Below are 144,179 nucleotides of genomic sequence, written 5' to 3' on the forward strand. Positions count from 1 at the left end.
AAAGATCAACTTAATGCAAGGTAAGTCCATTCAAAAGTCTGACAGCAGCAGGGCAGAAGCTGTTCTTGAGTCAGTTGGTACGTGACCTCAGACTTTTGTATCTTTTTCCTGATGGAAGAAGGTGGAAAAGAGAATGTCCGGGGTATGTGGGGTCCTTCATTAAGCCGGCTGCTTTGCTGAGGCAGCGGGAAATGTAGACAGAGTCAATGGGTGGGAGGCTGGTTTGCGTGATGGATTGGGCTACATTCACGACCCTTTGTAGTTCCTTGCAGTCTTGGGCAGAGCAGGAGCCACACCAAGCTGTGACACAACCAGAAAGAATGCTTTCTATGGTGCATCTGTAAAATGGTGAGAGTCGTAGCTGACATGCCAAATTTCCTTAGTCTTCTGAGAAAGTAGAGACATTGTGAATGTACACTTACAAACAAAAAAAAAGTCGGGAGAGCAGCAAATAAAGAAATAAGTATTTGGCTTTATGTACGTCTCAGATTATTTCACACGTGAGGTGGGATTTCCAGCCGCGCTCGCTGCAAAACCAGAAAATTCTGTCCAAGATCAATAGGCCTTTCCATGGTCCGCCTCTCGTTTGCTACGATTCCCGCAGCAGACAGAATGGGAATATTCACCCCATGATGTGGTTCAATGATTCCTGCTGTGTCAGCGAATGCAACAGCAACTATTTTGTCCCAAAATGATGATGTCGATTTATGAAGAAACTGTCCAGCAATGCTTCGGAGAATTGCGTGGTCTGCTTCGAGTAGTGGCATGCTTTAACATCTGCTCAGGTTTTCTCCTGTGGAAATTGTGGAGGTGGAGCAGGAACAACTTTGAGGAAATTCTTAGCCAAAGGCATCCTGTTCAAACTGGTTGGTGAAGTCAAACCCGAGACACAGAGCCTCTGATAATCGAGAGAGTTTGATGGCCTTATTCAATTTCACCACTCTCCTCCCACACACAGCCAGTGTCCCAGACATCCTCTATTTATATATTCTCAAAGCAACAAATTAAACAATGTCCACCTAATAATATAGTTAACATATCATTAACATATATAACAAGTATGCAACAAGTAATGGGCGGCATGGTGGCACAGTCGTTAGCACTGCTTCCTCACAGCTCCAGGGTCCTGGGTTTGATTCCCGGCTTGGGTCACTGTCTGTGTGGAGTTTGCACGTTCTCCCCGTGTCTATGTGGGTTTCCTCCGGATGCTCCGGTTTCCTACCACAATCCAAAGATGTGCAGGTTAGGTGCATGGACCATGCTAAATTGCCCCTTAGTGTCCTAGGATGTGTAAATTAGAGGGATTAGTGGGGGTTACGGGGATAGGGCCTAGGTGGGACTGTTGTCGGCGCAAACTCGATGGGCCAAATGGCCTCCTTTTGCACTGTAGGGTTTCTGTGGTTCTATGGTTCAGAGTGGAACAAATTTAGCACAGGGAGACTAGAACGAGGTTCCAACAACTTGCATTTATATAGCGCCTTTGACTTGGTAGACCTTTACCAGGGGCTTTACCAGACAGAAATTGACAGTGGGCAAAAGAAGGAAACAATAGTTTGGTGACCAAAAGCTTGATCAAAGAGATAGATTTTAATCAGGACCTTAAAGGAGGAAAAGGGAGTTGGAAATGTTTAAGCAGTAAGGAATGAAGGCACGGCTGCCAATGATGGTGCAAAGGAAGGGGGTAGACAAGAGACCATGATTGGATGAGCATCGAATTCTTGGAGAGTTGAAGAGCTGGGAAAAATTACAGAGACAGGGAGAAGCGAGACCATGAAGAGGTTTGAATGTGAGGAGTCACTTTTAATGTCAATATCTGCGACACGGTCAATATGATGTCAATGTTAATATGAGGTGCAGAACAATGAGACAGCAAACAGAATGTTGAGTTACATTGCTGGTGGAATGTATCTGCCAAACCACAAATGGAGTGTGTATACAGACTTGACAATCATCTTGCAAAAAGGTAGATTTATGAATTGGAAAAAGTCCAAAGCAGGGCTCATGGTAATAAGCAATGAAGAAAGACTGAATTAAGTAAATGTGTTAGAACCCATAGAAAGGTAATGTTTTACTTGCAATTCTGGGAGGAGAGTGTTACTGGCAAGGCTCATCCCTAATTGCCCTTGAGAAGGTAGCGTTGAACCAGCTTGTTGAATCATGTTCCAGTCCAAGTCGTGTAGGAACACCCAGGGTGAAGTTTTCCCATCCCACCTGCCACGGGAATCTCAGTGGGCGGGGCCGGACCATGCAAATGTCTGTTGACCTTGGGCTGGATTTTCCGGTATTGGGGCAAGTGTGGCCGGAAAATCCAGCCCCCAGAGTGCTGTTAGGAAGGCAGCTTGGGGATATTTGATCCAGGATCAGTGAAGGAACGGTGATATATTTCCAAGTCAGGATGGTGCGGGGCTTGGAGGGGAACTTGCAGGTGGTGCTGTCCTTGTTTTTCGAGGTGTTAGAGGTCACGGGTTTGGAAGATGCTGTTGAAGAAAACTTGGTGAGTTGCTACAAGAAACCTTGTACATATTACATGCTGCCATTGTGCACTGGTGGTAAAGAAAGTTAATGCTTAAGGTGGCAGGATAGGATGCCAATCAAGGGGGTTGCTTTTCCCTCAATAGTATTGGGGTCTTGAGTGTTGTTTGGCATGCACTCATTCAGGCGGGTGGAGAGTATTCCATCACACTCCTAGCTGAGCAGGCTTTGTGAAGTCAGGAGGTGAGTTAGTTGCTGCAGATTTCCCTGGCTCTGACCTGCCACGGTATTTAGATGGCTGGTCCCATTGGTTTCTGGTAACACCCAGGATGTTAATGTTGGAAGATTCAGTGATGGTAATGGCATTAAATATCAATGGGAGATAGTTAAATTCTTTATCGTTGGAGATTGTCATTGTCTGGTGCTTGTATTGCATGAATGTTACTTGCTATTTGTTAGCCCATTCCTGAATGCCCAGGTCTTGCTGCATGCGAGCATGGACTGATTCAGTAACTGAGGGATTATGAATGGTACTGAATATTGTAAAATCATCAGCAAACATCCCAATTCTGAATTTATGGAGGGAAAGTCATTGATGAAACAACTGAAGATGGCTGGGCCCAGGACACTAGCCTGAGGAACTCCTGCAGTGATGCCCTGGGAGTGAGATCGTTGACCTTGAAAATCCATAACCATGTTCCTTTTTGTTAGGTATGACCCCAACCAGTGGAGCCCTTTCACTCTGATTCCCATTGACTTCATTTTGACTAGTGTTCTTTGATGCTATACTCAGTCAAGGGCAGTCACTCTCACCTCACTTCTAGAATTCAGCCTTTTATCCATGTTTGGACAAGACTGTATAATGAGGTCTGGAGTTGACTGGCTCTGGTAGAACCCAAATTGGGGATTGTGAGCAGGTTGCTGCTAAGCAAGTTGTCTTGACAACACTATCAATGACACCTTCTGTCCTGAATTTATGCTGCATTTTGTGCATAGGTCCTTGGTGGAAATGGCTGTGACTTCTCTTAATTGCAATGTTGTGGAACTTGGAGACTCTCTGGGGCTTTCTCCGAGTAGTCCAGGAACTGGAACCATTAATGAAGTTACTAATGGTCTGCTCCTTGATACTTTAGTGGCAGCATGGCTGTCACTGTATATCCATCATCCTGTGGTGGTGGGATGCTGGGGAGGGTGCGTCAGCCACATATACAGAACGTGTCAGTTGTTTCCGAGGATCTGGTCTGTAGTCCTTGCTGATGGGCAATGGCTCAGGAGGACGCTACAGTTCCCATCAGCTGTAGTGCCCTGCAGCCTGCGTCATGTCTGCTGCCAGGATAGTGGACATTCACCGACATTACATGGTTGCGCACCAACTGCTCATGAATGGAGTGGAACATTTCAGTCCCTGTACCTCTCAGAAGACTAAGGACATTTGGCATGTCCAATATGCCTCTCACCAACTTTTACAGATGCACCATAGAAAGCTGGTTGTATCACAGCTTGGTATGGCTCCTGCCCTGACCAAGACCGCAAGAAACTACAAAGGGTCATGAACAAAACCCAATCCATCACTCAAACCTGCCTCCCATCCATTGACTCTATCTACACTTCCCGCTGCCTCAGAAAAGTAGCCAACATAATTAAGACCCCACGCACCGCGGACATTCTCTCTTACACCTTCTTCCATTGGGAAAAAGATACAAAACTCTGAGATCATGTGCCAACCAACTCAAGAACAGCTTCTTCCCTGCTGCTGTCAGACTTTTGAATGGACCTACCTCTCACCAAGCTGATCTTTCTTTACACCCTAGCTATGGCTGTAACACTACATTCTGCACTCTCTCCTTTCCTTCTCTATGAATGGTATGTTTTGTCTGTATAGCACGCAAGAAACAATACTTTTCACTGTATACTAATACATGTGACAATAATAAATCAAATCAAATCAAAATCAGATCTCCTCTTTAACAGGAAGAAACATGTGTGTGTGCAGTCGATAGCTCCCTGTGCCAATGCGAAACTTGCTATCCTGTTCATGCACCTACACCCTGCTGTTCTCTGGTTAAAGAGACAGAAATGAACTTGTCTCTTCTCCAATACAGTGCTCCAGTCACCCTCAGGATGTAGCGAAGAGTGGCACATGAGAACAAGTTTGTTATGTTGTCCACTCCTGCCTATAGGATTGCTTGCAAGTTGAGACTGATGGTCACCTTGTTAGCTATCGGCAGTGCCATCCTCACCCTGCTAAAAAGCTGCAAGTCCTGTTGAGGAGGTGGCACAGTTCTGTGCCCATGTTCTTGTTGAATCTGAGATACCTCAGGTATTGTTTCTGGCTGAGAAGGGGGTAGGAGAAATGCTCCCTGAAATCGTATGGGGTAGGGCCTTCTGTCACGATCCCCTCTCCACAGGCTCAGTTCCATTTCCCTGTCGTACTGCAGATCCAGAGGCTTGGAAACTGCAGCCCCCATAGATATTCCAGGATTTGAGTGGACACCTTAGTAAAGCCTCTGTCCCCTTGTGAGAACGCAGCTCTTGAAGGCTAAGTGGATCAAGAGATATGGGGGAAGGCAGGATCAGGGTGTTAAATCTCATGAACAGCCATGATCATAATGAGAAGGTGTCTTTGCAGTCAATAGCTCGCTGTGCCAAAAGGCCAAATGGCCTACTCCTACTTCTGTTTTCTTTATTCGTTCACTGGATGTGGCTATCGCTAGGCCAGCATTTATTGCCCATCCCTAACTGCCCTCCATTTCAGAGGTCATTTGAGAATCAACCATATTGCTGTGGCTCTGGAGTCACATGTAGGCCAAACCAGGTATGGACGGCAGACTTCCTTTCCTAAAAGACATTAGTGAACCAGATGGGCTTTTTTTAACAATCGACAATGGTTCCATGGTCATCAGAAGACTGTTCATTCCAGATTTTTATTGAATTCAAATTTCACCATCGGCCATGTTGGGATTTGAACCTGGGTCCCCAGAGCATTAACCTGGGTCTCTGGATTACAAGTCCAAACTATTCTGTCATGACGATGTGACATTTGTCTGTGAAATATTAACCCTTAATTTCATCAACTGGTCAAAAATAAATTCAACTTCTTGAAATTGACTTTTTGCCAAGTACGGACACATTAAAATCACTGCTAATTTGTATTTGTGAAAGCCACATACCTGTCATGGAGTCAACAAGTTTGCAGATCCCTTAGACAGCAATATCTTGGATGTGTACAATTCCCCTTTCTACATTGTGATGTTGGGGGTCCACAGGGAGGGAGAGTTAGTGAGGGGGGAATGGGCAGGAGACGTCAGAGGGAGTATCGTTTGAAATCCAGAATTGCAGCATCATAATTAAAAGATGAATCCAACTTTTGGAGAGCTTGAGTCGAAGCTGGTAAAAATGTGGCATTGACTGTGCAAACGTCTGCTCTTTCAGACACATCATTAGCTGCCTAAAGTCAAGACCAGTTTCTTTAACAATACGAAGCGACACTATCAATCTGGCGATCAAAAACGCAGGCAATTGAAGGTGAGGCAAGAGGACAAAGCTAGGCAAAGAGACGGTTTGTGAATTTAAAAAGTTTAAAGTATTGAACTGTGTACAAACTGCATGTGCACCCCCATTGAAAAGTGTGGGTGAATTATCTGATGACTTAGGCAGGCCGATTTACGGAGATACCACATTGCCTGAAAAAGTTGAACAAGAAGTGGGCTCAGAATGACAAAACATTGATGATTCTTTTATTGAAGTGACGGAAGAAACTTACCCTGAAGATATTGCCTCATGGTGAAAATCTGTTCCACTGGGTATGATAAAATATTTTGCACCAAATAAACCAGAGAACATCGGTAATACGGAAAATTTGAGAAAATTTGAGGTTGGAGGCTGAAAGCAGGTTAGAAGTCTTCATAAGTCCCATTTTCTGAGGGTGAAGAGAAATGAGATGATGGAAATTAGAAATTGGTTGATATTTTTGGTAACATCTAAGGCAGTCTACTGTTACGTTTGCAGATTATTCCTTGACCTAGTAAAGCAGTGGTTCCCAAACTTTTTTCACTGGGCCGCACTTTCGGAATAAAAATTTGCTCACGCCACACCGAATTTTTTATTGATAAGAAATACATTCAAAAGCAAAAAAAAACAACTCCTAGCAGTGCTTGATTCATAACATAGAACACAACTACTTTATAATATGATCATGGGACATCCAGAAAGTATAAAACAATGCAGCTACATAAAAACACGATTCATTCTCAAAATATACTTATAGACAAGCCTCTTACATATGTAACCTTAAGTAAGTATACAAACTCAATGAGAGGTGTGAGCTTGTTTTTGTCGGGTAATCTCATTTATATTAGGTCTAATTTGAGACAAACAAACTCTCATCTCCTCATCAACACAAAGAAGTCTTTCTCTTTTCTGGCCTTTGATATTTGTCAGAGCTGAAAATCCCTGTTCACAACAATATGTCATGGAGAACTGTAGAAGAATAGCTCATGCTCTTGAAGAGATGCGTGGATACTATTTCTGGTTGTATATCCAAAAAGAGTCCAGTAGCATACTCCCGTGTTTCATTTTCAAGGTGCGATCACTCGAAATGCAGGCCATTTCCTCCTCCTCATCCAATGTCAGACCTGAACAGCTGGCATTCGCAAAGAGGTCTCTAACCCAGTCGAATTTTTCTGTAGACAACGATGGGAAGTAATGATCAATCTTTTCTATCAGTGTTGCAAGATGTTCCTGTATGAGGCCGTACAATTCATTGCTCGTTTTAAAACTTTTTACCGGTGGGAACATTTCGAGGTTATGTTGCATCGCTCTTCCGAGCCAGAGCTGTAGATTATTTTTGAATGCAGTTAGTTTGTTTGTAGTTGTGAGGATATTGTCATCGCGGTCTTGCATACTGGCATTGAGCACATTAAACCGGGAAAAGATATCGGCCAAATATGCCAGCTTTGCACACCAGTCATTGTCATCCAGTTGGTGGTACAATGGGTTCCCTTCTTGTTCCAAAAATTCTCTTAATTCGTTCTTCAGTTCCAACACCCGATTTAAAGCTTTTCCGCGGGACATCCAGCGAACTTCCGAGTGCAGAATTAGGCATTGATGTTTTGATTCCATGTCTTTGCAGAGTTGAGCAAATAACCACGCCTTTAGTGGTTTTGCTTTGATGAAGTTCACAATGCGCACAGTCTGATCTCGAACCAACTTCAAATCAGCTACAAGGGTCTTGGTGATTAATGCCTCTCTGTGTAAAAAAGTGAGTTGATATTACATCTGGATTTTTTTGTTTGATGAGTGCCGCCAAGTCTCTCACATTCCCTATCATACATGGCGCTCCATCCATACAAATTCCAATACAAAAATCCCATGAAATCTCAACTTTTTCCAAATACTCAGACAAGGTTTGCAAAATATCTTGTCCTTTATGTTTTTCAAGTTCCTTGCAAAATAGAAACTGTGTGATTATTTCGTCATTGTGAATGAATCTGATATAGGCAAGCAACTGTGCTTTTCCACTAATGTCGGTCGATTCATCAACTTCATACTTTCAGAAACACGCTTCTCAATATTAGCTGGCATATCAACTATTCTTCTGCAAATTGTATTATCAGACAAAGGAATTTCCATAACTTCTCGCTCAGCATCATCACCAAACAAAGTTTTCACAAGCAAGCTGCAGGCAGGCTGAATCAATTTTTCAGCTATTGTATGTGGTTTTGTCTGTTGAGCAATCAATTCAACCACTTGGTAAGATACAATCTGCATCTTATCTGAGACTGTCATTTGTTTTTCGAAATATGATTGTTGGCATTTCTGCTGTTCCAAAAGCCTTTCAAAATATTGAACATCCTTGTTTGCCAGATTTCCATGTTTTGACAGCAGATGTCTTTTTATCTTGCTTGGGACCATATTGGAATTGGAAAGCTTCTCACCACAGATCAAACACATAGGCCGAGGTACGTTTTCATCTCCAGTCCATGTGAAACCGAGACTCAGATTGCTATCCATATATTGTCGACAAACTTTCTTTTTTGGAGGTTTGCTTGGGCCTGCTACTGGTGTAGAATTAAACGGCTCTTCTTCAGCACTCTGTTTGAATGGCGATTCTGGATCACAACGTGGACTCGGATTGTCCTCCGCATCACTTGTTGCTCTTGCTCTCACTTTGGAAAAATATCTATCCATGCTTAAATATTTCTTTGATTGTCCTTGAATCTTCCTGCCACACTTGCCATCCTCTCTCGCCGCACCAGTGTGGCGTGCCGCACCATTTGGGATCCACTGTAGTGAAGGGAAACAAGCATTCATTGATGGGTACTCTAATTGGAGAAATGTTGGAAGAGATATTGCTGATCCTGAAACTTCCAAAACTCATATTAAAGCTCTGGGTGGGATTTTACGGCCTTGCTCGGGTGAGACCGGAAATTCCCGCCTAAGGTCAACGGATATTTCCATTGTTGGACCCTCACCCGCACCGATTCTATGGCAGATGAGGTGGTAGAGTTTTGGTCTATGTGTGCATTCATTCAAAGATGTAAGTTAGCTGGAAGAATTGATTCTGCGTTATCAGCCCAGTTTGAAAAGAAGTTTTCCTAATGGAGGAAAGTGCTGAGACGTGTTGTTGCCACAGTCAAACTGCTGTCTTCTTTGGCCTCAACTGCTTTCTCTGAATTCCACACATTCACTACTCCCTGGGTGAAGAAATTTCTCCTCACCTCAGTCCTAAACGTTTTACCCCTTATCCTCAAACTATGACCCCGAGTTCTGGACTCCTCCATCATCAGGAACATTCTTTCTGAATCTACCCTGTCTAATCCTGTTTTATAAGTTTTTATGAGATCCCCTCTCACTCTTCTGAACTCTAAAGATTACCGATTTAGTCTCTCCTCATATGACAGACCAGGCATCCTAGGAATCGGCCTGGTAAACCTTCGCTCCACACCCTCTCAAGCAAGAACATCCTTCCTCAGATAAGGACACCAAAGCTGCACACAGTGCTCCAGGTGTGGCCTCACCAATGCCCTATACAATTGCAGAAAAACATCCCTATTCCTTTACGCAAATCCTCTCGCCATGAAGGCCACACCTTCATAGTTTATTTCTGTTGCAAGTTTATTTTTGCCACAATATTTAGGAGAAGTGTGAATGAAACAGGACAAACCAATGACCAAGGGATAGGAAAGGACTGTATCACTGATGTGGCAAGTTTAATGCGACCAAACATCAAACCAAAAGTGACCAAACCATTTGTTTTGGGACATAGTTTTCAATGGCAAGCTCCTTCCATTACTCCAATTTAGCTGGTTTCATGGTAGGTAGCATCAAGCCAAACTGTGCTGATATTCCAACTGTGGGGGGGGCGGTTAGAATATTTCTAGAAGATTTAACATAAATCAGATAGCTGATATATAGGGACCTTTAAAATTAGATTTTACCAATTGTCACTGATACATCTACTGGTTTTATTTTGACTGGTGAATCAGCAAAAAAAACTCTCAAATTTGAGAATAGCCTCACCCTTGCTCCAAGACTGCACGGTCGCTTGACTGGACTATTTTTTAAAGGTCCCTGGTTTTCTCTCTTGAGTTTTGGTGATGTTCAAAATAAAAGTCTTACTGTTCCTGCCCCGAAATTTACCTGGACATTTTGAGGTCCAATTTTTTTTCCCCCACTGATTTCCTCACAATTTATTTTACAAAATAAAACCTGCAGAGATAAAACGGGAGAGCATTTTTTACACTGATAATGAAAACTGACTTTAATAGTCCTTAATCATTGCTATGGACCAATTAATTAATTACTTTTGAAGTGCATTCTCGTGTGCCCCGTGGGAATGCAATGCTGATGTCTCTCATTTTCTGCAGCTAAAGAAATGAAGATTGTGAAAGTTTGGATTTTCATAAGGGTGCTGAATCAATTTGAGGTGCTGGTGCATGGGACATAAATCTGTTTAGCATAATCTTGAGTTAAGGCTACATTCTGAACAAGATGGATGGGACTCTTTTCTCTGTAAAAGAGAAAATCGAGAGGCAACCTGATAGAGGACTTTAAGAAATAGAAATAGAAACCCTACAGTGCAGAAGGAGGCCATTCGGCCCATCGAGTCTGCACCGACCACAATCCCACCCAGGCCCTACCCCCACACATTTACCCGCTAATCCCACTAACCTACGCATCACAGGACTCTAAGGGGCAATTTTTAACCTGGCCAATCAACCTAACCCGCACATCTTTGGACTGTGGGAGGAAACCGGAGCACGCGGAGGAAACCCACGCAGACACGAGGAGAAAGTGCAAACTCCACACAGACAGTGACCCGAGCCGGGAATCGAACCCAGGACCCTGGAGCTATGAAGCAGCAGTGCTAACCACTGTAATACCGTGCCACCCCATAAAATTATGAAGGAATTCAATGGGGCAGACGCAGAAAAAAAAAATGTTATCCATTTGTGGGGAGGAGTCCAAAACTCGGGAACATAGACATAAGATAGTCACTAATGAATCAAATGAGGAGTTCAGGAGAAACCTATTTACCCAGCAGGTGATGAGAATGTAAACTCACTATCACATGGACCAGTTGAGGTGAATAGAATAAATATACTTAAGGGGAAGATAAGCTAGAAATGGAGAACTTGGGATATAAGGACAGGCTGATAGGAAATTAAATGGGAGGAGGTTTGTGTAGAGCTTAACACTGGTATAGTTCTGTCAGACTGAATGGCCTTTTTCTGTTCTTGATTTGATTTTGATTTGATTTGATTTATTATTGTCACATTAGCATACAGTGAAACGTATTGTTTCTTGCGTGCTACACAGACAAAGTGTACCGTTCATAGAGAAGGAAACGAGAGAGTGCAGAATGTAGTGTTACAGTCATAGCTTGGGTGTAGAGAAAGATCGACCAATGCATTGTAAGCCCATTCAAAAGTCTGACAGCAGCAGGGAAGAAGCTGTTCTTGAGTCGGTTGGTATGTGACCTCAGGCTTTTCTTTCTTTTTCCCGATGGAAGAAGGTGGAAGAGAGAATGTCCGGGGTGCGTGGGGTCCTTAATTATGCTGGCTGCTTTGCCGAGGCAGCGGGAAGTGTAGACAGAGTCAATGGATGGGAGGCTGGTTTGCGTGATGGATTGGGCTACATTCACGACCTTTTGTAGTTCCTTGCGGTCTTGGACAGAGCAGGAGCCATACCAAGCTGTGATACAACCAGAAAAAATGCTTTCTATGGTGCATCTGTAAAAGTTGGTGAGAGTCGTAGCTGACATGCCAAATTTCCTTAGCCTTCTGAGAAAGTAGAAGCGTTGGTGGGCTTTCTTAACTATAGTGTCAGCATGGACATGTTGTTGGTGATCTGGACACCTAAAAACTTGAAGCTCTCGACCCTTTCTACCTCGTCCCTGTTGATGTAGACAGGGGCATGTTCTCCTTTATGCTTCTGTGCATTCTGTGTAGTTCTTTACACCACAGAAATAATATATTCTATGCCCATCTGATTATGGAGTTAGTGCGTACTGATGCTCCCAATCAAATATTGACTTAGATATTTACAATGTTTTAAATTAAATGCGAGGTTGCAAATGTTCTTCAGTGCATAAGGATGTGGAGGCTTCAGAAAATACACAGAAAAGGTTTACCAGGATCTTGCCTGGTTTGGAGGGTATTAGCTATGTGGAGAGATTGGACAAACCTGGTTTGTTTTCACTTGAACAGCAGAGGCTGAGGGGGTGACCTGATAGAAGTTTACAAAATTATGAGAGGCATGGATAGAATGGATAGTTAAAGTCTTTACCCAGGGTAGAAGTGTCAATTACTAGGGGACATAGGTTTAAGGTGAAAGGAGGAAAGTTTAAAGGAGATGCGAGAGGCAATTTGTTTTACACAGCAGGTCCGAATGCCTGAATGTGCTGCCAGAGGAGGTGGTAAAAGCAGATACAATAGCAACGTTTAAGAAGCATCTTGACAGATACATGAACAGGCAGGGAATAGAGGGATACGGACCATGTAGAGGCAAAAGGCCTTTAGTTTAGAAAGGCGTCATTTCAGCACAAGCTGGATGGGTCGAATGTTCCTGTGCTGTACTGTTCCTTTCTCTTAATAATCTCCAAACATTTGTAATATCTCACCATCAATGCAGTAAGCGGATAGTGCTACAATTCTAAACATTATGGGGGGCAATTCTTCCATCCCGCTGTGCTAATTTTCTAGTGCTGCGGGGTGGGAGAATCTCGTGGCCAGGATTCGGGCAGTCCAAAGATGTGCGGGTTAGGTTGATTGGCCATGTTAAATTGCCCCTTAGTGTCCTGGGATGCGTAGGTTAGAGGGATTAGCGGGTAAAATATGTAGGGGTAGGGCCTGGGTGGGATTGTGGTCGGTGCAGACTCGATGGGCCGAATGGCCTCCTTCTGCACTGTAGGGTTTCTATGATTTCTATGATATGTTCCCGCTGAATCCACATCTCCCAGCGTCGGATTTCCGGCACCGTCAGATCCACGCTGGAAACCGGCGGGAAGGTAGGTAAGTCATCGGAATCTTTATTTAAATGTAATTTCAATGTAATTAGTGGGCCCAGGACTGGATTCTCCGGGTCTGCTCCCACCCTGCCAGGTTATTTCACTCCAGCCGCGGTTTACAGTGGCTCCCCACTTTTGAGGAACTAGCAGCCCGACCGTGCTGGAATGAAGTTGGGGGCTATCAGGTCCCTCTGGTGGGGGGTCAGGCATTTGAAGATGGTGTCCCTTGGGCATTGGCACTATGGCAGTGCCAGCCTGTGCCCCTGGCACTGCCCAAGGAGCAAAGTGCCCATGCCCAGGGGGTACCTTGGTACTGCCCACCGAGCATGGGGCAATGCTGAGGGGGCGGGCTGTATTGGGGAGTAGGCCTGGGGGTGATCTGTGGGGGTGGGGGGTCCTACTGCCTCTCTGCCTAGGGATCGATGGGGGCAAGAGGGAGACCAGTGATCATAGCGGGTTGGGGGTGGGGGGGGGGGGTTCTGCTGAGAGTTGGAGGTCTGCCAGGGGGCATTCGCACTGTAGGGGCTGGAGATTGGGGAAGTCCGGGATGGAGGAGGGGCCGGGAAATGGGCGGGGTGGCCACAATCGGGCCGTGGGGGGGTTGAGGGGGACAGCACTGTGGAGGTCCGGGGATGGCCTGTGATCAAACTGGCCAGCAAGCGGGAGGCTGGTTGTTCAGGGCCACTGCGCATGCGTAGAGACCCGCTGGTTTCAGCCTTCTGGGCAGGAATAATCCCCGCCCCCTGAAATCTAATGATATTCACACTGGTGGCCTCTGCAGTGCAGAGTGTGGGAGATTCTAGTCTGAACTCCCACTGAAAAAACCCAGCACCAATTCCAGTTTTCCTGCAAATTCAATGCTTAGAAATTTTTGGGGGAGAATTCCGGCCAGGGTTCTGCAAGTTTACTTTCAATTAATATATCTTGGGGTTAAGCTCACTAAAAGTTACATCTATGAACTCTGTAAATTGCTGTGTTTTGTCATTTAGCTTGACTGGACTATTTTTTTTAAGTTCCGAGCTTTCTCGTGCGACTGTGCAGAGGGACCTGGGGGTCCTTGTGCACGAATCGCAAAAACTCAGTCTGCAGGTGCAGCAGGTGATCAAGAAGGCGAATGGAATGTTGGCCTTTATCGCGAGGGGGATAGAATATAAAAGCAGGGAGGTCTTGCTGCAACTGTACAAGGCACTGGTGAGGCCGCAACTGGAGTACTGTGTGCAGTTTTGGTCCCCTTATTTGCGAAAGGATATATTGGCCTTGGAGGGAGTGCAGAGAAGGTTCACCAGGTTGATACCGGAGATGAGGGGTGTAGCTTATGAGGAGAGATTAAACAGATTGGGTCTGTACTCGTTGGAGTTTAGAAGGATGAGGGGTGATCTTATAGAGACATATAAGATATTGAAGGGGCTGGATAGGGTAGAGGTGGAGAGATTCTTTCCACTTAGAAGGGAAACCAGAACTAGAGGGCACAGCCTCAAAATAAGGGGGGGCCGGTTCAGAACAGAGTTGAGGGGGAACTTCTTCTCTCAGAGGGTAGTGAATCTCTGGAATTCTCTGCCCATTGAAATGGTGGAGGCTTCCTCGTTGAATATGTTTAAATCACGAGTAGATAGTTTTCTGATCGATAAGGGGGTTAGGGGATATGGGGAGCAGGCGGGTAAGTGGAACTGATTCGCTTCAGATCAGCCATGATCTTGTTGAACGGCGGGGCAGGCTCGAAGGGCCAGATGGCCTACTCCTGCTCCTATTTCTTATGTTCTTTCTTATGTTCTTATGTTCTCTCCTGAGTTTTGGCGATTTTCAAAATAAAAGTTTTACTGTCCTCACTCAGAAATTTACCTGGACATTTTGAGGTCCAATTGTTTTCCCCATTGATTTCCTCACAATTTATTTTACAAAATAAAACCTACAGAGGTAAAAATAGGAGAATACTCGGGTTTTTACATTGACAATAAAAACTGACTTTAATGGCCGTTAACCATGGCTACGGACCAATTAATGAATTACTTTTGAAGTGCATTCTTGTGTGCTGGATAAACATAACAGCAAATGTGTTCTCAAGTGAAGTTACATAGCAAGCCGGTTAAATGACCATATTGGCTTTTAAAATAGCTGAACTTATTAAACTTATGAGGTCAGTGGAGCTGGATTGTATGACTCACATTGAATGTAAACAGTAAATATTGCTTCTATGAACTGGCATTGAAGCAGTTCAGAGTGTAAAAACCCAATGTAGAAAATCCTGAATAGCATTTGCACTTTCTGTAAGGATCATTTTGAAATGTTTTGTAATGTTCTTTTAGCTATTTTATGAATAAAGTATACTTTTGCAAAAAAAGAGGGGAATAACTCATTTCATCAATTAAACAGTATTTTTAATATGCAACTATTAAATTTTTAACAAGATAAATTTAAAATGACTATTTATTTTAATCAACAATAATCACTCCCAAATCCTACTGGGGTGGTAGGGTGGTACAGTGGCTAGCACTTCTGCCTCACATCGCCAGGGACCCGGGTCCAATTCTTGCCTTGGGTGACTGTGTGGAGTTTGAACATTCTCCCTGTGCCTCCGTGAATTTCCTCTGGGTGCTCCAGTTTCCTCCGACAAAGTTCAAAGATGTGCGGGTTAGGTGGATTGGCCATGTTAAATTGCACCTTAGTATCCAAATATGTGTCGGTTAGGTGGACTAACCATGTTAAATGCACAGGGTAATGGGGATAGAACAGGGGGTGAGCTTGGATAAGATGTTGAGTCGGTGCAGATGCGACGGACCAAATGGCCTCTTTCTGCACTTTAGAAATTCAAAGTTGTGGAGATGCCGGCATTGGACTGGGGTGTCAGTCGCCCCAGTCCAATGCGACTGGGGTCACTCCGAAAGCTCGTGATTCCAAATAAACCTGTTGGATTTTAACCTGGTGTTGTGAGACTTCTTACTAGAAATTCAAAGAAAGCTGTTTTATATATTTCTAGCTGAATTCAATATTTACAGTATTTTGCTTCTTAAATTATTTTATTAAAACACATTTGAAATTCACAATGCAAAGATCAATTTGAAAGATGGGTTTGTTTTTATTCCTTATGGTTTTAAATGAGAAACTATCCATTGGATGGGTTGTTATCCAGGATATTCATACGACATTAGAAAACGTGCCTCCATTTTCGATTATCCTTGTCTTTGGAGCTGTCAAAGAGAAAGCGAGGGGGCGCTGCAAGGGTTAATAGCTCAGTCACTGTACTTTGCGAGGATGTGCAGGACCCGGCGGACACCCTTTATATTGCAGTGATTGGGAAATGAAAATGGGAGGTTTATCCAGAATTGAGTGGAAGTTGCTGAGTTCTGGAGAGTGGGGAATGGGGTCAGTGATCGGGACAGGGATAAGGCGCCTGCTGCTGTGAACAACCAGTTTGGGGGAAATAAAGTTTTCAGCCAAGTTTTCCTCCTCTGACTCCACATCTTGTAAATCTGAGCTTTCACTGTGGGCCTCGGGAATTTGGTGCTATTTTTGAAAATATATATAGACGATAAAGCCCAATTTTAACATCCGGCAACTAAAAAAACAATTCTTGCGAAGGAAAGTCTTGTGTGGTTTGATTTTGAGAAGATGTCAGCAGAAATTACTGAGTTCCCTCCTGCCCTACACCTGTGGCAATAACTGGAGCAGCCAGATATGTGTGTGCGTGTGGAGCTGACCCACTCCAGCTCCTGCTGAAATCTTGAACACTCAGTACAAGAGACTGAAAGAAATCCTTGGCAGAGTCCTACAGTGATCAGAAAGAGGTAAGTGAAATTAATCCCCACACACTCCTATCTCCCCCTCTTTCTCCCTGGAATAAACATTTCTCTTAGGAAGTTTTGTAGCCATTGAACTTTAATGCTTTCTCTCTCTGGGATAAACATTTCTCTTAGGAAGCGTTGTAGCCACCGAATTTTGCGATGTTTGTGAGTCAGGCAAAGTTTCTAAAACATGCTACAGAATGAACTTATTTACTTTTGCGAGAGCAGGGGCAAGAGTAATCACCGGAGCTGAACAATAAAGAAGGGTTCACTTGATCGGGGACCGACAAATTTAGCTTCCACCCGGGGATCTGCAGTTTCCTATTTATTTGTTACACTGGGTGGTGCTGCTCTGCTGGGTTAACCAGTGATGTTGAACAGGTTCCTCCAGCTGTTAATTGCCACAACTCCCAGGCGTGGGTATACCTGCCCAGTGGGTTAAATGGAACGGGAGGCAGACACGGGTTCAGAGTCGGGAGGATTAATGGAAGGGTTCAGATCTTGACCATGTCGCGCCGATGGTTTGAAATCTGGCTCCTTTCACAGAGCCCTGAGTGTGAATGGGCTCCTGTACCAGTCAATGTACAGCGTCTCCCTCAAACGCAGATATCTCTACATTACATTGCTACTGTTGTCTCTCTCTCTCCCATTCCTGGCCACTGTACAGTGAGTACATGTTTTCATTTCTAGTATTTCTGTCGAGTGGGGTTTCTGTTTAAAGTTAGCAGGCCAGCCTCACCATGTAAGAGGTGAAATATTTCTCCCCCCACTTTTTAAAACCGGTTTACTTAACGGTTATTGGAAATTAACTGGGAACTATCGTCAGTTCGATGAAGTTTTGGAGTTGTACAGAAAGACTCCCGCACAGCCTCTGGAGACAGCACTTTTACTTTTGGTCTCTGTAAGGTACAGGACTTGGTGGGCTGATGTATGTGGAGGCAGAAGGAGATCCCTGAACAGGAAGTTCCCCAGAAAGTATGGTCAGAATTAGGTTGTGAAGTAGAGGGGAGAGATCTGACCAGACAGGAGATGTGTGAGGAAAAGTATGCGAGTGTAGGAGGGTGCCGGCTGAAGATTCTGTGGGAGTGCTGGACGGACAAGGTACATAGACCAGAGTTAGAGGAGTACAGGGTGAGATCCCTGGCAGCTGTTCTATTTACTAAAATACAGCAGTTTTTATTTGTGGTTGTATCAGTGATCAGAAAGGGGCAATTCTTTAAGAGGCTCTGCATAATATTTGAACTACCCCCTCCTCACCTCCCCCCCTCCCCCGTATCAATGCGTTTCAGCATCATTCAGTAAGAAAGGGATTTGTGCCGTGCAGATCGAACGATTTGGGTGCACAGTGGTTAGCACTGCTGCCATACAGTGCCAGGGACCCTGGTTCAATTCCAGCTTTGGGGTGACTGTGTGGAGTTTGCACATTTTCCCCGTGTCTGCGTGGGTTTCCTCCGGATGCTCCAATTTCCTGCCACAAAGATGTGCAGGTTAGGTGGATTGGCCATGCTAAATTGCCCCTTAGTGTCCCAAGATGTGTAGGTAACGGGGGGGGGGGGGGGGATTAATGGGGTAAATATGCGGGGTGATGGGGATGGGGCCTGGGTGGGATGCTCTGTTGGAGAGTCAGTGCAGACTCAATGGGCCGAATGGCCTCTTTCTGCACTGTCGGGATTCTGTGATGTAGTGATTTGAGACTGGACACAAATTACTGGATGTTTTATACCATTGGCTTTATAAACACAAGGGTTCGCCCTCACTCCCCTGTTGCAAAATAATACTTCATTTGTGTTGTTAAAACAAATCAAACTTGGGCGCGGAAAGGTAGGACTGTTAGCTAATAAAATAAAGGTTCTTTCAATGAAGAGATTTAATTTGCTGCAATGGCATGCAATCCTTATCTGGCACAGCAAAGCCTCGTTCCTGCAGTAAATTATTCCTGGAGGCTTGTTAAATTTAAAATTCTTGTTTCTTACTTTACCTTTCCTGCTTCTTTTCACTTTGTCTTAATCAATTTTTTCCCCTCTTTATTTCTTTTTCTGTATTTCATTTGACTTAAAATTTCTTTTCCTGCATTTAATTTGACTTATTTTTGCCCTATTTCCTCCTTCATCATTTGATTTGATTTGACTGATTATTGTTACGTGTATTGAAATGCAGTGAAAAGTATTGTTTCTTGCAAAGCATACCGTTCATAGACTACATAGGGGAGAAGGAAACGAGAGAGTGCAGAATGTAGTGTTACCGTCACAGCTAAGGTGTAGAGAAAGATCAACTTAATAAGAGATTAAAATAGAACAGTATTAGAGAGTTTAAAAGAGTGAGAACACAGTTTTAAAAGCATAGAATCAGAGTGAAAGATAGAATTAGATGGAATGCTAGGGACAGCTCATGAGAAGTCGCCATGTTCTTGCACTATCTTTAAAAGGATTTGCTCTGTTTCTCGAACTTTAACTCCGACTGAAAATTGACTGCTGGCCGCATCATTCACCAAGTTCCCTCCCAGACGTGTCATTATGCGGCACGCCTAAGATCAAGTCTAAGATCAGGACAATGGCTTTTCTCCTCAGCTTGGACCTAGCTTGTCTCTCTAATGGGGACCATGAACTGGATTCAATTTGAATTTGAAGTGGTTTTTGGAGCAAGCAAGGAAATGGATTAAAGGCTTGCCCACTCTGAGTCCACTCTGAGCATTGGCTTTGTAACTTTAAGAATGCTGTAACATTTTTTTTTTAACTGAAAAAAATCTCCTAAAAAATGAACTCAGACTGTACCCCTTTCTGGAAAGCACTTCAGAATTGAGCTCAGACTGAACAGCTGCACTTTTGATGAAGCACTTCAGAGTTAATGGACAGAGAAGGGCTATATAAATCAACAATGATAATCCCTTCTTTGAAACAGTTAAGGAGAGAATTTAATTCACAAAACACACAATGAGATGCCTCGCTTCTGCAAATTCTGGCACAATGCAATCTTTAGACCTGTACCATGTGGTGGCTAGTGTGTAATTCTCTGTTCATCTAGTGAAAAGTAAGCAAATCAAACTCATGTGTTCTGAAGTTTGATATTTATTCATGTGTTATGGTTACCACGCTTGTAGCAATTGATGATCCTTTCTGACTCTGTGTGAGTGAACCTTTGGGCTGTTGCATCTATCTGACTAGAGTTTGAGCTAAAGAGCTAAAAAAGGACGCTGATCACAGAATTGTTATGGTGCAGAAGGAGGCCATTTGGCCCATCATGTCTGCACCAGCTCTCCAAATGGGTATCAAGATTTAGTGCCGTTCCCTGCCCTTTCCCCTAAACATTGTTTCTATTCAAATAATCACCTTATGGCCTCTTGAATACCTTGACCGAACCTGTCTCCGCCACACTTCCAGGCAGAGCATTCCAGACCCCAACTCATTCGCTGAGTGAAAAAGGATTTTCTCACATCAGATCAAAAGAGGAAATCCTAATAGTAAAAATCTGACACTCAAGGGAGATACCTAAAGAAAGATTATTATCTTTTTCACTATTTTGACATGTTACGAAGAGGTTCAGAAGGTGCAAGAAATCTGATGCTGCAGTTATTAAACATTCTTCATCTCATGTCTGTATTAGCCAAAGATTAACAAAGGCATTGCTAATCATTTTAATATCAACCCCTTTTTATTTGCAAGGTCAGATTTCTGAACTGCAAAAGCCAATTTGGTTGGATTTTCCAGACCCCCCGCAATGGCTTGCCATTGGCTGCTAGCAGGATCTTCTGGCCCCGTCGACGTTTACCACATTTTGTGTGGCTTCCCATTCCACCACCAGGGACTCCTGCCGTGGGGGCTTGCCTTCGGCGGGGCCAGAAGATACCACTGGCAGGAAAGGCTGGAAAATCCCACCCAATTGTTTTCTGTTATCGATGATCATTCTGCAATATCCATTGGTTCTTCAGCATTTTAGTGACAAAATACCATGCGACAAAATACTAATGAGTAAATGCGACAGTCATTCCCCTTTCTCCTTTTCCACAGGTCCCGTTGTGCTATACATCCCCATTATCCCTTATCTCAGGTGTGTGCGTTATAATCACCTGAGGAGAAATGATCTGGCTCCCCTCCATTCAGCGCCCTCAGTTGGTCACCACATAGGTTTTTAAAATTGAATTTCTCAGTGAATGCCTTTTTCCAATCCAAATGTATTTTTACTATCTATGCAGTGAAAAATATGGAGCCCATCACAAGGTCTATTGGAGCCAAAGAAAGAGCAAGTTTATAAGTTATTAAAGTGGAGAGAAAAATAATAAAAAATGTGATGTTATCCACACACAGGTATCAGAAGTGAGGGAAGTTAGAGTCTAAATAAAAAGTTAAAGGAATATCCAGTTAACACCTTTTTTTTATTCGTTAGTGGGACATGGGCATCGTTGGCTGGCCAGCATTTATTGCCCATCCCTAGTTGCCCTTGAAATGAGTGACTTGCTAGGCCATTTCAGAGGCCAATTGAGAGTCAACTTGCTGTGGCTCTGGAGTCACATGTAGTCCAGACCAGGTAAGGATGGCAGATTTCCTTCCCGAAAGGACATTGGTGAACCAGATGGGATTTCCGACAATGGTTTCATGGTCATCAGTAGATTCTTAATTCCAGATATTTTTTATGGAATTCAAACTCCACCATCTATCGTGGTGGGATTCGAGCCCAGGTCCCCAGAACATTAGCTGAGTTTCTGGATTAATAATCTAGCGATAATACCACTAGGCCATCACCTCCCTTTGCTTGTCCTTGAGGCGCAGATTGTTGAAGGTTGCGTCTGGTGTAAGTTAGCTGGTTCCTTTAAAATCATAAAGCTGAATTGAGGTTCATGGAACTTCATTTGCTGGAGAGAATTGCCCTTTTTAAATCTGTAATTCACCCACCAGAAAGCGATGAGTTTCTCTTCAGGTTCTTTCCGATGGACATTCACTATCTCTTCTGCTGGATTTTTTAACTGTAGAAATGGGGCTTCACTTAACTTAAGGCAGAGAGAGATTCTTTACTGCTCCATTAGCAGCTTTGCCCAATTCCTTTGCAACTGCTTGGCAAACACAATTCTTAAAGTCCTGCTTGCTGTATATTCCAAAGGAATTTAATTACATGTCTGCGACAGTCATTGTTGTAAAACACATAATCATATTCTGATGTCTCAGAAACCTTCAACATTTTTCAAGATAATAAAAATCAACAGTAGATAGGGATCTAAAATCCTACACGGAGGAGGGGGATAGTCTGGGTGTCTTTTGGTTGTGTACCCTGGGTGGCTAGCGGTTCCCTTTCGTTTTGATAGGATTACAGTCGAATAAGTCTCGCACTTTGTTTTTTAATGTCTTCCTATCCATAGTCCTTTTTGAAGTGGACATTGACACCCCCAGGTGTAAAATTCCATGAGCAACATGTCAGGGCATGCCTGCAATGCAATCCATATTGTAACTGTTCAGAAGATGTCCACTCACAATTTCAGACATCAGGTGACTAGTGACAGCCATTTTTGGTCAGTGGCTTTTCTTGTATTTTGTATGTTTTTGGTTAGCTGGCGAAATTGTAGGTAGACATCAGTCAGTGACAAGTCCTTGTCATCATGACATGTGAAAGAAGCTATCAGGAGAGAATTGTCAAAGCTAGGTGCCCACAGACACAAATCATGCAACAAGTGACTAGATTTATTGAATCCGGGTTCACAGCTTACCACAATGGAGTGTGCACTCAAAACTGTGGCATTAGCTAATCTGGTACCACAACTAATCTGGCAGGCATGAGTTCAACCCTCCACCCCCTCCCCCAAGCAACTGGGGGAATTTCAACTCAGCTCATTGAATGAATCTGCAATTTAAATTTTGTATCCGTAATAGTGACGACAAGATTGTTGTGTAAACTCAACTGGCTCAGTAATGTTCTTTGGGGAAGGAAATGCCCCGTCCTTAGCTGATCTGACTGATAAGTGAATCCATAAGTGAGTCAATATGATTGACTCTGTAACTTTCCTCTAAAGTGGTCTGGCAAGCCAGTCCATCATATTGAACGCTGCTGCAAACAGTTACGTTCCTCACCCACTGCATACGTCCAAGAAGGTGACTCTCCAGCACTTTCTCAAGGGCGATTAGGGATGAAGAAAAATTGCTGCTGCTATCGTTGCACAAATGAATGAGGAGAAAGAGCTGCTCATTCCTGGTGGCCCTCCCATTAGCAGGTGGAGGGCTACTGTAAAAAAAATAGAGTTAATAATCATTCCATGATGAAATCAAAAAGTAATCTAAACTATAATCTTGTCCTGAGATTCAGATAAGTGTTACAAATTGATGTGGATTTGCTTGCATGCTTAGGCGTCAGTTAAATTTCCTGATAAGATTGCAGCTCTAATTACTCTAGTAATCTATTACATGAGCATGAATTCAATAGAATGAAAGGAAACCACTAGAAGGCTGATTGCTATTTTATAGTATTTTATATTAGAACTTTACCTGTGAATGATGATTGACATCTTCGTATGGACCAATCACATCCTTCAAACACACACACACACACACACTTTTTAAAACATATTTATTGCTTTAGCACATTTTCTTGTGATCGTCTCCTTTTATTTTCCCTTCTTTACCAGCCAGCTCTTCACCTGTAAGTGTTACTTTTCTCCTCCCTTTGCTTCCCCTCCAAGCGTTGTGGATTTCCACCTCTTTTTGTTTGCTTTCTCTGTTCTTTTTGATCCCGCCTGTTGTCCCTCTGCCTGATTCAACCTAACCAGGTAACTCCCAAACACTTAGTCAACCCAACAGACCATTATCCCAACCTGCGCCGTCTCTCTAACCCATAATATCCTTTAATTATCTTGCACGCCTCAGTTAGAGCACTCTTAATCTGCACTCTTAATGCATTTAAATATTTGGGTAGGTTTCAATAAAATATCCAGCTTGAGAGTTCACGGGAAGTTATATACTCTGTGGAATCAAATTCAAGGCATGTCTGCTGAAGGCAAAGGGAGGTCTTGTATGGTTTCTCACCAGAGACCATTCAGGAGAAAGCTCTTGAGATATACTGCAACATTTAGGCCTCTCCAGTTTCAAACCAGTTTTCTATCATGACAATGTGGTGTAGAAATGTATCTGTAGACTGAGACAAAAAGTTGGCTGAGTGATCGATTAGTTCTCTTTCATTTTTAGCATTTAACTGGATAATGGAAGCGAGAAGCGACTGGAGCGCAAGGGACTGAAGAGAAGTGTGTAACCATCCAAGCTGAGTGTTTTTGAATACATTGATTTTGGAATTTATGGATATGTGGTTATATCAAGCACATGATACACTGATTTAGTGATTAAACTAAGATAGGTGGATGGTACAAAAGCAAAATATTGCGAATGCTGGAAATTGGAAATATAATATGGAGAATGCTAGGACAACTAAGGGTGGCATGGTGGTGCAGTGGTTAGCATTGCTGCCTCACAGCGCCAGGGACCCGGGTTCAATTCCAGCCTCAGGTCACTGTCTGTGTGGAGTTTGCATTTTCTCCCTGTGTCTGCGTGGGTTTCCTCCAGGTGCTCCAGTTTCCTCCCACAGTCCAAAGATGTGCTGGTTAGGTTGATTGGTCATGCTAAATTGACCCTAGTGTCAGGGGGATTAGCAGGGTAAATGAGGGTTACGGGAATAGGGCCTGGGTGGGATTGTGGTCGGTACAGACTCGATGGGCTGAATGGGCTCCTTCTGTACTGTAGGGATTCTATGATTCTACAACTTGGCAGTTCTGGCAGCATTTGAGGAAGCAGAGTTAGCTTTTTAGATCTGAGATCTTTCATCAGAACTGGAAAAAGTTAGAAATGTAATAGGTTTTGAGCAAGTGAACTGGCAGCGGGGCGGGCAGTGTGGGATGAACAAAAGGGAAAATTTTGCTTTTGAAGAGCGTAGCACATTATCTTAACCAGTACAGAACTTAGATATATGTGGCTCTATCAGAGGAGGTAAAAGAGTAAAGTAAATTTTATTTATTGTCACAAGTAAGCTTACATTAACACTGCAATGAAGTTACTGTGAAAATCCCCTCGTCACCACACTCCAGGACCTCTTCGGGTATACTGAGGGGAAATTTAGCATGGCCAATGCACCTAACCAGCACGTCTTTTGGACTATGGGAGGAAACCGGAGGAAACCCACACAGGCACAGGGAGAACGTGCAGACTCCGCACAGACAGTGACCCAAGCCGAGAATCGAACGCAGGTCCCTGGCGCTGTGAGGCAGCAGTGTTAACCACTGTGCCGCCCAGATAGATGGCGCACCCCAGATAATTTTTTTTGGTGCACAGGGTACATTGAAAGCTTTAATGGGGATTGAAATCTAAGGCCTCAGAGTAACATAGTGGTAATGATAGGAATGTAAATGTTGTGAGTTCAAATCATGTTTTGGCAAATTGTGAAATTAACTTCGGTTTTGGAAGAGGACATTGGAAACTGCTGGATTATTTTAAAAACCCAACTAGTTTGCTAATGTCCTCTGTGAAGTAAAGTGGCCATTCTTACCCTGTCTAGTTTACATGCCCCATGCTATGTTGGTCACTTATTCACTTTTATCAGGGCAACTAGAAGTGGATAATGAATGCAGCTTTGTCAGTGTTGCAAGAATAATGCAAAACGAAGCAAATGCGTAATTGTTCTAATATTTAGATATTCCAGAAATAATCTGCAATTTATTTGGGGATAATACAACATTTTTTAATTACTGAGGCCCATGTTAGGAATGGGTTATCAAGCCTTCCAATTAAGTCCTAATTTGATGTCAATTATCCAATAGAAGTCACTGATATACAAAGGGGTTACAGGTGGCACTGGGGATTGGGGAGAATTGTATGTGGAGTTGAATCAAAGAAATAAAGGTAGTTTATGAAGAAGCAGACCTCGTGTCTCCTTTACTGAACTGCAACCAAGTGGCTCAAACATTCCACACTTATGGTAAATCTAAAGCAGGCAGATATAAAGCCCACTTCTCATTGTCCACCACCACTTCTACCCACCTATTTGAAGTTCTGTAGATTTTCTTTCCTTAATCTCCAGATGATAACAAAGCAAGACCCTGATCAAACTCTACCCATTCTTAAAATAATCACTGTGTTTTGGCTTCTCTGTGACCTTTGCTCTGATCAAATAATATGTAATTTTTAGATGTCCGCGGCAAGTTTTTTACACAGAGGGTGCTGGGTGCCTGGAACTCATTGTCAGGGGAGGTAGTGGAAGCAGATACGATAGTGACCTTTAAGGGGCATCGTGACAAATACATGAATAGGATGGGAATAGAGGGATACGATCCCCGGAAGGGTGGGGGGTTTTAGTTCAGTCGGACAGCATGGTCGGTGCAGGCTTGGAGGGCCAAAGGGCCTTTTCCTGTGCTGTAATTTTCTTTGTTCTTAATTCTTTGTAATTCTTAAGTGTGTTTAGTGAAAAACTCGTTTTCAGCTGCCTCGACCAAAAGCTCTGGAATTCCCTCTGTAAATCCCTCCAACACCAAATATAAACGCACCTTCTTGATCAACTTTTCAGTTACGCATAATATATTTTTTGCATGTTTGTTTTGTCTCATTATTTCCTTTATTGAAACTATGGTGCTTTTTTCATACATTGAAGGTGGGACATAATGGGAGTTGTTGATGAAATGTAATGTAATTCAATCTGTCAGTCCACAGCACAGACTGTAACTGTGTCAAATCTCTTTGAATACTCACAATCACTTGTAATCTGGCCATGCTACCTTAAGCAATGAATGCTCAACCCCAATTCATTTCTGAATCACACAAATAGCACAGAGAATCCATAAGTGAGTCTCCAAGTCACTGCTAACCAACCACAAAGTAATCATTCATTAACCACGTAACTTTCCATTGTGAAGCTAACCTGTCATTAATTCCATTAGCTTCGCTTCCATTAAAATCCTCTAATAGATGGCTGCTTCACATTGTAAATGGAATAAAGTTCCAACGTAAAGCTTTATGCATTGCAAATAATCACGAAGGGATGGCATGTGTCTTAGTTACCCAGCGTGCTGGACAAGTGCACTTGTTGAGTCGCTAACTGTCCAATGCACAAGAAAAACTGCAGACACTTCATTCGTACAATCTGTTCTCACGCTTTGCACGAGTGAACTCTTCTAGACCCGTGTTGTCTGACAGCAGTAGTTTTTTTCTTTGCTATCCTGTTCTTTGCTGATGGAAAGTTATTTCAAAGTGCCATTAGTTGTTGGCAACAAAAGGAAGGACATAATTCCAATATAGTTCAGCAGAGCTTGCTTACACCATTGTTGTTCATATGAGGCTTGGCTCTGTCACGGAAACACCGTCGATGCATTTTATTAACGTTCTTGAGACAAGGGAAATCATAGAATCCCTACAGTGCAGAAGGAGGCCATTCAGCCCATCGAGTCTGCACCGACCACAATCCCACCCAGCTCCTTTTCACATAACCCCACATATTTATCCTGCTAATTCCCCTGACACCAGGGTCAATTTAGCACGGCCAATCCACCTAACCTGACGCATCTTTGGACTGTGGGAGGAAACCGGAGCACCCGGAGGAAACCCACGCAGACACGGGGAGAACATGCAGACTCGGCACAGACAGTGACCCAAGCCGGGAATCGAACCCGGGTCCCTGACGCTATGAGGCAGCAGCGCTAACCACTGTGCCACCGTGCTGCTTGTGCCGCCCCTGCTGAAATACTGGCAGTTAAGTTACATTTGTTGCGCACCCCTAGTTTCCCTGTTAAGAGTGAACCAACTAGTGGGACATGTAAATCTGACCAGATTAGGACAGCAGGTTCCCTTGGCAGAAGGGCATAAAGTGAATGAGTTGGAATTTTACAGCAATCTTTCAGCTTCTGTTTTCCTTTCCAATGAGCAAATTTGTTGAATACTATGACAGTGGTGGAAATCTGATTGTTGGGATTGAAGCATGCAGTTCCTGGAAGGATAGACACGGGTTTGAGATGTGATAACACATTCAAGGACTTTGGAGAGGAAAGGGAAAAGCTGGATAAACACATCAGGGAGAAAGGAATAGTAAGTAATATGTTGATGGAGTGAGAGAAAGCAGCATTGGAAGAGACTCATGTGAAACCTGGGGCAGCACGGTGGCGCAGTGGTTAGCACTGCTGCCTCACAGTGTCAGGGACCTGGGTTCAATTGCGGTCACTGTCTGAGTGGAGTTTTCTTCCCATGTGTGCAAAGGTTTCCTCCGGGTGCTCCGTTCTCCTCTCACAGGCCAAAGATGTGTAGGTTAGATGGATTAGCCAGGGTAAATGTACACAGTTACAGGGATAGGGCAGAGGGGAGGGTCTGGGTGGGATGCTCTTTTGGAGAGTCAGTGCAAACTGGATGGGCCAAAAGGCCTCTTTCTGCACTATACGGAATCTATGGTTCTATATATATATGTGCAAGTTAGGGGGAATTGGCAGGATAAATATGTGGGGTTATGGGAATAGGGTGGGATGCTCTGGGAGAGTCAGTGTGGACTCGATGGGCTGAATGGCCCCTTACTGCACTGTAGAAAGAGGATGTGTTGGAGCTTTTGAAAAGCATCAAGTTAGATAAGTCGCCGGGACTGGATGAGATGTACCCCATGCTACTGTAGGAGGTGAGGGAGGAGATTGCTGAGCCTCTGGCGATGATCTTTGCATCATCAATGGAGACGGGAGAGGTTCCGGAGGATTGGAGGATTGCGGATGTTGTTCCTTTATTCAAGAAAGGGAGTAGAGATAGCCCTGGAAATTATAGACCAGTGAGTCTAACCTCAGTGGTTGGTAAGTTGATGGAGAAGATCCTGAGAGGCAGGATTTATGAACATTTGGAGAGGTATAATATGATTAAGAATAGTCAGCATGGCTTTGTCAAAGGCAGATCATGCCTTACAAGCCTGGTTGAATTTTTTGAAGATGTGACTAAACACATTGATGAAGGAAGAGCAGTAGATGTAGTATATATGGACTTCAGCAAGGCATTTGATAAGGTGCCCCATGCAAGGCTTATTAAAAAAGTGAGGGGGCATGGGATCCAAGGGGACATTGCTTTGTGGATCCAGAACTGGCTTGCCCACAGAAAGCAAAGAGTGGTTATAGATGGGTCATATTCTGAATGGAGGTCAGTCACCAGTGGAGTGCCCCAGGGATCTGTTCTGGGACCCTTACTCTTTGTGATTTTTATAAATGACCTGGATGAGGAAGTGGAGGGATGGGTTGGTAAGTTTGCTGATGACACAAAGGTTGGAGGTGTTGTGGATAGTGTGGAGGGATGTCAGAAGTTGCAGTGAGACATTGATAGGATGCAAGACTGGGCGGAGAAGTGGCAGATGGAGTTTAACCCAGATAAGTGCGAGGTGGTTCATTTTGGTAGGTCAAATAGGATGGCGGAATATAATATTAATGGTCGGTCTCTTGGCAGTGTGGAAGAGCACAAGGATCTTGGGGTCCAAGTTCATAGGACGCTCAAAGCAGCTGTGCAGGTTGAGGCTGTGGTTAAGAAGGCTTATGGTGTACTGGCCTTCATCAATCGAGGAATTGAGTTTCGGAGTTGTGAGATAATGTTGCAGCTATATAGGACCCTGGTCAGACCCCATTTGGAGTACTGTGCTCAGTTCTGGTCGCCTCATTACAGGAAGGATGTGGAAGCCATAGAAAGGCTGGAGAGGAGATTTACAAGGATGTTGCCTGGGTTGGGGGACATGCTTTATGAGGATAGGTTGAGTGAGCTCGGCCTTTTCTCCTTGGAGAGACGAAGGATGAGGGGTGACCTGATAGAGGTGTATAAGATGTTGAGAGGTATTGATTGAGTGGACAGTCAGAGGCTTTTTCTTAGGGCTGAAATGGTTGCCACAAGAGGACACAGGTTTAAGGTGCTGGGGAGTAGGTACAGAGGAGATGTCAAGGGTAAGTTTTTCACTCAGAGGGTGGTGGGTGCGTGGAATCGGCTGCCAGCAATGGTGGTGGAGGCGGATTCGATAGGGTCTTTTAAGAGACTTTTAGATAAGTACATGGAACAAAGAACAACAAAGAACAAAGAACAATACAGCACAGGAACAGGCCCTACGGCCCTCCAAGCCCGCGCCGCTCCCCGGTCCAGGATTGAATACTGAATCCAGGATCCCCGCCCAATTTTCCAGCCTATCTACATACCAATATCCTATCCACCGAGCTGTCCCCCACAGCTACGATGCTTTGTTCATTACAACCTATTAACTCACCCCCACCCCCCCATTCCAGACCATGTGATCTCCAGGGAGAGGCGAAAACCCAGAGTGAAAAACCCCAGGGCCAATATGGGGGAAAAAAAATCTGGGAAATTCCTCTCCGACCCCCTGAGGCGATCGAAACGAGTCCAGGAGATCACAATGGCCCTGATCGGAAAATGCTTCCCAACCCTAGTCATTTCCACTTCCACGAGAAACAAGGAACAATTAGCCCGCGCCGCTCCCTGGTCCAAACTAGACCACTCTTTTGTATCCCTCCATTCCCACTCCGTTCATATAGCTGTCTAGATAAGTCTTAAACGTTCCCAGTGTGTCCGCCTCCACCACCTTGCCCGGCAACACATTCCAGGCCCCCACGACCCTCTGTGTGAAATATGTCCTTCTGATATCTGTGTTAAACCTCCCCCCCTTCACCTTGAACCTATGACCCCTCGTGAACGTCACCACCGACCCGGGGAAAAGCTTCCCACCGTTCACCCTATCTATGCCTTTCATAATCTTATACACCTCTATTAAGTCTCCCCTCATCCTCCGTCTTTCCAAGGAGAACAACCCCAGTTTCCCCAATCTCTCCTCATAACCAAGCCCCTCCATACCAGGCAACATCCTGGTAAACCTCCTCTGTACTCTCTCCAAAGCCTCCACGTCCTTCTGGTAGTGTGGCGACCAGAATTGGACGCAGTATTCCAAATGTGGCTGAACCAACGTTCTATACATCTGCAACATCAGACCCCAACTTTTATACTCTATGCCCCGTCCTATAAAGGCAAGCATGCCATATGCCTTCTTCACCACCTTCTCCACCTGTGACGTCACCTTCAAAGATCTGTGGACTTGCACACCCAGGTCCCTCTGCGTCTCTACACCCTTTATGGTTCTTCCATTTATCGTGTAGCTCCTCCTTACATTATTCCCACCTTAGTAAGAAAGAGGGTTATAGGTAAGCCTAGGGAGGGACATGTTCGGCACAACTTTGTGGGCTGAAGGGCCTGTATTGTGCTGTAGTTTTTCTATGTTTCTATGTTTCTAAGTGTAGTGATTCTTTGATTCTATAAATAGCTGCATGAAGCAGATGGAACAAATGGCCTGTTTCTGTGTTGAACCTCCATGTCATTAATGAGAGTCTGAGCTGGGATTTCCCAGCCCTGACACTGACACTTAAGATCATCACAGGCAGGACAGGGACATTTGGAGAGGCATTAAAAGGGTCTTTGCAGACTGCAGCTTAAGCATTTATTTTAACTTGTGCTCCCTCCACGATTAAACAGTGAGAGCTCAATCACCAGCCCCTAGAACTGAATCAATGTCACATTAGCAATGACCCGGTCTCTCAGCAAAAGCCATGTCTAAGTCAGAGATGCTGCTGATATTTTTCTGGGTCACTGGCTGATCCTGCGAGTACTCCATTCCCGGATCTCTTCCATTCACTGTCCAGGAAATTGGACAGGAAACAGCTTCCCACTTTGGCAAATCGAGCTATTGCAACAAAGTGAGCTGCCAATATACAGCAAACTCTGTAAGTGGACAGGATGGTGTTAGCACTCAGAGCGTTTATCCTGAAACATACACACCAAAGGCCATAACATGTCTGAGTTCTTTTCGTGATGCTAACTGCCTACTCTTTACTTTCAGCATCTTTTGATTTGTACTCTCAATTTGCAGCAGGAATGTTTTATCTACTTAATGTGTTCACCAGACTCTTAAACTGGGAAGATGATTGGAAAAATATACAGAATGAAGCATGACCACCCAAAGAACGTTTTAACTTCATGATAATTACACTTCTGATGTGTGAATATAAATTATTTGAGACTGGTGGTGGAAAAATTGAAGCTTTTCTGCATGTAGTGGTGGGGTAGTCAGAATGGACTTGGTTCCATACCTGATAAAAGAGGCTGAGGAATTAGAGAATGAAAGCACTTACACTTCCACAAAGAATTAATTTATAGCAAACCTTTCATGGGGTCTCCCACCATCCCAAGTTCTCTACAATCAGTGAAGTACTTTGTGAGTGTGGTCACTGTTGGGATGTAGGAAACGTGGGCAACCAATTTGCGTAAACTAATTCCCACAAATGTTCATTGTGGTCATATATTCTATTTTGATGACACTGATTAAGGAATAGATATTGAGCTGGGCATTGGACAGAACTCCGCTGCTCCTCATCAAACAGCACCGAGGGAGTTTTCATCTCTACTTGAGTGGACAGAGCTGACCTGGGTTCATGTTTAATGGCACCTCTGACAGTGCAGCATTCCCTCAAGATTGTAATGGAGTTTTGGTTTAGACTATACTCTGGATTGGGGTTCGAAACCAGGGCCAGGTCTAAGTCAAAGTGTTACCACTAAGCCAAAGCTGAAACCAAAATTACTGCAGTTGAGTCTTGAAATCCAAGGGTGGCACGGTGGCACAATGGTTAGCACTGCTGCCTCACAGCGCCAGAGATCTGGGTGCGAATCCTGGCTTGGGTCACTGTCTGTGCAGAGTTTGCACATTCTTCCCCTGTCTGCGTGGGGGTGCTCCAGTTTCCTCCCATAGTCCAAAGATGTGCGGGTTAGGTGGATTGGCCTAGCTAAATTGCCCCTTTGTGTCAGGGGGACTAGCTAGGGTAAATGCCTGGGGATAGGGCTTGGGTGGGATTGTGGTTGGTGCAGACTCGATGGGCCAAATAGCCTCCTTCTGCACCGTAGGATTCTATGATAAATTCTACCTCAGTGTACCCCGAACAAGTGCTGGAGTCTGGTGACCTGGGGCTTTTCACCGTAACTTCATTGCATCGTTAATGTATTTGTGACACTAATAAATAAACTTTACCTTTAAGTTTTGCCAGGAAATGGCAAAAGCAAAAACAACAAGCTCTCAGCTCCAAGGACAAAATATGGCCAATGCTTGAAATCTGAAATCAAAACAGAAAATGCTGGAATTGCAAGGCTGATCTTGCAACAGAGTTGCTGTTTCAGGCCAATGATCTTCCCAGGGAAGCTCCTAGCTATGTACACTTATGATTATAAATCACCTCCAAATGTTCATGATCGAATGATATTTTTATTTCTACTATTGCAGAAAACCAACTGTAATTTAAATTCTTTTAAAATTTAAAACGCTCGCCAAATCAGATGCATTGAGGAAATGGAAATTAAATTCAAAGGCAGGATTCTCATTTTAATGAGTAACTCTGCTGATCCACAAAATGCTCCTACTTCTTGGAACCAAAGGGTGGGATTTTCCAGCTGTTCCCGCTGGTGGGATCTTCAGTCCTGCCGATGGTGATCCCCGGTGAGGGTTCCCTGGCGCTGGAGGGTGCGAACAATGCGAAACCCCATTGACAGCAGCGGGACTGGGAGATCTGGCCGCTGGTGGGCTGCCTCTGCAACACACATTGTGGGGGTGTTGGAGGGTTAGTTAATTGAATCTGGAATATCAGGGTCCTTTGAATTTGTTCTTTTTTAAAAAATGTTTTGTGTAAGCTTCAATACTTTCCAGTTTACGACAGCTCTGTTAAAACATTAACAGAGCGAGGCATTAAAAATCTAGCTTTCTAGTTTGAATAGAAGACTAGTTCATGGATCCTGGATCAATGATTGAAATGTGGAATGGGCAAGTAGGAAGAGAGTTAACCATGCATACATTAAACAAGGATGCAGGGATCAATTTCTTTCCTCATCTGAGAAATTAACATCTTAGGTTTATGACCATTACTGTTAAAGATCCATAAAGAAAATAATGTGTAAGCAACAGCTGTGGATGATATCCAGAGTGTTAATCTAATTGAAGTCAAATAAAACTTTATATCTGCATTCATACTAAAACTGTATTAATGGTAACACAGATAGAAGGGGAAACATTAACTTATTTTTGCGTGTGGTGTCATTTGGAATCTGTGTGTCTCCGTGCATGCAGCCTATAAACGCAGTTGGATTTACAAGGCGACTGTTCTAAAGTTTATTTATTAGTCACAAGTAGGCTTCCGTTAACACTGTAATGAAGATACTAGTCTCCCTGTGAATAGAAGAGTTGCTTTATCCACCTACCACTGGTTATCTAGTTTAGAGGAAGAATTATATCCTTGCCTCTGGGACATCACAGCGTTTCGTTAAGTACTTATCTGGTTACCTACAAGTTGGTCCATTGTTTTGATTGTGATTCTGGATGTTTGCTGTGTTGAAGGCACAATATAAATACAAATTCCCCTCTTGTTGCAGAGCTGCAGTTGTATGTAGCGGCTTGGAGAGAGCATCTTAAGAGGGGAATTTGGAGGTGTGAAAAGGGAACCTTAACCTGCGGCAAAACTAAGACAGGGGTTGCATCCATATCATAGAATCACAGAATCCCTACAGTGCAGAAGGAGGCCATTTGGCCCATCGTGTCTGCACCAACCACAACCCACCCAGGCCCTATCCTCATAACCACATGCATTTACCCTATCTAGTCCCCCTGATACTAAGGAGCAAATTAGCATGGCCAATCCACCTAACCTGCACATCTTTGGACTGTGGGAGGAAACCGAAGGAAACCCATGCAGATACGGGGAGAATTCATGCAAATTCCACACAGACAGTGACCCAAGCCGGGAATCAAAGCCCGTTCCCGGGCACTGTGAGGCAGCAGTGCTAACCACTGTGCCACCGTGCTGCCCCTCCAGTGATCATTGCCTCCTCCCCTCCAATTAACAGAAATGGATTAGGGGTAGAGTTAGTGCTAATGGACTGAGCAAATTGGTCGCCTTTTGTGGGAGCTGCCAAATTTCATTGCATTGATACCTGTCCCATCAGGAATTTATAACGGGGACAGTCCATCACCCAGGGCAATGAAAATGTAAAGCAATGTCTTACTCCTCTTCTCCCCCCGCCATCTCAGTTATGATCTGAAATATAAATGTTTGGTTAGCCAAATATAGCGGTCACTTAGTGCCAGACAGAATTGCAGAAAGATTGGATGAGTCGTTAGTTAATTTTGCTTTTATTTTGGTGGTGTTGGTTTAGCGACTGCTTTCCGTTTGAATTGTGCCTTGGGACCTTAACGGCTACTTAAACTGAGGCACTATCTCGCCAGTTCAAAAGTTAACCCAGTGGACAACACTTCTGACCACGATTTACATTGCAGTATGTACCTAGACTATGACTCCAGCCCATGGCAAGGAATTTAAATCCTGTAACATGAGAAAGATAGCTGCTGATTGAGTCGAACTGACACCATTAGACTGGGGGGAACCATGGATGAGATAAACCAGCCTCGCAGCCGCGTGTTTCCCTCTGGAGGGAGGTGGCGGGGTGTTCGCTAGTGGCGGGATTCTTGGGTCCCACCGCTGTCAATGGGAATGACCATTTGCATCACCCCATGCTGGCGGGAAACCCACGGGTGGGATCGGAGAATCCTACTGGCATGATCAGCTGGAGAATTCCAGCCATGTTTTTCTAAAAGATACTTTCCCTTGCCTTGTGCTTTTTAAATTAAAGACAAATATCACTGACTTCCATTGAATTTGACTTGAAATGAATTGTCTACAGCACAAAAGAACACATTTTGAGAAAAGAAGACAATAACCTTTACTGGTGGCCCCTATAGTGTCTGTCCAAGGTCAAACCAATATGCACTTTGTTGTTTTGCAATAGTCGTTAACTATTGGATTGTATTATTTTCTGGTTTTTCTAATGGAACCTTCAATGCTTCTGAAAACCACTCTTCAGCATGTTTGACCCACTGTTCCTTTTATTTCTGCAGGTGTCCTGTGATATGTGAAGATCTTTTTTTTAAAATCCTAAAAGTCTTGGAGCCTGAGCGACTGAAATAATGGCAGGCCTTCAGTTAGTTACACCCGCACCAGGTATGTTTCTGATATCATAGCTGGAGTTAGGAATCCAGTTTTAATGAGAGGCATCCTTTGTTCTTTGCTCAGTTTCTGGCTCGCTACACTGCTCTAGAGTAAGCTGGAAGGTTAAGGCAGACTAGAAGCCATCCCATTTACCTGGTGATAAAACGCTTTGTGACTAATCGTACATTTTGTCATCCTTTGTATTCACATCTTAATTAATTTCAGTTGCAAAAAGCAGGACTTGTTTTCATTTCACTCTTGAGGCCTTAAAAGTAAATTAACTTTAATTATGAATCAGATGTCAACTTGGATATCACCTATTATTGCAAGCAGCAGTACTTGTATTTAGTTTAATACCCATTATTCAGGTAGCTTTTTATTGTTATAAATGGGACTAACTGTTTACAAGCTGTCAGAAATGTTCTTTTAATAGACCATTATATATTTTGTTGAGTTTGTTGTGGTGATAGGGTAATGTTTATGTGTTTGATAACAATTATCAAACTATATACCTGGGGGTGTGGTTGTTAGCCTGCAGAGTTATTGCATTGCCTTCATATCAAGTTTTTTAATTTCCGTAACTGTCCAGTTTCCATGTTGTACACATGACTTGATAAAAGTTTGAGAGAGAATTTGTGCTCCAGGCAGGCTCCGAGCAGTGTGTGTGTGTGTGTGGGGTGGGGGTTGGGGGGGAAGGAAACACAATTTCATGGTGGGGCAGACAGGACCACAGACAAGTAGGTAGCACCCCCCCCCCCCCCCCCCCCCCATGCCCCGTTTTAAGACTCTTGAGTGGCCTCAATCTGAGAGCCTCTTCAGATTTGTTGCACCCCTTCAGGGACCTGTCAGCTCTGCCCCCCCAACCGCCCCCCTGGCGTATGAGATCACCCCCCTACACTCCTGCCACCTGGACCCCTGAAGTGCAGGTAATGAAACTTCGACTCAGGCACTGCAGTACCTCTTCCAGTAAGAGTTTTAACAACAACCAGGTTAAAGTCCAACAGGTTTATTTGGTAGCAAATACCATTAGCTTTCGGAGCGCTGCTCCTTAGTCAGATGGAGTGGAAATGTGCTCTCAAACAGGGCACAGAGACACACAAATCAAGTTACAGAATACTGATTAGAATGCGAATCCCTACAGCCAGCCAGATCTTAAAGATACAGACAATGTGGGTGGAGGGAGCATTAAGCACATTAACCTGTGCTTAATGTGCTGCCAGTCAGCACTCAATTGAGCATTAAATGGCAGCGGGGCTGTCGGAGTCAGCGGGGATGTGTTCCCCACTGACTCTCAGGGGGATGTGTTGCCCACTGAGTCTCGGGACAATATGTTCTCCACTGACTCTCAGGATGATGGGCTCTGACTGCTTGCCATGCTAAAAATTCAGGATAATTACCAATACAAATTCTATAGAATAGAAAAGATTGAATGTCAGACATTTTGTAGTGAATTAGAAAATAGAACCTAGCATTTGTTGCTCTTGTGAGCCTTTGCATTTTAGGCAACTGGCGATCACTATCTCCAGCCCTTGCCTGATTCAGTGACCCTTTCTATTAGGCTAATTATAGGAGAATTGATATGAGAACTCTGGTCGTCTGGTATTTTGTTGGACCCAAAAAAACCCTTTTGAACGAGAGAGGTTTACATATAAATGTCCTTTATTTCAAATGTAATGAAGTGAATGAATGAAAATTGTTATCGCCTCACCAACCCTGTTCTTCCTCAAGATCATCGCCCTAACCTTAACTGTATAAATTTTATCTCTGGGAGAAAGTTTCTCCCTATCTCTCATCTACCCATCCCCTACAAATTAATTTCTAGCTCATTCCTAACACTCAGAACTACATGTCAAAATTGTTCCACTGTATATTGCAAGTGTGAATAATCAATCTGAGATCGATAGTGTTTGTATTGATTTCCAGTTAAACACCCTTCTGATGTCTTAGGATTTGATTTGCCTTACTGATGACCACCTCACATTGGCTAAAGGTTTCAGCGAACAATTCACTCACTACAACAAAATAATTGGATTCCTGATTCCTTTGGCAATATGAAATTCCAGAGGATCATTCTTTCTCGGCGCATTTTCCCACGTTTACCTGTTTCACGGTGTAGAGCCTTGTACATATCCACCTCAAACAGCTTATCTGTAATGCGGCAGAACTTGCAATTTCGGCAGGGTCCAAAATGAACACAATCAGATTGATCATTTTATACATGTTACTGTATTTACTTTCCACTCACACTGAAGGTGAAAGTCATATTCGAACGCGGGTAGTGTTCTTGCAACTTATCACCTTAACAACAGGCTTTGTGTCTTCAGGAAATGATGTATTGGTACCCCCCCCCCCCCCACCACCACCACCCCCCCACCCCCCCAAATTACATTGTTTATGAAGAACAAATCCATTCCATACCACCATCCCGCTGTCCTGCAGTGATGTTTCTATCAACCCTTTTGTTTAATGTACTTGCTGAACATGAATTGGCTGCCATATTGCCATGCTTCACTTCAGGAGTGCTCCACTGGCAATGCATGTGGGGACGTGTGAAATGCACTTTCACTCATGTTGATCCAAGTTACAGTCCAGTAAGCCAATTTGCCATTAATTCCAGGAAAATTAAATGTTTGAACATGCATTTTGAAAACCCCATGCAAGGATGCATCCTCAAAAAACTCCAGCTGATTTGTGAGGCATGACACGTCATTTACAAATCCATGTTATGCATTTAATATTTCCGCACTCCAGTTGATAACATGCTTTAGAGTGTCACCAAATATTCTTTATCCCGGTACAGATGTTAAGCCTACTAGTGTTTGCTTCTGCCAAACCCCCCACAACAAGGAAGAGAACACTAGACTGAGAACAGATGGTTAGTCCAAACTAAAAAAATTAATAAATGAAACATAAATGACAGTTGTTAAATTAAGTACAAGGAAGCACTCACTACTCTGCAGTACCTGCTAATCTTGGATACTTCTAATGGGCTGATGGCCACCATGAACCTGCACTCCTGAGTGAGGCGGGCATGTAGTGAAGCTTAAAAGATGGCAAAGCTGTAGAATTTGCTTTCAAGTATAGAATGAACAAGCACAGAAGAAGGAAATTCAACCCTACCTGCCTGTTTTAGCTCTTTGAAGGGGCAATTCAATTGCCTCCCTCCCCACTTGCCCTCTTCGCATTTTTCTTTCTCCATAGCCGCACAAATCTTTCCTTCAATCTCAAGGTTTGGAAGCCTGCATTGAGCTATTGCTCTTTTGAAAGTTACTGGATATTCCTATTAAACATCATCATTCCCATCTCTTTCAGCATCACTTTGGTTGCTTATCCCAGTTTGCATTGGATTATTGCTTAGCGTTGTACTGGGCCTCACCGCAGACTTTCTGAAGGATTGCTGCAAGAAAACATTTTCAAACGCAAAGGAGAAAGATGATAGCAAAACCAAAAGTAGGTTTCTTATTCTATTCCTGTTGAGTTTCATCTTGTGCTAACAATATGGTGAAATTGGGCTGATTTGCAATTTGCCACTTAGAATCATAGAATCGCTACAGTGCAGAAGGAGGCCATTCAGCCCATTGAGTCTGCATTGACAATAATCCCACCTAGGCCCTATCCCCATAACCCCACATATTTATCCCACTAATCCCTCTAACCTCGGCATCCCGGGACACTAAGGGACAATTTAGCATGGCCAGTGCACCTAACCGCATATCTTTGGCATGTGGGAGGAAACCGGAGCACCTGGAGGAAACCCACGCAGACACGGGGAGAATGTGCAAACTCCTCCCAGACAGTAACCCGAGCCGGGATTGAACCCGGCTCCCTGGGGCTGTGAGGCAGCAGTGCGAACCACTGTGCCACCGTGTCACCACATGTTGTCGACCGACCACCATTCATTAAATAGATCCAATTTCAGGCTGAAAATTTATCCTATTACTCCTAGCGAGTATTAGGAGGCAAGGGTTTTATTCACCAGATGATAGAGTGCTAATTTGTTCCCATGTTATTCTCCTCTGCTGAAAACTCAACTGTGGAAGACTGTACGTGAATCCCACACCATCATTCCTTCTGAAAGATTGTAGAATTGTTACACTTAATCACAGTGGAGTGAATTTTATAGCATTGCTTAATGGATAATATTCTGGTGCGTTGAGAATCGAATAATTTCTTCATATTAAATACTCTAGAAATACAACCATTAGTGTGTTTTAAAACAATGGTCGCAATCCCAAAACACTTGGATGATCCGTGTGGCCATGTATGGTCATAATGAGTCAGTACTATTTGACATGTGGAAAATTGGCTTTTGACTTGTCTTAGCCACGGCCTCTAAGATTCCTGTTTAGGATTCCTGTGCAGGAACCTGTCAGCTTGTAAAAAATGCACACTTGATATACAAAATGACAAAAAGTTATGGAGTTAAGCATTCAATTTTAACCCTGCGCAGCCAACTGAATCCAGGCACGTGGAGAGTTAAAATGGCCGCAGTGCTTTCCATTGGGATGTCATTTATCTTGCTCCTTTGAGCAGATGAGTGGAAGAGTGTAGGGTCCAGCTTTACCTGTGCAATCTGGCCTGATTTGTGTCACTGGGACCAGGCTCCAATTTTAACCTGAGGCCTCCCTTTTAGGCCCATCTGGCAACAAATGAGAGCAGGGTCCAGGAGAGTTGAGCATTTCTTTAAAAAAACACATGTGAGCTAAGAGAAACAGTGTGGCTCCTCCAGGAAGGTTTGAACCTCAGCTTCCCTGGATCACCCTCCTCCATCCCTGTGCACTTCTGACCCCCGCCTAAGCAGTTGTAAGACTGCTGGTAGGCCACTCCATTGTAACTCCCACATCGTGACCTCCTGTCACCCACTATCTTGCTCCTGCCAACCCAACTAGTATTTCACTATCGGCCAACACCCATCAGCTCACCCTCCCCACCACCCCGCCCCTCTGAGGGCTGATAAGAGTTTTAAAGTTTATTTATTTGTGTCACAAGTAGGTGTGTCACAAGTAGGCTTCACTGCAATGAAGTTACTGTGAAAATCCCCTAGTCACCACACTCCAGCCCCTGGTTCAGGTACACTGAGGGAGAATTTAGCACGGTCAATGCACCTAACCAGCACGTCTTTCGGACTGTGGGAGGAAACCGGAACACCCGGAGGAAACCCACGCAGACACGGGGGGAACGTGCAGACTCCATGCAGACAGTGACCCAAGCGGGAATCGAACCCAGGTCCCTGGCGCTGTGAGGCAGCAGTACTAACCATTGTGCCACCCAGAGGCTGATAGGGATCATGAAACGAGACCTCGGGGTTGAAGTGTCCTGGGCCTCCCATTGTGGATTGCCAGACTGCTTTCTTTAAAATCACCAGTCCATCTAATCAAGAATTGGATTGCCAGTTACAGCATTGTCGATCAAGCCTTTTCGCAGTTTTGGTAGTCATGGCTAAACAAATGACTTAAAGTTCAGTGGGTTGATAATGAAAATGAACAAATATTTTTTTTAAAAACATACCTTAAAATCTTCTCAGTTCATAGAGAACCTGCAAGTCAAGATTCCCAACCAGAGTCCAGTTCTGGCCGGAAGAAGATCAGGTTTACTGAGGATATTTTACTGTCCAAACTGCCTCCTGATGGCAGGGAGGTGCCCTTTGTGGTGCCAAACTTAAAATCAACCTATGTGCAACCCAGCTTTCACTGGTACTATGAAGACACCATGCCAGGTATGCCAGTGCCCTCAGCTTTGCTCTGGTTATTGGTGGCATTTGCTGAATGGTTGAGGGCATTGCATTTTAACTTTCTGACTGTAACCTGTACACCGCATATAACTATGACGACAAGAGCAGAAATTCACATTCGTATAGAGTAACATGGAAGAATAAGCCAAGGCACTTCACTCTGTGCAAGAAGGGAAAGGAGAATACCCAAGCCAAAACGAGATACTTAAAATAAAAACAGAAAATGCTGGAAAACTCAGCAGGTCTGGCAGCATTTGTGGAGAGAGAAACAAGAGTTTACGATTCACACCTGCATGACTTTTCTTCACAGCTCAGACATTTAGAAGACTGGTCAAAGAGGAGGGAGAGGTTTATGGGGGGAATTTCAGAGTATGAGATCTGGGCACCTGAAGGCAAGGCCATCAATGGTTGGGCAAGGAACATTGTTGGTGGAGGGGGGGGGGGGGAGGGGGGGGCGGCGCGGTGCAAAGAGAGAAATGGTGGATATGGATTGGGTTGGGAGGAAGGTGCACCAATATGGAAAGACAAGACTGGGAAAGCATTTGAACATGGGAATCAACCGTTTTTGACTTGATGCCCTGGAGAATTATGAGTCGATGTAAGTCAGTGAGGAGAGGGTAATGATCAAGTGCATAAAGAACATAAGAATTAAGAGCAGGAATAGGCCCCTCGAGCCTGCTCCGCCATTCAATAAGATCATGGCTGATCTTTTCTTGGACTCAGCTCCACTTACCCACCTGCTCACCATAACCCTTAATTCCTTTCCTGTTCAGAGATTTATCTATCCCTGCCTTAAAAACATTCAATGAGGTAGCCTCAACTGCTTCACTGGGCAGGGAATTCCACAGATTCCCTTTGGGTGAAGAAGTTCCTCCTCAATTCAGTAGGATTTGATGTGGAAAGGAACCTTTCACAAGCAAATGGATACTTTAAGTAATGACTCAGTTGACTTTTCTTAATAATTTGACATCAACTTTCAATGGCAGGTTACTCAAGGGCTCATTATAGTGAAAGAAAGATGGAGCTATCCAATGCACGCCAACAGATGCAAGACATCGATGAAGTCTACAATCCTAATTATATGTTGCAACATATCGCCCCAGGACCGGGTAGACTTGTGATACCTCAGGGTAAACCAGGCAGTCCATCTGAGTCAGGTAAGGAATGACTTTGGAACAAAGGTAGTGAATGGGGGAGGGCGGGTGGATGGAAGAATCAGTTTACAAACACGGGGCATGGAAAGACATACCATGATGGCAGATAACGGAGACAGATAGCAAAGGCAAGAATATACAAAACTGCAAGAATGGAAAGGTCATTGATGTCGCGTTTATTAATGAATGCCTAGTCCTTGAAATTAGTAGACATAGTTAGAATCTAACCCGCACATCTTTGGACTGTGGGAGGAAACCGGAGCACCCAGAGGAAACCCACACAGACACAGAGAGAACGTGCAAACTACACACAGACATTCACCCAAGGTCAGACCCTGCCTCCATCAGCAAAACCGTGTGAGGTCAAAGCCAACTGACCATGAAGGAGCTAAGCGCAGTACATCTAACAAAATAATAAATGTTTGTTTTGTAGATAATTGGGGCGACATGGTGACGCAATGGTTAGCACTGCTGCCTCACAGTGCCAGGGACCAGGGTTCAATTTCAGCCTTGGGTGACTGTATGGAGTTTGCACATTCTCCCCGTGTCTGCGTGGGTTTCCTCTGAGTGCTCCGATTTCATCCCACAGTCCAAAGATGCGCTGGTTAGGTAGATTAGCCATGTTAATTGTCCTTTAGTGTCTCAACATGTGTAGGTTAGGGGGATTACAGGTTAGATGTGGACTGGGCCTGGGAAAGATGCCCTTCAGAGAGTTGGTGCTGACTCAATGGGCCAAATGGCTTCCTTCTGCACTGTAGGGATTTTATGATTCTACAATTGGGCATATTGTTGAATACCAGGCTTATTACTCATTGTGTAACTGGTTAGGTGATAGGACTCATTTGCTGCAGGCAACATTCCATTGACCGAAACCAGTAATCACCCAGAGCGGATTGAACACAAACAGATTTCAGATGTGATGGCCAAATCATATTTTCAGATAAACTGTACAGCATAATCGTTATCTCATGGCACTCTTATCGGACTAGAAAGCTATGGGTTCAGGAGACTCGAGCAGACAACCTAAGCTGATATTCCACTGCAACACTGAGGGAGTGTTACACTGTCAATTATTTGTTGTTGGTTTTGATACAAACTTTCCTTTCAATGGTTGTAACTGTACCTTTAATCTACAAGGTCTCTCCTCTGGGAAAATCATAATGGGTGAATGGTCTTCTTCAGTGCTGTGTCAGGCTATGATTCTTTATGTATCTTTCTTAAAAATGTTATTATGCTCAGGGATATTTAATTTCAAAGTCACAAGCAAATTGTGACTTTCAATCAAGGTGAAAAGATCATATCTCTCCTTCCAATCGAACGAGTGCCTCCAGTTCTTAGACTGCTGATTCTATTGACCATTGCCACGCCCCTTACCCATCATTCTCCAACATATCCTTCCAGATTTGTTGATTATTTCCTTTGCCTTCTTTCAGAGGAGGTGTTAGGCCAACACCTGTCCCCTGAAGTGGATGTAAAAGTATATGGCACAAGTTGAAGGAGAGCAGGGGAGTATTCCCTAATCTCCTGACCAATATTCATCCCTCAACTAACGTGACTAGAACAAATTAACTCATCATTTATCATGCTGCTCTTTGTGGGATCTTGCTGTGCACCAACTGGCTGCTACATTTGCCTACACTGTGGTGGTGATTACATTTCAAAAGTCCTCTTGACCGTCAAAAGCTTTGGGATGCCCTGAGGTTGTGAAAGGTATCTCCAAATGCAAGTCTTTATTCTTAAATGTATTTTTTGCTGTCTTCTCTCTTTTTTATATTTTCTCTTTTTTAGTTTCTTCTTTCTTTCCAATTCTGATCCACCTATCCTATTGTTATGTTCTTTCTCATCAGTTTCTTTTTGTGTTTTAAGTGGAAACATTTTTAAGCTCAAATTCATTCTTTGCTAATATCACGGACCTCCGTGACTTGCCCGCTACGATTCCTGTGGCAAACTCCGCCCAGAATTTTTCCAACATTTGGGAGAAGAACCTACTTCTCCACCAACAGTTTCATTTTCAATCTGTTCATTTCCTTGCATTCGCTAGGGTGACTAATTTTGCCAATAATTGTCACTAAATTTGCTGGATGTCAGCAGCACAGACAACTTCCATATACTATTTGCCAAGGGTAACTACCTATTTTAGATGGAAGGCATGAGAGAGAGAGAGAGAGAGAGAGCAAGCAAGAGAGAGAGAGCGAGCAAGGGAGAGAGAGCGAGCAAGGGAGAGAGGGCGAGCAAGGGAGAGAGGGCGAGCAAGGGAGAGAGAGTGAGCGAGAGAGAGAGAGCAAGCGAGAGAAAGAGAGAGAGTGCGAGCGAGAGAGTGCGAGCGAGAGAGTGCGAGAGAGAGAGTGCGAGAGAGAGAGTGCGAGAGAGAGAGAGTGCGAGAGAGAGAGAGTGCGAGAGAGAGTGCGAGAGAGAGAGTGCGAGAGAGAGAGAGAGTGCGAGAGAGAGAGAGAGTGCGAGAGAGAGAGAGAGTGCGAGAGAGAGAGAGTGCGAGAGAGAGAGAGTGCGAGAGAGAGAGAGTGCGAGAGAGAGAGAGTGCGAGAGAGAGAGAGTGCGAGAGAGGGAGAGTGCGAGAGAGGGAGAGTGCGAGAGAGCGAGAGTCCAGAAACTTAGTTAATGTTCTGGGGACCTAGGCTCGAATCCCGCCACGGCAGACGGTGGAATTTGAATTCAATAAAAAATATCTGGCATTAAGAATCTACTGATGACCATGAAATCATTGTCAATTGTCGGAAAAACCCATCTGGTTCACTAATATCCTTTATGAAAAGAAATCTGCCGTCCTTACCTGATCTGGCCTCCATGTGACTTCAGAGCCACAGCAATGTGCTTTTTTAACTCCCAAATAGGGCGGATCAGGACTTAAAATGCAAGAAACCTGAAACTGAAACTTAACCCGCCTCGAACCTGTCTATTTCCAGTTTTAATAGAAACAGGATGAGGGATGATAACCAATCTGCTTGTGGGAAGCAGGTTGTATATTGAATTATTATAATAAGGTTTCAAATATCATTGTGATTCACCATTTAGATATTGCTGGCTGGGTTTCCTGGCAGTGATAGCTAGGTGAGCATTTGGTGGATCCAGGAATTAATATCTTTACACCTACCTCTTGGATGCAAAATCTTGCAAATGGGTACTCCAAGTCCCCAACCTTGTCGCCAATCACTGATTCCTTCCTTGACCTGTGACTGCTAATCAGCAGTCCATCTGGTGTAGCACCCCCTTTCCCCACCCCAAGGATGACACCCTCACCTCCTTAGGCTTAGGCACAGGCTTAGCTAACCCGATGGATCTTATTGACCTGTTTCCCCATCTGTCTGGAAGCTGTCAATGGGCAGGGAATCGATTGGTCCAGCTGTGCACATATTGCGGAGTTAAATGTCTGCAGCAATGCAGGGCAATGATGGCTTCCGGGTTCCCTGTGACTTTTGACCCAGACAGTTCATGCAAGTAGAAATTCAACCCCATGATGAGGGTCATGGTTCTTAAAGTCTACAATCGTTCTGGAATGATTATTTCATCTTGCAAAACCCAATGTGTTCTTTGTGTTTCAGTGTGGGATTTGAGGAGCCCAAGACTGAGTATTGCACAAAGCCTAAGCGGTTCCACAGTCGATCTTACAAATCCACTGAGTATACACGTAAGTCTCTAACCAATTCAGGTTCTGTAACCAGCCCGGACAGCCTTAGTGGTGAGGTTGAGAATGTTGGAATAGGTGTGCACCTTCTCAAGTTGCAGCCTCATAATAAGAGACTTATTCTGTGTGAAGGCAAGTACCTTGTAACCGTACAACACTTATCTATCTTCTCTCGCTACATGATACTCTCGCCTCCAGCAATTGGCAAATCGTTTTGTAATTTTGAACAGTTCATTAGATCTTCTTAACTTTGACACAATTTCTGATCCTATTCTCCACCGCCCCCTGCACCCCCACATCCAACTCCATGTCATACTGCTATGACTTTCGGATGGTGGGAAAGTTTAAAATGGAATGCCTTGAATGGCAATCCATTTGATAGCTTGCTGAGTGAGGAAGTGAGGTGCTCTCCGCAACAGATCTTGGTGGGCAGCTTTGATGGTTTGAGACTCATGGCGACAAATGCTTTTTGAGTGGTCCCTTCACCTTCTGCTTGTGGGGGAGGGGGTCACGTCATTCATGTGCTGTGCTGATCCAGTTGAGTCCTGCCTACTGTCTTCATGGGAAGTCAAAGAAAGCGATCTCTACCGTTGATCAGTAAGGAGGTGTTTGCTGTTTCATAGAAACATAGAAAATAGAAGCAGGAGTAGGCTGTTCGGCCCTTCAGTCCCCATGGTTTGATAGTGGCTTGATTCTGATGAGCAGGTCTAGTCAATAAATGAATGTTGCAAAGTCTGCCACTTGTGGTTCTTTCGAGATTTGATGATGTTAGGTAGAGTAGCTAGCACTCTAACAGCAGAGTGGCTTGCTAAAGTACTAACATAGAAACATAGAAACTAGAAGCAGGAGGAGGCCATTCAGCCCTTTGAGCCTGCTCCACCATTCATTTTGATCATGGCTGATCATCAAATTCAATATCCTGATCCCACCTTTCCTCCCGTCACCCCTTTAGCCCCAAGAGCCGTATCAAATTTCTTCTTGAAATCACACAATTTTTTGGCCTCAACTACTTTCTGTGGGAGTGAATTCCACAGGTTCCCCATGGCCTGGGTTACAAAATTTCTCCTCACCTCAGTCCTAAAAGGTTTACCCCTTACTCTCAAACAATGGCTCCTAGTTCTGGACTCCCCCACCACTGGGAACAATCTTTCTGAATCTAAGAGTTTAACCACAGATAGACATAATGGCTCTGGAATGACGCAACACAGGGAAGGCTGGCAGGTTCCTCCACTCAGCTTCAGAACAAATTGGAAAACCCCAATAGTAAATGAGGGCCAGAAAAATAACCACATTTCTTTTTACAAAGATGAATTCTGCAAGTTGCCATGGAGAATTGACCCTGGGATTGTTGGTCAAAGCGCGGCATCCATAACATGTGGCAGGGATTGCAGCCCCTTCAATACTTGGTGATCTTTTCTGAAACTGACTGGAGAATTTTCAGCATGGGAGAAGCTCACTCACCTCAATAGGAGACAGTGACCCCATGTCACAGCTCCTTCACTAAAGCTCTAATTAATTTTTCTTCCAGTGTTTGCCAGCATGTTTTTACATGCCAGGACTAGAAACAGACAGCAGTGTGCTGGGGAAAGATCTAAGGGAAAGGAGAAGTCCTTTCCTTTGTTCTAGACAATGATTCAGCAAGCTGCCACATATGTTTCAGGAATTCCATCTCCATGAAAAGAGTAACTGCAGTTCAGAATAACAATGTCAGGGTTTCTCCTTTAGTTCGAAACCAAGAACAATTTAGTCAGATTAGTGACCAGTGAGATACGCCCTGATTTAGACATGCCAACACTCCTGAATTATCCTGAAGTCTCTTGAAAATAAAACATTAATCCCCCGGGCACTGCTATGAGCAACTCTGGGCGAGGAAATCACTGGGGGCATCAGTTACATCAATTAGGAGGTCCAGTTGGATTAGTCGAGAGGTTCTGGTGAAGGCAGTCCAGGTTTTAATGCCCTTACATAGAAACATAGAAGCTAGAAGCGGGAGTAGGCCATTCGGCCCTTTGAGCCTGCTCTGCTATTCATTTTGATCGTGACTAATGATCGAATTCAATATTCTGATCCCCCCACCTTGCCCCCCATATCCCTTGATCCCTTTAGCCCCAAGAGATATATCTAATTTCTTCTTGAAATCACACAACGTTTTGGCCTCAATATTTTCTGTGGTAGTGAATTCCACACACTCACCACCCTCTGGGTCATTACGTGGGTGAGTTGCTGCACTGTATGCTTCTTGTCACCCATCCTGTATTCCTTAGCTTTCTTCTCCTAAGTGTCTCTCGCTGTTCAATATTTGGATCAGAAGCTCTGGTTTATTCAGCAATGATCTTTAAAGGAATTGACTCATGTTTTATTCAAACATGGAGAGTTTTATTCACGCACTGAAGAAGGCAAGGTGAGGCTGCAAGTTGCATGTTACTGGACTCCAGTCACGAGAAGCTGAATGACCTTTTCCTGTTCCTGGTATAAAACTGTGCCCGTTTTTTTTTTCTGTTCCTGCACCCAGAGGTTTAGTTCAGCATCGAGCATAAACAGTACAGTGTCCTCTTTGATGGATTCCCTGGGAAGCTCGCGCAATCTAGGTGAGTACACCCCTCGGAAACGATCCCTCCTCTATCTATTTCAGAGAATGTTCCAAGTGCACCTCAGTGACTATCTCGCCTAACTTCTGGCTTCTGAGGAATGCACCCCTTCACTTTCTGCTTCCAGGTTTGCCGGGATGCCAAGTGGAACTTTCAGTGAATTAGTTAATATCTGTCTGTCTCGCTCTCTCTCCCTCCCTCTCCAATATCTTTCATTGTATTCCAAGCACCTGCTTCCCTCGTGGTTCCATGTGCACACAGACACATATGCACATACCACCCCTTATCTGTAAATAACAAGCACCCAGCTCCAACCACAGCATTTATTTTTCCACTTAGAGCTCTGCTGATAAGTGCTTGATGCCCTTGTGCCCATAGGCTGTACTTTGAGTCTACGTAACAGGTTCTTAATTTTCCTAATGCTGGGTGGATACTTGGAGCATGTGACAAATGAATTATAGAATCAAAAAGCACATTTCGATACCTACTGCAATTTTAAAGGGGCAGCAAAAATCTGAGGACGAACAAGATGCCAGTTACTATTTAAGGTAACAAGATCACAGTCTTTGGGTGGGATTTTCCAACAGCGCTCGCCCCAAGGCTGGAAATCCCCACCCTAGATCAAGGGACCCTTGCATGGTCTGCCCCTGCCCACTACGATTCCCGTGGGCTGGAAGGGAAAATTCCACCCATTGGGTAGGGCCCAGCGGCTATGATTTGTAGGGGGGGGGGAGGGGGGGTGCGTTATACTCAGCTCCCACCTTCTCGCAATTTCCAATGACGGGCCTGTGTTAAAATTAGGCAAATGTAGCAGGAGAGGAATGTTTGCAGGTTAAGCTACACTTGTAAGATTTTAAAACAATGAGAGGTGCACAGTGATAAAATTCCATTGAAGAGCTGATTCCCTTATTCTGTCCGTGAACTGGGATTCTCCGGCCGTTCACACCAGCAGGATTCTCCCATCCCGCTGCAGTGAATGGAGATTTGGCTGAGCGCCAAATTCTCCGTCCTCTCTGGCAGCTGCGGTTGGGCGTGAACGGCCGGAGAATTCCAGCTACTGAAGTAATAATTTATTTTAGCTGAGTTCTTTTAAGGGGCATCTTGACAAATACATGAATAGGATGGGAATGGTCCCTGGAAGGATAAGGGGTTTTAGTTCAGTAGGGCAGTATGGTCGGTGCAGGCTTGGAGGGCCAAAGGGCCTGTTCCTGTGCTGTAATTTTCTTTGTTCTATGTTCTATTGTTAGTCTCTTCTTTTCCCTGCCCCCATTCCCATAATGTGGAGATGCCGGCGTTGGACTGGGGCAAACACAGCAAGAAGTCCAACAACACCAGGTTAAAGTCCAACAGGTTTATTTGGTAGCAAAAGCCACACTGCTGGTGTGGCTTTTGCTACCAAATAAACCTGTTGGACTTTAACCTGGTGTTGTTGGACTTCTTGCTGCCCATTCCCATACCCAGATAAAGAAAGGTATGAAACTTGCCCCACCTTCTGTGAAGAATATTGGTTTTAACAAAATCTCTTTATGTCACTGAACTTTGGTTTTTAAAGATTTTTTTTTAACTCATTACTTTTACAGGAACAGTAGGGGTCATTTAGCCCTTCAAACCGGTCCCCCCAACTCCATTTAATTGAATCTGTAATCCAATTCCATTTATCCACTTTGTCTCCAATTGCCTTAATACCCTCACTGAGTAAAATGCTTTTGTGTACAAAATGATGGGGGGGTTGCAAAACATTCTTGTTTTAACCATGTGATAGTGACTGTGTTAATGTGCTCAAAGCATTATTACAAATGAAAATCTCTCAGCTTGGACCCCTATAATGGAAATGATTCAGACATCAGGATACTGTTCTGTCCTGATCATTAAAAAGTATATTACGGCCGAGATTCAGCAATCTAGAATGATGATCATCACACAGTTTTTATATAATTGTGACTATTTCATGTCGGAGGTTTGATGTGGGAGCTGCAATGTCACCAAATATTGGGAGGTGGGAGAGAGTCCTAGTAGTGTTGGCATGGGACTAGTAATCCAGAAGCCAAGACCAATGCCCTGGGGACATGGATTCAAATTCCACTATGGCATGGTGGAAGTTAAATTCATAGATTATAGAATCATAGAGAATCATAGAATCCTACAGTACAGAAGGAGGCCATTCGGCCCATCGAGTCTGCATTGGCCACAATCCCACCCAGGCCCTATCCCCATAACCCCATGCATTTACCCTAGCTAGTCCACCTGGCACTAAGGGGCAATTTAGCATGGCCAACACACCTAACCTGCACATCTTCGGACTGTGGGAGGAAACCCACACAGACACGGGGAGAATGTGCAAACTCTACACAGACAGTGACCCAAGCTGGGAATCGAACCCAGGTCCCTGACATTGTGAGGCAGCAGTGCTAACCACTGTGCCGCCCAATTCAATTCAATTTAAATTCAATTAATTTTTAAAAATCTGGAATTAGCAGCTAGTCTCATTGTCATATAAACCCATCCGCTTCACTTAATGTCCTTTTGGAAAGGAAATCTGCCATCCTTATCTGGTCTGGCCTACAAGTGACTCCAGATCCATAGTAATGACTCTTAACTGCCCTCTGAAATTATTGGGCAAAACACCAGTTTCAGGGCAATTAGTGCTGAGCAACAAATGCTGCCCTTGTCAATAATGTCCTCATCCCATCAAAGAATAAATAAAAATTAAATATTGTTACCTCATCATTTCAACAGTACAAGTGCTTCGCCAGCGAAGCTGGAGAATTGACCAATCATCTCACTGCAATTCCCAAATTTAAGAATAGGGTGGGATTTTCTGGCCCCGATTGCCCCAAAACCGGAAAATCCCGCCCGAGGCCAACGGACCTTCTCATGCTCTATCCTTCGCCCGTTACAATTCCCATGGCAAGTGGAACGGGAAAATTAGCCCCTCGGTGTTCAGCTCCTGCCATAATGAATCTACAGAATCTGGGCCCGTGGTTTATTTTTGCCGTTGATGCTCTTGTTGCTCATTGCGAACCAAACCACACAGAGCAAAAAGAAAATCGAGTGCTCCAACTTCCCGTAGGTGAAACCCGTTTGGTTACAATGTACACTGATATACAGATAGCAATATTGAAGTATATGGTCTTCCCTAGATTCAATCATTGATGATTTTGGAAAACTCAATCTGAAACTGAGTTACAGACCAGATGTGGAACAAATCTGGATCAAAGTGTTACAGGTGAGGCCTAACCATATGCTTGAAAAACTGGAAGCCTATTGTGTTGCTATTGTTTTACTTTTCCTTTTCTTTCTTTTAAACGACGGTAGCTGGTCTGCTGATGTTTCTATTCTTGTGGAGTTACTCAATAAGTTGTTGCAAAGGGAGACCAATCTCTTGTTCCAGTACCTCAATATCTCATAAACTTCCACTGAACTTCTATCTTTTTCTAGCTCTTGATGTGGTTCTTCAATCCACTACTCTGATATCTGCCCTTTCTTTTCCGTATCTCCAATCTACCGGTGGGATTCTCTGGCCTCCCCGTGGCTTTTTTCTCTGTGGTGGGAGGTGGCACACCATTGATGCAGTGGGATCTTCTGGTGCTGGGATCTTCTGGCTGCTGGGAAACATGGGGCGGGGGTGTGCTGTCAGCGGGACTAGAGGATCCCGCCAGTGTGATCTTCTCAACTTGGTACTTAGAAGAAACTTGTGAACATGCTTACGAATTAGGAGCAGGTGTAGGCCATTCAGCCCCTCGAGTCTGCTGCACCATTCAGTAAGATCATGGCTGATCTCCAGTGTAAGCTGCACCATTTTCTAATAAATCAACTGTGCAACAAGCAATGAAGTCCCTTCTTAATAACTCAGTTGATTTTACAATAAAAATCCGGCGACCATTTGAATTAAGCAAAATAATTACAACAGCAAAGTGCTAAAAACATCTTTATTGATGTTTTACATCTCCTTGATGTAAAATTACAGTTGTTCTTCTATACCCAGCCATATGAAAGAATATTAGATTATTTGAATTCATATGAGTGTATCATGTCTGTATGATTAAATTGCCTTTAGGTCAATAACAAATCACTAATAATTATATTCTCACCTTTTAACAGATTACCGATTTATATTTGCGTTGCAAACCTACAGAGAAAGTTACTGTTTATCTTAAAGGGACAATAACGTTACCAAAGCCCGTGCACTTCAAATCTTCAGTGAAGGATGGTGCCAGTGTAAGTGTTCTTTAACAAGGGCCAGTTAATGATGTTAATTCTATACCTAACTCCACTATAACTGTTTTATTACTCTTTTCCTTCCTATTCCTGGATCCTAAATCTACAACTTGTATTTATATTCAATTCTCTTCCTGCACCAAGTGGTGCAATAAGACGGACTGTTGTCTGTTTCCATAGCTAGTAATTCCCGGAACAAGTCGCTAGTCTGTTGCCAGGGGCTTATATTTGAGAGGTGCCACTCCACATGATGCGTGGCTGACCAGGAGTCTCTCCCGCTCTTACTGCCTGCCAATTGGCATGTTTGAAAGGATTTTGCAAGATGACAGTCAACCTGTTTGACCTCGTTATGAGCGCACTTTCCTTGGCCATCAAGGGGTGGGACTTGAACCCGGAGCCTCTGGCTCAGAGGTTACCCAATGCGCCTCAAGACCTGCATATTTACATGGTGCCGTTTATATCATAAAATATCCCCGGTAATTCATGGGAACATTATAGAGCAAAATATCACACTAAAATACGTCTGGCGATAATAGTGCAGGTGATGAGAAGATTGGTCAAGGAGGTAGGTTTGAAGGACCGTATTTAAGAAAGAAAGCAAGGAAAAGAGGTAAAGAGATTTGCAGAACAAATTCCAGACCTCAGATCACAAGAAACTGAAGACATGGCCATCGATGTTGAAGCAATTAACATGGGGAAGGCTCAAGTGGCCAACACTAGAGGACACCAAGATGGAGTGGCATGGTAGCACAGTGGTTAGCACTGCTGTCTCACAGCACCAGGGACCCGGGTTCAATTCCGGCCTCGGTCACTGTCTGTGTGGAGTTTGCACTTTCTCCCCGTGTCTGCGTGGGTTTCCACCGGGTGCTCCGGTTTCCTCCCACAATCCAAAGATATGTGGGTTAGGTTGATTGGCCATGGTAAATTGCCTCTTAGTGTCAGGTGGATTAGCAGGGTAAATGTGTGGGGTTATGGGGATAGGGTCTGGGTGGGATTGTGGTCAGTACAGGCTCGATGGGCCAAATGGCTTCCTTCTGTACTGTAGGGATTCTATGATTCTATCTCTGAGGGTTGTGAGGATGAAGGAGGTTATAGAGCCAGGGAGGGAGGCGGTCAAGGAGGGAAAGAAAATGCGGATTTTAAATTTGAGATGCTGCTTAACCGGAAGCCAGTGTAAATCAGCGAACATTAATCTCTCCGTAACGCTGAGCACAGTCATTGCCTTTCACAGAAAATGGTTAGGATTCCCTGTCACAAACACTTCTTGGAGCACAATTCCTTTTTAAAATTCAGTGAGGTGGTTGTTTAAAAAGGAGGAACATTGAGAAGGTGCACAGGAAAGTGGGATCAGAACAGTTGGCTTGCATAGAAAAAGAGACCAATGCAGATTAAATGGATCAAATTGTAATGGTATTTTATCCAAGAAACATGTTCTCAGCCCGAAGCCTGAATTGCAGTTTAACTTACATCAAAAATTCATGTACAGTGTATGTATCCGACTAGAAACTTGAAAACGTGTAACAATCACATAGAGACCAAAATAGATAAGCAAATTGAGCAGGATATTTTAAAAAGTGCAACATTGAATGAAAATGACCCTAAGATTACAAACTATTCCTACATTACAGAATATATAAGTATCATCAGTGACGTATTTCACTGAGGATCCAAACTATGTAATGAATAGGGCTTCATCTGAACCAGTCCCTTTGCAGCCTTGAATTTAATCCAACTTCTGAGTTGCCTCTATTGCTCTGGGCGTGGTGATGAGAACCAGTGCTGAAATTGGATAGATCGCATAAGGGATTTTCAGAATTTCGTACCTAGAAGTTAACTCTGCTTGCCTGTAGAGCTTTGAGCTTGGTAACATGAAGGGCACTGTCATAGATTTGGCTTACGATCAGTCTCAACCCTGTTTGTGCTGTAACACTCTGTGTACTTTTGGTAGAGTAAAATATTAACCTGCACAGGGGCATTGTTAAGATTGTCCAGACAGTTGTCTCACGAAAGGTGTTTTATGTTCGGAATAAATGACTTGGGTTTCCATTGCGTGAGTTTTGTGCGACCTAAAAGAACTGTTGACTGTGCTCGAATTCCTGATCATAAACTTCTGCACAGTGTTTGCTGAATAGTGACACTCAGTTTCAGAGTTTCTCATCATTCCCTTAGAACATTCAAAAAATCTCCACAGCCCATACCTGTGGTGTGTTTCCAACGGCCCGCCATTGGCTGGTGGTGGGATCTTCCTGTCCCACCGCTGTCAAAGGGGTTTCCCGTTGTTCGCACCATCCACTGGAGAACCTATGGTGGGGGGGGTCGCCGTCATTGGGACTGGAAAATCCTATCATCGGGAATGGCTGGAAAATCCCACCCATTTTATTGTGTAGATGTGTTCTTATATAGGAAATGATGTTCGTTTGTCACAATTTTCAATCATGGCCCTACCAGGAGTGCTGCTCTGTTTGAGTTTTTGGGTGGAATTTTCACATCCCGCCAACCACGGGAATCACAGCGGACAGGCCACAACCATGCAAAGGTCCATTGACATCGGGTGGGATTTTCCGGCTTTGGGACAAGCACGGTCGGAAAATGCCGCCCTTTCTCTTTAATGTAACGTACATTCTGGCGTGGCCACAATAGTTATTTGAGTTTGATCACTCACTTAATGCCTTGAGTTGTCCCAAAGTTCAAAATCTGCCCTGTTCTGAACATTTAACTCCTGAAATCTCAAACCCTTGCCGACTCTTGTGAGCTCCAGTATTTGTGGGGTGGGATTAGGTTAGAGTGGGCAAAGTTGGGGACAGTGGGGGAACTCCAGTCAATTTTACCAACTCTGCTGTTTCCCGCCTGACCAAACTGACAGACAGGCATCCGGGCAGGAAAATCAGAGGCAGGAAGCCTTAACCAGGGATCCTTGTGGACAGCTAGTGACATGTCGAGAGTAGAGAGGGAGCAAATGGGACGTGGGGGCCACAATGAAAGGGAGGAAGGGAGATATTGAGGTTTAGGAGAGGAATGAGGTGCCAAAGAGGAAGGGAGAGAACAAGAGATAAAGGCATGAGGTAGAGGAACGTGGATGTGTGGGGTGGGAGCATTTGGGAAATGAACCATCATGGGCAGGGAAAGAGTGAGAGCAGGGCTTTGGGGAAGGAAGAAGATGGCTGGGAAAGTGGTCAGTAGAGGGGCGTAGTTAATATCGAGGACTGACCTTGGCAGTGTGTGACAATGTTACTAACTCAGGAGCTTTCACGTCTGTTGGCCGGAGGATTATCTCTCTCTCTTTTCCTAGATCTTGATGTTCCTGGAGACCTTTGTGTTTAATATCAAACTGCCTATTCTCCAAAAACATGGCCTTGTCATCAACATTATGACTCAACTCCCCCGGAAGAGGATTATTGGTGAATGCTCAGTGTCACTCAGAGAATTAAGCAATGTGGAGTCAAACCTCTGGCTTGATATTACTCAACCTTCAAAGAACCCGGTGAGTATGTCTTGCCTATTACTTATCAATCTGTTGTGTTTGTGCTGAGCACTGTATTAGGATTTTACTTGGAGTGTCTCCTATAGTGGTGATCATTTAAATTCGGGATGAGTCCATGGAGAAACCACATCGTGGGCAAACATCGAATCATAAAATCCCTACAGTGCAGAAGGAGGCCATTCGGCCCTTCGAGCCTGCACCAACAACAATCCCACCCAGGCCCTATCCCCGAAACCCTATCTATTTACACTATTAATCCCCCAACACTGAGGGCAAGTTAGCATTGCCAATCAACCTAACCTGTAGATCTCTGGAGTGTGGGAGGAAATCGGAGCACCTGGAGGAAACCCGCACAGACATGTGGAGAATTCCCCACAGACAGTGACCCGAGGCCAGAATTGAACCCGGGTTGCTGGGGTGGGGGGGGAAGGGGCGGGGGGGGGGGTGGGGTGGCGGGCGGGTGGAGGAAATTCCAACCTTTGTCTTGGTAATCCCATTCTCCAGTCACCGTAAGGTAGGGAGGCAGAGGATAAAGAATGAGGAGCATAGTTTTGAGAAAATGTAACATAGGATATTCGAGTAAAAGTTAATACTCAAGAAACAGCAAAGACCAGCCAAGTGTCTGAATTAATTATTTGTGTGTAAGATTGTAATATTTACTTCAAGGTTAATGCAGCAGTCATGTTCCTGGTATTGAATACACGAGATACTTTACCTTGGTATTTTTAGTGTTCCAGTATTTGGGCCGAATGCTACAAAACCGGTTGGCCCAGGGCAGAGGTATTTTTGTATTTGTTTTTTAAACTGGCATTTCTGAGCCTGCTCTTGATCTTAATTCTGTTTCAACTTGTTTTATCTTCTGCTGCTGGCTTCTTGACCCAGTTCTCTGGGCTCCCAGGAAACCCGTTTATAAGAAAGCAGGATTAACGATTAATGTGCTTTGCCTTGGTGCATGTAGGACTTGGCCTCTGGCCAATAAATGAAAATGGGCGCTTGTATTTTCACTTGTATATGGCACGCAGAGCCAGGTCCCAGTGCAGAACCTGAACATCTCACTCGGAAGCACAGCAGGGGGGGCTTGGATCAATCTGATTGATGGTGTTTATCTGGCGGTATCGGTTTAGTTTTGTCTTTGTTCTGGGTCACGGGGCACGTTGGGAAAGTCAGTTTAATCTTTTAAGTTTCAGATTTTTTCAAAAGCCACTTTGAAATTATTTTCCAAATCATTGTGTACAGTAGCAAGCAGGAACTGAATCGTAACTTAGTTTTTTTTTGTGGCGGCACGGTGGCACAGTGGTTAGCACTGCTGCCTCACAGGGCCAGGGACCTGGGTTCGATTCCCGGCTTGGGTCACTGCCTGTGTGGAGTTTGCATGTTCTCCCTGTGTCTGTGTTTGTTTTTTCTCCGGGTGCTCCGGTTTCCTCCCACATTCTGAAAGACGCGCTGGTTAGGTGCATTGACCCGAACAGGCGCTGGAGTGCGGCGACTAGGGGATTTTCACAGTAACTTCATTGCAATGTTAATGTAAGCCTACTTGTGACTAATAAGTAAACTTTAACTTTTAACTTTCTATTTGTTTTTTACGATTTTTCTGACTGAGTGTTGAAGTATGATATTTTCTTTTTGCCCAGAGCTGCCATGCGATTCTGCGAATAGGAACATGTTTTCAGGCCGTCAGTAATCGGATCCAGCTACAAATCCTGGAAGTACAGAACTTGCCAACATCCTCAACACCTCTGACGTTAAGTAAGTGCTAATGCAAACTTTGTTTGCTCAAGTTCTGAAACTGGTCAGCGTTGCTCTTATAAACTTTCGGAGCAACTAAGTTGAAAATGCACTGGGGGCTTGGTGGGGGGAGGGAGATGGTGTAGAAATTTGGCCAGTCTTTGATCTTGTGATGGGGGAATAGGGCACAATCTCTGTGACACACTGAGGCCTGAGAGACCTATGTTATACCCTGGGCCTTCATTAACGTTGAGCCAGTCTGACACATGAAGATTGGGCTGTTGCTAAGGTTACAATGGCCCTCTGGTAAGTAAGGGTTTTTTTCCCCTCTGTATCAAGTGAGCTTTCGAGTAAGAACTCAAATAATTTGTTAAAAGTTTTTTTCCCCCGTCTCCATTTCACAAACATGGCTGCTGAAGTCTGCCAATAGACAATATTTCCCCAACTCAAACCTGTCGCCTCGTCCAAGAAATTCCGGCCCATTATCTCTGCATCCACTCTATTAAAACCTTTCATAATTTTAAAGACCTCTATTAGGTCACCCCACCAGCCTAGACAAAGGGTGGAATTCTCCCATGGTCCCGCAGACAGGCCCAATGGCAGTCAGGATGGAGAGAATTCGATGTGGGTACAAAAATGTGTTTTACGCCGGCATGAATTTCCTTCCACTCGTGCCCACCACGGCAGATCAGGAAACCCGCTGGAGGCTGGCATGAAACTGAGCTACATCCCAGTCCAGAACAAGTCTGGAACAGCGCAGTCTGCAGAAGTCAGAATTCGCGTGAACAACGCCCAGTGCTGCCTCTGGAGTTTGAGCTAGAGGCCGCCAGCAACTCAGAACCCCGGAACACCCCAGTGGGGGAGCACCTACAGGTGAATCTTCCAGATTCTGCATCATTGAGGAGGCCCATCGTCCAGCCTCAGGGTGTTGCTGGAGATCCATCTTTTTCAGGAGGTCCATCTCATTTATTCAACAGTGGGTTGGCTATGTTGGGTGCCTTTTCAATATGGTGCCCAGATATGATGGCGGGACTAACGTCATCATGCCCACCCCACCACGGAATACGGCAACCCAACCCCCGGGTGCATAATTAATGAGGTTTCATGCTGGCCTCCGCAATGGGAAACACTCCACATTCCCACCACATGACTTGATCCCAGATGAAAGAATTCCAACATGAAAATCCTTTCCTGAAATAAAAATCCCACACATTTGTGATATGATCCTCGGAAATCTTATCTGCACCCAATACCTTTTCTATAAAGTGCTGACCAGAACTGCACATGGCACTCTGAGTGTGCAACCATATGCGATGGAGTTCAAGGGGTGTGAAGTCCAAAGTATTGTCTCAGATTCTGTGAACCAGGAAGACAGCGATTTCCCCCAAGGATCTATTTTCTTGGGTGATTGAGTGCTTCCTGCATTTGGGTCGTTCATACAATCCTATAATCCGACAGTGCAACAGAGACCATTCAGCCCATCGAGTCTGCACCAACTCTCTGACAGAGTATCTTCCCAGGCCCTCTCCCCTGCCCTATCCCCGTAACCCCACACACTTACCATGGCCAATCCCATTAATCCCATCCAATCTACACACCTTGGGACACTCAGGGGGAATTTTGCACGTCCAGTCCTTTTTTTTTCTTGGCGTACAATCAAAATGCAATGCTTTCTGGAAACTGTGACAAGTTTAAGGGGCTCAGACTGGACAAATTCTTGCTGCTGCATTTCTAAGTGTGCGTTTTTCCATCGCCGCCCCCTCCCCCACCCCCGTTTAGATTTCTATGTGAAGATAACCATGGAAACGAAAGATGGGCTGTTTGACAAGAAAAAGACTCGTCCCCTGAAAGCTGTAAACGGTCAGGTGAAATGGGGAGAAACGTTCCTGTTTCCTGTCGTTCAGAATAGCCTCCATCTCCAGAGGGTCAGTTTCAACGTGAAACTCTACAGCAGGAGCTCAGTGAGAAGAAAACACCTCTTGGGGCAGGTAATGTCGGCTAATTCAGTGGAATTGGAGGTATTTGTGAAATGGGAAACACGATGCGTGTTTCGAGCCTTTGTTGTAAACTCGCTTTTGGGCAGTGAGTCAGCAGCCTGCACTTTACCTGGGGCCTGAGCGACATTTTAACCTAATCCTTCCTATTGTGTGAGTTGGTAGAGTTTTATTTATATACTCTATTGCTGGGGGACCTGAGGGCAGTGATAGATATTTCTTTCAACCCACATTTCCAACCAGAAAGAGGATAATATGAATATAAGAAAGGGGTGGTGAATTGATACGAACATTGCAATAATAAAAACTGGCAGGCACACTTTTTGTTAGAGCGTTGACCAGAAACATGGCACTGAATCAATGCCTCAGACTTCAGCTGCAGTTGTTCTACATTTATGGTTTCTTGATATACAAAGATTTGTGAGCTATTGGTACAGTCAGTTTCATCAGAACATCAAGTGCTGGACTTCTGGACGTAGTGAGTAACATTCCTCAGTGCTTTCAGTTATCGTTCAACAAGTTAAGGGTTTATTATTGATATAGGCCAACTGGAATTTTGGCTTTGATTTGATTTATTATTGTCACATGTATTGGGATACAGTGAAAAGTATTGTTTCTTGCGCGCTATATGGACAAAGCATACCGTTCATAGAGTACATAGGGTAGGAGGAAAGGAGACGGTGTAAGATATTGCATTGCGGTTACAGATAGGGTGTAGAGAAAGATCAGCTTAATATATGATAGGTCCATTCAGATGTTGATGGCAGCATTTTCCAGCCTGGATCAGTATCCTAGTGACAGACCTGGGGCCTAGCACTCCAGGCAGGCTGTGAAACCCTACCTGACTGCAGCCACAGTCACAGGATGCTCAGTGGAGTGGTTCCACCCTCACCAACAATGCTGCGCAGGCTGCTGAGGCCATTTTCTAAGTTAAATAGAACCCTGACAAAGGGTCATCCAGACTCAAAAGGTTGGCTCTATTCTCTCTCCACAGATGCTGTAAGACCTGCTGAGATTTTCCAGCATTTTCTGTTTTTGTTTCTATTTTAAATTGTCTTTGCAACTCTCCATTGTCTGATCAACCTTGCCCATGTCAACCCATCAAGTACAACTTTTTAAATATAATTCAATCGTGGGACATGGGTGTTGCTGGCTGGCCAGCATTTATTGCCCATTCCTAGTTGCCCATGAACTGAGTGGCTTTCAAGGCATTTCAGAGGGCAGTTAAGAGTCAACCACATTGCTGTGTCTCTGGAGTCATATGTAGGCCAGACCAGGTAAAAGCAGCAGATTTCCTTCCCTAAAGGACATTAGTGAACGAGGTGGGTTTTTCCGACAATCGACAATGGTTTCATGGTCACAGTAGATTCTTAATTCCAGATTTTTTTTATTATTCAATCCAATTCTACCATCTGCTGTGATGGGATTCAAACCCAGGTCCCCGGAAACCAGAGTTTCTGGATTAACTAGATTCGGTTAAGCATTTTTGCAGAAATTCTCTAATCTACAAGATCTCTTTCCAGAAAAATGACTTTCCGACTCTATGTAGGGCAGAAAGATTTATTTCTGCCTATCATTATTTATTGTTATTTTTTTCCCTGCAGGGTTAGACTGTTAGTGTGTAGACACAACACTGCACCTCACCCTTGTTTGAATCCTACACGTAAATAGACCAATCCCTCGATTGATGTGTAACAAGAAAGGCACTCCTTTAACTTGGATCTTCTGTTTTTGGGTTGGTGGTATCTGATTCAAATCTTTAATCACATCTTCCACTGAAGATGGATTAAGCCATCGAGATTCATTCTGAAGAGTAGGGAAACCACTATTGGTAAATCACATGGACTCATTGGAATCAGTTCAAATTTGACCAATGTCTTCAATGTTTGCTTTATATTGTACAACCCGAGATTTATATCCTTTAAGCACTGCTGACGTCTTGATGCATGATAGTTTTTACAGTTCAGGTTTCTCCCTAGTTATTTATTTAACAACAAAGCTGCCTTTCATTACAGCTTTAGTTAAATAGGTAGTTCTTGACTATGCAGTGGACTATCCATTACTGTCCTCCAGGTAAAATTCTGACTCTGGAAGGTGGCAAATGTCAACCGTATCATTTTCGCCGGCTTCATTTAGGATATTTTTCCTTCGGTTTCTAAAGCTCATTTTCCACTCAACATCAAAGGGGTCTTTATAGACCGAAGCCTTGTAGATTACTATGCAAGTCGGCACCACGGCAGGGTTTGAGAGATACATAACCTTCATTGCCTGTGCCGCAATGCAGACTGTGACATGGGCCAGGATTTTTGGTTTAAAATCAGGACTTGAGGTTGGGGACAAGTGTGTGGGGAACAGTCACCCTGCACTGATTTTTGCTGAATTGGGTGATCAGTGTTCAGAGGGTGTGCTTGCCATCTAATTAAGGATGGTAGACGAGCTCTTGAGACTGAGGGGCCAATAAGACATGAAGAGGATTCAAGCTGAAACCAAGACAGAGAGCTTTTCTTCATGGAGAGAGTTATTTGTTCAACATAGGAACGTAGAAGATAGGAGCAGGAGGAGGCCATTTGGCCCTTCGAGCCTGCTCCGCCATTCATCACAATCTTGGCTGATCATCCAACTCAATAGCCTAATCCTGCTTTCTCCCTGTAACCTTTTATCCCATTCGCCCCAAGTGCTATATCCAGCCACCCCTTGAATACATTCAATGTTTTAGCCTCTTCCTGTGGTACTTCCTGTGGTAACGAATTCCACAGGCTCACCACTCTGGGTGAAGAAATGTCTCCTCATCTCCGTCCCAAACCCTGTATCCTCAGATCCTCAGACTGTGAATCCTGGTTCTGGACTCCCCCACCATTGGGAACATCCTCCCTGCATCTACCCTGTCTAGTCCTGTTGAATTTTATAAGTCTCTATGAGATTCCCCCCTCATTCAGTGTCACTCCTCCTTCAGCTCTCCTCCCATCCCACCCAGTGTCTCAGCCATCCCCCATTGATAAGCTCTTTTGAAGAAAACCAAAAGATTAACTAATAAAAAGGGTGAATCCTTATTCCTATGGGCTCAAAAGCAATTAATACCCATCATCTGCTTGTCTTGGCCTTAAATTATGTTAATGTCATTGTTTTTTTTTAATCCATTAATTTGTTTAGGATTCTCTGTGAGATTTGGCACTGAATCAAATCTATTAACTTCTTTAAGATAACAGCGAATTATTGCGGATGCTGGAATCTGAAACCGGAACAGAAAATGCTGGTAAAATCGCAGCAGGCCTGACAGCATCTGTGGAGAGAGAATAGAATCACCATTTCAAGTCAGGGTCATCCAGACTTGAAACGTTGGCTCTATTCTCTCTCCACAGATGCTGAGATTTTTCACAGCATTTTCTGTTTATGCTTCTAACTTCCTGGTTTAGATTCTGAATGGTTCTTTGAGGATTCTTCACTCCAGTAAAGGAATGCACAGTTGCTTGTCCTGTTTACTGAGGTCCCGCATTCTCTGAAGAGATCATTACGCTGTTACAGATTCCTAATTACTGCAGCTTTTAGTGGGTAGGAAGTCTGTGGCCAAGTGTACATGTGTTGGACACATGAACATACAAACAAGAAGCAAGAGGAGGCCATTCAGCCCCTTGAGCCTGCTGCACCATTTCATAAGATCGTGGTTGATCTGATAGTAATCTCAACTGCACATTGCCCTGATAACCTATCTTCCCATTGCTCACCAAGAATCTATCCACCTCTGCCTTAAAAATATTCAAAGACTCTCCGCCACCTTATCCGGAAGAGAGTTTCAAAGACTCACAATTCTCTGAAAGAAAATAATTTTGCCCCCCTTGTCCCGGTTTTAAACAGTGACCCCTAGTTCTCAATTCTCCCACAAGGGGAAACATTCTCTCCACAGCCACTCTTGTCAAGACTCCTCAAGATCTTATTTGTCTGCAGCAAGTGGCCTCTCACTCTTCTAAATGGTTAAAAAATGTTCACTCTCCAAATTTGAGGAGTGCCTTAAAGGAGAAGAGAGGCCAAGAGGCTTCAGGAGAGAATTCTAGAGCTTGGCACCTAGGCAGCTGGAGACAGGGCCAGCGATGGTGGGACAGTGAGACCCATGGCCCTCTTGGGTAAAGGAAAGAAAACCCAAGTCACAGCTTTTTGTTTAAATTAAAGGAAGAATTGCATTTGCGTAGCACCACTCAGAACCACTAACCGTCTCAACTTGTGGCCAATGAAGTATTGTTGAGAGTATAGTCACTGCTGTATTACAGGAAATGTGGCTGCCAATTTACACACAGCAAGCTCCCACACACGGCAATGGGATAGGAACCAGATCTTTTTTTGTGAGATCATGAAGATTGAGGGATAAATATCGAGCAGAATTCCCCTGTACTCCCTGCAGCCGGGGTGGCACAGTTGTTAGCACTGTTGCCTTACAGCGCCAGGGACCCGGGTTCGATTCCCGGCTTGGGTCACTGTCTGTATAGAGTCTGCACATTCTCCCCGTGACTGCGTGGATTTCCTCCGGGTGCTCCAGTTTCCTCCCACAGTCCGAAAGATGTGCAGGTTAGGTGGATTGGCCATCCTAAATTGCCCCTTAATGTTGGGGGGATTAGCTAGGGTAAATGCATGAGGTTATGGGGATAGGACCTGGTTGAGATTGTGGTCGGTGCAGACTTGATGGGCCGAATGGCCCTCTTCTGCACTGTAGGGATTCTATGAAGCTGGTGGTGAGGGACTTCTTACATCCACCCGAGAAGACCTCAGATCAATGTTTCATCTCCCGGAGTGGGATTTGAACCAGGAACCTTTAGCGACTCAGAGAGTACAACCAACTCAGCCACATCTGACATGCAAAATCTTTTGCCCTCCCCAGCTTTACGGTGGCAAAGTGAGGCTGCCCCACATCTCTCTAGCTGCTCACAAACAATTAAAACCTCTTTGATTTATTTCTTATTCTCCTTGCTGACCGACTAATTTGCTAATTTCCTTTCATGGCATCACTGGCAACATTAAAGATTCTTGAAGATTACTTGCTCCTCAGTCAGGTTTGATGGATGATTTTTCTGTCTGGGGAGGGTTCACGCCATGTATCATTACAGGCATCTGATCACAGAATGATTACCAGTAAAGCCTCTGTTACACAAAGAATATTTTCTTTAGGCAGGTGACAGGTAGCTAAGGTACTAAGAATACTGACAGGTAGCTAAGAAAACAGTGCTCCAGGCAGAAGTAAATTAAACCCAATTTATCCAGCAACTGTAAGAAATCTTGAAAGGTCTCCTGCTTGTTTACTCTGATCAAGGAATTGAGAGGTGAGTAGGGAGTTGACACGATGGTCGGGTGTCAGGGCTGATTTAAAGAGCAGTTTATTATTATCAGGCTTGGGTGTGGCAGGCGTGACGTGTGGAGAGGAAGTTATTGACATTTGCCAGGAATCATAGAATCCCGACAGTGCAGAAGGAGGCCATAAGGCCCATCTAACCTGCACTGACAGCAATCCCACCCAGGCCCTACCCCGTAACCCCATGTATTTACCCTGCTAATCCCCCTCACACCAAGGGGCAATTTAGCCTGGCCAATTAACCTAACCCGCACATTTTTGGACTGTGGGAGGAAACTGGAGCACCCGGAGGAAACCCACGCAGACACAGGGAGAATGTGCAAACTCCACACAGACAATCACCCAAGGCTGGAATTGAACCCGGGTCCCTGGCGCTGTGAGGCAGCAGCGCTAACCACTGCACCACCGTGCCGCCACAGGGCTGCAGTGAGAATGATGGTCCTGACGTGTTGGTTGAAGAAATCCAAGTACGCCTCCTAATTGGCGTCGGGATGAAAATGGGAAAGTCCAAGAAGAGGGAGATTTGAGGAGGAGCGGTCGTGAGGCTAGAAGGGGTGGTTATCATCTAGAGGAGGAGCCTGGGGGGGTCCAGCTTCTCCCCTCGCCTTTCCAAAGTTCTGGAGCACACGGAAGATTTGAAGGCAAAGAGGGGATGGCCAATATTGCTTCAGGTTATTGAGCCAGATTTGGTGGGAAACAGCCAGTACCTTGTGTGCATTAATCACACAGATTAATGTGTACAGGAGTGGGACTCATACAAAGGGGCTGGAAACAGTGAAGGACTCGGACCTGCCATTGAATCAGATACCAGAAAGAAAACTGGAATGTGGGAGGGAAATTTTAACCATAAGGAACAGGTAGTGGGGTGGTGGAGAGGAGCTGAGGTAATGTCTGAAACATTCTAAACATGACCCGAACCTGCCTCAAACCTATTTCACAAATGGAAAGATGAGCAAACTTCAAGGATATGGGTTGGCCCTTTAAATACTGCAACACCATCAGCTTCAATTATTTTTAGCTTTTGATTTTAACTGCAGAGGGCTGGGTTTCCTGAGCGTGTGGAGATCTGCTTGCAGGCAACGGCTAACAGATCCATGAAGCAAGTGCCTTCACATCTACCTGCTGGATGCAACATGCCAACCTGGGCAATCCCCCAAGATGGGGCACCTTCCCTATATCCCTGAATTCTGATTTCCTTGCCAGGACTCTAATTCCACCCTCAGCATGTCCCAGGAATATAGGATCTGCACCGCATCCCCCCCCCCGCACCCCCCTTCAATTTCCCTCCTGGGGATCACCCCACCCGCTGTCATCGGGCACAGACTGACACTGTCTTGTGATCTCTACCTGTCTGTTTCCCCATCTAACTGGACGCCAACACTGCCAACCAGGTGACGCCACATACACTGTGGAGTTTTAAGCATTGCAGGGGACTCCTGACTATTAGCTGCCCTCTGACCTTTGGTTCTCCAACCCCTTCCAAGACCCACGCACCTCCCAACAGGCCAATGAATTGTAACATTGTGCCCTGCCCGGTTTGGCTCTTAGCAGGCAGTGTATGATGAGGAATAATATTGAGTTAAGGGAAAACTTAATGGATCTTTAAAAATATTCTTCCATGCGATGTGGGTGTCACTGGCAAGGCCAGCACTTGTTGCCATCCCTAATTGCCCACACCCTGAGTGGCTTGACATTTTGGAGCAATGATCAGTCAACCACATGGCTGTGGGTCTGGAGTCACATGTAGGCCAGACCAGGTAAGGACAGCAGATTTCCTTCTCGAACAGACATGAGTGAACCAGATGGGTTTTTACAACAAGCTGAGAATTGCCTTGTTCACCTTAGCTTAACCTTCAATTCCGTATTTTTTTTAAAATTAAGTAACTGAATTATTAAACAATTGCATCCAGCTGGTATGGTCCCCATGTCCCTAAAGCAGTATTTTGGATGTCTGGATTACCAAAGAAAGTCCCACTATGCCACCATCTCCAACCCCAATTGAGTCCTGTCAACCTTTAACCCCGAGTACATGATCCATTTTTAAAAACCTTTTTTATATTTTTTTTAATTCAAAACAAAGAAACTGCAGTTTGTAAATCCAGAAACAGTACAAGAAGAATGAATGTAATTTGGCGATATCATTCCAGTTTAACTGAGGCAGAGAAATCAGTTTAACCATGGGCCCGATTTTACCAAAATTTCATGCCCGTTTTCAGGCACGGAATCGTGGTAAAGTTGGGCGTCAGGTCTAAAACGCGGTCCAGACCCGACCCAAGGCCAATCGTGCCTTTACCAACGGCTGACCCGGGCGCCGATCCGCGCGCGCCCGAATCGGCCAGCGGGCCGATTTAAATGCATTTGCATGCATTTAAATCGGCATAATGAAGCCCGCGCCCAACTTACCCAAGGATTCCCACTTTTACGAGACTCCGATCCGATCGGCGCCCGCGCATTTACCGTGTTGCTGAATTCAAGTCCGATAGGGCTTCAACTCAGCAACTGAACTGCCGAATCGCCCCCGACCACCCTTCGCGGACCGTCCCCGCAAACCACCCCGGCAGCCCACACCGCCCCACCCCCCGATAGGACCACCCTGGGATGCAGGCCCCGCCAGCAGCCCCCCACCCCCCCCCCCCCACCCCCGGGGATCGGACCACCCCGAGCCCCCGACCTACCTTGATCGCTGGTGTCCGTCGAAAGCATCTTGCGATCCTGGATCCTGGCCTTGCTGGCCTTGCTGCGGGGGTCCTGATGTGTAGAATGACGTCTCTTCACTAGGGGCGGGAGGGGATGTGACATCTCTTCCCTGAGGGAGGGGCGGTAGGGGGGAGATGTGACATCTATTCCCTGAGGGGGGGGGAATGTGACGTCTCTTCCCTGAGGGGGGGGGGGGGGGGGGGAAGATAGGATGTGACATCTCTTCCATGAGGGTGGGGGGGGATGTGACATCTCTTCCCTGAGGGGAGGGGAGGGGGGCACGTGACGTCTCTTCCCTGAGGGGAGGGGGGCACGTGATGTCTCTTCCCTGAGGGGGGGGGGGGGGGGTGTGGGGCGATAGGGGGGGACGTGACATCTCTTCCCTGAGGCGGGGGGGGATAGGGGGGGATGTGACGTTTCTTCCCTGAGGGGGGTGGGGGAGGGGGGGGGACGTGACATCTCTTCCCTGAGGTGGGGTGGAGGGGGGGGATGTGATGTCTCTTCCCTGGGGCGGGGTAGGGGGCGGATGTGACGTCTCTTCCCTGGGGGGGGGGGGGGTGGGGGGGGTTAGGGGGGGATGTGACATGTCTTCCCTGAGGGGGGGGGTGGGGGGGGGGCGGTAGGGGGGGGATGTGACGTCTCTTCCCTGAGGGGGGGGTAGGGGGGGGATGTGACGTCTCTGCCCCTGGGGGGGGCGGAGACATCACATCCCCCCCACCGCCCCCCTCAGGGAAGAGACGTCACATCCCCCCCCCCTGCTCCCCCCCCCAGGGAAGAGACTTCACATCCCCCCCTACACCCCCCCTCAGGGAAGAGACGTCATATCCCCCCAACCCCCCCCCCCCACCCCCCCTTTAGGGAAGAGATGTCAGATCCCCCCCTCAGGGAAGAGATGTCAGATCCCTCCCCCATTCTCCCACCCCGCCCCCCCAGGGAAGAGACGTCACACCCCCCCCCCCCCCCAACCCCCACCAGGGAAAGTCAAAGGCAGCGCAGACAGCAGTGCTGTTAGCGCTGCCTTTGACTTTCGCGCTCAGGTGCGCTGAGTGCTGACGGCTTCGAACTGCGCATGCAAATGCGCTAGGCCCCGCCCACTGGACCCACACCGAAATAAGGCGTATGGGGGCGCTGGAGCACGGCTGCCGGGCGCGGGTCTGATTTACGACCGCACCCGGCACTTAGAGCCGATTTGATAAAATCAGCCCCCATGTGTTACTCATGTTTGACTGTGACCTGGGTACTTTTCCTTTTTAGATAACGATCGGATGGGACAGCAGTGGAGAGGCTTTGGAACAGTGGCAAGATATGAGCGCCAATCCAGAGAAAGTTGTTATCAAGTGGCACAACCTGAATCTCACCTGAGGTATTTTGTTGAGGCTGGTGGCCCATGCCAACCAGATCCGAATCAACAAAGATCCGGGACTGAAGGATGAACTGCGTTTTAGTGTCATGTGTCTTATAATTAGACTGACTGGGAATTTTAGTATAATGTTGCATTCTTGATCGTCAAGCCTTGGACTTTGTGGGCCATGGAACACAAAAGGCAAAAAAAAAGCTTCTCGTAGATCATCACGATATTCAAAATGGCTGAGTGTGAATGTGATTTCCTCAGCCTGTGGAACTGCCTTACGGCCTTGTGATGTGCCCAGACTGTATGATATACAAGACTGTTGCCTTCTTTAATATTAATACTATTGCCTTCTTTCTTGCAGCTTGGACAATGATCAGTGATAGCCTTTCCATTTATTGCGCCGATTTAATAGCCGCAGACGACAGTAATATTGAGTTTTATCTCAGTGTATATAATAGGAAACTTTCGCAGCCTCTGTGTATTTGTGTATTATATCTTTATGTATATTATAAATAATAGTTTTAAAAACCTGCACTTTCAAGTAAGTTAAATAGAGGCACTTAATTTTTGACTTTTAACTTTAAGCACAACTTGAGCATAAACGGCAAGCTCAGAGTATTCTGGAGACCAAAACCTTGAAGTGTATTTTTGTCATGGTGAATAAACAGATTCCCGTGCTGAGGACAGTTAGGTATTTCATTTTACTCTGCGATGTTGGCTGTGTGGTGTAGCCGGAATTTGCCGGCCATTCACACCGGCGGGATTCTCCAGTCCTGCTGCAGTGAATGGGGATTTGGCTGAACGGCAAATTCTCCATCCTCGCTGGCAGCGGCAGCAGGGTGTGAACAGCCGGAAAATTCCGGCAATGATATCGAAACAACATAGAAAATGAAGTATTTAATCTGAGCCACGCTCAATGCTCTCCATCCTACATTTGAATTCTCTTATATATTAATCATTATTCAGTAATTAAGACAAAGTTAGACAATTTCTCTGAAAAACACTGGCTGGAATTCTCATACGCCCTGCGACTGCTGCCAGCGAGAATAGAGAATTTGGCACTCAGCCAAAATTCCATTCACTGCAGCGGGACTGGGGAATCCCAGCCGCCGACAAGGTTGGAGAATTCCAGCCATCATCAGGGCAGCATGGTGGCATAGTGGTTAGCACTGCTGCCTCACAGCACCAGGGACCCAGGTTCAATTCCAGCCTCGGGTCACTGGCTGTGTGGAGTTTGCACGTTCTCCCCGTGTCTGCGTGGGTTTCCTCCGGGTACTCCGGTTCCCTCCCAGAGTCCAAAGATGTGTGGGTTAGGTTGATTAGCCTAAATTGACCCTAGTGTCAGGAGGATTAGTAAATGAGGGTTATGGGGATAGGGCCTGGGTGGGATTATGGTCAGTACAGACTCGATGGGCCAAATGGCCTCCTTCTGTGCTGTAGGGATTCTATGGTCAACTCTTATTACGAATACAGGCATATTTTGTGCAAGCTGTTTTTGCCTTTTAAATATCCCCCAGAGGTTGGAATTTGTCCATCTGTAGTGATATGTGCTGCCAATGTGAAAATGTGTGATCTATGTTTCTGGGTTCTTTGTACCTTTACCTTGTATCCGTATGTATTAAGTTCAGGCTGCCATCTACACACAATTTGATACTGTATTTCCTTAGTTATTGGATAAGGTAAATGGACTGAATGGTACCTTGGGCACATAAATGCATGTTATTTTCCATACAGCCACTTTTCCCTGGTTAATGCCAGTATAACCCATGCACGATGTGTGTTCTTGGCTGTTTTATTGGACGGAGTTCTGATATGCTGGGAGAGGGGATATTGCTGCCCATTTCCTACTGCGCCCAATGTCCTGTTCACCCCTCTCCATTGCCCTCTGAGCTAGACTGGATCCAGGTCCAACAACATCTCCATTTTCAAAATCTCATTCTTGTTTTCACATCTCTCCACAGCTCTGCTCACTCATTGGCCAAAATCTTCTATCCTCGCTTGGGGCTGGGATTTTCCAGTGCTGCTGAATTGAGCCTTGGTTAGAACACCAAATTTTCCCATCTTGTCCCACCACAGATGAGACCAGAGAATCCCTCTTACTATTTCTGGAACTTACTCCAGACCTACAACCCCCAGAACTATCTGCACTCCATCTAATTGTGTATCCGCGATGATAATCACTCCACCATTGACAGTCCTGCCTTAATTCAGCTTGCCTTGACTCTAAGCTTTGGAATTCTCTCCCTAAGCCTCATCACTTCTCGTAAGACACTCCCTCAAACCTACCTCTTTGACCGAACTTGCCCACCCATCCTAATATCTCCTCAGCATCTCAGCGTCAAATAATATTTGATAACTCTCCTCTGAAGCGCTTTGGGAAGTTTTGGTTACATTAAAAGTGCTTAAATAAATACAAGTTATCATTGTTCACCTCCATGCATCAAATTTCATTTTTGGGACTTACCCAGTCCTAAAATATACACTTCAGGAAGAACTTAAACAACCAGTTAAATATTTCTGGTGTGGTTTCAGCAAGTGAAAACAGTTTCATTCTGTTATCAAGATGGAACACTATTTCTTATCTCCTTACTGGAAATCGGGTGGTGTGTGGAATGTGCTGAACATGACAGTTGTTTTCAGAACAAATTCTTCTCATGATTCATCAAACGTTGCTGACTGGCCACGTTTGGATATGTGCAATTTGCATTCTTCCACACTGAGTGCCCACTAGGTCAAGAAACCTGAATTTGCAAATGTAACTTGTTCTGAATAAAAATGCACCGAACTGTGTCATGTCACCGATGCCCCAAGTTGCCGGATGGCTTTTTGAAACATGAGATACAGGAAGGAATTGGTCACACCTGATCTATCGGGTTGCTCTTTCCACCGAGCAGGTACTGTTTGGCATGTGTGGGACTCACCTGAGAGTCGCAGTTAATTATGAATAAAAGAAACACAGAGGTAAAAGTTTTCTGTATCTAGTCAATCGAATGAACTCTTTGCTGCAGAAGGCTGTGGAGGCCAGGACATCGAGTGTCTTTAAGACAGACATAGATAGGTGCTTGACTGATAAGGGGATCAGGGGTTATGGGGAAAAGACAGGAGAATGGGGATGAGAAAAATACCAGCCATGATTGAATGGCGGAGCAGACTCGATGGGTTGAGTGGCCTAATTCTACTCCTATTTCTTATGGTCTAATCCTGCATATCTCCGGGATGCTGCCTTCCTATTACAACCTACACTGGTCAGCCCTGATCTCTTCCATTTCACACATAAAATCATCGAATACCCACCATACAGCAGCAGGCCATTCCACCCATCAAGTCTGCACTGACTCTCCGATACAGCATCTTATTCCAGGCCCTATCCCCATAACCCCACACATTTACCCTGCTAATCCCCTAACCTACACATCTTGGGACACTAAGGGGCATTTTTTAAAAATCATTTGTGGGATATGGGCGTCATTGGCTGGCCAGGATTTATTACCCATCCCTAGTTGCCTGAGGGCAGTTGGGAGTCAACCACTTTGCCATGAATCTGGTGTCACATGTTGGCCAGACCAGGTAAGGATGGCAGATTTCCTCCCCTAAAGGGCATTAGTGAACCAGATGGGTTTTTCCGACAATTGGCAATGGTTTCATGGTCATCAGTAGATTCTTAATTCCAAATATTTTTTATTGAATTCAAATTCTACCATCTGCTGTGGTGGGATTTGAACCCTGCATATCATTAGCTGAATTTCTGGATTAATAGTCTAGCGATAATACCACTAGGCCATTGCTCCTCCTAATTCAGCATGGCCAATCCACCTAATCTAACGTGCTCATAAATTATGTTCTCATAATGTTTTCATTTCTTTCTTCAGCCCTTTTCTCATAAATGTTTAGTTATCTCTGTTCTAAAGGAGTGAATTGATTTTATTGTTAATGGTCTTGGAGGGAAGGCCATTCAGATCTGTTAATGTTGTCCACCCACTTTTTATTTTGCAAACACATGCACACATATAATTGGCCCAATGCTTTTCAAATATTTGTCACTCTTAAATACTTGGATTGTTCCCCTTCCATTAATTTTCTTTCATTTCTGTAAAACACATTCTGTTCCATGACATTGTTCCATTAAACTAGAAAGAGTGCAGAAAAGATTTACTAGGATGCTACCGGGACTTGATGGTTTGAGTTATAAAGAGAAGCTGGATAGACTGGGACTTTTTTCCTGGAGTGTAGGAGATTTAGGGATGATCTTATAGAGGTCTATAAAATAATAAGGGGCATAGATCAGCTAGATAGTCAACATCTTTTCCCAAAGGTAGGGGAGCCTAAAACTAAAGGGCATAGGTTTAAGGTGAGAGGGGAGAGATACAAAAGGATCCGGAGTGGCAAGTCTTTCACATAGAGGGTGGTGAGTGTCTGGAACAAGCTACCAGAGATAGTAGTAGAGCAGGTACAATTTTGTCTTTTAAAAAGCATTTGGACAGTTACATGGGTAAGATGGGTATAGAAGGATATGGGTCAAACGCGGGCAATTGGGACTAGCTTAGGGTTTGAAAAAAAGGGCAGCATGGACAAGTTGGGCAGAAGGGCCTGTTTCCATGCTGTAAATCTCTATGACACCTCCAGGGAGCTTCTATTTTTAAGTTATCTTTTGTAATTTTTAACTTGGAAAGCATATTTTTAATGCATCGTTTGAAGGCTAAAGCGATGCTGGGATGATCATCCAGCTTCACATTAACTGGAATTTTTCAGTAATCACATTCCTTCCTTTTCCACCAGTATCCAAATTGGGTCTGTCCTTGTGTACATTTCAGTTGCTGCTTCCCTAAGTATATCCCAATCTCATTAAATCCTACCTGCATCCCTTCAATGGAAAGCAGTAAGGAATTGTTCTCTATATGATGTTGTCATTCCTCTCTGAGATCAACACGTGGTAACATCATGTCTCCAGTCTGAATTGTTGACTAATTTTGGACTGAATGATGATGGGGATTTGCCAGTGCGGTCTGTGTGTTATGCATCATTGTGTTTTTGTGATTCCTGATGTTGGTAGCCAAGACTAACCATTACAAATTGCTCTTTCTTTCTATTTCATAGAATATCATAGAATCCCTACAGTGCAGAAGGAGGCCCATTGAGTCTGCACCGACTCTTACTCAGGCTTAGCTCGTAACCCCACATATTTACTCTTCTAATCCATCTAACCTATATATCTCAATTTAGCCAATCTATCTAACCCACACATCTTTGGACTGTGGGAGGAAACCGGAGCACCCGAAGGAAACCCACGCAGACACGGGGAGAATGTGCAAACTCCACACAGACAATCACCAAAGGCTTGAATTGAACACCAGCGGGGCAGGAGAATCCCAGCCGTGGGCAAGATTGGAGAAATCCGGGCATGGTCTGCAGTAATTCATGCCCCTCCTATGGCTGACTTTACTGACTTTCTGTAGAAGAGCCCCCCACCCCCCCGTCACTGAAAATTCCAAATAAGTGTTCAAATTGAAATGCTAAATGTAGTTGGAAAGGGCCATAATCCCAAAATGACTGACACCCTTGTGCTGTTCTAATAATTAGCTGAGACACTTATCCGCCCCCGATCTCCATTAGAGTCGGATGAGCAACTTATGTCACATATTTATTTACGTCAAGTTCGGGGAGCTGTATAGAAGAATTGTATGAGAATAACTTGTTCCTGTGAGAAAGTAATTGGCTGATACATTGAGATCCATTCATGTAACATGATGTCCACGTAACTAAACAATTGGTTTCAGCAGATATTTATATATTAGGGGTCGAAGACTCCTTGACTCCAATTCTACTATCCAGGTTTCACTTATCAAAAAACCATTCTCACTATTTCACTCCTGTCAATGCTAGGGCAGCACGGTAGCACAGTGGTTAGCATTGCTGCCTCACAGTTCCAGGGACCTGAGTTCAATTCCGGCCTTGACTGACTGTGTGGAGTTTGCACATTCTCCCCATGTGTGCATGCGTTGCCTCTGGGTGCTCTGGTTTCCTGGATTGGCCATGCTAAATTGCCTCTTAATATGCCATGGGAAATGTATGGGGTTGGGTTGTGGGGGGAGAGGGCCTAGGTAAGATACTCTGTTGGAGTCAGTGCAGACTCAGAGGGCCGAATGGCTTCTTCTGCACTGTAGGGATTCTATAATTCTAATGAGGGAAAAATGATGGGCAAAGCATCTATGATGTTTTGACATGTGGTGTGCGCTGCCCCCTGGTGATATGCAGTCTTCCTCATTGTTAACTGTGATTTATAGAATGGCCTCACCTCAGGACGTCTGAAAGTGATTTGCCAACATACATATGAAATAGAAGCAGAAGTAGGCCATTTGGTCCCTCGAGGCTGTTCCGTCATCAATAAGATCATGGCTGATCTGTTTGTGTTTCAAATTCATCCCTGATAACCTTTGCTTCCCCTGCCTGACAGGAATATATCTACCTCTGCCTTAAAATCGTTCAGTGAACCTGCTTCCACTGTCTCTGAGCCAATGAAACGTTGAAATAAATGGTCACTAAAATAAAAGCAAAATACTGCAGATGCTTGAAATCTGAAATAAAAACCAAGCGCTGAAAAAAAACTCAGCAGCCGGAATTTTACCGTGCCACCTGCCTCGGGAATCCGAACGGGTGAGAGGTGGACCTTGGGTGGGATTTTATGGTTTCGGGATGAGTGAGGCTGGAAAATCCCATCCAGCATGTCTGGCAATATCTGTAGAGAGAGAAAAAGAGTTAACGTTTCAAGTTCATATGGATCTTGCTCAGAGCTAAAGGGAGGGGGAATTTTCCCTACATTTAGCTCTGAAGAAAAATCATATAGACTCGAAATGTTGGGGAGAATTCTCCCAGCCCACCTGGCATGGGAATCATAGCGGGCGGAGTGGGGGAGGGGGCGACCACGCAAAGGTCCATTGACCTTGGGTGGGATTCTCTGGTTTAGCGGAGAGCGAAGCTGGAGAATCCCACCCGTTAACTCTGTAACTACGGTTACTGCTGTTACATTGGAAGCACAACTATCAATTTGTGCAAAGAAAGGTTCCACAAACAACCAGATAATAATGATCCAGATTACTTGTTTTTAGGTGTTCGCTGAGGCATAAATATTGGCCAAATTCAAGGAGAGACTCCCCTGTTCCTCTTCAAAATAGCCCATGTGATGTCTTTTGATGCCGGCCGGAGAAGGCAGAGGGATCTAGGTTTAATTTTGCATCTGGGTCTTCCTACAGCGCAACTCTCCCCCGAGAGTGTGTCTGAATTTAATGTTGGTTCCTGAATCCACTAGCTGTACAAATTAAGAGGTGGCCTATTGTATTTAAGCAATGTGGAAAGTCATTGTGTGGAAGCTTTATTAATAGGCTGGGTATTTATTTTGATGAAACAGTTGGTTTGAAATATCCAAGGAAGCAGACTATTGAGTTTCAGTTGAATAGAGTCACCAATGATTAAACCTAGGTGTGAACTCTAATGTTTCATCTTTAGCACGTTTTACAGGTAAAATATTTCTTGTTATATTGATCTTTCCCAATGAAAATGTCCATTCTGAATTAATTTAACGGCAAATAAATCTACAACTGTGTCGATTCATGATCCAGGTCCCTGCTCATGCAGCTGGAGAAGCAATGAAATATCTTCTATAGCTGTCTCATTCCATCTGCCAAATGTGGATGAGACATAAGTGCGTGTCCAGAACTGTGCCTCACTGATAAGTTTATTTATTGGTGTCACAGAGAGGTTTACATTAACACTGCAATGAAGTTACTGTGAAAATCCCCTAGTTGCCACACTCCGCTGCCACCTGTTCGGGTACACTGAGGGAGAATTTAGCATGGCCAATGCATCTAACCAGCACGTCTTTCGGACTGTGGGAGGAAACCAGAGCACCCGGAGGAAACCCATGCAGACACGAGGAGAACATGCAGACTCTGCACAGACAGTGACCCAAGCTGGGAATCGAACCTGTGTCTCTGATGCTGTGAGGCAGCAATGCTAACCACTGTGCCACCGTAATATTTTGATTTGATTTGATTTGATTTATTATAGTCGGATGTATTAGTATACAGTGAAAAGTATTGTTTCTTGCGCGCTATACAGTCAAAACATACCGTTCATAGAGAAGGAAATGAGGGAGTGCAGAATGTAGTGTTACAGTCATAGCTAGGGTATAGAAAAAGATCAATGAAGGATGCAGGAAATTCTGTTCCATATTTAGGCCGAAACTGAAGAAACTAATTTTACAAACTGATGATGATAATATTTAAGGATATGTATTTACTGCTCCTGTCTTAAATTTACAATGGGTAGAACATTCATTCTTTTAAAATAATTGCTGTTAATTCTTGACAACTTTTCTTAACTTTTTTAACATTCAAAGGAATTATTGTCTATATGTATCTCACCACAATTATTGCTACAATATCATTCTGGTTGTATATAATCCTCCACATTATAGTTAATTTCTGTTCTAGAGATGGAAAACATTGCAGGGACTCTGTTCCTTTCTTACAGTTTTTACCTAACACACGCCCAGTCGTCAATTTCAGCTAAATGAATAACTTTTCAATCGCAGGCAGGAGTGCCCCACATTGCTCAATCTACTGATTATTAAAGTTCCAATCATGCATGTCCAACTCTGATTCGAATCCGCAGGAACAGGACAAGGCCATTTAACACACTGGGTAACACTTTTTATTCAATCAATATAAAAAAAAATAGTGATAGGTCTGAGATGAAGTGGGGGGAGAGGAAATTTCAACTTCCCTGAATTGACTTCTTCCCTTGAGCGTAAATAGTAAGAAAAAGTAAAGTAACATTTAATCTCAAGGGAAGCACGATGCTGCACCAAGCTCCAACCGTGAATAGAGGCAGGTTTCACTTCACTCTGGGTTGTAATCTTGGGTCACGTGTCAATGATATTCACGCCTGGTAACTCCTGGTGCCGCTGTATTTGCAAAAAACTAATGAAAGTTGCAATGCCAAGAGTGTAAATTGTGTAGTGGGAATCTCAGATTACACCTGGCTCTGGTGAGTGACTCTCTGAAACCCTCCAGCTTTATGCAACAGAGACCCATCTCAGTGCTGAGCTAAAAGGCCTGAAACTCAATCACTTTCTTGCACGAGGTATTGAAACACATTTAATTAAAGTCGCTGCTGAAACAGGCTTGGCTCGAGAAGCGATCTGCTCTGCCAAATGATACACAGGTGTATCTGATGATTTTGGTAATCTGACGTTATAGGGCCGGATCTATCCTTGGTTCCCATTCTGCCCTTTGGGTGACCTCATCTGAAAATACAGCATCAGTTTTCACGTATGCACTGACAACACCCAGCTCAATCACATCTCCATTGCTCTCGAATCCTCTGCTGTTATTAAAGTGCTCAACCTGCTTGCTGGCACCCTGTAGTGTAGATGTTCCTTCCAATTCAATATTGGGATTGTTTATTGAGTCTCCACTTTGTTACCGAGCCACTGACTTCATCGTTCTCCTTGGCAAGTGTCTGAGAATCAACAGACTGTATTCAGTTTGGTGTCTTTGATTGCACTAGATCCCATTCAACACACCTCTGTATTTCCCGGGCTACACAGGCCCCTGATTTTAACATTCTCATCCACAGCCTTATCTTTACCCTCCTCTCTCTATAATCTCCTTCAGCCCTACAACATGACGGGACATCTGTTCTTTTCCAATTCTGATTATTTCTTGATGATCTCATGTTTTAATTGCTCCGCCATTGATGTCTCTGCTTTCAGCTGCTGGGGCCCAAGCTCTGGTATCCCCTCCCTAAGCCCTTCTTAAAGTTTAAAGTTTATTTATTAGTGTCACAAGTAGGCTTACATTAACACTGCAATGAAGTTACTGTGAAAATCCCCTCATTGCCATACTCTGGCGCCTGTTCGGGTACACTGAGGGAAAATTTAGTATGGTCAGTGCACCTAACCAGCACGTCTTTCGGATTGTGGGAGGAAACCCACACAGACACCGGGAGAACGTGCAGACTCCACATAGACAGTGAGAAAAGCCAGGAATCAAACTTTGGTCCCTGGCTCTGTGAGGCAGCAGTGCTAACCACTGTGCCATCTGCCTCTCGTTCGTCATTTCAGATGTGTGGAAGGCAATGGCCTGGGGTTATTCTCACTAATGATCCAGAGTCCCAGGGTGATGATCTGGGGACTCGGGTTCAAATCTCCCACGGCAGATGGTGAAATTTGAATTAAATAGAAATCAATAAAAATTAAGAATCTACTGATGACTATGAAACCATTGTTGATTTTCATTGTTGATGAAAAACCCATCTGGTTCACTTAATATCTTTTAGGGAGGAAATCTGCCATTCTTACCTAGTCTACATGTGACTCCAGAGCAATGTGGTTGACTCTCAACTGCCCTCTGAAATGGCCAAACAAGCCATTCAGTTTAAGGGCAGTTAGGGATGGACAACAAATGCTGGCCCAACCAGTGGCACCCACATCCTATAAAGGAATTAAGAAAATGTTTCTTAAGACCTATTACTTTGATCTAATATTTCCTTCCGTGGCTTGCTGTCAAATGTTGTTTTATAATGTTTCTGTGAAGTGCTTTGGGCATTATATATCTTGGGCATTATATTATAAGATCTGGGGGGAGGGGGAATTGTAGCAGGCAGGACACGGACCATGCAAAGATCCGTTGACCTCAGGCAGGATTTTCTTACCTTGGGGTGAGCGTGGCCAGAAAATCCCACTCCTGGAGTGAAGACCTGGTAAAGTTTCGGGGGACAAACACGCCGGTTTTCACTCATAACTTGACACTTTGGCATTTTTTGGGGGGAATTCCGCCCTGTGAGGGACCTTATCAAAAGTCTCCTGAAAATTACATGCAACGCATTCACTGGTCCTCCCTTATCTATTCTGTTAGTAACAGCCTCAAAAAACTCTGACAGGTTCGTCAAACATGACTTCCCTTTTATAAGTCCACATTGACGCTGTCTATTGTCATCATTATACTGGGTGTCACGGTGGCACAGTGGTTAGCACTGCTGCCTCATAGTGCTAGGGAACCGGGTTCAATTCCCGGCTTGGGTCACTATCTACGTGGAGTCTGCATGTTCTCCCCGTGTCTGTGTGGGTTTCCTCTGGGTGCTCTGGTTTCTTCCCACAGAAAGATGTGTATTAGGTGCATTGGCCATGCTAACTTCTCCCTCAGTGTACCCGAACAGGTGGATTTTCACAGTAACTCCATTGCAGTGTTAATGTAAGCCTACTTGTGACATGAATAAATAAACTTTAAACATTATTTTCCAAGTGCCCAGTTATCACATACTTTAGGGCGGATCCTAACATTTTCCCAACTATTGTAAAAATACTGAGGTGCAAATTGAAGGAAGTTTTGTTTAAACAGTAAAGTGCTCTGGTATTGGAGTACAAATTCATTGGTCCCTGAAATCAGGCATGATCTGATGATGTGCAACCAAGATGCACTAGAACGAAGAGGCCCAAAGGGTATTCCTAAATTTGTCCTCAAGCCTCATCATCAACACTGTGCCAGGCTACGGATAGTTGACAAAACTCATGGGAGTAGAGGCCAAGGTAAGTACTTAATTGTGTTCTTTCTACAGAGTACAGGAAGAGGAGGATGGTGCAGATGAATGTCTGGCCGGAGAGATGGCGCAGGAGGGAGGCATTTAGACTCCTAGGGAACCTCCGGCAAGCAGTCCTTGGTCTTCTCCTGTCTCCCACTAATAAAAGCTATTTAGAAACTAAACTTACCGCCTTCACTCCTCTCCCTGCCCTCAGCATTAGCCTTATGCCAGGCACCATCGCCGAGGTTCTTGGCAGCATCTTCTGACAGAATTCCTGTTCCCAATCATTGTAATCTGTCCCGCACACCACACCCACCTGCAATTGATCCTGATATTTTTACACATGGTAATCTTTGCTGTATTTACTAAGATAAAGGAGAGCTTTAGTTTGACATCCTTGTTATGTAATAGAATGATTTGTTGCTGAGAAAAGTCCATGCTTATCCGTGTTGATACAATGCAAATCGTTCAACATATTGTTAAACAGTTGACAGCAAATTGTTATGGATGCAATAAAAGTTTACATATACTGTGCCAAGACAAAGTCATTTAATATTGTTTCATTTTCTCAAAGCGGATGAATGAGTTGGAACGGAACCAACGCAAAGCCAATAAATCTTAATCGGGAGGTATGGAGGAAGGAATAGTAAGCAAGAATCTTGAAGGAGTGTATATTATTATGATCATCATTCACTCACAAGTAAACAACTTCTTCCCAATTTATGCAATTCTACAGGGAGGGATGGATCAGTCAGAGAGGCTAAGAGAGTCACCGAGAGAACCTGTGGGTTTCTTCAAGCAGGGTTCAAGCCCAGGACAACTAGTCTAGGAGATAAAGGAGCATTGATGGACTGGAGTGAAGACTGAGCAGGCAAAGAGCCTGAGATCTGCAAAAGGAAAGACCCAACATGAGCCAAGAAAATAAAGAGGAATGGAATTGGATGGGCTCAGGACTAGAGTAGCAATCAGAAACATGCATGTGAGTGACCATACAGGGGATTAAGTGAGCCATCCCAGGATTGCAAGTAGTAGCAGGAAGGGCAACGATTTGAAACAGTCCAAGGTCAAAGTCAGATGTCCTCTGATGACAGTAAATCACTGAAATGTGATGTGTTATAATATTACTGTAAATTGGATGACCATCAGGTAATTAGCATACACCACACAGTGTTAATAATGTACCTGAATAATTGAGTAAATGAGTAAACAAATAAATGATGTAGGTCTCCAATTTAGAGGAATTTTAAATATGTTTTGGGTGTAGAGACCAAAGAAATATTCTGTTTTCTTTTCTATGGGCTCAGATCTTCTGAAAAGCAGCAATCATCATCAGATTGCCACTGAATCTGGACATTTGCCACACCTGATGTTGCTCCAGATTTCTATTGGGATCTTCCGAACCCAGCTACTCCAGGAATGCAGCATCCCTTGGAAAACTCCATTGGATTGCAGTAGAGTTGGGGGAAGATCAGAAACGCTCACTTTTTTACAGCACTGGCTGCCATAAAGTAAGTTTAAATATCCAGTCTGAATGTTAGTGAATGAACGGGTGAGTGAGTAGTTGGATGAATGAGTAAGTGAATGGGTAAGTGGGTAGCAATGGGTAGGGGCAAGGTGGATAGATGGGAGGTGGGTCGGTGAGTAGGGGGGACATGGATAAATGGGTGAGGTGGGTAAGTGAGTAGGTAGGTAAGTGAGTATTGGGTGGCATGGGTGAACTAGGCAGTCATGTCGGGGTAGTTGGGTGGTCAGGAGGGGTTGTCAGGTGTAGTCGAAAAGTCAGGGAACGTCAGATCAGTTCGGGGGGATAGTGTGAGTGATAGGAGCTGAAGTGTTCAGTTCTGTAGTTACCCAAGATTTAGACCAGTAAGTAATGTGGAACTATCCCAAGTCTCCAATTCTAACTCAGAGTCAGAGAGATTCACAGAGGGTCCCAGAGAACAGGGAAATTGTCCATTGGAAATTGAAACTTCCTGGACAATTCCCACAGAGGTCCTCATGTCAGGACTTCCACACGGTCCTGGTGCTCACCTCAGTCATGTCGACAATCTGGAGACCAGAATGTTTAATAACTCAACAGGGCTGTAACAGATGGAATAGTTTCACTCCTTGAATTTTATTGAACAAATTAAATTTTCATCAGCTGTTCTGGTTCTAGAATAGCAAGATTAACCTGTGACTGGAAGCCAATAATAACCTTGGAACTCTCCATTCAAATCTTGTTTTCTGAAGTGTCATAGATCTTTCCTCGTTAACCAGGAAGTCGGTGACACCACTGACTTTCGATCTAATAAATTGTTAGAAGAACAAGTCAAACTGTCTACAGAGAAACAGCTGAGTTCATGCCCTGGTTATACGTTCTCCATCTGTAATAGATAGCACTAGACCCAGGATGGCTAAGCCGAGTTCAAACAGGAAATTCATGGAGACAATGGAATAAAACTGGAGACAAATGAAGATTTCCTTGTCTGCGTGCCTCCTTACTACACTCTGTAGTGTGTTTATATACAAGACAATAAGGACAAGCTTGTTTTCCAGTGTTGGCCTTTCTAACATGAGAAATTGTACCATTGTGCTTTTCTCAAGCTGAGTACACACAGTTCTGGCTTTTTCTCTTCCTCAGTTCTTAGTTACTAACCAAGTCCCATAGCAACAACCCAGCAATTGAATTATAGAATCCCTACAGTGCAGAAGGAGGCCCATCAGGCCTGCACCGACAACAATCCCATCCAGCCCCTATCCCTGTAACCCCACGTATTTACCCTGCGAATCCCCCTGACATTAAGTGGCATTTTAGCATGGTCAATCCACCTAACCCGCACATCTTTGAAAAATATCTTTGAAAAACATTTGAAAAATATGTGGCATGGATTTTAGCTTAAGATGGGATTTAAACTTTAACCTTCTGTCATTATAAACTGTTACCCGCCCTCGCCGTTTGCTTTCCTGCATTGCCATGAAAAATGTGTGTTAATTGAGAAGTGAGCAATAGCCTTTTGGCAGCCCCACATTTCCCCCACTGATTTCTCCACACCTTTGTTATCTACACGCTTCCTGGCAGAGTGGAAGCAGAAGAGCAGAAGAGTGGAATTCTGTGGTCTGGGGTCTGACAAAACAGGGCTATAAATCACAGACAGGACTATAACTCTGTCATGGTGACGTGACGCCATGCTGAAATCATTGAATACGAAGGTGAGGTGAGGTCATAGAGGTTCACAGCATGCAAACAGGCCCTTTGGCCCAACCTGTTCATGCTGCCCCTTTTAAAAGAATTACTAAGGTAACACAATTTGGGCAACCTGTACCTTTCAGAAAGGTTGATTTTCTTTTGCACTTTGTGTGGAGAGTGTTTTTTTTTCAGTTTGGTGGCTCTACAGTAGTGGCCAGAGAGATGATTACAATTGCTCCCTCTCGTCTGGTTTTAGTGTATGCACATGACTCACAGTCTAACGGAAGTGGATGTACAACACTGAAGTAATTTTTACACTGTATAATAAGTCAACTGTAAAAGAATGGTGCTTTATTGCACAAAATAAAGTAAAGCAAAACCACAAGCCTGTGGTGGACACAAACAGTCCCAACTAGGACAATACATCAATGGACCCACTCAGGGGCCTGCTTTATACAGGGCTCGATATACGAGCTCCATCTGGTAAGGTAATTACCAATCACTAGAGAGCTTGTATTGTACAAATCCTACTGGGAGGTCAATCAGTGATTCCCCATGCGAGTCTTGGGGGTTATCACCCACTGGCTTTTAATGAAGGAAGGAAAGAAGAAGTTGAATTTTTATTGCAGCTTTCATGATCTGAGGATATCCGAAAGCACTTTACAACCTGTGGGGTACCGTGAAAGCCAATTTGCACGCAGCGGGATCCCATAAATACCAGCAATCTATTTTTACGTGTTCGTTGAGAGATAAATATTGGCCAGGGAAATGAAGAAAACTCTCTTCCTCATCATCAAAACAGTGCCATAGGATCATTCTCAGCCAATAAGAGGGCAAACATGGCCTCGGTTTAATGGCTCTTTCACAAGATGGTGCCACAGAGAGCACAGCACTAAACAATAAACACAAAAAATAAACAATGAGAATATTAATGGCTTCGACAGAGATCGATTTATGGGTCTTTGAAGGGCAGTGTTTTGAAAATGCTAATGTATGCTGGAATATTTATCTAATATAATGAACTGGGCGGAATAATTTTTAACACACTGACAGATTTTCATTTTCCACAATATATAAGTTGACAGGAGGCAGTGGCCTAGTGGTATTATCATTAGACTATTAATCCAGAAACTCAGCTAATGTTTTGGGGACCCGGTTTCGAATCCCGCCACGGCAGATGGTGGAATTTGAATTCAATTTTTAAAAATCTGGAATTAAAAATCTACTGATGAAACCATGAAACCATTGTCAATTGTCAGAAGAACCCATCTGGTTCACTAATACCCTTTAAGGAAGGAAATCTGCCGTTCTTACCTGGCCTGGCCGGCATGTGATTCCAGAGCCACAGCAATGTGGTTGACTCTCAACTGCCCTCGGGCAACTAGGGATGGGCAATAAATGCTGGCCAACTAGCGACACCCATGTCCCATGAATGAATAAATAAAAGGACCTGACAAATTTGTTAGCATCTCACTCACGCTTTCAGATGAGGCCTTGTGCGGCATAAAATCCAACATTTCATAACTCGTATATAAAATATTCACTCTCTTTGCTCCTTCATAGAATAATATCATAGATTCCCTACAGTGCAGAAGAGGCCATTCAGCACATCGAGTCTGCACCAAACCTCCGAAAGAGCACACCAACTATCCCCAATGCCCTGCCCTAACCCCATGCACTGTTCATGGCTAATCCCCCTAACCTACACATCTTGGGACATTAAGGGGCAATTTAGCATGGCTAATCCACTCAACCTGCACATCTTTGGATCGTGGGAGGAAACTCGAGCACCGGGGAAAATCCACGCAGACACGGGGAGAATATGCAAACTCCACACCGACAGTGATCCGAGGCCGGAATCAAATCCAGGTCCCTGGAGCTGTGAGGCAGCAATGCTAACCACTGTGCCATAACTTTTTAAAGTTTTATGAAGTTTATTTAAAATTTATTTATTTATTGGTCACAAGCAGGCTTACGTTAACACTGCAGTGAAGTTACTGTGAAAATCCCCATTTCGCCCCTTAATCTGATTTAAAGTGAAGTAAAGTTTATTTATTAGTCACAAGTAAGGCTTACGTTAACACTGCAATGAAGTTACTGTGAAATTCCCCCTAACTCGTTATTACTCCATTCCTGGTGTTATGCATAGAGAGCTTGAATTGTCTTAATCACTAGGTACTTGTAGTGATGTTAAGCAGAAAATTAATGTCCCATTGTACATCACAGGGGATTTTCACAATAACTTCATTGCAGTGTTAATGTAAGCCTTCTTCTGACATGAATAAATAAACTTTAAACTTAAATACCCAATGAAAATCAAGAAAGGGAACAAAAGCCACGGCCCTCAATAAAGATGATCTGCTATGATGGTATGAGGAGGGGTGAAATGATTCCTCTATTCTCCCTCTCCAGGTCTGACCGTATCAGGGTGTATTTGTGAATTTAAAGAGAATGTTCTTTACCAATGCCACATTTAATGCCATTATTTAAGCTTTCAGACTGTGACGAATTAGTCAGACTGGTCTTCTTAGGTTGAACAAAGAACAAGATAAGTTAATTGAAATGAATGCGAAAACAAACTAGGTAAATCACAACCGCCATTCATACATCACACAGACTCACCCGGGCCCACACACACACAGCAGTACTCTTAGCAGAATAAAAGAACAGGCATAAGCAATTTGTTTTACAGTTTGTGAAGAAGATAAAACAAAGGAGTATATGGTCAGCTGATCTTCATATGGTGATTCCATTGTAGCCATTCCATGTTGTGATCACTTTATTCCGTTGGCTTTCTGGGTGTAAGTTATAAGGAGTAGGTTTCCACTTTTTATTCCTGAAACACATTGGTTTGCGATAGATTTCTCTTTTCAGGATGGTTACTTTGCAAATCTAGGCACAATGTTACCAAGAGAGGGAGAGAAAGAGAGGGAAGAGAGAGAAAGGGCAAAGTGCCTCAGCTGCCTGTTTTGTCCCCTTAGCATCCCTGCCTCTGAACCAGGAATCCAGGTTTAATTCCCACTCCAGGACTCGATGGCAAAGGAAAGTGTGTTCAGAATATGGCCAGACAGGTCGAGCACAACTTGCAATTCCTTCCAACACACACCAATGACAGGTGGTAAGAGCGGGAGAGGTTCCTGGTCAGTCATGTGATGGAAAGAAATTGGAGCCTCTACCATCACTGTCCATAGCTTCAGCCCACTTCATGCATGTAAAACTACAGCAACTTGGGGTCTCTGAGGGGGCTAGTTAGCTGGGCAGCTGCTTTGGATCATATTGGAGCCAACAGCAAGGGATGTGATCCCCATTCTGGCTGGAGTGGATTAGGGACCTGTCCCTTTGGCGTACCCATGGTGGAGAACATGGTGGCATTATGGGTCGAACCTGACTTTGTTCAGAGAAATAAAGTCCAACAGGTTTATTTGGGGTCACAAGCTTTCAGAGCACTGCTCCTTCTTCAGGTGAGTGATGAAGGAGCAGCACTCCGAAAGTCCGTGATTCCAAATAAACCTGTTAGATGTTAACCTGGTGTTGTGAGGCTTCTTACTGCGCCCAGCCCAGTCCAACACCGCCATCTTCACATCAGGGAAATGAAGATGAACCTTTAAACAAAGGCTCTGACAACCCACTCGGCTGGATGGAAGATTCTAGGTATTGTTAGATAAAGAACAGTGGCGTTCTCCTGACGTCCCGACCAATCGACATTACTCAAAAAAGAACAGATGGACTTGGTCATTATCACATTTGTGTGAGTAAATTAGCTGCCTTCTTTCCCACATTAAAGTAATGACTACTCTTTAAGGGTAATTCATTGGCTGTAAAACTCTTTGGCACTTCCAGAGGTTGTGAAAGGTACAGATTTCTTTGTATGGTTTTGCTATCAATGGAGGACTCTCTCCACTCTGAACCATTTCAGGGATCCTGTGGGAAGGAATCTTTTGCTCCTGAGATGCCTGGTTGTTATTGGCGGCAGCTGTCCATCTTTTGAAAGCAGCCTCTGGGTTTTACAAAGAGGCTCAATGTGTTTCATGTGTACCGGCTGTTGAAAGTTTCTATGCGGCTCCTCCTTTTGTTCTCTGCTTGAATTAATTCCATCCTGCTGTGGTTTCCAGGATGTCAGTGACCAGAGCAAACAGCAGCTCAGACCTTTTCTTCCACTTTAAAGCCAACAGGATCAGATGACACTTGAGATTACATGACTTTTGCACTGTACGCCTGCTTTTTTTTTAGACCCCTGTTTATCCTTCAATCCATTGTTTACCAACAGACTTTAATTGCGACTTCGGAATCTTTGGAACTGACTCTGACCATTGAAGCTATAGCAACTCATTAGCAACAGAAACATAAGTAAAAATCCCCCTGGGAAGGTGAAGTTGATCAAATCAATATTTATCCTCTCCGTGATGACTGTTCCAGTGGAGGTTTTACCCAGTTGTAGGAATCAGGTTTCTAAAGAGAGAGTGAGAGACAGAGAATCCACCTCTCTACTAAACTTGCCACTTTAATCCAAGATTTTTTTTATTCATTGGACATTGTCTGGCCAGCATTTATTGCCCATCCTTAGTTGCCCTTGAACTGAGTGGCTTGCTATGCCATTTCAGAGGGCAGTTGAAAGCCAACCACATTGTTGAGGCTCTGGGGTCACATGTAGGCCAGACTAGGTAAGGATGGCAGACTTCCTTCCCTAAAGAACATTAGTGAACCAGATGGGTTTTTCCGACAATCGACAATGATTTCACGGTCATCAGTAGATTCTTGATTCCAGTTATTTTTATTGAATTCAAATTCCACCATCTGCCGTGACAGGATTCAAACCCACTTCCCCAGAATATTAGTTGAATTTCTGGATTAATAGTCTAGCAATAATACCACCAGGCTATCACCTCCCCTGTTTATGATGCTGAAAGGAAATGCTCAACATTGGTGGTGAGCAAACTGGACTGTGTGAGGAAACCGGAGCACTCGGAAGAATCCTACGCAGACATGGGGAGAACGTGCAAACTCCTCACAGGCAGTGACCCAAAGCCAGAATTGAACTGGGTCCCTGGTGCTGTGAGGCAACAGTGCTAACCACTGTGCTCTGCTGCCTTAAGAAGGCTTAGTAGATCTCATTACAGTCAGTTCTATTCAGGTCTTTCATATGTCTAAAAAGAGGAATTTCCCAGACAGATAGAGGCCAGTCAGTAGTGGGCCTCTATCTTGAGGATGTCAAGTGAGCCTGAGTTAAAATTTCAGTCAGTACCTGGCAATGTGATGGCACCAGATGATACATATGTAAAAATGAATACCACTGGTTTTGGGAGATTGTCTTTCTCCCTGTCCATGCATTCAAGTTAAGAGTGAAGGTAGATCAATCCAGGAAGGGTATCAGCAGGTAAATCAAATGGTGGATTTTAACAGCCCACCAGCAATTTTTAATGGGCAGAGCAAGCTAAAATCTCTAAAGAGGAGCACTGAGTGAACATCATGTGAACTGTCACACCATTACGCAGATATTTTGTTTGCCTTTCAAGTCAAAATCATGACCTCCAGTTAGCTCAGTACTTGTGCATTTGACATATTGTGAAACGGTTAAATAAGGATTGCATTGTTTTCACAGGGAGGGAACATTGCATTGCAACACTGAGATATGAAAGTTCACTCCTGACATCACCTCCCATTCCTATTGAAGCCGGATTCACTGTGGCTTTCGATATAATTAAAAAGCAATTTTACACCAAGTTATCACCTCTTTTACATCAGTGGTTTACTAGATATGATTTTATGAGGGTACGTTGCTTTCTTGCATTAACAGCACTTTAAATTGTGTCACCATTTGCTTGCTGACTTCGACCTTATAATGCCCTGGAATGTATCACTGTGCAAACAAAATCAGGCGTCTTGTGATTGCCATCCTACACTGAAAAAAATGAGCAGCATACTAAAAATAGGGACATATCCCCAACACCCCCTCGATAAACAAGGGATAAATGGACCATCCTCTGGTGCTGAGTCGTGCAGATGTCAATTTAAATTTGAAGGAGAGAATGGAGATGTGAAAACCTGAAATAGAATTTCAAAGAGTAAGACTGAAGGAAAACTTTGATTTGCAAAGTGAAAAAGAAGACTGGAAATTTGAATTGGATAAAGAATGGTTTGATTATGTGGACATGCAGCAGCAGGCAGGTTTGACAATTGGTTATATCTAACTGATGGTTTTGATTTAACAAGGAATAATCAATCACCTTGTGCCTAAATACTGAGGAAGGAGTTGAAGCGCATTTTGTCTCATTTGAGAAAATTGCGACAAAGTTACAGCGACATCAGGAAATTTGGATGATCCCATGATTGAGTGTTTGAGTAGGGAAAAATGAGACTTTGATTTAGCCCTTTCTGATGGACAGTCCGAAGATTATCAGGGCGATTTTGTGCCCGCGTTCACTGTCAGTAAGAACAGCGATACGGGTGCAAAATACTGAGAGAGTTGGGAAATTAGCTTCACGCTGGTGAAATCTCACTTCCTGATTTTCCCCGCCCCTCGCTGCTGACGTAACAACATTTCACTACTTTTAATATGATTAAAGGCCTATGATCCTCGCCATATGTTTCCCCGCACTAGATATTCATACCTCACCAAAGGGGATGAGAGGGGAAAATGGCCCTGATACTACGGTGGTGGTGGAGGGTGGGGGGGTGGGGGGGGGTGGCAAGAGGGGGGAGGACTGCAATGGTGGAGGGGAGAGGGGGGAGAATGGCCTGACACTGCAGTTGTGGGGGGGTGCTGGGGAGGAAGGGGGAAGAGTGCTCCTAGTACTGCGGTGGTGTGTAGGGGGGGTGGGGAGAGAGAGGGTAGGACAGTGGCCCTGATACTGTGGTCATGCAGGGGGTTCACTCCGATGCTTTGGGGTGTGGGTCCTCCATGTCTGTGGGGGCAGTCTGGGTATCTTATTTTTAGTGCTGATCAGGGCACCCTTTACAGATGGTGCCCCAATCTCTGTGGAGCCAGCCTTCCTGGCACAATCAGGCTCTGCCCCACCACAGTGACAGTGTAAACCACAGCCCATAGAAAGTTTTTGTCAGAATGCTGGAAAATCTGGTCTGAAAATTTGGCTGTGCTTCTGGAAAGAGACACGCTGGTGTTCTGTCAGAGTCGGATTGACAAGTTCAGGGAAAATTCCACCCTGTGATACAGTTAAGAAGACAGCACTAAACGTGTATGACCTGACTCCAGAACTATATTTTGTCTCATTTGAGAAAATTGCTACAAAGTTACAGTGATCACAAGAAATTTGGATGATCCCATGATTGTTTTGGTAGGGAAGGCATTTAGCCCTTTCTAATGGATAGTCTGCAGATTATCAGGGCAGTTTTCTGCCCACATTCGCTGTCAGTGAGAACGGTGGCATGGGCACGAAATGGACAAACATTTAGAAACTTGAGGTAGGGACAAAATCAGACTTTGGTGGAATTTGCTAGACAGAATGGTGTCTGATTGATGGATTTGGTCAATGAAATTGGAGCAAGATTTTGAAAACTCTACAGAGATGATATTAATGGAGGAATTTAAAACTTTATTCCATTAGGACTCAAGTCCCACATATAAGACTGTAACATAAGGGAGGCAGTTTTAGCTGAAAGCTACAACTTATCTTACAATCACATGGGTGACAGGATACCTTTGTTCACAAACACACAGAAGCTGCAGAAATAAATCAGTTGCTAATGAACAAGATATTAATGACCATGAGGGGGATAGTGGAAATCAAAAGACAAATGATCCTCAAAGAAGTGAAAAAGATAGTGGAGGAGATGGGTAAGATTCAAGGAAACCAATGACTCAACCTTTACAGCTGCCTGGGAGTGGGAATTCCAAAGATTCAATACCCTCTGAGAGAAAAAATTCCTTATCTTTGTCTTGAATAGGCAACTCCTTAGTCTGAAACTATCACCCCTTGTTCCAGATTCCCTCAACATCCTCTCAGCACCTACCCCATCAAGGCCCTTAGAATCTTAAATGTTTCAGTAAGATCACCTCTCATTCTTCTAAACTCAAAATGGCTATTGGTCCAAACTGCTCAACCTTTCCTCATAAGATAATCCCATTATCCCAGGAATCAATATAATGAACCTTCTCTGAACTGTCTGTAATGCAAGTACAAATTACTCTCGATGGTCTCACTAACAACCTAACAGTTTATCAAGACTTTCTACTTTTTTACCATGTCTATATTAATATGTTAACCCAATACTCTGAACTCTTATCTTATGCAATGGTCTTTTATGTGGCACCTTAAGGAACGTCTTTTAAAATACCAAGTAGGTACAATCTACTGGTACCTCTTTAATAACCCTGCTTGTTGGGTGGGGCGGCACGATGGCACAGTGGTTAGCACAACTGCTTCACAGCTCCAGGAACCCGGGTTCGATTCTTGGCTTGGGTCACTGTGCAGAATCTGCACATTCTCCCTGTTTTTGTGTGGGTTTCCTCCCACAGGCCAAAAGATGTGCTGGTTAGGTGCATTGGCCGAGCTAAATTCTCCCTCAGTGTATCTGAACAGGTGCTGGAGTGTCTAGGGGATTTTCACAGAAACATGATTGCAGTACTAATGTAAGCCTACTTGTGACACTAATAAACAAATTTAAACTTGTTACATCCTCAGAGACATCTAATAAATCTGTCAAACACTATTTCCCTTTCATAAAACCATGTTGACTCTGCTTTGATTATATTATGATCTCCTGAATGTCATCCTACAACTTAAAGTAAAAGTTAAAGTTTACTTATTAGTCACAAGTAAGGCTTACATTAACACTGCAATGAAGTTACTGTGAAATTCCCCTAGTCGCCACACTACAGCACCTGTTCAGGTCAATGCACCTATCCAGCACATCTTTCAGACTGTGGGAGGAAATTGGAGCACCTGGAGGAAACCCACGCAGACACAGGGAGAGGGTGCAAACTCCACACAGATAGTGAACCAAGCCTGAAATTGAAACCAGTTCCCTGGCATTATGAGGCAGCAGTGCTAACCACTGTGCCACCGTTTCACTGTAACTTCCTTATGGGACTTTCCCAATGGCAGCTAACTGGCAAATAATTCATTGCTTTCTATCTTTCTCCTTTTGTTAATAGTGGTTTTCCAATTCACTAGGGTTGTCCCAGAATCTAATGAAGTTGGGAAAATTATAACCAATGCATTCATTATCTCTGTGGCCACTTATTTTAAAAGCCTAGGTAATCAGGTCCAGGGAACTTGTCAGCTTTTAGTCCCACTTATTTGCTTAGTATTTTTTCTCAAGTGATACTGAATGTTTTAAGTTCCTCCCTCCCTTTCTCTATCATTGGACGCTTTAAGTGTCTTCAACTGTGAAGACAGGTGACAAGCTAACAACCTGTTCCAGAAAAAGAAACCTCGCTACTGGAGCAAGTTAAAGTTTCCAATGTGCACCACTAGGTGTGAGAAGAGAAACAACAATTGTGAAGGCAGATACAAAATACAAAACCCCCAAGGGGCAAAGTGCCAATGCCCAGGGGGCATCTTGGTACTGTCCACCAGGCATCAGGAAGTGCCAAAGGGTTGGGGCCTAATGGGAGTGGGGCCTGTTGGGGGCAGGGCTTCTGGGAGGTGATTGGTGGGGGAGGGGGTCTTGCTGCCACTCTGCATTTGGGCTGAGTGACAGAGGGAGAGAGGGAGGCCAGCGATCGGGCTTGGACATCAGGATGGGGTCAGCTTGCTTGGGGGGGTGTCGGGACTGCCAGTGGGGGGGGGGGGGGGGGGTGGGGGTGTGGAGAATATCGAGGTGGGCTGGGGGCAGGGGGGGGTCGAGGCATGTTTGGGCCATTGGGTGGGGGGGGGTCACACGGCTGGCGATGCAGGGATCGCGGGGTTGGCCAGTGATCAAGCAGGCCAGCGATCGGGAGGCCAGCAGTGCGGGGCTACTGTGCATACATCGATCTCAGTGCTGACAGATTGGCCATGCGCAGTGGCCCGCTCAGCGCTATGCTGCTGGCCTCTCCAGCACGAATAGGCCCCGCCAACTGATTTTTGGACTGATTCACACTAGTGCACTCTGCAGTGCTCTGTGGAGATTCATTTTGAAAATCTCACTGAAGAAACCAGCGTGATTTACTCCAATTTTTACGTAAATTCGGCACTTAGACCATTTTGGGAGAATGGCTCCCTGTGATTTAATTATCTGAAAATTAAAATAAAGTGAAGCATTTTAAATGCCCTTAACTTCCTGGTTTGCTGTGCTTGAATACCTCAAAGTAATTGGCTATTTACTTACTTGCTGACATCACTGCAACTGCATGCCAAGAAATCAACTTGAGCTGGCAGCAGATTCAAACTACCATCAGGAAAGGAGAAAACGATGTCACATAGATTGCTATATCTTTGTGGACAATTCTCTGTGAAGTCAGTGATGAGCCCCTTGCTTCACCACTGACTGCAAATACAGGCATAATGAAAAATGACCAGTTAACTTGTTTATTTACTGTTAGTGGAGCATGGAATGTTGGTCATGATGTGTGAAGAACTTCCTGCTATTCCTTTTGATGTGAGAGGACATTGGCCTACCCAAAAAACAGCATCTCTATCAATACAGCTGTGGCCCATTTTAGGGGCAGGTGTTCGTGGGTCTTGGGATACTACTGGGGCCTATCAGGGAATCATACAAACCTTCACCTATTAAGTGTCAGGGCACAGGTCCTGGTAGGAGGGAACCTTTAAAGTGAGCCCAGGAGTCGATGGAACTAATCCTGAACCTGCATTGAACTTATTGTATATAGTTTTATCTTTCCTTCACTAAATCACTGTTGTGATTCAAGGCTTCCTCGTTGTGATACGTCACGCTACAACAGCATTCCCTTAAAACTAGCATTGAAATGTCAGCATAATTAGGAGGCACGAATGCACATTTCCCTACTTAGAAATAAGTAGTTCCACTAAACTGACAGACAATTGATGTGTGAAGTATTCACAGAATAGTTCTTTAACTCATCAATCTAAGTATGAATGAGATTTACCATCACAGGGATCAAGATTGATCTCAAATACATTTGAAAGTTAAAGGTGTATTTGTCTTTTAGAGTGAAGTATATCAAAGTAAGTTACATTTTCCAACAAAAACAAATGAGTGCCATGGCTTGGAAGGCTTGCTAAAACTGTTGACACAGAATTATGCCTCTACAATTACTCACAATGTCAATGGTAGAAAAGATCAGAAAATTCATACATTATCTTCTTTTATTAGAGAATTAACTCAAAAGCATTTGGTTTTTTTTTTATTTACCATGGATGCAATTAACCCCAAGATTTAAAAAAATTGCTAAGAGTCATTCTCAAAACCATTTCCTTCTTAAATATCTATTTTAACACAGAATAACTAAAAGGAGCATTAATATAGAGACCAAAGAGGGCAGAAATGATAGTCGGAACAATTTAAACTTGATTGTTATTCTTCCCTCGTGCCTAAAGTCACTGATTTAACTTTTCTAAAATCATGAGGCTTTTACCAGCTCTCTTTTTTGCATGTAGTGTCAGATTTTGAAGGTGGAACCGACATGTAACAATTGCAAAGAACATGCTCACCCTGCAATTATCAAGTACTCATTTTAAAAAATCTGAACTGTACTAAACTGGTGTACACCTGCTATCCTTGCATTATTAGCAGGAGTCAAGTTGTAAAAGAGAACAGGAGGATTATGTGCAGCACAACCTGCACATTGCTGAAATTGGCTCCAATTTTTTTCTTTATTTATTCATTCACAGGATGTGGACATTGCTGGCAAGGCTGTGAAACTGACTCACTTTCTAGGCCATTTCAGAACGCAGTTAAAAGTCAACTACATTGCTCTGGCTGTGGAGACATATGTAGGCCAGACCAGGTAAGGGAGGCAGATTTCTTCCCCAAGGGCATTAATGATTGTGACTTTTACAACAACAGTCTCAAGGTCATTATTAATGGCTTTATAATCTAGATTTATTAACTAAATTCAAATTCCACCAGCTGCTATGGCGAGATTGGGACCAATGCCCCCAGAACATTAGTCTGGACCTCTGGATCACCAGTTCAGTGACATTATCACTATGCCACCATCTGCCCCCAGAGTTCAGCAATTAGATTCAAGAGCAAGGAATAAGAAAGGTTAATAAGCCTCTCTTTTCATTGGTCATAAATTTCCTCAGTATGACAGCAAATGGAAGAACGTTTAACTTACAATTTCTGGAAATGTATACATTGAAGAAATGAAAATTCATGTACCATGGGAGGATATTAAACTAGTATTTTATATGGATTGAGAAAGGCACACTACAGCTACACTAAGAATGTTGCAGCATATTCCATCATTTCTTCTTACTTTCATTACCTCTCAATTGATGCTACTTTTTTCTTGAACTTTTTTTTTAGCTAATGTCACTTAGGCTTGATAGGTTTACTTACTGGAGGTGAAACTCCAAATCCTTTTAATATTTAGACAGTTTTGTGGTGTAACTTTAATTAATGAACATAACTAATACATTTTCCAATTTCATTGAGGGGGCACATGGTACTGACATCATTTTTTGGGTAATTTGTATGCAGCTTTATAGGTGTCAGAGACTGTGGGTTAAAGATGCATTCAAGGACTTGAACACAGCAATCTTGGTTGATACCCTGGGAAACTGTTTTTCAGATGACATGCTAAATGGATGCCCTGTTTCCCCTCTCAACTGGATCTTACAATTCCCAATGCAGTATTTCAAAGAAGGGGAGTTATTCCCAGTGACCTGATTAATATTGAACTTTCTATCAATATCACAAAACAAAGAAACAGATCATTATCACAATGCTGCTTGTGGGAACTTGCTGTAAGCAAATTAACGGTTGCATTCCCTACTACAGTGACTACACTTCAAAAGTACTTTGCTAATTGTTAACTGCTTTGTGATGCCCTGTGGGCATGATGAAAGGCACTGTATAAATTCAAGCCTTTTTTCTTTTATGATTGCAGATACTTACAAAATGATCAAGCCTCAAGCATTGTCAATTTCAAAGAAAATCCACTTAAACAGTAAATACTGTTAAATCCATTTAAACAGAAAGATGAGACAATCTAATTTTATTTTTAAAGTGAACATTTCTGATATGTGTGCAATTGAATTCAACTGAGTAGCATTTACAGTTGCCAAAGGTATTCCAAAAACTGCAGTATGCATACATATGCTACACAAATCCAATTTAAATAAAGATCTCTTTAACGTTTAGTCAGTATCGTTCTAGTTCAAGCCACTCACAATTTTGAGCCTACTGAACTAGTATAGCTAGATACAGAGATCATGGAAAAAAGCAGATAACATGAAGTTGGTATGTCTCCAGCATTGCAATCAATGGATGTGGATTAATTGAACATTAGTGCTTTAGGGTGCTCTCCAATTTAGCCCCCTTCCTATCTGGGTTTGACTTGGATCTGATCTTTAAGATGAGGGTGGTGCTCCAATCCAATGACACTGTTTTCTTCAAATATTCATATCAACTACCTGAGTTCATTCTGCATCAGTTAATACTGGAACATAAGATGCAGAAATTTGCATTGTCATTTTTTTTAGATTTATTTATTTCTTTCAATTAGCTTCCTCCCTGAAAATGGATGTATTTTAAACTTCCAACATGGGCTTCTGACGGCAAATTTACTCCAGTAATGTTGTAAAATAAAATAAAACATGATAAATGCTCCTAGACCGATGGCAGTTACCATGCTGACCAAATAGTGGAATGGATATGCCATTGGGGGGTCATCAACATAAATCTGAAAGAAAAATGAAACCCTCACTAACATAGCATCATGTTAAATTAATACCATCATTTACACATGTTGCACTGTCAATTTGAAATAATATCTACTTGAACTGCAACTACAAACTATCGAAACAGATAAAGGAGACAATCTCATTTTATTTTTTAAAGTCAACATATTGATGAGTGCAGGATGGAAGCTGCCAAAGCATCAGGGCTGACTTTCCATAAGATTGTGCTTTATCTAATTGTGGCCTCAATATTACTCTCAGCTAAGCCCCATCAGGATCCTATGTTTCAATAAGGTCACCTCTCATTCTTCAAAACTCCAATGGGTTGGTCCAACCTTTTCGCATGATAACCACCTCATCCCAGGAAATGGCCAAGTTTTCTGAACTGCTTCAAATGCAATTATGTCCTTTCTTAAATAAAGAGATCAAACTTGCACACAATATTCCAAATGTGTTCTCATCAATGTCCTGTAGAAGTGTAACAAAACATCTCTATTTTTATATCTCATTCCCCTCGCAATAAACGATAACATTCCACTGATCAATTGCTGGACCTGCTTACTAACCTTTTGCGATTCATGTACCAGGAAACCCAGATCACTCTGTACCTGCTGTTTTACTAATCTTCCTGCCAAAGTGAACAAGTTCACATTTTCTCATATTTTACTCCATTTGGCAAATTTTGCCCATTCAATTAATCTATCTATAACCTATTATACCCCTTGTGTCCTCTTTACAACTTACCTTTCTGCTTTTTTGTGTTATCAGCAAATTTAGCAGTCAAATATTTGATCCCTTCATTAAAATTATTGATGTAGATTATAAATAGTTGAGGGTCTGTCACTGATCCCTGTGGCAATCCACTTGTTGAGCAGAATTCTCCAATCCTGGGACTAAGTCCCGTGGTGGGGCGAGAAGGAGCAGTGTTTCCTACTGCAGTGGCCAGCGGACAAGCACATCAAATCTACAGGCCCCATAGTGTGCTGTATTCCGTTGTGGGGCAGGCCTGATGTCGCATAGTCTGCCATCATATCCGGGTGCCTTATTGAAAAGTCGCTCAACACCAATGACCCACTGTCGAAGAGTTTCCCAATGCTGTGTGTTGCACCAAGAGGGAGGAAACTTCGCACACTCCATCAGACTGGAGCCTAATCTGTCACCTTGTAGCAGCACAAAAGCCACCCTCTCAAAGCTGACCCTCAGTTACCCCCAAGCATGTCTCCAGCCACCTGCTTGCCATAGCAAAGAACCCCTGGACAAAATCACCAAAAGAAACATCCAGGATGAACTAAGACAACACCATCAGCAACACAAAGAAGATATCAGCACCGTCTGCATTGAGGTCGCAGAACTATAGAAGGCCCTACAGGGCTTGAAGCAACAGGATATGACAATATCACACTAGAATTTATGAAACACCTGGGGCCCCGAGCCCTTGTCTGGCTGACCCGGTTTTACATGATGGTCATAAATTCCAACGCCTTTCCAAAGAAATGGCAGACAGCAAAAGTCATCATCATACAAAACCTGGAAAAGCCCCCATACTTGCAGCTGGCTACCATCCAATCTCTCTCCTGTCAGTCCCAAACAAAATCCTTGAATGCCTCATTCTTCAGTGCATATCCCCAATCGTAGAAGAAGTCCTTAGCGTCAACCAAGCTGGTTTTCACAAGGACCGCACAGAGGAACAGGTACTGGCCCTAACCATCTACATCTTCCTGTAACACCTAAAAACGACTGTAGTCAAGGTCAAGTCCAGAAAAAACTTGATTGCCAAACTAGCCGGCTCAACATGGGGTGCTGCTACAACCACCCTCCGAATCTCAGCACGCACACACTCATACTCAGCAGCAGAAAACTGTGCCCTTGTTTGGTCAAGATCATCACACACACACATATGGAGGTGACACCCAGCTGAATTCTACCACACGTATCATTACTGGAATACTACGCTCAACACCACTCCCTTGGCTCCTTGTCCTAGCAAACATCACTCCTCCACATATCCATTGACTTGCAACAGCCCACAAAATGAGAGAAAAAGTTTGCAATGCCCCTGCCTTCCACTTCATGCTGATCTATTCAGCCCATCCAAGGTACAACTCCTATCAAGGAGGCCCATCTGGAAAAACACTCCCACACAGGACTGCAATGCAAATTGCACCTGGACAAATGAATGAGAATCATTGGACACGACAAACAAGTACCTGGTCTCAAACACAACCCCATAGCTGCCTGGTTTCAACCTTCCAAGGAAAGAGTGGTCCACTCTCAACAGATTCAGGACTGGCCACGGTTCCTGCTTAGCCAATCTCCACAGATGGGGCATGAGTGCCAGCACCCTATGTCCCTGTGGGAGGGAGCAAACTGTGCACCACATCATAGAACAGTGTCCAATGCACAGACTCAGTGGAGGCCTATCCGTACTCAACACAGCAGGACCAGAACAAACTGCTTGGCTTAGGGACTTTACATTCGCTAAATAAATAAAATTGAAGAAAGAAGGTTGAGCTACTGAAAATGAAGATAGATCTCTGGGAGCACACTGAGACCAGAAGATGGACCCCTGAGAAAGAAGATAGATCTCCAGGAACATTGAGCTCGAAGACGGACACGACCAGGATACTGAATCTGGAAGGACCACCTGCAGATGTTTCCCTGGCTCACTGCTATGCTGTTCTGGGATCCAGGGCTGCCGGCAGCCTCCATGCTGAACTCTGGAGGCAGCCCCAAGCATTGTTCAGGTGAATCCCAACATCTGCACACCATGTTGTTCCAAATGTGTTTCACACCAGCGTGTTTTCCTGCTGATACTGCGGAGAATCAGGCGTGGGCAATCGGACTTTCATCTGCATCCCATTAATGGGATGCAAATCAGTTACATGCCAGCCTCCAGTGAGTTTCCAAATCTGCCACGGCAGTAAAAGATCCCGTTGGAAATTCATGCTGGCCTAAAACCGATTTTTGGGCCTTCTGTGGAATTCCCCCACCATCTCCCCGCCCCATCCCCATTAAATCCATCAGGTTTTGGGAGAATCCCACTTTATGTTTTCTATTAGGTAACCAATCTTCTATCCATGCTAATATGTTACCTCCTACACCTTGAGCTCTTAATTTGTATAGTAACCTATGAAGAGGCACTTTGCCAAATAAATTGGTCAAACATGATTTATCTTTCACAAAACCATGTTGTCTCTACCTGCTTGCATTTTCTAAGTGCTCAGCCATAAGTTCCATAATAATAAATTCCAGCATTTTCCTTTTGACGGATGTTAAGCTGTCAGGCTTGTAGTTTCCTGCTTTTTGTCTCCCTCCTTTCTTAGATAGAGGATGAGCTGTTTTCCGATCTGATGGGATCTTTCTGTTATTTTTCACATGCACACAGGTAACACCCAGCTCCAACTCAGCACCATCTCTTTTAACGCCTCCATTGTTGCTAAACTATCAGGCTGCTTACTTGATATCTGGTACTGGACGAACAAAAGCCTCCTCCAATTAAACACTGGAAAAACTGAAGCCATTGTCTTCAGTCTCAAATCCAAACTCATTTCTCTAACCATGGACTCCATCCCATCTCTGGAAACTGTATGAGAATAAATTGACTGCTCACAACCTTTGTGTCATTTTTAACTCTGAGATGAGCTTCTGACTACAAACCCACACCATCAGTAAGGCTGCCTATTTCCACCTCTGTAACATCACCTGACACCACCCTGCCTCAGCTCACCTGTCACTGAAACTCTCTAGCTTGACTACTCCAACACATTGCTGGTTTCCATCCTTCATTTTACCCTCCATAAACATAAGGTGAGTCAAAACTCTGATGTCTCTGTCTTTACTCACATAAACTCCTGTCCACCCCTGTGCTTATGGGCACCCATGGGCTTCTGGTCAAGCAATGCCTCAAGCTTACAATTCTCATCCTTGTTTTTAAATCCATCCATGGCCATGCCTCTACCTATTTCTACAAGTTCCACAAGCCTCTGAAATACCTACACTCATCTAACTCTGGCCTGTTGAATATCCTTGATATGAATTGTTCCACCATTGGTTGCCATGCCTTCAAATGCCTAGACCCTAAACTCTGGAACTCTTTCTCTCTAAACCTTCCTGCCTCTCTATCTCCTTTTCTTCACTTAAGAGGTTTCTTGAAATCTACCTCTTTGGACAAGCTTTTGGCCACCTGTTCTAGTACTGTCTTATGTGGCTCAGTGTCTGATTTTGTGTTTTTAACACTCTTGTGAAGCTCCTTGGGACATTTTCTTACATTAAAGGTGTTATATAAATATAATTTGTTGTTGTTGGAGTGGTATATGCAGGTCTATCCCTTGCGTGCAGCCAAAATCACTAAACATGGGCGATGATGACGCCACATGCAGTTAAAAGTTAATGTTATTAAATGATCACCAGTCAAAACTCTTTTTAATTTAATGCTTCTATAAAATGAGTGACTATTTGGAATTGAAAGTCCTCCCCTCTCATACTTTCTTTTCCTTCATCAAAAGATATTTAAAATATCCAAACAGAACTTGTATTACCTGAAATTCCTCAACCAAGTTACAGAAGGATACTCCGGAAATCACTGTTATTCGGAAATGGTACAGCTCCGAACCCTATGTTGCAGAAAAAAATAACTCAGGTTAAGCAGATTGAGTATGATTTTGTGAGAAGGATAATAGTGGGACTAACAATGCTTCCGTTAAAATGGGGTAAATCGGATGGAAATTCTGGTGTCTGCGCAGTTAAACACAGAAATCCAGAAGCTGCAATCAGTAAGATACTCAATTCTTCTATAAGGTGCTCTGTAACAGTCCACGCCAATGGGTTCTGCACTGAAATCAATGTAATGGTATGAATTTGAGGTATTTTCCGCGGCCGGTAGAGGCATACAACACAAAAATAGACCCTTCAGCCCACCATGTCTATACTAATCCTATTTACCAGCACTTTGTTTATAGCCTACTATAATATACCTTGATGATTTAAGTGTTCGTGCTGAGGATGTAAATTCTGGGAATGTAAATTCAGTGCTACTCTGAGAATTTCCTGTGTTGGTGACACTGAGTCCTGAGAGACAATGGAATACCACACACTTTTTTCAGACAGGGACACTTTAAAGGCACAAAGCAATTGACTGTAACCTCCTGTGGAGATAGTGGAAGCTGATTGTCCGCTCAGCGGGTGTAATACTCTTACCAAGGCTATTCTATTTACAGTGAGTTCTGAACGCAATTCAGCAGCGACAGAGTGCAGGTCAGACCTGAGTTTATTGACTGCCAGCCTGTGTAGAACCAGCTGTTTTTAAACCCCCCTGCTGCTCCTTCCCTATTGGGCAAGCCTCCACTCACCAAATAGGGGAGTTCATATCTAATGAGGCCCATGGGGAGATCTATTGATGATCCCTCATGGCCATAATAAAATTCCCTCCCCCCTCAAGTCATTTCTTCCCCCGCACCCCTGCCATGGGATTTTTTTCCATCACTTAAAGATCGTCCTAGGGTCAGCTGGAGGCAGGACAGGATCTGAAGCTGATGGGAGACCTTCACTTCTGAAGAGAGCACAGCAAAGCCACTGACTCTGGCTCTTTTTGAGGTCTCGCTTTAGTAGGTGGCACCGGTCTCTTCCGTTTCCATAACGGAGTCCGTATCTTCATCATGCGGAGGGGCCAGCGTGGGGTCGACCTTCGTTTGTGGCTTGACGCTGGCATTGGCCATTCCCATGGCTGGTAATGAGGCCTGTACTGATACGGGCTCCCTACTCCAGAGAAGTCACCTAAGACTGGAAACCTTTAAGCTATCAAGAAAGTAGTTCACCAACAGCTGGACCACTCCCTGCAGGTTACTGAAATTTATAAAATGTGCAGAAAAGCATCCAAACCAATTACCACCAGCAGCCAGAATAAATAATCCAACAACCAATCTGAAAGTAGTTCATATAAAGTGAAAGATGGGCATAGCAGTTTGATGCAGCTGAGTAGCTTGCTGAGCTATTTCAGAGGGAATTTAAAAGTCCACCGAATCGCTGTGGGTCTGGATTCACATGTAGGCCAGACTCGACAGATTTCCTTCCCTAAAGGACATTAATAAACCAGATGGATTTTTCACAACTATAGTTTCATGGTCAATTAATTCAAATTCCACCATCATGGGATTTGAACCCATGTCCACAGATCATTAGCCTGGCCTGTGCATTATTCATCCAGTGACATTACCATTACACCACCATCTCCCCTAATGGAGCATGAAGCTCCAAAATGGCAGTGCTGATGTCAAATCAGTTGAATTATGCCGTGTTTTGTCTGCTCCTGCTCTGTTAATGGTCATTAGGTGTGCACACATTATGACACCCAATTTTCTCTTTTTTTGCTGTGTTCATCTAAATGCATGTGTCCTTTTATTTTTATTTGTATGGCAGTCCATGCATAGTAACATGAATCTTGGGCTGGTTTCAGCAGGAAGTTGCTGCACAGCCACATGACAATGCTGCTGAAGGGGAACATTGATGACGTCCATTGCACTTTCAGTTGGACGTGTGTGCATGCATCATGGAAGCCATTTTTATCGCTTAGGAGACCTAACAGTACCCAAAAACAGGGCACTATCGGGTCTAATTCCTCCCCTGCGTGTTCCTGACGATTTTGATTGTTTAAAGAGTCTCGCTGAATTGTTCCCAGTTCTCAGACTCCACTGATCTTATCTAAAGAGTGCCACACTGGATCAAATACTCAATTTTTTAAAAACTGGGCACTCTGAAGCATGCAAAAAAAAACTTTGCAGGAAGCTCGCAGCAAGGTGAATGGCAAGTGCTGTCCAATACTGGGCCAAATATGAGGTAAGTGTTGTACTATAAACGGAACAATGAAAGGGTAAACATGTTAATATAATTGGAGTTTAACATAAGAACTAGGAGCAGGAGTAGGCCATCTGGCCCCTCAGGCCTGCTCCGCCACTCAATAAGATCATGGCTGATCTTTTTGTGGACTCAGCTCCACTTACCTGCCCAGTCACCATAGCCCTTAATTCCTTTACTGTTCAAAAATTTATCCATCCTTGTCTTCAAAGCATTCAATGAGGTAGCCTCAACTGCTTCACTGGGCAGGGAATTCCATAGATTCACAACCCTTTGTGTGAAGAAGTTCCTCCTCAACTCAGTCCTAAATCTGCTTCCCCTTATTTTGAGGCTATGCCCCCTAGTTCTAGTTTCACCCACCAGTGAAAACAACTTCCCTGCTTCTATCTTATCTATTCCCTTCATAATTTTATATGTTTCTATAAGATCTCCCCTCATTCTTCTGAATTCCAATGAGTATAGCCCCAGTCTACTCAGTCTCGCCTCATAAGCCAATCCTCTCAACTCTGGAATCAACCTAGTGAATCTCCTCTGCACCCCCTCCAGTGCCAGTATATCCTTTCTCAAGTAAGGAGACCAAAACTGTACACAGTACTCCAGGTGTGGCCTCACCAGCACCTTATACAGCTGCAACATAACCTCGCTGTTTTTAAAACTCCATCCCTCTAGCAATAAAGGACAAAATTCCATTTGGCTTCTTAATTATCTGCTTCACCTGCAAACCAACTCCTTGAGATTCCTGCACAAGGACACCCAGGTCCCTCTGCACAGCAGCATGCTACAATTTTTTACCATTTAAATAATAGTCCATTTTGCTGTTATTTCTGCCAAAATGGATGACCTCACATCTGCCAGACCCTCACCCACTCACTTAGACTATCTATATCCCTTTGCAGACTTTCAGCGTACTCTACACATTTTGCTCTGCCATCCATCTTAGTGTCACCTGTGAATTTTGACACACTACACTTGGTCCCCAACTCCAAATCATCTATGAAAATCGCAAACAATTGCGGTCCCAACACTGATCCCTGAGGCACACCATTAGTCACTGATCGCCAACCAGAAAAACACCCATTTAACCCCACTCTTTACTTTCTGTTAGTTAACCAATCCTCTATCCATGCTAATACATTACCCATAACACCGTGCACCTTTATCTTATGTAGCAGTCTTTGGTGCGGCACCTTGTCAAATGCCTTCTAGAAATCCAGATACACCACATCCACAGGTTCCCCATTGTCCACTGTACATGTAACGTTCTCAAAGAATTCCACCAGATTAATCAAACATGACCTTCCCTTCATGAACCCATGCTGCATTTACCAATGGGACAATCTATATCCAGATGTCTCGCTATTTAGAATCATAGAAACCCTACAGTGCAGAAGGAGGCCATTCGGCCCATCGAGTCTGCACCGACCACAATCCCACCCAGGCCCTATCCCCATATCCCTACATATTTACCCGCTAATCCCTCTAACCTACGCATCTCAGGACTCTAAGGGGCAATTTTTAGCATAGCCAATCAACCGAACCCGCACATCTTTGGACTGTGGGAGGAAACCGGAGCACCCGGAGGAAACCCATGCAGACACGAGGAGAATGTGCAAACTCCACACAGATAGTGACCCAAGCCAGGAATCAAATCCAGGTCCTGGAGCTGTGAAGCAGCAGTGCTAACCATTGTGCTACCATGCCACCAACCACTGTGCTACCATGCCGCCACGGTGGCTGGAGTCCAGCCAGCTGATCAGGGGAAATGTTTGAAGTTAGATGTAGGGGCTGCCTGGTGCCAAAGTGGGCTGCTTAAATGTTCCAACCCCCACTTCCTGCCCAAGATCAAACTTAGTTCAATCAGGAAGAAAGAAAAGGCCTTTCCGCCAGCACCCTGGAAGGTGAGGTTGCAGATCTATTCTGCTGCACATCACTCAAATGGGGACTTGGATGAAACAGCCTAGACGAAAATGCTGGTGATAATACACACTGTGATGCTTGGGGCTTTGACTGGCCTGCCAATCAGCCTCTTATCACTATTGAGGCCCTTGGAAGAGACCAGTTCCAATATAGCCGAGGTCAATATGCAAAGCGTTCAGTGCAGACCAACCTGTGATAGAGTGTCAGCAGGCTACTAGCTTCCATTGCAGCATAAGTGAAATCCTACCAGTATCCCAGTGTTGTAATGGACATTCCAATGGAGGTCATGACATCCATGTTGCTGCCATGCAGGCTAAGACAACTGCCAACTAAGTGTGGATCTATGCTGTATGGGGCATACAGGTTCTCACAGAAGTCCAGCAACATATGCTCTGGCAGATGATAAGGATTGTTGAGATACCACTCTATGGAAGTGGCATTAGCTTAAGTGATTGATCCTGTCCATCCTGCTTCAACTGCCAGTCCTTCAGTGCCCTTGCTGTTGAACCATTTCAGTATGTGTAACAGCTGTTGGAGCTGTTGTCTTTCAGCCCTGACAGCTGCTACACATCTTGAAATGGTTCAGTCCAAAGTCAAGCCCTCAAAGTCAGCCCCACAGTCACAGGGTAGCATGCATCAGAGCACAAGAACAGGCAAGGGCACACAAAAGGCAGTGACTTATGAAATGTACAAGGAAAAATATTCATTGTTGTTTGTATAATTGAATTTGTTGTTGAATAAAGATATTTTGTGAAGATTTTTGTTTGCAGCTTTTATTTTTGAATGTTGACTAAAGTGACGTTGGGCAATCTGAAATGGCTTTGAACAATGGGGGTAAGTCCATGTGGGGATACGAAAGTTGTTTCAAGTTCAATGGGCCAAGTGGCCTAATTCTGCTGCTATCTTATGATCTTTTGGTTAAGTGTGGTGCTCTGCCTTTTAATATATGCCACTCTAAAGTATCTGATGGGATAGCAGAAAGGAGCCACCCGATCAATGTCAACGGGGTTTCCTCCAAGCAACCAGCCTTTGGATCTTCTTGGATGCCTAAAGACAGAGGGTAGAATCAACGGTTACAGATGAATACACCATAGATATTGCTAGGTTAACACATTCACAAAGGTGAACTTGGTGAACTTGGTGAACTTGGTATACCCTAATAGAATGGCAGCTCTTGCATTTTTTGTACTTCTCCCCAGTGACATGGGTCCTGCATGGGTCCTCCATGTCACTGGGGAGAAATACAAAAAATGTGTGTGAGGATCTGTGTGCAGTTGATGGTGTGCTGCAACATTAGGAATCCTGCTATCCAGGAAAAATTAAACTTTTCTGCCTATTATGACAGACTGTCTAAATACTCTGAAAAATTAAAATGGTCCAAAGATTATAACGGATGGATTTCTGTCAGTTTATCCAGAATGATCTGAGACACAGTCATAATATTATAGGGGAGATAATGCTGCAATACAAGAGATCTAGTAAACTATAAAATTAAAGTGACATTTTTATAAGTTTTAAGCCGGAGAAAAATAAGCCCTTGAATAACTTTAAGAACACTTCTTTCAAACTAGCTCACAAAGGGTTTGAAATTTCATGAGAGCATGGATGTTATGCCAGGTAGAATTCCCAGAAATACTGACAACAGTTTTTCACTTGAGGGATTCAGAAGCTGAGCCACTCAGCACAGACAACGTTGCTATGAAAGCTGAAATATGTTGTCCAGTTAAATGTTTGTTCAACGGTGACTTACAAGATTGCAAGATGGATGAGTTATAATGATGCTGTTGTAGGTTAGGAAAAGTTGTGTTTTAATTCTTCTTTAAGATGACCAATGTTTGATACAAATGCAGCACAAATATTACCAATTTTATCCAGCCCGAGTATTGATGTTGTCCGGGCAAATGCTATGGACTGGAATGAGATGCTTCATTAACTGGGTAGCTGTAAATGAAGCTGGACAGTTTAGAATTGTCAACAAACAGACCAACTCCTCAGTTTATGGTAGAAGGAAAATGATCGATGAAGTAATAGAAGATGGTTGAGCTGAGGATGCTGCCCTGACAAACTCCTGCAGTGATGTCCTGAGGCAGCTGTAATTGGTCTGACAATCATAATTGTCTTTCTGTGCAACCAATATTACTTTAAATAGGATTAAAGATTGTTGATTACATATAAATAGGAAACAAATATTGTAAATTCAGTGCTCAGTTTTTAATTTTAAGAGTGGTCTATATTCCTATTCCTAGAAGCAAACTTGTATTAAGAATTGGCTGACCTGCACTCCTTGTGAGTATAGCCTCCCAGAAATACATTTAATGTACAACTGTACTGAGATTACATGAAAGGTAAGCCCTTCTTACTTTGTTATTGGCAAAGTGCTTGATAAAATAGCTATAAATTTCAATGGTGTCATCAATGTAAAAAAAGGCAAAGTTTTCCGTGAGTCAATCACAGATTCCATTTAAAATTATAAAAATTAATCTGCCATGAAGCAATACACACATGCCCAATACATCTTTGTCATTCAGCAGGCCACAATGGACAATAAATTATGGTTTAGTCGTTCTGCATCATACTTTACAGATACCAATTTTGTGCTCTGCAATTAATATCTGTTGCATAGCTGAATCTTTACATTACAATGACACTTTGTTATAAGTACAATAAAGTGAATTTGACTTTAATAAACAAATGGTCTATTCTTCCATTACTTTTGTGAACACTGTAATTAACTTGGAGACAGTTATATGCTTGAAACTGAATGTTCTTGTCTAGCTAAAGAAATGTATTAACCGATCATTGGCACAAATTTATATTTTTCTTGCAATATAAGTCACTCAGTAGAAGATTTAACCTTTTTTAAATGTTTGAGCATTTGTCTGAATGAAGTGGATGTCAAATAATGAGAATTAGATTTTGTTTAAACTTGGCCAAAGATGACAATACTAAACTCTCTAATTTTGAAAGATTGCACAAAACCCAAGATAAAAGTTCTTCCTTGATGATAAATTCAAGCATTTTTTCTACTACAGAAATTAAGCTAACCGGCCTATAGTTACCTGACTTTTGTCTACCTCTTTTTTTAAACAGTGGCGTCACATTTGCTGTTTTCCAACCTGCAGGAATCACCCCAGAGTACAGCGAATTTTGGTAAATTACCACTGGTGCATTTGCTATTTCTCCCACCATCTCTTTTAGTACCCTGGGATGCATTCCATCAGGACCAGGAGACTTGTCTATCTTTAGCCCCATTAACTTGCCCAACACTGCCTCACCTGCCATAGCCTTCCTGTCATCAATTTTTGGCATGTTATTTGTGTCTTCCACTGTGAAGACCGACACAAAATATCTGTTGAATGCCTCATTGGTTTACGACCATAGGCCTAAAATCCTTAAGAGCCTGACTGAATTCATCTCTGAATTTGAAATGAAATACCTTATTAATCTGGGTTACAGAACTTTTAGTTACAAAAATACCTTAGATTATCTCAGTGGAAGCAAATATAGTCAGGGTAAAGCAATCCCACATTCAATGAATCAAATAAACCTTCAGTTGCAGATGATAGGCAATTATGCAACTAAAGGGGGAAGGAGGCTCCATGGTGAATCCCCATATTTAACAATGGTGCAGCTCAGTAGTTGAGTGTAAAAGGCAAGGCTGAAATGTTTGCAACCATATTCAGTGCCAAGTGTCAAGTGGATACTACATCTTGGCCTATCGTGTGGCTCCCACGATCATAGATGCCAATCTTCAGCCAATTGTAAACGGTGGGAATTTAAAGCAGAACTTAGGACCATCAAGTTTCTATCCCTTTTACTCCTGACCCAGGGAGCAGGATTTTACAGCCTCGCCCATCGTGAAACCGTAAAGCACGCCCAAGGTCAACAGATCTTTCCATGGTCTGCCTCTTACCCGCTCCAATTCCCATGGTGGGTGGGACAGTAAAATTCCAGCCAGGGTGTCTGCCTCTTCTATCTACCCCTTTTACAACCCAGCAGCATTATGGACCATTCTTGAGATCATTTGGAAATTCTGCCCATTCCATGTTGCCGTGCCAACTGAGAACCAGCACAAGATCTAATTTGGGCCAGAAATAGTTTTAAAGACAAAGATATTGCACGGTAGTCGATTCCAGGAGATTTGAACTCTGAAATCCTAGTTTGTAGAATAGATAAAGGTTTCAAGGCAACATGATTACTTACAAATAAGCTGATGGTTAGTCCATCTGGATTGTGCATAGTTGTAGATGCTCCAAAATATTTTCTTAATTTGTCAAAACTTGGATTAATTTTAGTACCTAGACAAAATAAAAATGTCATCATATAATCATCAAAATCTGATTTAACTCACAATATTAGATTTTTTTTTTAAATCAGCTGCATGTATTATACTCCTTTACTTAGCCATTTCAACCATTTTCTCAATGTTTATAAAACTGAAAAATAATCAGTCAGGATGAAATAGCTCTCTTCGACTGCCTGCATATCTATTGGCTACAGAATTGTGCTAGTTCTAGATTAGCATTTACAATCAACACATTCATGAATGGATAGGGCCAGTTATCTTATTTTCTCCTTCAGTTCCAAATTTGCCCTTTTGGATGGAAATGGGGAGTTGACTTCCTGATCTTCTCTCTGGTTGAGGCTCATCCAGTTTGGGTGCAGTCAGCAGGTTCTGCCAAGATAAATTCTACCCTTTCAAAGTTCCATGTTTGCTTTCCTCAGTGGCACATCCTGGAAATAATCCTTTTGGTTTTAGTCAGTTGCGTATGTAGTGTTGGACTTTTATGGACTTCCCACTTGTTCGAGATTGGTTCACTTGAAAATGTTCACTTTCCGACAACAAAGTATGTTAATGAGACAATGGTGTTGGTAATAATGACATCAGGATCAGGTAACCAAGAGGCTCCAAGAGAGCAAGACACAGAACAGTCTGTGACCACAGAACCATGGGCTTACCATGAAGTCTTTGTAAATAGTTTTTAATAAATAGTTTCAAGAAAAACTATGTACTATTTTCAAGTCTTTCACAGAGTAAGCAAAACCTCAGCAAAAAGTGGTGACAAGTGCTGGAGGCTGCAGTTTAAGAAACTGAGATCACAGATTGGCAATCCATAGATGAAGACCTTGGAACAAGGCAATTTCACAATGAAGAAGAACAAAACTGAAACGTAACTTGGTAGTGGACAGTGAGCACAAAACACATAGAGAGCCTGCATCAAGGAGAGCAGTGAGAGCTCCGGCGGGGACAATTTGAAAGGTGCTGGACATCTTCAAGTTGATAAGAAAAAGGCACAAAAACACCAGGTCAGGATTTTACAGCCCCGCATGGCATGTCTCCCACTGGCATATGAGGTGGGCCATTTAAATCACTGTTTACGTCAGAGACCATAATATTCCACTGATCAGGAAGGGCCATAAAATCCTGATCTAGGTGTGTATCCAATTATATGTAATTGGAACCATAGCTGATGATATCCTGGTGTTACATGGACCCTCGGAAGCTTCAGCTTCAGGACATTATGAAGGCCTTTGATAATTAATTCAGCCCTAAGAAGAATGTAGTCATTAAATGGGCAAGGTTCAACCAGAAAGGCCAGTGGCCGGCTGAATCCATTTATTAATGATCTGTATCGACGGCCAATAGTGGTGGCTACAAAACTTCAAGCATGAGTGAATTTACGGCTACAGCATGCATTGTTGGACATGTAGCAATCCAAAGAGGATTTACAACTGTGGAATTGTTCACTACAACCCTTAGACATGAAAATAAAAAAAGTAATGAAACTCTTTATATCTTACAGAACTAACAAATTTCTTTGCTTAGCAGATTAGCATGGTTTAGGTCTTGGTTTTCAAAAAACAGTTGATGAGGTAGTAATAGTGGACAGCAGAGCAATGCTCAGGATAAATTTCCCAAGTTGTTTTAAAAACTGGAAAAGCCCAACACTACAGCAGAATAGAAGTCTATTCATTATGCAGTGGCTGGTCTTTATTCTAGAAACACCATCCACTGAACCACATGAGGAGATTGCAGATCTCTCACTTCTCTTTGCAGACAGGGGGCTAAGCAGAAACAGGGTGCATTTAACAAGATGGTGACCATTGGCCAGAGAACCTTTTAACCTTGGTTGGCTCTTTTGGGACAGAGTTTAAGCAAACAAAGCTGCATCAGAAGTAGATGATTTGTTGGAGAGATCCTAGATCTTACAATACTCTTCGATTTCACTGTTAATGCCTCTACAATTTGTGCTGTTTCATTTGAGGAGAAACATCCTTTTGATGAAGAAGGTACTAATGAGGCAAATTTGTCTAATCATTCTACTCAGCCCATCGATGACATGCATCAACAAATGCAAGAAATTAGAAACCAGCTATTTGGGGAGAATGAGATGTATAACTTCAATTTGGATCAAACCAATAGAGGAGGCTCAGAGCTTATTAATTTACATGAATGTAAGCTACAGCTTGGATCTTACTGGCAAATCATGGATGCAATTAAATTTTCTATCGGTAAAGAAGCAGAGGCCCAAACTTTGCAGCTTCTACAGCTGAAGAGTATTATACAGGAACTTGATATAGATCCAGGTCCAGGGGTTTATCCCATTGTTGATGATGGTGCAACTCCACTTTTTCAAACTAACCCTATGATCACACTTACTGTAGCACAGCAGCTTCACATTGATACAAATGATAGGGTATCATTTGCAATGATAACACTACCTACAAAAATTGTACTTACTACCCAAAGAGTACTAAAGATGTCTACCTTTCCTCGTATCCTGTAGTATCTTCAGGATCATTTTTGTTCTTCTTTTCAATTACCTGATTCATTCATGTCTCAGATGTTGAATATTTGTCTTGTCATCAGGACAGCAGTGAATGATACAGCTATGAAGTTCTTCATAAGAGGTGAAAGTGCTTAATTTCTTAAGCTGATGAGAGACAATGTCAGCCTTTCTTTCCAAGGGCCTTTGAAGGTTTCTCTCGAAAATCAGTTTTTCCTTGATTAGTTTTCACAGCTTTTACATCCAGGTCACAGCCAAGGAGTCAGCAGTCACGAGAAGCTGCTATCCCACTCCATCAATATGCTTGCCTTTTAATGGGAAGATAACAGGACACATTCATCCTATACGTCCTCCAAAAGAGCTGAAAGTACTGTTGGGGATTGATATCTTTGACTTGGACGGGAGGTAGGAGTTGGATGCAATGACTTGGAGGGGAGGTAGGAGTTGGATGCAAACTATTAACAGTAAATGAGGTCAAGAGATGATGGGAATGCAGTGTAAATAGTTTACAAAATAATTTAATAGTTCTGAGATCATACTGGGGGGAGGTGTAGGATAAAGGGTGAATGGCGATGTTAATGCAGCAATGGTTTAATTGATGATGTTAGCATGATATTGGGATCAGTAGACCAAGAGGCTCCAAGAGAACAAGACACAGAACAGATTGTGTCTATTGAACCATGTGCTTACTGTAGTATAAAGATTTGGCACACATAGGGTTAATGTGGGCATTACTGAATATAGTACTGTCCACATGTTAATGTAAGAATGACCTGCACTCAGGATGAGCTTAATGTTGGACAGAGCCAGCTGCAAGCATGGAGACAGCTCCCTGTTTTGCTTTATGTTTGAAGGACATTGAAGACCAAAAACAGGGATATGTGTTACTTGGAGCAAAGTGACAATCTGGGCTATCACCATTTCTAATCAGCTCTGAGTTCAGTTATTGATGAGATAGAGTCAGTCTGCATGTCAGAGATAGTCTTCATTCTACTACCCACCATCTGAAAACTTCTGGTCACTCTCTCTCTGATGAGAACGATACAAATGTACCATCTATCTCCATAGCATCCTCTTCTGTCTGTTGGTTGCACAATTTGTCATGGGCTCCTGCCAGGTCTTTGCCTTTCTTTTGTGGTTTCTTCAATAAGAGACAAGAAATCAGATCTGTGAGTGAAGAAAGGTGCATTTGTTGAGGGGGACTATTAGATGCATCATAGTGCTTAAGGATTGGGAAGTGAGGGAGTGCGTAGCAAGTTAAAGTGTGAGGACTGATTCTGATGTAATATACTTGGCAAGACAGAGTGAGGATGTTGGGTAGGAGTTATAGCATGAAGATGAATAAGGAAATACACTCACTTTTCCTGACCTGATTAGGCTGCACCCTATCTGAGACTGGGGAACAATGCTTCTGTTACTCTTCAGTCAGTTCTAATCGCGTTTTCTCAGTTAGAGCAGCACTCTTCCTCCTCCCATTGATGGGAAGAGAATGTTCCTTCTGCTCCTGCATATTCAGCAATAAGTCAAACAAGTATTAAATCAGGGGTCTTGTGCTTTATTCTTTCATTGGATGTATGCATTTCTGGAAAGTCATTATTTGTTGCCCATCCCTAATTGCCCTTGAAATGAACATTTCAGAGGGCAGTTAAGAGCCAGGAAGCTCAGAGCTCCCTGTCAGTCATTGATATTTATAGCTTTCTGGAAGAAGATCTCCTTCCAAATGGACCAGTTGCTCACATTTTGCCAATGGTGGTCAAGGTTACTGCAACCTTGAATTTCTTCATCTCAAGCTCCTTCTAAGAGGGCAATTTGACGTTTGAAGTGAATAACTAGGGCACTGTTTTAAAGTAATTGTCAGAAGGATTAGAAGAGAGTTGAGAAATGTTTTCAGGTGGGCCCAGAGGATGGTGGGAGCCTTGACTTGAAGTGCTGTCACCTTTAGAGCTATGACCAAGAGCTGGAAAGTGGGATTAGGCGGGATTGCTCTTTTTCAGCTGGCACAGAAACAATGGGCTGAATGGCCTCCTTCAGTGTCATAAGTTTTCTATGTTTCTGTATCCAAGAAATGCCATGATTCATTCACCCTGTGTAAATCATGTCTCCCACAGATAATCAAACCTCCAAGCAGAATCAGCAGATGGCTACTTGGCAATAAGGACTACCCTCTAAGAATATGTCTGATGATACAAGTTAGGAGCCCCAACTTGATGTCCAGGAAAGATAAAAGTAGCACAGAAGCTAGGACTGAGCAAACTGTTGGAATGCTGGAGGTGCAATTCAAGTGTCCAAATGGATCTAGGTGAAGCTATGGTTGATCATTTGGCTGCCAGGGATGCCTAGGAAGGACTGATTCAGGCATGTTTCAGCTAATCGGAGGCAATATAGCCATCTGGTATATGCATTCTGAACCCATCATGCCCCAACAGCCCAAGCACAAAGCACAAAGCAATTCAGCAAGTGGAAAATCATTCCTTTCACTGATATCCATTGCTCATCTTTTATTCTTATCATACCATTCTCCATAAGGCAGAAGACCACTAGGCAGGTGGTAGGCAAAAATGGGGAGGTCGAGACAGTGCCGCTTTGAAATAAAGCTTATGATGCATAAACATTGAACAGAAATACATTAAAATAGTTGATGTGAAATGGAATCGTTACAGGAATATATAAGATTTGCACTTCTGCATGTATTTCACTTACTAGCCGCAATCCAGTTAGTTCTGTTGTTAAGTTCAGAGATTAAAACAAAATAAGGTGCACTCAATTGCTCTTTAACTTGCTTTGATTTCTTCAGGTAAAGTTGGACAAGAAAATCATTGACTGGATAGATAAGCCGGTAAACCTATAGGAATAGATATTGTGATATTAGTTAGAATGCCACATTAGCATTATTATAATACATTGTTTTGTATACTCAATTGACAAATAACGATAGTGCAATCGTGCAGGAAAAATAGCATTACCAGACAAAATAATGTTTGCATACTCAAGTTCCGATGAGAAGGAGGTTCTGCTTTTTCATTCTTTTTGTTTTACCTCCAGTAGCTGGTGAATGTTCTTCTTTTGTCTCCAAGCCAGGAAACTTTAACTTGCTTTATTTTACTTTGCTAAATGAGTAACTAATTAACTAACAAAATAACTAAATAAAGTCAGACAGAAATGGCTATGACCCTGGACAACATAACCATGGTAAGTCTTCTTCAGCTTGAGCAACTTCAGATCAAAGTTGCCGAGCTGTAGACATTGTGCAACATTACTGATAGGGTGGAGGTTGATGGGGCACCTTGTATTTTGGAGGCAGACACATGGCTAATAATTAAATTCAGTACCCTGATCGCACCTTCCCCCCAAATTCCTTGATCCCTTTACCACTAGGAGCTATATCTAGTTCCTTTTAGAGTTGGTTAATGATCAGGGTGTGACTGTGTGTAGGCAGATATAGGGATCCAGCATGTAGTGAAGGAGGATGCTCTCTATCATATGCTATCTCGCTACCACTGGGCTAAATGGGATAGATCCAGAGCAGATCTAGAAGCTCAAATGTAGGCATCCCTGAGGTGTTGCCATCAACAGCAGCAGAACTGTATTCAACCACATTCTTTAGCTTGATGGCCCAGCATACGCCTCACTCTCCCAATATCATTAAGTGAGTGGACCAATCTTGGTTCAATGAAAAGGCAAGCATACTAGGAGCATCACCTGTTATAGCTCAAAATGAGTTGCCAATCTGGTGAAGCTGCAACACAGAACTATATGCATACTAAACAGCATGTTGTAGAAAGAGCTAAATGAGCTCAGAACCAATTGATCAGATCAAATCCTTGCAGTCCTGCCACATCCAGTCATGAATGGTACCAGACAATTGATCAGAGTGTTGAGTTGACGGGTGTGTTCTTTGGTCGGATCTGCGGGTAACTGTCTGTCGTGTTCCTCGTTGTTCAGTTGTCGATACACTTCTTTGCAGTAATCCATTCTGTTCAGTATGACGATGGCCCCTCCTTTGTCTGCTGGTTTGATGACAATGTTGCGGTTGGTCTTGAGAGCGTGGATGGCGTTACGTTGTGCTTGGGTGATGTTCGGGGCTGTCTTGTGAGTGCGGCTGATGAATTTGGTGTTGACGCACCTCCTGATGGCTTGGGCATACATGTCAAGTCGAGGGCAGCGGCCTTCCAGAGGAGTCCAATTCGACTCTTTCCTCTTCGGTTGCACTGTGGATCTCTCTGTCAGCTGTTCCGGTTCATTGGCTGTCTCATTGTGTTCGCTGTTGGCCTCTTGGGGTTTGTGGAAGAACTCCCGCAGCCTCATTCGCCTGATGAATTCCTCTGTGTCTGCTGTGAGACTGATGGGGTCTGTTTTGGTGGTGGGGCAAAAATTGAGCCCTTGGCTGAGAACTGCAATTTCATCTGGTTGAAGTGCGTAGTCCGACAAGTTGACAATGGACTTCCCTGCAGCGGTACTGTTTTCTACTGTGGTACCGGGGGAGGATTGGTTGCTGCTGGTGGTGATGCTGAATTTCTCAAGTTTCCTGTTCTTGGTGTGCATGTAGATGGCGTAGTTCCTTTGTCTCATCTGCTTGGCAGAGTTTCACAGCTGATCTGCGTCCTGAGCGCAAGTTGAGAATATGGATTCTATCTTGGTTTCCAGGCTGCGGCGTTTGCTGTAGAGCTGGTGTATGAGATGGTTGAGGAGGGTGAGAGAGGTGCGACGGCAAAGTTTCTCAGCGTAGTCTGTGTTATAGGTTGACCTGAGTGGGTTCGTGATCTGTAGTCCTTTCGGTATCTTGTCTGCTTTCTTGCATCTTTGTAGAAACTTGATGTCTGTGTTGATATGCGCGATCTTCTTGGAGATCCTCTCCACTTGGAGCCGGCAGTTTGCGGTGTCGATGGTAGTCATGATGTGGAGATGCCGGCGTTGGACTGGGGTAAACACAGTAAGAAGTCTCACAACACCAGGTTAAAGTCCAACAGGTTTGTTTGGTAGCAAATGCCACTCGCTTTCGGAGCGCTGCTCCTTCGTCAGGTGAGTGGGAGTTCTGTTCACAAACAGGGCATATAAAGACACAAACTCAATTTACAGAATAATGATTGGAATGCGAGTCTTTACAGCTAATCAAGTCTTAAAGGTACAGACAATGTGAGTGGAGAGAGCATTAAGCACAGGTTAAAGAGATATGTATTGTCTCCAGACAGGACAGTTAGTGAGATTTTGCAAGTCCAGGCAAGTGGTGGGGGTTACAGATAGTGTGACATGAACCCAAGATCCCGGTTGAGGCCGTCCTTGTGTGTGCGGACCTTGGCTATCAGTCTGACAACACCCTGACAATATGTCAGCTTTTGTACTGAAGTCATGCTCCGGAGCCAGTCACATAACTAATCAAGCTGCTCCAGTACAGCTACAACACTAGCATTTATCTGACAATATCGAAAATTACCCACGTACTTTCTGTCCACATAAAGCTGGACAAAACCAATCTTCCAATTACTATCTCATCAGAATTCTCTCATTCAGCAAAGGAATGGAACGTGTCAAGCGGCACTTATACAGTTGCTCATTGATGCTCAGTTTAGGTTCTGCCTGGGTCATTCTGCTTCAGACCTCATTAATGACTTAGTCCAAACATGGACAAAAGAGCTGAATGTCAGAGGTGAGATGAGAATGATTGTCCTTGATTATCAAGGCAATATTTGAAATAAGGTCAGAAGTGGGAAAGACTGCCGATGGTTATACAATGTTCAGTATCATTTGTGACTCCTCTGATACAGGAGCAATCCGTTTCCATATGAAGCAAAACTATTGACCTTGTTCATGCATGGACTGATAAGTGACAAGTAACTTTCAACCCACGTAAGTAGACAGTGACCATCTTCAACAGAGAATCTAACAATCTCCCCTTGACATTCGATAATATTACCACTACTGATTGTCCCACCATCAACTTCCAGCTGGGGGTTACCATTGACCAGGAACTTAATTGGACAAACCATCTAAATACTGTGGTTTGAGTAGGTTAGAGGCTGAGCATTCTGCAGTGAATTACTTATCCCATGGCTCTCCAAAGTCTGTAAGAGTTTTAACAACACCAGGTTAAAGTCCAACAGGTTTATTTGGTAGCAAATGCCATTAGCTTTCGGAGCCCTGCTCCTTCGTCAGATGGAGCGGATATAACTGTAAAATGTGTAAGAGTTCAGCGAGTTGACATCAATTCGCTTCGAGACCTATTTCTTCCGTTGGCCTCTTTTGCCCCGTTGCCCTGGGGCAACCTTTAAGACTGTAATGTTGTTAAAACTCTTACTGTGTTTACCCCAGTCCAACGCGGGCATCTCTACATCATGTCTCCAAAGTCTGTCCAGCATCTACAAGACACAAGTTAGCATTGTGATGGAATACTCTCTCAGGGGAGGTGACGACCTAGTGGTATTATCACTAGACTATTAATCCAGAAACTCAGCTAATGTTCTGGGGATCTGGGTTCAAATCCCACCATGGCAGGTGGTGGAATCTGAATTCAATAAGCAATATCTGGAATTAAGAATCTAATCATGACCATGAAACCATTGTTGATTGTCGGAAAAGCCCACCTGGTTCACTAATGTCCTTTGGAGAATGAAATCTGCTATCCATACCTGGTTTGACCTACATGTGACTCCAGAGCCACAGCAATGTGTCTGACTCTCAACTGCCCTCCTCGGGAAAGTAGGAATGGGCAATGAATGCTGGCCAGCCAGCGACGCCCATGTCCCACAAATGAATAAAAAGAAAACTTTCCTGAATGAGTGTCACTCCAACAACATGAGGTTTCATCCAGGACAATTCAGCCAATTTGATTGGCACCCCATCCCACCGCCAGTGAACGCCACCACCTATGAGTTCCCCGCCAAGTAACACAAGTCAGAAAACCTGGAACTCACTTCCTCCCAGTATGTAGGTGTACTTACACCAGATGGACTGCAGCAGTTCGAGAATGCAGTTCAGAATCACCTTCCCAGGGCAATTTTGTGTGGGTAATAAATTCTGGCCTTGCCAAAAATGGTCAGATTCCATGAAAGAACAAAACAAATTAAACGTAACAATCAATTTATGTACAGCACTTGTTCAAAATAATATTTTTTACATCCATCTGAGAGGGCCTCAATATCACCTCATATCTAAAATACAGCACCTTCTGTTGTGCATCACTCTCTTAGTGCTACAAAGTGTCAGCTTGAACTTTGTGCTCAGGTCCTGAAGTCGGACTTATCAGGAAATCAACAACCTGATCTGCCTCATGAGAGACAAAGTTCTACACAGGATGGTAATTGGGAGCAAGCCTGGGGAGAGGAAGCTGTTGAAAAGCTTCTTGAATTGTCAACCTCTATTGTAGGGCCTTAGGCCTGTGATGTAGCAGTAAACCTCATTGCCAGAATTCTTCCTCATTCTTTGTCACTTGTATGGCCCTTTCCAGTGCAGAAATGCCTCTGCCCGTTATTCCAAAAACTTGCTACCTTACACCTTTTATGATGCCACTTGGCTCTGCCAGGGAAGGTAGAAATCATAGAAACCCTACATTGCAGAAGGAGGCCATTCGGCCCATCGAGTCAACAGCGACAACAATCCCTGTAACTCCACACATTTACCCTTAATCCCTCTAAGCAACGCATCCCAGGGATTATAAGGGGCGATTTAGCATGGCCAATGGACCTAACCCACACATCTTTGGACTGTGGGAGGAAACCCACACAGACACGGGGAGAACGTGCCAATTCCACACAGACAGTGACCTAAGCCGAGAATTGAACCCAGGTCCCTGGAGCTGTGAGGCATCAGTGCTAACCACTGTGCCACTTATTAACTCTTTGATAGCTCTTTGGTCTGTCCTTTGCATGGGCATTCATTGACCAATACAGGATGGTCAGAAATGAATGATGGCAAAATCAGCCAGTTATGGGCTGGACAGCTCCAAAAGATCCTACCTATTGGCTAAATGTTAGCCTCCCACCCCCCTCCCCCAAATGTGTAAAGGTCCTATTAGGCCTTTCCTGCAATATTTAACGCCATCTTCAGCATATTCTTATCAGTTTCATTGGATAATACCAATATAGGTCATTAAAAATCATTTACGGCCAACCACTGCCTGGGAAAAAAACATCCTGGTGTTCTTCTCATCACACCAACACTCTGACACATTCTGACCAATTCGAATATCTAGGAGAAAGATGTTGTTCAACTCTGAATGGTCGAAAGAATGCAATTTCACAGCAAAAAGCAGGAAGATAAAGTATCATGCATTCTGCTCTTTGTGTCAATGTGACATTGATGTTAGCCACCGAGGAATGGGAAATGTGCATCAGCACATTTTGTCAGAAAAGCACAATTATAACACATAAAGTTCAGGTACATCATCATTGAGCTCATTGTGTGGCATTTAATGCAACAGCCATTGCTATGTTTCTATGAAAGCAGGATTAGGCTATTGAGTTGGATGATCAGCCATGATCGTAATGAATGGCGGAGCAGGTTTGAAGGACCAAATGGCCTCCTCCTGTTTCTATGTTTCTATAATAGATATTGCATGTTGCCAGGCGAAACTGTGATTACGGATGCCCCCTCAGGAGTTTTCTGAATAAGGGACAGTAACAATGTCTTAAATCCTGATGAATGTTGGGGGTTTTATAAGATTGTAAAATAAAACCGTATATTTGTCATGAAACTTGTTTTGTAAATACGATGGATCATTGTTGCTATCTGTGTAATATGATGTTAATGTGTTAACGATCTTAAGAACTTGCTGCATTTCAAACACTGTCAGAAAGAAAACTTTACTACAGTGATACTTCCTTTTTTCCAAGGGGGTGGAAAAATGATATGGTCTTTGGCCTGGTACAGTAAGGAAAATTTGGAACTACTTTAAAACATTTGGGGAATCTATAATTGTTTTAAAAGTGTTGAAGATGGCATTTAGGAGTCTGTATCACTTGTAAAGGAATCAATTATAACTTTTGGATAATAAGAAATGTGATCTGGTGACCCTTGACCTGGATGTAGTACCAACAAGAAGGAATCTAAAATACAAACACCATGTGGTAGGCAGATAACAGATAGATCTAGAGAGAAGCTAAGAAGGTACTGGAAGGAAATGTGCCATTGTGTCAGATTGCATGGGGTGGACACCCATTTATGCAGATGCTGCTGCCTGTGGAGAATTAGCGAGGTTCTCAAAGAAAACGAATGGGAATTCTGCTTGGAAGAACAATGTGGCTGAAATTGGAACCATTCAGATGGGGTGCATATCTGCATTGCAACTTTGTAAAATAGTCATTGTTATATCTGCTATTCCATGTGTGATTTATAATTTGTACTGATCGCGAGTTGCCTGTTGATTCATGTATAATTTGTGTTGACTCTGATTCATGTTAAAGTTACAAAAAGCAGAATCTTTTCCAATGATTTCTTCATGGGGGGGGGTGGTTCAATAAATTTGGTTATATTGATTTACAGATTCACAACAAAATTAATTGATAATGTGATTAATTAAAAATTAATTTATCCAACCGTATAACTTTGAATGTATAGTTTTTGCAAAATCTTATCAGTTTGCATTCAATGTTTAATACTAATCAGTCAAATAGTTTTACTTTGTGATTAAAACCTTTAGCTTTTTGTCTTTGAACAGTCCCAATTTTAATTATGGAATATTTTTTCTGTGATCACAAAAGGGCTCTGTTTGTACATTGACCTTGGAATTAGATCGTGACCATATACAAACTGAATATTAGTGCTGATAAGTACTGATTCAGTGCTGATTATCCTAACCTATACCAAATGTGTTTTTGCTTTTTGTGCTATAGTGCAAAGCACAGTTGAAGAAATTGAATAACTTTCTTACCCTCTCTTTGCAATCTGAGTATCGAACGAATGAAGATAATTTCATTGCTTCAGTACAGCCACATTCCTCTCTTGATTTCTTCATTGCACATTGCTTGTAATATCCTGTTTTCTGTAATTAAAATCAGGGCTAAATGTTTTAGTTGAATTTCAACTCAATAAGGAGAATTAGAAGAATATGTACTTCTTCAAGGGAAGTGTGCAGAGTTAGCTGTAGAAATGACAGAGCCTTAAATACTAAAATGTGTAGATGTTGCTGCTATTGACTCAGCAGTTGTTCTGTGTTCTGCAGGCAGCATTGAAGGTGTTTATTTTTAACATGGATGGCCAACTTGACTGCCTTATTATGTGTTCCTTAATAGCTCCTTTCCAAAATGTTATTGAGCTTAAGTTAATTAGTCAGAACCTGGATTTTTGTGTGCAAACAATCACGCAGGGAATCTGAAACAAACACCAACTCCTGTTCTGAAAAGTCAGGAAATTTCTTTATAATCTCAGGATGTGGAGATTGAAACTTTTTAGCATTTTAATGTCAATTATTATAAGGAAAGGCAGTTGCTAAAGTGATTACAAGTGAATAAAACAGCTCATGTTTTAAAAGTTATGGGTAGGACAACCCTTTACTGGACATGTCAGTAGGCACTGCTGTAATGTAGGAAAATTAGTATTCTGTAACTTGATTTCTGTGTTTCTGTGCACTGTTTGAGAGCACATTTCCACTCCATCTGACGAAGGAGCAGCGCTCCGAAAGCTTATGGTATTTGCTACCAAATAAACCTGTTGGACTTTAACCTGGTGTTGTGAGACTTCTTACTGTAATGTAGAAAACACAGCAGCTAAAATTATGTATAGCAAATTCCCACAGTCTGCAGTGTCTTAATGATCAAGTAATCTAGCTTCATGATGAGAAATAGGAAGGGCGTCAAGGATGGGTCCTTTTCAGATCTCAGAAGTAATGGTGCAGGAGTGGAAAGGGAAGGCAATGCAGGTTGCTTGCTGTCTACAACTGAATAGATAAGAATGAAATCAGGGGAGTGAAGTACCACCCAGCTATATAACGTGGAGAGGCATTGAAGGAGGATGGTGTGGTCAACCATATCAAAGACTGCAGACAGCTTGAGGAGGATGAAAAGAAATCTATTAACTTTTTCTCAATTGTATAAGATGTGAAGTGTGATATTGATAAGAGTTATTTTGCAACTGAGCCAGGGTGGAAACTTAATTATGTTGCATCCCAAATCTGTGCCCATCTTTTCCTGGAAAAGATGGGCACAGATTTGGGATGCAACATAATGTTTGAAGGCTTGGGAAGGAAAGAACATTGCAAGGATATTGGAGCAGCAATGGAGGTGGATAATGTGATCAACCATATTAAGGGATGCAACAGATCCATAGGATGAGGGAGTTAGTTTATCTGCAAGTTAATATATACTTGCTGCTTTGATAAAGTGTATGGCCTAAAATTTGCTAATGACATAATGGTAAGGCTAATGGCATTCATGTATATATACACACAAATGCCACAGCAACTTCAGGCTTGGGTGGATATGAAATTAAATAAAGAAATCAAAATGTATGGTAGGTTGTTGCATAAAGTTAAATCTCACGGGATCCAGGGTGAGGTATTTAAATGGATACAAAATTGGCTTCTTGACAGAGGGTGGTTGTAGAGAGTTGTTTTTCAAACTGGAGGCCTGTGACCAGTGATGTGCCTCAGGGATCAGTGCTGGGCCCACTGTTATTTGTCATTTATATTAATGATTTGGATAAGAATATAGGGGGCATGGTTAGTAAGTTTGCAGATGACACCAAGATTGGTGGCATGGTGGACAGTGAAGAAGGTTATCTCCAGTTGCAGCGGGATCTTGATCAATTGGGCCAGTGGGCTGACGAATGGCAGATAGAGTTTAAGTTAGACAAATGCGAGGTAATGCATTTTGGTAGATTGAACCAGGGCAGGACTTATTCAGTTAATGGTAGGGCGTTGGGGAGAGTTACAGAACAAAGAGATCTAGGTGTACATGTTCATAGCTCCTTGAAAGTGGAGTCACAGGTGGACAGAGTGGTGAAGAAGGCATTCGGCATGCTTGGTTTCATCGGTCAGAACACTGAATACAGGAGTTGGGACGTCTTGTTGAAGTTGTACAAGACATTGGTAAGGCCACACTTGGAATACTGTGTGCAATTCTGGTCACCCTATTATAGAAAGGATATTATTAAACTGGAAAGAGTGCAGAAAAGATTTACTAGGATGGTACTGGGACTTGATGGATTGAGTTATAAGGAGAGGCTGAATAGACTGGGACTTTTTTCTCTGGAGCGTAGGAGGCTGAGGAGTGACCTTATAGAGGTCTACAAAATAATGAGGGGCATAGACAAGGTAGATAGTCAGTATCTTTTCCCAAAGGTAGGGGAGTCTAAAGCTAGAGGGCATAGGTTTAAGGTGAGAGGGGAGAGATACAAAAGTGACCAGAGGGGCAATTATTTCACACAGAGGGTGGTGAGTGTCTGGAACAAGCTGCCACAGGTAGTAGTAGAGGCGGGTGCAATTTTATCTTTTTAAAAAAGCATTTAGATAGTTACATGGGTACGATGGGTATAGAGGGATATGGGCCAAATGCGGGCAACTGGGATTAGCTGAGGGTTTTTTAAAAAAAATAAGGGCGGCATGGACAAGTTGGGCCGAAGGGCCTCTATGTTGCTGTCAGGGATGGACTCCATGCATTGAGCAGCATGATGTTCCATTACTGGAATGCTAAATACAAAGAAAACTTGTCACAGAAGGCATTTCAAGCCTAAAAGTCTTATGAACAATGTGATAATAGTCGATTACTGCCAGTCAATCTTTCTGGCCTGCAAAATACCTGTTATAATGGTCATTCCTTCAAGATTTAATTATTGAAACACAATTTTAAAAATTCTGTCTCTTTCTTTTAATCCAATCTTTCCTTCCTCTCTTTAATTCCCCCTTCGTGCCTGATTTGACATTGATTCAACCATTCTAATTTATGCTTCCTTTTCAGTTCTTTCACTTTTAATTTCGCAATTCTTCAATCTGATTGGAAAAGGAGACACATATTTTCTTGCTCTGTTCATGCAGATTCAAGATATCCTGTAGAGGGCACCATACTATTTTTACCTTGCATTTCCAGCAACTGGCATTGTAAAGTATCATTAATATTAAACAGGTAACAAACAGTTTGCTTGTTGCCATGTGCAGAAAATTTGGGCTTTATTTTGACACAGAGCACATGTGCATCAGAATTCGACAGGATGCATTCAAGAACATAGTGTATTCTGGGTACAGATAAACATCGTTAAGTTTCAGGATTGCAGAATGGTTCCTATTGAAATCGGAGCCTGGGAGACTACCTTGGAGCAGGGAATCAATAAATGCAATTAATTATTCATATGAGTTTCCTGAAAGGGAAAGAGCTATGCGCTGATACAAACCACAGCTGCAAAGAATTCCTTTCCTGAGCTGCCAGATCACGCTGCCATTGCATGAAATTTGTAAGCAATCCAGAAGAGTTGGTAAATTGGCGTGACGTTTTCCTCTCCACTTCCCAAGCATTCGTAGGATACAGTCAGTGTTGCCATAATACTTTCACTGAGGATAGCCGATGCAGCTCAGACCAAGGATCGGAGCTGGTCATTTCATAGAATCCCGACAGTGCAGAAGGAGGCCATTTGGTCCATCGAGTCTGCACCAACTCTTTCGGCATCCCATGCAGGCTCATTCCCCTCCCCCCACCCTTGCATTTGCCATGGCTAAATCACCTAACTTGCATATCTTTGGACTGAGGGATGAAACCTTAGCATCTGGAGGAAACCCCCACAGACACGGGGAGAACGTGTAAACTCAAAACAGTGACCCCAGGTCCCTGGCGTGTGAAGCAGCAGTGCTAACCACCGTGCCACGATGCTGCCACAAATTTGTGGAATGTATGAGAATAATTTTCAGTTTTGGTCAAAAACGGTGGTCGCTGTTCAGCCACTCACCTACCCACCCAGTTTTCTTTCTCATTGACTTTAATTGAATTTCATTAAGTTCTTGTATTGCCACCTTTCTGCCTGTGCCCAAATAGAAAATCACCAATTATCAAAATGGATCAATGTTACCATTCCTATTTCACATTTCGGAATAAAATGCTTACTTTTGAAAGTTCATAAAAGTTTCGGAATTTTGGTTTACTCGGATCAGCATTATAGAAGTTCTCTGAAACAGGAAGATTTATTCCAAATGTAGATGGTGGTCTGTAATTCACCTATTGTAAACAAAAAAAAACCACAGGATTTTTGCTACTATGTTGATAGTTCTAAAAAACAGATGGTGGGAATTAGTATATAGGTTAAGTAATGCATATCACAATATCATTTTATGTGGATCAAGCCTTTGTAATGTCATCCTTCCAGAATACTTACTCTGTCAACTTGTCAACTTGTTATAGCGACTAGTTGCTTCTGAAATGTGTCCTGTTTCAATCCAATCTGCTGTTCATCATCATCTCTTGAAGATGTATTTCCCCACATATGCCCTAGATTTGTCTTCACAATTATGAATTGCACCCTCTAATCTTTTGACACATGTGAAATCATTGTTTCAAATTTACTACTCTATTTTGTTTTTTCTCATTCTTTGCCCATCCCTAAAAGCGTCACATGGCTCTCCAAGAGAGTGGCCACTCTTTCAATGGAAGAGCTTGTGCACTCAAATTCCTGAGTGCTGATGTAGAACATACACACTTGTACTCCTCCACTGACTGTCCATTACTCCGCAATGTCTCAGGACACTGAAGAACTCACCCATCTCTAATGCTGAAATTTCTTCTCGAGTCCCACCATCTTTGTCCTGCGGGTGCATGTTTGTCTTCTGTCAGCTCTCCTCCTCTTGCCTATAGATAATGTACAGTTCACCACTCTAATCTAGATTTAGGTCAACTGAGGAGAATGTATCTGTGTCACTAGATGCTATGGAGATTGGATGTCACAGTGCAGGCTCTGTGGAGTTCTCCCCCAGTGGGGAGGCTCTGCTGGACCACTTTGTTCTGTGTCAGCTACAGGCCTTTTAGGAAATATAAGAAGAAGAAAGTATTGATGAGAATTTGGATAATGCAGCAGGTGCATTAACATGACTAACTCCATAAATGTTAGTGGTCAAAAAGCCACTCTGCGCATTGGGTAGTAATTACAATCATTCCTGAAGATGGGGCTATCAAATGATGTTGGTTTCCACAGCTTCTAGTTTTGCCATTGTTGATGGCCTGACACAATGGCACACAGCAATGTCCACCGTGGTCTCCTCCAGTTGTGACTTGGTAAAGGTCATGCATTCCACCTCCTGTGTGATTGCTTCATATGTGTTTTGCAATTTCCTTTCCTGCAATATGGTAGAATTATATATTAAGAGGCTGCCCTCCCTTACCTCTTACAGCATGACATTGACATAATCTTTCAGTGGTGCCCACTTCTCATATCTGAGGTAGCTGACAACTTTGTGGTGCACCTGGGTATTTGTTCTGACAATGTTAGGGAGACCTACATGCTCAGCTCATGTGCATGCTCCTGTGTGCAGAATTTGAGGTCTGTCACCCGGATGTCGCTTGCTACACACATTCCAGATCTTATGGGACCATTGAGTTTCTTGGAGAATGTGGGTCCAGTGCCCCAAGTTATACCATGATTGCCCACCTCCAAATAGGTACTGTTGGTCTCTTGAGTGGGTTTCATCTTCTGGAGGCCAAAAAGATAATTTGCCACTTCTCATCAACAATCTCAGCAATCACCTCCAGGGAGACATCTGAAAATCCTGTAGATGCCCATGGCCGTTTGTCCCTGCCAGCACCTGATCACCTCCCTGTGCAGTCATATCCTAAGTGAGCAACTGGCTCAGTCACAGCTGACATTCATCTTTTCAAAAGCCCGCCTACTCCATTCCACAGCCTGCCTACTCCAGAGACATGGAAACAGAAAATACTGGAAAAACTCAGCAGATCTGGTAACATCTGTGGTGAGAGAGAAACAGAGTTAACATTTCAAATCCAATATGGCTCTTTTCCAAAGTCCTGAACAGTTACCCAAATATGGCCACAGCAAGGTGACATTTTTTGGGAATCATCATGGACGGGTGGGATGGGTAATTTGATGGAACAGCAAAGTTCCGTTGACCTCAGATGGGAATTTCCAGTCCCAGAAAATCCTGCCCTATGACTGGAGAAATTCCCTTCTCAGTCATGATCCATTGTCCACAGAGATTTAGCTTAATGACTTATTCCTCACCCATCTAGCGCCGAGCATGATGCTCTAACTAAACTAAAATAAATCTTCTGCCCTTACTCAGTCCATATCCCTCCATTCCCTCCCTATTCATGTACCCATCCAGATGCCTCTTAAATGTTGCTAATGTGCCTGTTTCCACCACCCCATTTGGCAGCGCGTTCCAGGCACCCACCAATTCCTGTGTGAAAAACTTCCCCCATACATCTCCCTTAACCATTTCCCTTCTCACCTTGAACCTGTGCCCCCTTGCAATTGACACTTCCACCCTAGGGAAAAAGCCTCTGACTATCCACCCTGTCTATGCCTCTCATAATTTTGTAGACCGCTATCAGGTCTCTCCTCAGCCTCTGTCTTTTCAGTGAAAACAATCCTAATTGATTCAACCTCATAGCCAACACCCTCAAGACCAGGCAACACCCTGGTGAACCTCCTTTGCATTGTCTCCAAAGCTTCCACATCCTTCTGGTAGTGGGGAAACCAGAACTGCACACAATACTCCAAAAGCGGCCTAACTAAGGTTTTACATAGCCGCAACATGATTTGCCAACTCTTGTACTGAATGCCCTGGCCGATGAAGGCAAGCATATCATATGCCTTCTTAATCACCTTGGCCACCTGAGTTGCCACTTTTAGGGAACTGTGGACCTGCACGTCCAGATCCCTCTGTATGTTAATGTTCTGCAGGGTTCTGTCATTTACAGTATAATTCACACCTAAATTTAATTCTCCAAAATGCATTATCTTGCATTTGTTTGGATTAAACTCCCCCTCTCATAAGCATAGCCACATGTTAAACACTGCAGACGAGGGACTGCTACAAATTTAATACCATTCTAAATTAACTGATAAACAATGAGAAAATATGGCAGAGATTTTGAAAACCTTGAATGAATGCTTTGAACTTTGAGTGAATGTTAGAAATGAATGCTTTGTCTTCAACACCAGTGCCAAAACTTTACCGCCTCGCCCGCCTAAGGCTCGTAAGATCCCATCCAAGGCCAATATAGAGAATGTAATTCTGCGAGCCTCGCCTGCCCTGATTCTGGGGCAGACATGCCGGTAAAATTCCCGCCAAGAGCTCAGGGTAAAAATTAGACCATCGAACTATATGTGGCAGCAGTAAAGTAGTTTGCAGAATCCTGTGAATTTAAACAGTTAAAAGATGATCTGATTAAAGATAGATTAGTGTCAGGCATCTGAGACTCCTTGGTGAGGGCGAGTCCATTATACGATGAGGATCTGACTCTAAAGAAACCAATGTGCATATACATCTAGAGCATAGACATGGCAAAGAAGACCAGGAGATAAATTATGCTTAAAGATATTCCAGGCCAAAAGAGAAGAGCAATCACAGACAAAGGGCAGGATGTGAATACAGTAGAGGACAACATAGAAAAGAAAAGAAGGATTGTCCAGCATGGAGAAAGCAATGTTTTAAATGCAAGAAGCAGAATCATTTCACACACAATTGTTTGGTTAGGAAGAAGCAACATAAGCATATGTAGATGGCCATTTAAGAAATATCGGCAGAGGAGTCTGATGAAGAACTATATATCATACAATAGTTTGGTTCAGTTAAGTCTATAGGGGGTAAATAGTGTGTGACTATTACAAAGATGACCACAGGGGAAGAGAATCAAAAAAGCAAGAATTGTTAGATAGACATTGGTGTATCATGCAACATAATGATCTTCATCCTCTGCAAAGTGGCACAACATGGTGATCTGAAAATTTAAAAAAAAAAAAAAAAAAATTCTGATTGGCAGTCAGTGACTAGTGGGGTTCTGCAGGAATCTGTGCTGGGACCCCAACTGTTCCCATGTATATTAATGATTTGGGAGAGGGAACTGAATGTATTATCTCCAAATTTGCAGATGATACAAAGTTGGGTGGGAGGATAAGGAGGATGCAGAGATGCTTCAGTGTGATTTGGACAGGCTGAGTGTGTGGGCATCTGAATGGCAGATGCAGTATAATGTGGATAAATGGGCGGCATGGTGACACAGTGGTTAGCACTGCTGCCTCACAGCACCAGGGTCCTGGGTTCGATTCCCCATTTAGGTCACTGTCTGTGTGGAGTTTGCATGTTCTCCCTGTGTCTTCGTGGGTTTCCTCCGGATGCTCCGGTTTCTTCCCACACTCCAAAGATGTGCGGGTTAAGTGGATTGGCCAGGCTAAATTGCCCCTTAATGTTAGGGAGACTAGCTGGGGTAAATGCATGGGGATAGGGCCTGGGTGGGATTGTGGTCGGTGACACAACAAGTCACCAAGCTAACAAGGGACACAGGAATGGCACTCTCCAGACAAATGAGCAACCAATCACAAAGCGCATGGGTACCATTTAAGAGGTCTGCACAATTTAAAGACACTGTCAGCAATACGTGTGTAGAGAGTGACCAGCATAAACAGTTGTTAATGTATGAGAACGGTGGACGTATAAAGGATAACTTACAGTTATAGGTGGTTGTGATGCAAATATGTCTTGTTTGCTAGGCAAAGAGAAAGATTTACATCTTTTGTTTGATATGAAAACGGGAGATGTTTGGGTTTTGAAATATAATAAGACTGATGTCACAACTGGCTTTCCATCATCAGGTGACAATGCCACGAGGCAATCTCTCTCTACTTCATCATCTTACATCAATAAGGACCTCTCAGTAAAGACAGCACTGCTGTCCTAAAATAATACACACTCTGTTCGGAGAGTGCTCACTCTCTGCCCCGACCCTGCTCACCCAGTGGCTGAATGGTCTGCAGAGATTTAACTTTTAGTATGCTGAAAGATCGTCAATCAATTTCTCTATGCTGGGATTTCTTGTGGCCAAGTGGGCCTGTAACTTGTCAAAGTACATAAGGTGTCAGATGTAATAGCTTGTCCTTGGCAGGGAGGTGTTCTTTACAGACTTTTGGAGCCAGTGTTCCTTATCTGGGAATTGGAATATAAACAATTATGCACGTAAGGGGCCTAGATATGATGGGGTCTAGAGTGACCAATACACTACTCTGGTTCTATTTGATTGGCCTAATCAAACAATGCAATTGGGGTTTCTGATCAATTCATTAGCTGGTTACCAAGGAACTTTAGGAGTTTTAACTCTGCTAACGCAAAAAGCTTGATTAGAAGGCAGTGTGAAGAACTCAGGGAGCAAGCTCACAAGGAGAGACAACATCTGGAAGAAGAAGAAGAAGACAAAGAAGAAAAAGAAGAAGAAGAGAACAAAGGACTGATTCCATGTGACAACAAACCCTGGCCAGGTTTTAATTGCAAGTGGGAATCAACCTTAAGTAAAGTAACAGATAATAAGTGTTTTATGTATTGCAAGTATTTACCATTGTTTAAGTAGCTACAGAATAAAGGAGATTGTGTTTAAGTATTTAAAGTTGACTTTATAGCTTTATTTGCTACAGAGGTTAAAACACATAGGTGTGTATAACAGGAAGGAGGAATGGAGGCATAGACTATTTTCTAAATGGGGAAATGCTTAGGAAATCAGAAGCACAAAGGCACTTGGGAGTCCTTGTTCAAAATTGTCTTAAGGTTAATGTGCAGGTTCAGTCAGCAGTTAGGAAGGCAAATGCAATGTTAGCATTCATGTCGAGAGGGCTAGAATACAAGAGCAGGGATGTACTTCTGAGGCTGTAAAAGGCTCTGGTCAGAGCACATTTGGAATATTGTGAGCAGTTTTGCACTCCATATCTAAGGAAGGATGTGCTAGCCTTGAAAAGGGTCCAGAGGAGGTTCACAAGAATGATCCCTGGAATGAAGAGCTTTGTCATATGAGGAACGGTTGAGGACTCTGGGTCTGTACTCGTTGGAATTTAGAAGGATGAGGGGGGATCTTATTGAAACTTACAGGATACTGCGAGGCCTGGATAGAGTGGATGTGGAGAGGATGTTTCCACCAGTAGAAAAAACTAGAACCAGAGGGCACAACCTCAGGCTTAAGGGACGATCTTTTAAGACAGAGATGAGGAGAAATTTCTTCAGCCAGAGAATGGTGAATCTGTGGAACTCTTTGTTGCAGAAGGTTGTGGGGACCAGGTCATTGAGTACCTTTAAGACAGAGATAGATAGGTCCTTGATTAATAAGGGGATCAGGGGTTATGGGGAAAAGGCAGGAGAATGGGGATGAGAAAAATATCAGCCATGATTGAGTGGCGGAGCAGACTCCAATGGGCCGAGTGGCCTAATTCTGCTCCTATGTCTTATGGTCTTATAGAATGGCACACCAGATGGGATCCAATAAGAAGTAACTGTAAACATTGCTCCGAGTTGGACAGTTAAAACTTTTAAGTGATTTTGAACAAACCTGGCGTTTACTCTGAACGAATAAACGCAGTATAGGGGATCCTAGCTTAGCAGGTGGTAACTCTATAGCTGGCCATGAGATGGGATTCAAAACCCATCTTTTAGTAGTATCGTGGGGGGTGGATTGATTCATGTTCCTGATACGCCAGGTGTAGGGGGAGTAGAAACTAATTTTTAGCGCAAAGCGAATTCCTGGGCTAAGTTGCCTGTCTTCCTCCCTTAGTTTAATCTGGAAGTAACGGGGAAAATGGCAGTGTGTTTGAAATGAGAAGAAACATTAAGGGATAATCTCCATAAAAAATGGCCATGTTAGGTGGAATTTTGTATCATTAGTGAAGAGGATCTGGGATCCGTGAGTCAAAAGTGTTGGAACAAAGGGCATTTAGCCCAAGGAAAGCGAGCAGTAAAATGAATAAAGTTACAGCAATTGTGAATTGTTTGGGACAGTGACAGAGAAAAGAAACAGAAGTTAAGTGTTTAAATGATGAACTAGAGAATGTGAGGTTAAAAATAGAGCAAATATGAGTAACAATGAAGATGAGAGAGGATGAGTTACAGCATGTTGTAGATATAGAAGTAAAGAAGGTGCAAGAGGATGCTAAAATTAAAATTGATAGCATGGAGAAAGAGGTAGAAGGACTTTGAGTTAAGGTCGCAGATCAAGAACAAAGAAATCAAGCTAATATGCTGCACATGGCTCAGTTTCAGATTCAGTCTGAAAAAGCTTATCATGAAAAGCAGTGAGCTGTTATTGAAAAGGGTGGGGCAGGAAAAGCTTTCTCTGCATTAACAGAGAAATGCACAAATCTGCAGGCAGCATTTTAGGGTTTTCTAACAAGTCAGCAAGGAAAAGCAAGCTTCCGCAGCTGACCATTCAAAGTGCCAGTGGGAAATTAAAAAGTTAAAGTCACAATTATCAATACAGCAGGGTATGATGTGTACATTTGAGACAGTTGAGGTGTAGGATGAGAGCAATGCATTTCATTGGGGTGCCTTGCAGGCAGCAGCAAATCAATATTTAGAATATAATGAAAATTGGGGACCTCCACCTCCTTTTCCTGTGGGGCGAGACCCTTCAGCGGGGTTGATGAGTCTGAGACAATTACATATTTAACTCCATTCACGGTAGCACCGTTAGCTGAGATAGCTAAGAACGTTACCATTTTGGGGTCAACAGCAGACCTGCTTGCTTTCCTTGAAAGCATTAGACAGCAGGGTATGTTTCGTGGGTTGGATGAAGCAGAATAGGTAAAATTATGTGTCGGAGTCCGGCTGTGCAATCTGCATTGCCCGATCCTCAATGTTGGGGAGGGAACTTTAGGGGAGATGAAAGAAGCAATTTTTTTTTTAAAACTGCAATTGGATACGATAAAGGTGATCCGGTGGAAGGATTGAATAGTGTAGGTAGCATAAGGGGAAACATGCAACACCTTTGCCAGTTGCTTATGGATCCATTTTCAGAATTTCTTTTGGAAATTAGAGACCGCATTTAGATTAGGAGAACACTGCTAAATGGGTGCAGACTTTGATATCACATGCTACTGAGGGGAGTCAGAAAGCTTGTGTGCTTTTTGAACCAACTGACGTAACACATAATGAGCCATGGACTTTAAGGCAAATGACCCAAGCTTGGGAACAGGAAGTAGAGGATTTAGAGAAGGAGAAAAATAATGCTGCCAGCGAGAGCTTCTAATTCTAGCCCTGTATGGAGAAATGAAGGTAGAGGGAGAGGTAATGGTGTTTACTCACAGAGAGCTCCATCATATGAGTTCAATGGTAGAGGTCAGTCTATGGGTGATTCTATACAAATAAGGTGTTTTCATTGTGGGCGATTAGGACATTTTGCCCATGACTGTCGGGGGCCTTTTCAATCATATATGCAGGATTCATACCCGCTGGGACCAAGATTGGAGTTGGGTCTGAGATCTGAGCAGGGACTTTGTAGGTTACCATTGGAGGGATCTGTGTGGCAAACTCCAGTGAGAAAGACAGAAAATGGCAGTTTTTAAAATCCGGAACTCCTTTCATATGAGGCGAGACAATGACAGTGTTTGGCTACCCCAACTTTGGTGTGTAATGCTAGGTGGGATGGTGTAGGGTGACCCTTAGTGGATGGCAAGGTACGAGGCCGCCCCATTGAGTTCCTATGGGACACAGGGGGATTCCACACTACCCTTAACACATCCCAAATTATTGAACTGTCCTGGCGTACTAATGGTACAATTTTACGGAGTGGATTTACTGGTCACTTACAATAGAGACTTATTGCAGAACCATTAGAATTTCGATTGGGGAATGTTGTTTGTTATCACCCTACAATTTTAGTAGATCTTTCGTCAACAGTGGAGCACATTTTGGGCTCCAATTTAATGACAAATTGTAACCTTTCTTTTGATCCAGTTAAACTATTGTATTTGGCAAATGGCTGATATAGATGAAGCTCCAACAGAAGTAGCTGTGAGGTCTTACATAGATAGTATTTGCATGATGGGTGAATTTTGTTTAATCCCAAGACTGATGATCCTGATATGTAAAGACTTATAGTCAAACATAAGGCTGGGTTTGCACCACACAAACATGATTGTGGAAGGGTAACGGGTGAAATCATGGTTGAAGGTCCGGATCCGAAACCACAAAAACAATATGCTTTCCCTGAGCAAGCTGAAGGTGAGGTTGCTAAAGTGATTGATAGTCTGCTATAGCAGGGAGTACTACGTCCAGTGGCTTCCACTAACAATTCTCCAGTTTGGCCAGTATGAAAGCCTGATGGTTCTTGGCGATTAATGGTCAATTATAGAATGTTAAACAAGGTTACTCCGTTAACAGCACCAACTGTAGCCACTAGTCCAGCTACGCTGTTAAAACAAATTCCATGCGCCAAATATTTTACTGTGCTGGACATAAGTAATGGGTTTTGGTCTATTCCATTAAATTGGCAGTGTCAGTTAATTCTCCATCTATACTTCATCATCCATTGGCTACAGGATTAAAAGGGTTTTCGTGACCTGAATATTTAGTTCAGTATGTTGATGATCTTTTGTTACAAACTGAAACTAAATCAGAACATCTCCAGTTGTTAGAGGAATTGCTTACCCTCCTCACTAATTTTGTCTGGAAAGCTCAAAACATGCGATCTCGTGTGGTTTATTTGGGTACTGTCGTTACTCAACGTAAACGGGAGATTGAACAAAAATGAATTGATTCTATCTTACAACTGCTTCTTCCGAAGGATGTTGGGGCACCTCGATCTTTCCTTGGTTTAGTGGGATACTGCAGAAATCATATTGATGGGTTTGCAACTAAAGCTGCTCCATTGTCAGAGCTACTGCACAAAAATGCTCTGTGGCTGTGGACTCAGCAGAGCACTCAAGCAGTATCTAATTTAAAGTGTGCTTTAGTTTCAGTGCCAACATTATTGGTGCCAGATCCTGATCTGCTGTTTGCATTGGAAGTGGTGCCAACAGATTTAACTCTCTCAGCTGTTCTTTTACAGGACAGACGCAACAGACTGGGACCTGTGGCTTACGCCTCTCGACTCCCTACACCAGTGGAACAAGGGTTTACTCTGTGTGAGCACTATCTTTTAGCAGTGTTTTGGGCAGTACAATTCTTCTCATATATAATTGGCTTTAACCCCTTAACATCTTTAACAGAAAGACACCGCTATAGCTTTTGTTAGATGGTCGAGTCAAAGATGGCTCCGTTAGCCAAGTTTGTTTACCACGGTGAACTTTTTTGCTTCAATGCAGGGGTATCATGGTTAGCCACTAGTCCAGCTACACTGTTAAAACAAATTCCACTGCTCACACTCTTTCCCCCACTCCTGACGCTGCTAATGCTCTTCCTCTCCAATGTTGCTCACCTTCCTCGTCCCCCCAATGCTGCCAACCCTCCTCATCCCCCCACCCCCACGCTGCCCTCTACCGCCCCCCCCCCCCCCCCCCCCCCCCCGATGCTGCTCATCCTCTTTCTCCCCCCACCCCTCTCCCCTGACGTTGCTCACCCCACTCATGTAACCCTGGGCTCAGTGCAAAAAGACTGATGGCATAAACATTTCAACATTTTCCACTATTGGAATTGAAGAACTGGACATTGTATTTAGGGTTTAGAGAATATCTAAGCTTCTCTGACACAGAAGAGTTTTGTTGAACAATGTTATTTTTCTCCACAAACATTTTAGAATTCAAATTCAAATTCGTTGCATATTACTTACAGGCAAGTCTTTCAAAATGTTGCTTTCAGTTGTTGCATTGCTTTGATTTCTGCCTAACCAATCATCCTTTTTGATTGCTGTCAGAGTTTCATATACAATCATTTTTCCTGCTGGACAACTGCATTGCACAATAATGGCAAAGCAAGTGATTGGACAGAGCAGTGAAGCTTCAGGAATAATCACCAAGATTGTGGTGTATCCCTGAAATATTGGGAAAAGATGTTAGTTTCCAGAAACTGCTGGACAAACTGACACTTACAATTTGGCAACTTCAGCTGATTCCTCAGAGAGACAAAGAGCAATTATCCATCTTCCTGGAGGATGACTAAGAATTCTGAACCTACTAGCTGCTTGATACAGGTAGTCAAGTTATCATAGTCATAATCAGTATGAATTGATGCTTAAGCAGTCTGATGCGCGATTAATTCACACGGGAGGCTAGAACGTACTCGGGAATAAAGGCTTTTATTCACGACAAATAGGAGCACACTACTTAACAATACTTTCCCAGACTAAAGACTGCTAGGAAGTAGCAGTGACCGAACGGAGTGTACCACATAAACAATAATAACAGGTGGAACACCCAAACCCTAACCCCAACAGTAACAAGAGTAACATATGTACAAGTACCCATAGTGGTAACCATCTATGGTTCACCACACAGTCCTTCATCAAACATCAATAGGAGGAGTGAGCCCAGTTCATGCTCTGCCCACTGGTACTTCAAAATTGGATTGGGGTCCTGGTTTGCATGGGACAATGAGACTTCCCTGTGCTTCTGACAGTAACATGGCCTACCAATTTTAAGACACCTAAGAAATCATGCTCTGATAATTATTGAGGAAATATCCCATTTTGACCCAAAATTTGCTGGTTAGTCAGTTCTGGCTCCTCCTGCTCTCACAGCACTGACTCAAATTAATAGGTGTACCAGTAATAGGAAGATGGATAATTGAATCTGTATTTAAAAACATTTTTCTAACAATTAAAACAGGTGACTTACAACTGCTATCTGGTGGGAGTTTTGTCCTCAAATTCACAGGGTTTTAACATCTCTAAATTCCAGATACTGTTATGAAAACCAAACTTAACTTGTTTAAAAATCCAGAGGTTGGGAACTTCAATTCCCATCGGACCTCGAACATTTTGCTCATGCGCAGGCCTGGATTGGGCTGCACATGCACAGTTCTGCATTGTTTAAGTTCTCTGGGGTCCAGTTGAGCTAGAGCCTCTGAAAACCTGAGTCAGATGACTGAGTGCCAAAGCCCCAGTGAGTGTCCTAGTAGGAGACAAGGGAGGGGGCAGTGAGAAGTTCCAAAAGGAGGTCACAGGTGAGGGGTAGAAACAGGTCCCAGTTAGGGAAAAAAGAAAGAAGCTGAGAAACAGGCTCCAAATTGGAGAAAGGGCTGTGGTGAGGTAGACTCTTTAAGTAAAGAGGGCTCAGGAGAATGCCTTGGTAATTGAAGAGGACTGTTGAAGCAAGGCTACTATGGAGCATTAGTGTTCTGATCGGCATCATCAAAGATCTAAAACTGTGCCTGTAATTTTGTGCTTGGATGTGAGAAATGTTTTGAACAGGAAAAGGAATTGCTGATGAATCAGAACATTGAATGCCAAATTTAAAACCAAGACTGATAAACTGTTGGATCTTCATCGACAAAAGAACAAAGGGGATCTTGAACTCTAACACAAGCTGGAGAACAAGATGAGATAGATAGTATGGAAGAGCCAATTAGGTGGCATGCTGGCACAATGATTAGCACTGCTACCTCACAGTGCCAGGGAGCCGAGTGTTCAATTCCGGCCTTGGGGTGACTGTGAAGTTTGCATGTTCACCCAGTGTCTGTATGGGTTTCCTCCGGGTGCTGTGGTCTCCTCCCACAGTTCAAAGATGTGTGGGTTAGGTTGATTGGCCATGCTAAATTGCCCCTTAGTGTCGGGGGATTAGTAGGGTAAATACATGGAGTAACGGGCATAGGACCTGGTGGGATTGTTGGTGCAGACTCGATGGGCTGAATGGCCTCTTTTGCACTGTGGGGATTCTATGGATATCCAGACTTAAAGCAGATGAGGAACATTTGAAGAAATAGATTGAGGATCTAACAAGTGAATTGAAAAAGACAAAGGAGCAACTAACAACCGCAAAAGGAAAGATTCTGAAATGAAACGAATGCCCAGATGAAGTTGTTAAGCTTCTATAAAAGGTTCTACGGGAGATCTTTCCAAAAAAAAGGGAACTGAACTCACCAGAGTAGATTCTGAGCTGAATGAAAAAATTAACAAGCTTGGAAAAGAATTGAAAAATGAAAGAATGAATAAGTATTTGGAAGAAGTGTTCCTTTTTTTTTGAAATATCAACAGAGAAAATGACGGCTATGGCACATATCTTAGCTAAACTAGAAAATTACTTGAGTAAGTTTATTTACCTGGTATCAGTCAAAACAATGAAAAGAGAAAGCCTGTTATGGAGGAAGTGAGTGAAGGGGCTATTTTTGAAGGCTGTTATCAATCAGATAAATACTGTTTCCATCATAAATGTAAAGGACACACTGAAGCCATGCTTCCATTAACAAAATTCATGTGCTGTGGATAAAGGGGAACTGATATTTGCACCGTATTTGGATTTCCAGAAGGCATTTAATAAGGTGTCACATCAAGGATTATTGTGGAAAATAAAAGCTCCTGGTGTACAGGGTAAGATATTAGCGTGGATTGAAGATTGACTAGCTAACAGGAAATAGAGTTAGCATAAATGGCAGGATGCGATGAATGCTTTGCCACAGGGATCAAAGCTGAGGCCTCAACTATTTACAATTTATATTTGACTTGGATGAAGGTACAAAAGGCATGGTTGCTAAATTTGCTGATGACACAAAAATAGGTAGGAAAATAAATTGTGAAGATATAAGGAGGCTACAAAGGGACAGAGATAGGTTAAGTGATTGGGCAAAAATCTGGTAAATAGAGTGTAATGTGGGCAAATGTGAAATTGTCTATTTTGGCTGGGGAGTAAAAAATCTAAATGGTGAGAGATTGTATAGCTCTTGAGTGTGGAGGGATCTCTGTGTCAACAAAGAAAATTACAGCACAGGAACAGGCCCTTTGGTCCTCCAAGCCTGCACCAACCATGCTGCCTGACTGAACTAAAACAGCCTACCCAAAGAAAATTAATGTCCTAGCGCATGAATCACAAAAGACTAGTATACAGGTACAGCAAGTAATTAGGAAAGCTAATAGAATGTTATCGTTTGTTGTGAGGGGAATGATTTATAAAAATAGGGAGGTTATGCTTCAGTTGTACATGGCATTGGAGAGACCACACCTGGAGTATTGTGCACAGTATTTGTCTCCTTACCTCAATGATGTAACTGCATTTAAAAACGGCTCAGAAAAAGTTAACTAGACTCGCACCAGGAATGAGCAAGTTGTTTTATGAGGAAAGATTGGAGAGGTCATGTTTGTACCTACTAGAGTTTAGAAGAGTAAGAGGCAACTTGATCAATAACTTTAAGATCATAAGCAGTATAGGCTGGGTGGATGTGCAGAGGATGTTTCTGCTTGGCAGATAGTCAAAAATAAGGGGTGGCTCATTTAAGAGAGTTGAGGAGAAATCTTTTCTCTCAGAATGTCTTGAGTCTCTGGAACACTCTTCCTCAAAAAGCAGTGGAAGCAGATTTGTGAATATTTTTAAGGCAAAGCTAGATAGATTCTTGATTAACAAGGTGATGAAAAGTTATTGGTGGTAAGCAGGAATGTGGGGTTGAGGTTATAATCAGATCGTCCATGATATTGAATGGCAGAACAGGCTTGAGGGGCCGAGTGGCCTATTCCTGCTCCTAATTTGTATATAAAAGAGAAGCAAAAGTACATCCCCATGTTCTTCTATATTAAAGTTGAGAAACCTATGCAAAGCCAGTTGTAACATATAGTGTGACTAATATGTAAATATATATGTAAAGAGGGGGAGACCTCCAGAGTATTGGTTTGCAGTCACACTGGCAAAGTTGAAAACCCTGGTACTAAAGAGAGATTCAAGCTGGTCAAGATATTGCTGAAGAAAACCTTAACATATTTTCATTATCTTTGCTTAACCATGAAAGGATTATGACCAAAGGGTGTAGGAGTTATGATAATTTTATGATGTAACAATTAGGAATTAAACATGTTTTGGCATTTGTTTTGGTTAAACCTGTGTAACTTTATAATATAATATGTGTAATTGTGGAACAAAGTGATACGTTTATCTGTATAGTATGTAATAAGCTATTTGTTAGAAGTTTATGATGTTACATACCTCCTGGTAAAGAAATTGTAAAGTCATTATAAAGAAACATTCATTGTAGTGAAATTTTCTTTCTTCCACAAGGGAGGGTGTTGTGAAAGCCTGGGACAGAAATAGGTCCCAGTAAAAATTAAGAAAAAGGCTCCAAATGAGAGAGAGGGCTGCGGGGAGCAGACCTTAAGTATTGAGGGCTCCGGAGAAGTTCTAGTAATTGAAGAGGGCCATTGTTTATTTATTAGTGTCACAAGTAAGTTTATATTAACACTACAATGAAGTTCCTGTGAAAATCTCTAGTCACCACACTCTGGCACCTGTTTGGGTACACTGAGGGAGAATTTAGCATGGCCAATGCACCTAACCAGCACGTCTTTTGGACTGTGGGAGGGAACAGAAACACCTGGAGGAAACCTACGCAGACACGGGGAGAACATGCAGACTCCACACAGACAGTGATCCAAGCCAGGAATTGAACCCGGCTCCCTGGCCGTGTGAGGCAGCAGTGCTAACCACTGTGCCCCTTTGGAACAGTAGCATTCGGCTCTACGTGGCTGAAGATCTGAAGTTGTGCCAGTAATTTTGTGCTTCAGTATATACTTAGGAATCCAGGGGAATGGAATCTTGGAAGGTGAGATTGAAACCCTGTGGGGTGGCCATTGTTGACACCGTCTGAGTTCGGTAATTGAAGAAGACTTAAGAGAACACTTTAAGATCCAAACGGCAGCTGATGGTTGGTGACTCTGTGCCACAGGTTGTTGGGTTGAAGGTGCTGCTGTGGAGCTGTAGCATTCTGCTTGGCATGGCCAAAGAGCTGAAATTGTGCTTGAGTGTAGACACAGGAGTCCAAGTGAACAGAATCTCAGGAAACAAGATTGAAACCCTACAAGGTGGACTGCCATTGGTGCTGTCCAATTGGGGCGATTTTTGGAGAGAATGTCAAAGCGAGATCTTTGAAGGTGAAGATTGGAAATCCTTGTGACAGAGAAGGAGTTTCAATGAGAGTGGTTGACTCATTGGGCCTGATTTTACCATTTTGATTCTAAGCGCTGAATCTGGGCGCAATTCAGATCCGACTTGGGAATCTGCTTTCAGGCGCCCCCATACGCACTTAGCCTGAAAAAAAATCGCGAGTCTGAATCACGCTGTGGGCGGGGCTTAGTGTGCCCAAAACGATTGGAGCTCTGAACCGCGCATGCGCAGCTGGAAAAAACTTTGAAAAAGCGCCCTATGTCGGATCGCACCCGGGCCGCAGAAAGCGGAGAAAGTAGCCTGGGAGCGAAAAGCGGGCGTGATGGCTCCCGCAGACATCACTGCCCCCCTTATCCACCCCCCCATCCCCCGCTACCCAGACCGATCGCAACTCCCGGCCCCCTTCTTCCCCCCCCTCTCCAAACAGAGATCTGCCCCCCTCCCACCAGTGAGTGATCGGGCCTCCCCCCACCCTCTCCCCCCCAGAGAATGATCTGG

At 43.5% G+C, this 144,179-nt stretch overlaps 1 protein-coding gene and 1 long non-coding RNA gene across 7 annotated transcripts; both read left to right on the forward strand.

Annotated features, from left to right (window-relative positions):
• The first annotated feature begins 16,260 nt into the window (after window positions 1–16,260).
• On the forward strand, window positions 16,261–71,398 carry tc2n (tandem C2 domains, nuclear). Of its 6 annotated transcripts, none has more exons than XM_078234319.1 (14): window positions 16,634–16,764; window positions 23,922–23,993; window positions 35,698–35,800; window positions 39,101–39,238; window positions 41,313–41,504; window positions 42,506–42,676; window positions 46,231–46,316; window positions 48,826–48,901; window positions 52,042–52,127; window positions 53,003–53,119; window positions 56,409–56,600; window positions 58,232–58,346; window positions 60,105–60,313; window positions 69,606–71,398. In XM_078234319.1, the coding sequence occupies exons 3-14, from the start codon at window positions 35,767–35,769 to the stop codon at window positions 69,711–69,713; spliced, it is 1,524 nt and encodes a 507-aa protein (XP_078090445.1). In that variant the 5' UTR covers window positions 16,634–16,764; window positions 23,922–23,993; window positions 35,698–35,766; the 3' UTR covers window positions 69,714–71,398. The 6 variants fall into 6 exon arrangements, with proteins under 6 accessions (XP_078090443.1, XP_078090445.1, XP_078090444.1 ...); XM_078234318.1 differs by having other exon boundaries at window positions 23,922–23,977; XM_078234320.1 differs by lacking the exon at window positions 16,634–16,764 and adding an exon at window positions 17,204–17,427.
• Window positions 71,399–90,412: 19,014 nt separating this feature from the next.
• On the forward strand, window positions 90,413–98,634 carry LOC144506855 (uncharacterized). Its single transcript, XR_013499971.1, has 3 exons — window positions 90,413–90,613; window positions 96,202–96,317; window positions 97,425–98,634. It is a non-coding gene; the product is annotated as an uncharacterized LOC144506855 (long non-coding RNA).
• The last annotated feature ends 45,545 nt before the right edge of the window (window positions 98,635–144,179 follow it).

This window comes from Mustelus asterias, chromosome 18 (assembly GCF_964213995.1).
Source record: "Mustelus asterias chromosome 18, sMusAst1.hap1.1, whole genome shotgun sequence".
Lineage (NCBI taxonomy): Eukaryota > Metazoa > Chordata > Chondrichthyes > Carcharhiniformes > Triakidae > Mustelus > Mustelus asterias.

What these genes read in the sequence shown, in the direction of transcription:
- tc2n (XM_078234317.1), top strand. Translation starts at nt 35,767, where the DNA reads ATGGCAGGCCTTCAGTTAGTTACACCCGCACCAG. An exon ending in CTATGAAGACACCATGCCAG is followed by an intron (nt 41,505 to 42,505) that starts GTATGCCAGTGC and finishes TTTCAATGGCAG; the next exon opens with GTTACTCAAGGGCTCATTAT. An exon ending in CTCAACCTTCAAAGAACCCG is followed by an intron (nt 56,601 to 58,231) that starts GTGAGTATGTCT and finishes CTTTTTGCCCAG; the next exon opens with AGCTGCCATGCGATTCTGCG.